Below are 113,848 nucleotides of genomic sequence, written 5' to 3'. Positions count from 1 at the left end.
GGGGCAGGTATAACCCCAGCAGTCTCAAAAATAGGTGCAGGCATAGTGACAGCCATCTTGGGTACTGCTGCTGGCTTGGCGGCGGCCATTTTGAGGACGGGTGCAGGCTTGGCAGTGGCCCTCGTGAAAACCGGCACCGGGGTTGGAAGGCCAGCCCTCCGCACTGACCTTAATGGAGTCTCTGCCAGACTAGACCTCAGACGCTGGGTTCTGGCATGGATAGGAGAGAAAGGTGAGGCAGCCATCCTGTGAAGTGGCTCTGGTGCGGCAGCCATCTTGTGAAGTGGCTCTGGTGCGGCAGCCATCTTGTGAATAGGCTTGGGTCTCCTCTCCATCTCCCTCTCTCGTGGCCGACGCTCGGGAAAGAGTGAAACAATCATGTCTCTAGCACTCGCTACATCCATAATTGGCTCGGGTGTGGCAGCCATCTTGTGAAGAGGCTCAGGTGTGGCAACCATCTTGTGAAGAGGCTCAGGTGTGGCAGCCATCTTGTGATATGACTCGGGTGTGTATTCCCGCAGGCCCAGAGTCCCAACACACAACGACCGGTGCGCACTACCTCCCCTCAAAAAATTGCTTGGACGGGGTCTCCTCCCTGACCTTTGAGAAGAATTCACCTTAGTCTTGGAAAAGACCCGAATCATCTCCCCGGTAAGTGCCTTGAAAGAGGCACAGCATGGGTCCCGTCTCTCCCACACCTCTGTTCCCCATGTGGCTGCTGGACCAGTCAGCAGCAGTAGCACGAACGCTACTTTCGATTCCTCAGTTTCGAAAGTCCTGTGATGCATATCTAGATGCAGAGAACACTGATTAATAAAGTTTTCACATAACTTAGGCTCACCAGCGTATCTCTCAGGGAAGTCCGTGCTAGGCTCCGGCTGACCACTCGACTCCGTGGGGTTGGGGGAAATGGATGGTGTGGGCGACACGGAACCACTCTGCAACAACAGGAGCTGTTGTTGCAAATCCGTCACCCTGGTACTCAGTGCTTCTCTCACCCGCTCCAAGTTGCTCTCCTGTGTCAGATCCATAGCAGTGATACAAAAATAACTCCGGCTACAAATAACTCCTGTGGCTGATAACCCGCTCCTTCCTTAATGGCTGGTTCATTCTGTCACGGGTGTCAAATGAAGAGAAGGATTTGCAGGTTAACAGTGTTTAATAAAAACAGAAAACTCACAGCCGTACACAAAATGATAATCCAAACAGGTGACACAGAGAAGGCCACAGAACAACCAGTGACATCAAACAATGAACCAGCAAAAAACACACAAAGACACAGCTTATATATGCAGGTTAATGGGAAACAGCTGGTGACAAATGATCAATGATTAACAGACAGGAGTATGGGAAATGCAGTTCATGATACATATGACAGTGAGGGGAAGAGACATCTGGTGGCAACTCAGGGAACAACACTAATACAATACAATAAACACAAAACACAGTCTCACACTGTGACAGATATAGATATTGTCACTGATCACAACCTTGTAACATGCATCTTGCATACTGCTTATATTTGGCATATTGTGCCGCTTTATTGACCAGGTAGAACAATTGTCCAAACCACTATAGATGGATTCACAAATAACATGCCTGTTCTGTCTCAGCTGCTCAGTGTACCCAAACTCACAAATGAACTTGAGGAAATGACTAGCAGTATGGGCACCATTTTTTCTAGTACATTAGAAACTGTTGCACCCATCAGATTAAAAAAGGTAAGAGTGAAAAGTACTGCGCTATTGTGGAACAGTATTACCCACGCTATCAAGAGAGAAACTCACAATCTATAGCGCAAATGCATACAGACTCATTTAAAGGTCTTTAGAATCGCGTGGAAAGACGGTAAAATGCTCTAAAAGCAGACAGGGCTGAGCATCTCCGCAAACTCATAGAAAATAACCAAAACAATCCAAGGTTTTTGTTTAATACAGTGGCTAGATTAAAAAATAATAATAATAATAAAAAAAAAAACAGACATCACCTGAACTGAATATTCCATTACAGTTTAGTAGTAATGACTTTATGAATTTCTTCACTGAAAAAATCGTGAACAATTTTACTGTTACTGTAAATCTTCAACACTGATTTGAGGTCAGACCGTTTTGCGCTTCAATTATAGTGCAATGTTGGGGAGGGCACTTTCTTTAGCCCTACTGGCCCTCTTGCACAACTGTTCCACTCCTTCTTCCAGACATCTGGATCTATGACAAAAATGTTCTGCGTTATTACTTCTTATTACAAAGTTCAGCATTTCTCAGCCTCATTTACAATAATGAGGGAAATTAAAGCACATGAGTTTTGCCATTAAGACGCTCTCATAACATGCATAGAGAGCCTCTAATGAGTGTTTTCCTTAGCAGTGAGAACAAGACAGCTGCGGTGCTTTGGGCTTCAAAAGGAGGAAGTAGAAAGTGAGGAATAAATGTATACTTTTATTATGATGCTGCCAAAGAATCTAGTAAAGAGGACATTTCACCATTATTTACCACACCAAAAATGTTATGGATAATATAATAGGCTACATTACGGATATATAGTATATTCTAATATATGATCTGATTATGATTGTGAATAATCTCTTCATTTTGGAAACATTTTCATGTTTTAGCATTTGTGTTTATTTCCCCTCTCTAAAAATAGTGTATGAGTCATCATTGTCAGTCCATCTCTGTAGGCTATGGTTAAGGAGAACATTCTATATATATAGCCTACCTTCTTTAGTCTATAAAGATCTTAATAAACCGATTCATTATGATATTTTAACAAGATTACTTAAAAGATAGGCTATAAAGTTTTATGGAGAGCCCAATGAATCCTGAGTGACTGGAACTCCAAAATATCCATACCACACAGTCCTACATCATTCTCATAGATTTGAAGTTATTTAACTGTGATGGTGTTGTCTTGTTGGTTTTTTTAAAAGTCTTTCATTAGTATTTCCCTATTTGAATCTTAACGTTCCACCTATAACACTGCAAAATGAAACGATATAATTCAATCTCAGCACTAGCAGCCATGCTACTGAGTGCTGAGATTGGATTATATCGTTTCATTTTATGATGAAACGATATAAAGGCGATAAGTGCTGAGATTTAATTATATCGTTTCATTTTGCAGTGGTTAGGTTGAACGTTAAGAGTCAATTAGGGAAATAACTATTAATGAAAGACTTTTTTTTTAAAAAACCCGACAAGACAACCCGGCAATACTAGCCATTGAATGCTGTGTTGTGATCAATCACATTTATAATTTACGGCCTCTGCAGTGCGAGCCGCCTTCAATTTAAACAACAACTCATTATAGGGTAAATATCATATTCGAGTGCATCGTTTAAGATTGTGCTACAAGAATCAGGTAAATTGTGACAGGTTAATGATGTCACTGTTCTATTGCGACCAGTGTCGGTCAATTCATCCCGCTTTTTGCGCACCAAAAACGCCTTATCGACGCGCGTGACGCAACTGACGCTGTTCCGTCGATCTTCCCTCCCTCCGCGCGCGGGCTGTTCCGCTTCCATCACTCTCCTCCCGATTATAGCTATTTCTCCTATCTACGAGCAGGCGACTAACATGGATGTTGCAAATCAGGTAGGGCATTTTTGGTGCAAAAATGATTTTGGTATATTATTGCTGGGTTTATCATGTAGGCTACATGTTTTTCGTTTGTCTTTCAGTTAGGGTTGATTGTAGACGATGAAGATGCGTTTAGAAATTATGGTGGAAAATGATTATAGGGAGAGGTGCCCTGCTGGTGCTGTCCGTCTGTTCACTGCTACAGTCTTTTTTTCGTGACGTTCTCTATTTTCGTTTTTAATAGGCTACATGATTGACGTTATGATTTTTGTATAGTATTTGAAGCAGAACTGATGAAGCGCTTGATTTACTAGACGTATATGACGTATTCCTAAAAGGGAATATGCAATTACACAGTTATTAAATAAACATGTAATGGTATGATATCAACATATATTTTGCAATCTTACATTGTGTTTAGTGCGAAAGCGTATCATCAATCCAAAGCGACTGCGCGAGGGCCTTTATAACATGCAGATGCGCTTGTGGAGATGCTCTTTAAAATGGCAGCTGACTTCCATCCCAACACTGTGACTGTGTGACTTTCAGCTCCGAGCTCTGGCCCTTTTGTCTTTTTATATTTTTTAAATAATATTAGGCAATATAGGTAGGGATCTAGAAATCTGTGCCTACTGAATATGACACAATCACATATTGGTTATTAGTGTATCACATCATCGGATACGCATTTTGCAAGGTGATGCGAGCTGCGTTCATGTGTAAGCCAATATTACATATTGCAATGAATAATTAAATTGCGTAAAGAGAAGTCCTAAAATCGATGTATTGATTTTTTTTCGTATGGTGTTTAAAGGAGGACCATCCTCACGGGCAAACAATGGTGTCGTGTGAAACCGCACCTTCCTACGTCATTAGGTCCGAATAAAATCGGTATCACATACCGCAGGTCTGATGAGCAAATCTTTCCAAATTGCATATGTTGTCATGCTTGAAGTAGAAAGAGCTGGCACAGCTAAGCGCCACATCTAATTCATTTGCCCTCAATGAAGGACCTTGCATTTTACTACATTGCTAGAGGCGAACGCCATCAATATCTATTATTGTTATTATAATTTTTTTTGATTTTTTTGTTTTGATTTTGGTGTGCAAAACGTTAACGTTTTTAGAAAAATGTCCATTGCTTGCTGTTTAGTGGCGCTGAGATGGCGGTGACGCGCGCGCAGGCATTTTGGCCGTGGTTCAAGGTCCTGGCGACACACCGTTCCCTTCTTTTGCCTCAAGCTTCAGTCATATAGATGTGTATATGAAATATCAATAATTTACGGATTGAAACAATACGTTGTTGTTTTTTTCATCGTGTCACTGCTTTGATACAGGTTTTTTGTATTTTCTTGTCGATGCTTTAGCATCAGCAGATTTCTGCTGATGCTATGCGTAGGTTTCAAAAGCTTCAAAATAAATGGGCTCTTATATGAGCGAAGGCCTGTTTGTGTAATGAGTCATCGTAGTGAAGAGTAAACCACATCATACATAACACATTTTTATCTATCATTCTGTCTGACCGTCTGTCTGTCATCTAACGTTTTCAAATGTTGTTCTTTTGACAGTTGGTTGCCATTGGGCAGTTCAGGGTGCTGAAAGTCCCATTGGGCTTCATCAAAGCGTTACAATGGGTAAGTTCACATTTTATATGTAAATATAGTCAAGTTTTAGTTAATTTCAGCCATTAATTTGGAACCAGAGGTTTAAGCAAATGTGTCTCTCATATATTAGATGAAAAGTGACAATCATCTATATCATGGTGAAATGGACTGTCACTTTTCATATGCTGCCTCATTATGTCTACATAATGAATACATAGCCTAAGTGGTATTTATAAATAATTTGTATATCAAACATGCATTTACTGTACTGAAGCATTCACCACCAATAGAGTTCACAATACAAATGGGTATAAAACTGTTTCTTCAGTTTGCTTTGGGTCGGGAGCTGAATTCTTAATAGCTGTTACTGGTTACCATTGTGCCATAAGCTGAACATTTCTGATTAAACATTTGTATGCATACAAATAGATAGATAGATAGATAGATAGATAGATAGATAGATAGATAGATAGATATTTCAGAGGAGATTCCGTTTATTTAATATAATTGTATGAAATATATAAATTACTTTTAAAGGGGTCATGAACTGCATTATTTTATTATTTTATAATGTTTCCTGGGGTGAACTTATAATGTTAGTATGATTTTTACATAAAAAATGGTCATAATTTAGAAATAAAAGACATTTTTCCTACTCTGATTTTAGAACTCTGTGAGACTTCATTGTAAACACCCACTGCTGTGATTGGCTAACATCTTTGCAAATAGCTAAGTATTACATGTGGAACTCTCTCGAAAACTTTTAGCACATTTTGACTATTTACAGCTCTCAAGGTTAACTAATCGTGAAAAGTGTTGATTATAGCATTATATTTAGATCTATGGCATTATATTTAGATCGTGACATGAATGGTTGCAGTGATGGGCATTCGGCACTCACGAATGCTTTCATCGTAACTAACAGTGCAAACACAATGTAAATAAGAGATTTGTTGATTATATCGGGAGTTTTGGCGAGAGTCCAGAACTCAGTCACTGATAAACTCGCGCTGTTTGATTGACATCTCCAGCGATTGTAAAGGTTAGGTTCTTTGATCGCTTTCCATATATAATTTAATCACAGTTTAAATAACAGATTATTTTCATCCTACTAAGAGAAACAAAGTTGACAGTTTAGTCCGGTTTGATTTACTGACACATAAACAACAATAAACGATTTTGAGACAAAGATCATCTGACTGTACATGAATCATTACATATCAGAAATCACGGGTCACTGGTGATTTTGGCTAGACACGTACACATAATCAGTACAAATCAACGATCAGTAACAAAGCAATAGTGACAATAAAAACATTTTTACTTACATAAGTGTATTGCGCCGATCCTATCGGATCCAATATAGAAGGTAAAGCATCGTTTTTTAATTTCAGTCCCTCTGCAAATCCAGCGCCAGAAGGAAGGTTCTGCTGCGACTGTTTTTCCACAATCTGGCACTAAACAACATTTTGCACTCTTCAAAGGCATGATTATCTCTTAGTTGCTCGATCCAGTGTTAGCATCACGTCTGTTATTTACCTACTACTTGTCATGTGTGAATCAGTGGGTGGGGCTACAGTAGGAACGGGGTAGAAGTAGGCGTTGATTTTCTTCTGCAGAGGCGGTCTTTCACCTAAATAGGCACATTCCAAAACGAGTCATTCTCTGGGCAAGGTTTCAATAAAAGCTGTTTTTGGACTAACAAGGAAGTTTTCAGTTCTGAAACTTACAGGATATTCTTATAATATGATGACCTCTTATATGTCAAAAGCTACTTCGATTTCTCAATTCATGACCCCTTTAAATAAACTGGCAGCAGTAATACATTTACATTTATGCATTTGGCAGATGCTTTTATCCAAAGCGACTTACATTGCATTTCAAGGTACACATTTACATTCTTATCAGTTCTTTCTTTCCCTGGAAATCGAACCCATGATCTTGGTGTTGCAAGCGCCAACGCTCGACTGTTTGAGCTACAGAAAGAAATAAGTATAATAAATAACATTTAAGTACAACTTATATGCAACTTAATTTTAAAGCATACAAATTCACTTACTGATGGAATTTATTTTGTGTTAAATAGCACCAGTTTCCCTATTCTGGCTGGCTTTTCTCAGATCTTCCTCTGAAATTTTAGCCTTCACGTTTTGAAGCATTGAATAAAAATAAAGGAGGTTTTACCACAAACATTCATGCAGTTCTTGTACTCAGTAATTTGACATTTGAACATTACATTATATAAAGTTTATTTAAAATGTCCGTAATAATTTTTGTAGCTGTTGTGTTGCATTTATTCGGGCAAAGCCAACAATAAAACTACGCTTAGTGCTGCTTAAAACACTATACGCCTCTGCTTTGTGGTGTCTATAACAAGTATGTTAATCTACGTTTTTTTTCTATAAATATTTTATAAATATTTTTTATATAATCATCATATATAGGCCTACACACAATTACAGTTGGAAAGATGCAAGGTTTGTTTCAGAATGCCCACAGTAAAGATACAGTGTCAATTTAATAAACTTTTTGTGAAGTCTATTCACAATGAAAGCATCTAAACTACAATATTTAGCATATCTAGCAACTTCAAAACGACCAGTATATGCATATATACAATATGATATACGGACTAAATCCAGGTGAAGCTCCAACACAATCTACATACGCCATACCTGAACCTCACAGCTGTTTGCTGCTGTCTGGCGTTTTCAGCTCCTCATTTGCATAAACACTCTCGGACACTGCAAGCCACCACCTGAGCGTGTCTCTTATCTTTCAAGGTATTGATGCCATCTAGTTGTCACACAGTGCTCTTTCACTTTGTGCAGAGTAGAAAATGGCATCATCAAATGACAGGCTACATAGTAAAATGTTGAACAAGACCATTTGTATCCTGTCTGTACTGCACAGGGCACTACCGTGTGTTTTAATATATTTGTTAAATATTGTATATATTAATTAAATATGTTTGTTCAAGTAGGCTACACAACATACACAACCATATGCCATAATTTATTAATAGAAAATATTAAAGTCAATCATTTTAATTTTATCTCTTAAAACTCATCTTTGATCACCAAAATGACATATTTAAAAGTTTTTTCCTTGAAAAAAATTCTTCATGCCTTAAAATAGCTTGAATGTAACTCTATACCATGGGTCACCAAACCAAGGCCCGCGGGCCGACTCAGGCCCGCCACCCCCTTTTGACTGGCCCCCCAGCCCCTCTGCCCCCCACTACTTGAACCGGCCCTATGAGGCAATCCCTAAAAGTCGTCATGGCCTATTATATAAATATAAATAAAACTTGCGTGCAAATTAATTAATGCAATGCGGAACTACTGTTAGATACACGGGTTCTTTAGGGACGCCTAATCTGTAGCTCCGCCTTAGCTCTGAAGCAGGCTGCAATGTAAAGATTGCAATGCTGGAATAGCCTATGTTGAGAGAGAGGTGTGGGCGCGATCGAAAAGTCGCAAAGTGTTTACTTATATTTGTGTGTGTGTGTGAGTGAGTGAGGCGCGGGCGCGATCGAACAGTGGAAACATAAAAACATACTCCGTCGTTTCGTTTATACAGGACATCATTCAAACTGCAAAGTGTTTAAGTTACTGTGAATTAAAATTTGAAGGAAAACAAATATATTAATCTGAAATGTAGCAAATTAATTTTCAATTCATTCAGGTACAATTACCAAACATATCTCAAGATATTTTTGTCTTTTTATTAATTTAATTAATAAACTAATTATATAAAACTATTGTCAGTGCACTACAAATAAACTGGTTCTATGCCTTTACTTTATTAATAAAACTTATTTAAAAAAAAAATACAAGGCTTAAGTAATTTATTTTCCTTTGGTGGTACAGCCTGAGACATGAACAAGCCTTCTGCATTTTTGTTTTGCTTTTCCCTCCATTGTACCGAACTCGTACCGAACTGTGATGTCTGAACCGAGGTATGAACCGAACCGTGACTTCTGTGTACCGTTCCACCCCTAATAGAGAGTGCAGAGTTTTCAAAGAACAGTGGACCAACGATTTTTAAAGTGAAGAATAACTTTAATTAAAACAAAGTGTGAAGACTCGATTACTATTTTTGCAAACCACTAGTAAAGATAAACAAATATGTGCCAGGAATCAAGTGTTGATAAAGTAGTGTGGATATAGTAGTGGGCATGGCTGTGCCAGGCTAGTAATCTCTACTACACAATGAGGCCTGCTGGTGGTCATTTTGGTCTGGGTCATACAATTCTATGTTATATAGCTGACCCGGCCCCCCATCACAGTCAGGAACTATAATGTGGCCCCCAGAGAAAAAAGTTTGGTGACCCCTGCTCTACACCCTTGCCTCGTTTAGTATATGTGGTTCTATGAATATGCAAATTAGCCCCGCCTCCACTCATTCACACCAGCTCAGAGATCCACTCGTTGACGATCACACAGTTGATGTGATTGGTTACAAGGTAGTTTGTGACGTCAGAAACACCAGAAAAACTGCTTTTGTGAGCTTTGGTTCACTGCAATTTTAAGGAGAAAATACTCAGCAATGGTGTTGACTTATGAATTTGCACATGGTTCGACTTAAAGGGGTGATATAATACCCTTTTCACAAGATGTAAAATAAGTCTTTGATGTCCACAGAGTGTGTATGTGAAGTTTTAGCTCAAAATACCCCACAGATTTTTTTATATAGCATGTTAAAATTGTCACTTTTTGAGGGTGTGCAAAAACACACAGTTGTCTGTCCCTTTAAATGCAAATGAGCTGCTGCTCCCGGCACAGAGGGCGGAGCTTCATAGCTCATTCTTAGCAGCTTCGATTACGTCAGACAAATATCGAGAGACTCAAGCAGAAGTGACAACATGTAGACAACATTTCTGAATGGTTAGTTGAAGAATTTATGTGTAGCTTATGTGTAGTTGTCTTCTAGTCATTGATTAGCATATTCTGTCATGATAATCTATAAATCGTGTTCCGGGCCGGGTTTTTTTGTAAATGTTAGGGTTGGTGATGTCTTTGCAGATGTTGTTTATGCTCAAACAGCAGCATTACACACTAACTAAAGTTAGAAAAGTGAAATCATAATCAACCACCCCTTTAAAGCATATTAAAAACACCATATAGACATATAAACAACATTAAAAGCTTGATTTTCACCACAGGGGGACATCAAATTAAATATAACCGTGCTGCACACTAGAAAAAAAACAATTTGAATCATTAAAGATAATTGATCTCTTTATTTATTACAAGTGGTTTCATCACATTTATTACATTTTCTCAGTTTAATTGATTCCCTGAATCATGAAACTCAGTTTAGTTCATTTGGGTTGGTTTCTGTCTTTTTTGGGCTTGGTAATGTGAGCTGATCTGATTGTGTTTGATTTGATCAGATTTGATTTGTTTGGTCTGTCTTGGTCTGTTTTCGCTTGTGTGACCTGACTCTTTATCATAATTATTTAATAGTCTGTCTTGCTTAGACCTTGTCTAGTATGGTGGTTGTGATTATTTGTTCTTTTTAACTTATTTTTTACATGAAGGCTTTTTTACTGGTTTCTCCTGGCCTCATTTGACATGTTTGCTTTGTCTTTGTTTAGCATGGTTTATTGTGGCTTGATGTGTTCCTGTTGTTTTCATCTCCTGTCGTGTTGCCTAGGTTCATAACACAGCCCAGCACAGCGATATGACAGATGGCAGAGTATCTCAGTGAAATTTAATAGCTTCATTCTCCATTCAGTCCCTCCGCCAGCCAGAGTCCATAAGTAATCTCTATGACTCAATCTCCCAGATTCAAATCCTGAAAGGAAAAATAATGTGCTTATGTCCATGTCAGCATGCTGGTTTCACATGGTAAAAGATGCTTTTTTTTGGTTTATTTAGTCAGTATTTTAATTGCATTGATGCACACCTCCTTCAGTAAACAGTTTTAATGTGTAAAATACGACATTACTGCATTTGCACCTTAAATAAAGCCAAGGAAAATAAATGAACTAATAGAATGTATACTGCAATAACTAAATAAATAAATAAACAGAATCTCCTCTGAAATGTTAATACTGTATTTGTATATGTTTCGTATATATGTGTTTAATCAGTCGCTTTGGATAAAAGCATCTGCCAAATGCATAAATGTAAAACCTCTCTCTCTTTTCCAGGTGTTTGCCATCTTTGCATTCTCCACCTGCGGGAGTTACTCCGGCTCCTTCAGGATGAGCGTGGAGTGCAGGAACAGATCAGACAGTGACCTGAAAATAGATGTGGATTTTGAGTATCCATTCAGGTACTTTAACACCTGTGTGGCCATACCGTAGTTGTTTATTTGTAGTTGTACTTGTTCATCAATATGCATTTTCTTTTTTAGAAACAGCTTATAATGCTTTAAAAGCCCTTTGGTGTTTTATTTGACAGGGTTTTCAAAGACCCCTTAATATGATGATGCTTTTTCAAAGGGTCCCCCTTCTTAAAGTGCCCCTATTATGCTATTTTAAAGTTTCCTAATGTTGTTTTGGAGACTCCTACGACATCAAAGGTCAAAAAACTGTTTCATTTTCTCATAAAATACATTTGCACATCACCACATTTTCAATAATTCTCAAACGACTCGTCAGATGAATCAATCTTTCTAAATCCCTCCTTTCCGTGAGCTACTCTGCTCTGGTTGGCCAGACAGCTCAGTCTGTTGTGATTGGTTTACCGCGTACAGAGCGCGCATCAAAAACCAAAACGTCCATTGCCATAACAACGTCATCTCTGCTTGTCCTGAGGCTTCCTACATGGTAAACTAAACACAGTAACGAACAATTACGTCGATTTTACCATATCAATCCGCGCGCGAGTCCGATGATGAAACACTGGAAGAACTAGTTATTCAACCCGAACCTCCATCGCAAGGACGACTTGAGCAGGACGTTTCTCAGTGATACACTACTCAGTTTGAGGTACATTATGAGATGTTGCAACTGTAATTCCTCACCATCAGCATTAACAAGTGCATGTCCATCAACAAACCGATTATTTTACTTATAGGCCTACTTATTTATTTACAGAGTATTTTTCTGATTTATTACGGTGAACATGCGGAAACTGTATCAATAACAGTGCATACATTAGGCGAGCTCTAGCTTGAATGACTGATGTAACATAAAGGTTGGTAGAACAAATCTTGCTCCATGCTTAATCTTTCCAAAAAGTAGTGAGAATGAATGTGCATTAATAGACACAGTTTTAGGTAATAGTGGCCCACAGCTGATTAGCAGAAGAATTTCAGTAAGACAGTGATAATGTTAATGAGTTAACCAGTTAGCAGGAGACCTACACAATATAAAACTCAAAACTAAGTATTTTGAACACCATCTTTCAAGAGCAAGCGGTTTGTGAATCCTGCATTGAACTCCGAGATTTGAGAAGCAGTCGTCAGTGAAATAAAGGGAACACAGCAAAAGTTTAGGATTATACTGTTGTGGTATCATGGTAAAGATGAATTTTAACCACTGATTCTTCACATGCTTGTCCTTGGGCAGTGAAAAAAAAACTGGCTTTACCTTCACATTGTAGAGCACAGCTTCTCCTCGACATGATGCTATCCAGTATCCACAGGAATCAGCTGTTGGTTTGAGGTTCAAGTTTTCCCTGGTGTCTGCGCGCGCAATATGCTAATGTTTCGTCTTGACGTCACAACGAAATGGCTTATGACTCGTTTGAAAAACGATTCATTTAATTGAATCAGAGTCGACTCTTACCGGAACTTTTGAAAGACAATAACTTTATATACGGTGAACCTTCCGATTTAAAACTTTGCAGGATGTTTTCATTCACTTAGAGCTATGTTACATACTACATGAAAGGTCATTTTCAAAAATTCATAATAGGGGCCCTTTAAAATATAAATGCAACTATATATCCAAGAACCATTTAGATTGTGTGGAACAATAAGTAACATAATATAGTACCATTATATAATACATAATACTATGTATTATCATAAGTTATGTATTGATAATATTATACAAATAAAAAAAAATTCAGAAAAAAAAAAATATATATATATATATTTGTATTAATTAATTTGTTTGTTCCTTCCCTCTTCTTATTATTATTTATTTTTTATTATTATTTTCTTACAATTTTTACAGTATTTTTCTCTGAACCACAGTTTAAACCCCAGTCTGTGCACACTGCTGTTTGCCATCCCAAATACACACTACCAGAATGTCATTTTTTATTTATTTTTTCTCATGGTGTGGTATAGTCACTCTAGATAAGTTTAAATACCTTTGATGTAAATAAGTAAATACTTGCTCAGTAACCCTGTTGCCCTGTGTCTTCCAGGCTCCATCAAGTGTATTTCGATGCCCCCGCCTGCAAGAATGGCCAGACTGAACGTTTCTTCCTGGTCGGGGATTACTCGTCCTCGGCAGAGTTCTTTGTCACCATAGCCGTTTTTGCATTTCTGTATTCCATGGCCGCTCTCAGCATCTATGTCTTTGCCTTTGAGAAGTACCGCGAAAACAATAAAGGACCACTGATTGTGAGTTTTCTTCCATGTTACATATAAACACAAAGGCAGCAGTTTGTTAAATGCTTAGTTCACCCAAACAATTATAAATATTTCATTATTTACTCACCATCATGTCATTCCATGCCTATATGCTAGAAAGGATATTTTTGTGTGTAGAAGAGCTCACAGCTCTAAAAATGTCTGAACAAATTTTCAAACAGGTGCTATGTTTATATATAAATTGCTTATTTGAGGTCTGAACAACTATATTCACACCTAAAAAACTCTTAAAACTACATTCCGTGACACAATAACAGTAGTATTTGTAAATTTATAGTGGGTTTGCTCCTCTGCCATTGACGCTCTCTGTGAGAAATGTAGGCAGTAAGAAATAAGTGTAGTGAAACCAGCAAATTGTGAGACTTTTCCGTGTGATATCACATAATGGCAGCATTTTTAATGTTGGGTGAACTATTCATTTAATGTAGCAGCTTAGTGTTTCATACAATCCAAGCCTGTATGTTTATCTATAATTCTATATGATAAAATGATTGCAGGATTTTGGCGTGACGTGTGTATTCACCTTCATGTGGCTGGTGAGCTCGGCAGCATGGGCGAAGGGTTTGTCGGATGTCAAGACAGCTACAGACCCAGAGAAGGTTCTGGAACTGATCCCCGCCTGTGAACAGGAAGGCAACCGCTGCCGTGAAGTTCACGACCCCGTCATGTCCGGTCTTAATACTTCTGTGGTGAGTCAGTTCTGCTCAGCTCTATGAGAAATTCCCTTATTAATATACCATTTTTTTTAATGTAGTTCACCCCAAAATTAAAATTCTCTCATCATTTACTCACCCTTGTGCCATCCCTGATGTGTATGACTTTTTTTTTTCAAACAAAAACGGAAAATAATTTTAGGAAAATAATCAATCTCCATATAATGCCATTGAATGGCTGCCACACACAGCGATCGATCAATACCACCCCAGTGGATGAATCAATGTTTTCTGAAGCAAAATGATAGGTGTGTGCAAGTAAAATACTAATATTTTTGAACTTTTTTAATAATAAATTATCGCTTGAAGTAAGTGCGTTGTGAAGTTTGCACGAGAAGTAACATGAAAGCACAGAGGACTGCCACTTCTCACGCAAACTTCACAACGTGCCTACGTTTATGTCAAACTGAACTTGTGAACGCACCTACTGTAGGACAGTTGACTGGAAGCAATGATTTATTGTTCAAAAAAAGTACAAAATATTTGTATTTTTCTTATATTGTACCTATCGTTTCGCTTCAGACGACATTGATTCATCCACTGGGGTCACATGGATTACCATCACGATATCTAAATGTGGTTTTTCAAGCATCAACTGAGCGGAACCTATTGCATTATATGGACTCACAGAGATTGATTACTTTCCTAAAAATCTTTATTTGTGTTTATTTGAAAAAGGAAAAGTCATTTACATTGGGGATGGCACGAGGGTGAGTAAAAAATTAGGGTGAACTATAATGTCCTTTAATGTCTCTCTTGTGAATCAAACTAAATTTTAAACTGCATTGTTAACTGTCTGTTTCTCTCCAGGTCTTTGGCTTCCTCAACCTGATCTTGTGGACAGGTAACCTGTGGTTTGTATTCAAGGAGACCGGGATCATTGCACCCTTTATGCGCCAACCACCCGCCCAAGAGAAGCAGCCCGCCCCTGATTCCTATGGACAGGGAGGTTATGGGCAGCCTGACCCGTACGCTGGCTCCCAGGGAGGCTACCAGCCCGACTACAGCCAGCAAGGCTACAATCAGGGTGGAGAATATGGTCAGGCCGGCTATGAACAGCAGGGGGCACCCACCTCCTTTTCCAACCAGATGTGAGTGAAGAAATATCTGAGGAAGCGGGAGATGGCTGGTGAGTGGAAGGTACGTTTTTGGAAATGCCTTTGTTATACTGTAAATTATATACAGGGTTTGAAACTTTTTCACCCACTTCCCAAATTGGCTACTAAAGTTTTAAGTTGCGGCCATTCAGAACTTCTACTTCTACTTAATTTTAACTGCCCACACTGCCCACACTTCAACTGAGGGGAAGTGCATTGTAGCATTTTAAACATTCAGTTTTTAGTATTTAATTTTAATACTGAACAAAATCATATGTAATTCATATGAACAAAATCATTTGAAATTTTAATATCAGCCATTTATTGGTTATTATCAGCCAGTATTTTAATATCAGTGTATTATCTGTCTCCCCACAGAAAGAAGTTGATCGTGTGACTCTATCAGTGTGGTGCCTGAACCCTACCCACAACCCCACACTTCCTGTTTGTGCGTTTGTGCTTACGTCTGTGAAAGATAAGAGGGGTGGGAGGGAGGGCAGGGGGCGGGGCTAATCTAAAATCATATACTGAGGGGAGCGGGATAAAGCAGAGGGGTTTTAATGTGCTGTTTATTATTGTGACGTATACAACTAAAAATGTTCGATCAAATTTCAAAACACTTGAATACTGTACCAAAATATGAAAAAGTATATGAATCTTATTGCTATATGAATTTTTAATTGATGATGTTGACAATAGTGATGCTAAACTTGAGAGAATGTATTTGTCTGTGCTGTAAAGATATCATTCTAAACTAATATATATATAAATATAAATATTTCCTAATGATATGAATGGGATTATAACACTGTAGTCTAGTTCAATTTAGAGACCCTAAATGATGAATACAATAATAACAATAATCACAAAGCCCCACAGAATTTGTTCCTGTTATTTTTTTTAAAACTCTGGTGGGTTGTGATTTGGTACAGTTTGTTCCATTTGTATGTGGACCTCTTTAGTTTTGTTTGGTATTTTGTTGCTTTTTATTTCTTCATGGGTGGGATGGAGCACTAATGTGACCGACACTGAGGCGGTGGGGGGCGTCCAGGGCTACCGTGGGCAGAATCATTCTCAAACTCATGGAGGGACCACATTACTTCAACCAGCAAGCAAAACGGTCAAGGGTATCTCAAAGCATTTCTCATTTCCTGACTGAAAATGTTGACTTTGTTCAATTCTCTCTCTCTCTCTCTCTCTTAAATCGTTGTATTATGAAAAGCACATGCATTCTCGGTGCAGAATTAGCATGGTTGTTCATGACACAATGCCTCTGAGTGCTGTGTTGATGTAGTGCTGTTTAAGTTAGAGGATGCTTAAACTAGATATATAAATATATAAATGGATTGGGGTTTCGTTTGTGTTGTGTGAGCACCGAACAGAGAGAATCATTCTTGTGTGTTGAGATGTCAGTAATGTAGATATACATGCCAGTTTCAATTTCATCAATATTTTCCCTTTTCCCTCTCTCAGAAACATATACAATATTACAGGATTTAAGCCTGTGATATTGAGGTATATTTTCAGATGTACATATAAAATATATATATATATAAAGTACCTGCACATTCTTTAACCGATATCATGAACTGGTGTAATGTGAAATTTCTATGATTTCCATCAGAAGATTTCCTGAATGCCAGTTTCGATTATTTTTCTGCTTGATCAATCATTCACTGAAAATGCCAGATGATCAAAAACGGACGGGATAGCTAGACCTCCTGGCTGGAATCAAAGGGGTCATTTAAATTAGCTACGAAATTCACATTTATCATTTGAACCACGTTGAACTGGTGCAATAAAGTCTTAAAGTTATTGTTCTGTATAGTATTCAATCAGTATATATCATATGAGGATGCTGAGTTAATCTAGTAAATGCACCAGATTTGTGTTTCCCCTGAGTTGATAATCATTTTATTCAGGGCTGATGCAGACGTTGTTATGATGAGATTCTTTATATTATTGCATGATCAGATGCTCATAATGCAAGCTTACCCAGACTTGTAACTAACTAACTAATATTTTTTTCAAACTCTTTAATTTGCTTGCGACTTTGAGGAAAACCAGGTTTCGCTTTTGGGTAGATGGCCGTCGGCCTGCTAAATATATTAGCGTGTCTCTCCCTCCCTCATTTTCTCTCTCTCTATCTTTCTCTCTCTTTCTTTTCCATTCTCTGCTCTGGCCCGCTCTTCTCCTCCTCCAAATGAATATGCTACTCAACTTCTCCGTTGTTAGTGGTGTTTGATATGTCTTGTGAAACTCTCGATGCCTTTGGGTTGTGCTGTATTTAATGTGTATGATATATTCTTAGCGTTTATGAAGATATTGATGAAAATGGTTATGACCATGCTGAAAACTCAATCACCAAAATTATCCAGAAATTCTGTTGTATTGTTCTATGGAATCCATGAAGGAAAAATTCAATAAAGAATAAGTTATCCTGTTGAAAAAGGTTTTTCTTCGTTCTATGAATAGAAAATTACACAAAAAAAATGTGTCAAAACAAAAGAGAATTTTTAATATCTTCTTTATTTACTAACTGAAGATTTATGTTTAACTCTTGTTTGGCTGATAGTTTTGTCTGATATATATATATATATATATATATATATATATATATATATATATATGTGTGTGTGTGTGTGTGTGTGTGTGTGTGTGTATTATGTATGTGGTAACACTTTACAATAAGGTTCATTAGTTAATGTACTGTATTAACTAACATGAACTAAATACATTTTTTACTATATTGGTTAATCTTTGTTAATGTTAGTTAATAAAAATCCAGCTGTCCATTGTTTGTTCATGTTAGTTCAGTGCATTAACTAATGTTAACAAATACAACCTTTGATTTTAATAATGTATTAGTAAATGTTGAAATTAATATTAACTTGGATTAATAAATGCTGTAGAAGTATTGTTCATTCTTATTTATTAACTAAAGTAGTATATATATACAGCATGCTGCACGAAAAAAATTGTACATTTACTTTTATTCATTTTAAGCATTTAGTAATTTATTTTTTAATAAACACTTTAAGTGGGCTATTTAAAAAGTGTTAGGACTATGTATATGTTAAATTATGTTGTAAAACATATGCGCAGAGTGCGATGTAATATTGTGTGTGCACGCGCGTCTATGGTGCGCGTAAAAGAATACGTCAGCAGCGCAAAAAAAAAAAAAAAACATTCGTCCGCAGCCGCTCTACTCCTGAGGTAGGCACTAGGCAGGTTTTTTGTGTTCATTTCTATTGCATTACGATTGAAAGCAGTATGATATCAATAATGTGAAAAATATGATGTGCAGTCAAGTTCGGGTGTTTGTATATATGCTGTTTAAATGAGTGTTCTCACCAATACGCTTGTTGTGATTCTTCTTCCAGTTTAATGTGACATGTAGCCTAAGCTATGTATCGTTACTTTTGCAACGACTCCATTATATTTCCAGTCATAGACCAGCGCTCAAGCACTGACTAGAATCCAGCGCTGACAAGAATCAGCATTCACGTGCTCAAAAATGTGTTTCACGCTGACAATCCGGCGGTGGCTAGAATCACGCAGCGGAGGAATGGAAAGTTGACAAGCCATTAAAAAGTAGTATTGACTTAAGAAACACTTATATTTTTTCAAATATGTTCAATAAATCATGTTCCCATTCACTCCGGCGACGAATTTTAAAATTAAACTAAATTCTATTTATAAGGTAAAACTTTTACATTTTTAGGCATTAGGCTAACGGGAGAGCAGGGGCGAAAGTAGGCTACCATTTTTTTCAGAAAAACATAATTTGAAAAGATGATGTTTTAGACAGAGATATATTTTTGCTGTGGTCAGTCACTCACAAGTGTGGTCTATCAATACCAGGTGCTATTTTGAAAAATGTAGAACGACTTCAGTAAAATTTCACTTCTGCTCATGTTACTTTTGACCCTGTCAGTTGGGACGAAAGTAACACACAGGTGGGTCAAAAGTAACACAACAAAATACAAGCTAGATTTTTTGTGTTACTCTTGTTTTTTTTAATAGCCTAAATATACCTGAGTATGACCTTGTTAACATGTAACTGCAGTGCAAACATATTTTGGCCTTTATCTTTGCAAAAAGATTGTTAATACATTTTAAATTTAAGTTTCATCATCAATGTTTCAAAAATAACCCAACAGTACAGTTGTTTAGAATATTTTTTTATTGGCAATGTCAATCTATTTTATAAAATGTTTTTTTCAACATGAAAAACAGTCTATGGAAAAAGCATTGGCCTCAACTAAATACCCACAAACTGAAATTCTCCCCTGAACACACAGGAAATGATTACATTTTCCCTGCACAATAAACCACATTTAGAGAGTCACTTGTGAGTTATGCACACTGTGTGGGTTATTGTACACAGGCCTATTTATTATATTGTATGATATGAAAACCATGTCATAAATTCAAATGTCAGATGTATGATTCATCTTGCTCATGATATACTCTAATCATACAAATGCTTTTCCCTTAATAATGGCATTTTTACCAGCATTGATGTCTCTTTTGTCATATTCAAGAGTTTGGGCAAGTTACACAGACCCACCAATAATGGTAGAGCATCCGTTGGTAGGAAGGAACATATCCTGTATATGGCCTACAAGTGAAAAACGATACCAGAGATAATGGGGAATCTTGCGTCATTCACTTGTTCTCAAAGGGGAGTGTACGTATAAAGTGTTGTTATGCAATAGATGTAGATATGTGCAATAGATGTAGCCTATGTGATTCGTTTTCTTACTGCACCTTTACTCACTTGAGAGGTGGGCTGCGCTTTTATTGTATTAAGTCCCGTTGTGAAATCATCGCATCGAAGAGATTTATTCAACTGTTTCTTTTCAGGTATTTAATGCATCAAACATATCACTTGTTTTGAATTTGTTTTTAATGTTTTTAAATGATTATAGGCCACTAAATAGTATATTGGTAATTGGTAATAACACTAAAAAGGATGATTTTTACTGTTGTTCAGTTAAAGTAAAATCCAGTGCTCCCTATAATTTATCTATATAAACACATTGTCTGGTACTAGATGCTTTTTTATTATTTTTGATCAGGTCACGTAGATCAAGATGGAAGACAAAAAAGAAGATATCCAGCCAGTTTCAGCCGTTGAGCATAAGACAAAATTCATCTGGTCACCAAAGGGGATGATTTTAGCTCTTGAAATTGTACGTTTGCCAAGAGTTAAAATGTAGCTAATCAATATTCCTATTGCTTTCAAATAAATAACTCTAAATGGTTTAAAAATAGACTTTCATTTGATGTTACATATATTACATTCATCTTGATGTATACTTCTTTTTTTGTTTTAAATTAGGGTCTGTGTCTCATTGTGATTATTTGCAAAGCAGTCTCTGGTGGATGCTATTTGTGGAGCCCCATTATAGAGCTGGTCTGGGCCATTGTCATCTTCATTGTTTATGGCATGGATCTGCAGAAACAGATATTCCGATGGACGGTAAAATATCCATGTACTGGATATTGGATTCTCTGGATTAGATTTAAAAACAAAACAAGTATTACCTAACCACTATGATATAAGTACAACTCACTCAATAGTTTTTATTCTCAACCTCCTTCCTTTTTTGTACTGAAAATTAACTAAAAAGTTACTTGTTTTCATTTGTCTTGCAGGACTTCTTTAGAGCAATCACAGGCTCACTCATCTTGCTCATTACTTCTCTTGTCTGCTTTAACTGGGCATGGAAAATACCTGGGGAAGTTGCTGGTTCTGTGAGTAAATAAGTAAAGAACATGTTTCTGGCTGAAAGAATCATGTGAAAAGGCAAAATAATTAAAGTTTTAGGTTGTTGGGCCCCTAAATGGATATCTAATGGTGTTGCTGTCAAACTCACCAACACGTTTTATAAAATGAGATCATATAATAATGTTCTGTTTAGTGATAAGATGTAATAAGTATAATAGTGGTGATTATGTCCTGTTGTGCATTTTATGATCCTTGTGCTTTTACAATTGATTTTTCAAACTTTTTTCATGTTTGACCTTTCTTTAAGATTTTTGGTTTGATGGCAGCAGCAGTGTTTGGGTATGACACTTTTACCATACTCAAATACATCAAGGAACTGAAAGAGCAGGGGAGGGCTGTTAGTAAGTACAATGCATCAGCACCAACACACCTACATAATCACCTTTAGATTTATATATGAGGGCTTTCAAGTGTACCTTTTACATTTAAATGGGAAAAAAATCATATGTTGCATGTTGGTTTCAAAAATTCACAGAAGTACAGGTCCAAAAACATCACAGTTTCAACTGTTTTAGCCAGACTTTAATGATAACCCAGCTCATCAAATCAAATGTGGAATAACTGCTTTACGTGTTCTTTTTTTTCCTTTCCCAGATGTAATTTTCTTCTAAACGTAGGAAAAATGGAATACAACAGGCAGGAACTCATAAGGCTTCCACATGTTTATGGTTGATTATTGTGTTATTTTTTGTCATGTCATGTTTAAAGTCTAAATGTGAAATTGAATGATGACATTTTACATTTCAATGTACTTCATGTTATGACATTAAAGAGTGCAATTATTAGCCTGTTGCCTATTGAATGTTTTCTGTTTGAGATCCATAATATACACAGTAATTTGTCAACCTCATAAACTAAAAAATGAAGTGAGATTTCAACATTTTATTAAGAACCAGCTTTCACAAACCACATATAAACAGACAAGCACAAATAAGTAAAAAGAGGTAACAAAAGTAAAAAAAAATTCACAAAGGTTGTTGAGCATGTTCAAGAAATGTTGAATCTACCACATGAACACAACAGTCTCTTTAATTAAAAAAAAATCCTACAATAAAAACATTTGCAAAGTCAGGCATCTATTTTATATAAAAAATATTCACAAAAACACATACAATGAATACACCTATCAACCCTTAAACTCCTATACAATACAGCAACACCACAGTCTGGGAAGAGGGAATTTCAACAACACTGATCATACAACAGATGTTGGTAAGAGAAAAGTCTCCTGAGAAAGATACTATATAATAGTATAAGTCTTGAGTATAGACTGTCTGCACATTATAAAGTGCACTTGAATTACTAGTCACCTCTGTGCTGTGTGGGGACTGCAAACTGGTCTCCTCTTGGATGGGTTGGTTCTGTTGTGTGTTGTTCTTCCATTTGTTGTGTTGTAGCTAAATCATCCCCGGCTTTCCTAGTAGACCCAGATGGTCCAGTGCAGTTTTGAATGCTATCTCTGAGCTTGGATAGCTGGTGAGAATGGTTAACAAGGGTGCTATTAACATGAGACAGATACCCATCAGAGTGCCTCTCTAGCTCTCCTCGAATTCTCTCTAGGTCATCAGCCAGGTGTGCCAGCCCTCCACACTGACCCTCCACACGGGCAACACGACCCCCGACTTCATCTACCTCCTTCTGAACACCCAGGGCAGTCGAGCGGCAACCCTGTAGCTCTCCGGCCACTCTGTGTCGCAGATCCTGGAGTTCCCCTTTCAGACGGGTCAACTTTCGCTCCCCAGTACCCAACATAGATGCCTGTCGTCCCACCAGCTGAACCACACCCTTCACTTGCTGTGCAAGCCTCTCTTCTCTCTCTTGCCAGGTGAGGTTTGTGTGACCGACCTCTCTAATCACAGAGCCAAGAGACTCTTGCAAGCCACAGAGAGATCTGTTAACAGAGTTCACACTAACTTTCAGCAGGGTCACCTCACCCCGAAGACCTACCTCCTCCTGTTTCTCTGCCAACTGGACAAGAAGATTATATAGCGTGGCATTGAGGTTGTTCAATCTCTGTACTTGTAAATCAAGTTTTCCGTTTAGTTCCTTGTGGTTGTCCTCAATTTTCTCCTCCTCAGTTGCCAAAGGAGCTGCATATCCAGTAAGAATAGGCTGTGGAACACAAGATGAAGTGCACATGACCTCTATGGATTTAAGCTGTTTCTGTAAACGGTCCAAATCGTCCTCAACACTTCTTCTGAGGGATTCTACGTCTGTCTCCAGTGTGGGCACAGCCTGACCCTCTAGCAAAGTTGGTGTTGTGACATTACCTAGCTCGTCCACTGCAGCCAAGAGCCGACTTTCAAGAGCCTTAAGCTTCCCCTCTATTTGTGTCTCCAGGTCGGTGGGCACTCTTTTGTTAATGCTCGCCTCCTCTTGATTCAATGCAATATTCATCTTGGATTCCACATAAGCCAGTCGGCCCTCCAACATGCCCTCTATATGGTCCTTGTGTCCACCAAGTTCGGCACGTAGATGTATTTGGGACTCATTCAATCCACCCACTGACTGCTCCACATGAATTATCCTTTCAGTTAGCCCTGATACAGCAATGCAACAACCCTCTTCAGGCTCCAGGTCTTGAAGCTGAGCCTGAAGTTTTTGGAGTTCTGTCTTCAATCCTATGGCCCTGATGTCTGTGACTTGCTCAATCTGATCTTGTCCATTTAAAAGTTCCTCCTTGCACTGTAGCCGCACCTCTGCCATGCGACCCTCGCAGCGCTCCTCAGCAATCTCCACACGTTTTTCAAAGCCATCTAAGATAGCCACCCGAGCTTCACTCATTTTGGACTCCACCATTGTCTCCAGGGCCTTTTGGAATTCAGTTTGAGTAAGGTTCACTGACCCTTCTGACAATCTTTGAAGGGTGTTGTTGTGACCAACAACGGCTCCTCTCAACCCTTCCAGCTCAGATGCCTTTGCCACAAGCTCTGCTCGCAGCTCTGAAACCTTTTCAGCCAAATCGACCAAGTTTGGGAACTGCCCCACCACATCTGAACCCTCAATATCCGGTGCACCTCCAGGTAAATCTCCGAAACCTACAGAAGAGTCCCTAGACAGGGAAGGAGCAGCAATAGGGCTGGGTGCAGCAGAAATGAGTGCAGTCAACATCCGGTTGGCGTCTTCACGGAGGGAGGCACGCAAGCTGGCCTCCAGGCCTGTCACTGTACCACGGAGAGTCTCAAGACCAAGAGAGAGTCGCTGCACATCCTCTTCTATCCTATCCAACCGCTCGTCTTCGATATTGTTGTCACCATGATCTGTGAATTAATCATATTTATTTATTTATTTGTGCTCACAACACAAAAAAATGCTGATTCTAAAACAACTGTATAAACTGTATAGAGTATGCAACTGCATATAGCTTATTTACCTTGGTTTGTTTCACCACCACCAGAGGGCGCCTGTGCATTGGAAGCAGGCTCTATCTCAATGTGATCTGGTTGAGGATCTTGGTAGTCTGTGATTGGCTCATTCTCTTCTAGGATTAAGTCATGGCCAAGATCTTGAGGCTCTGGCATGGGTTCAGGAGAATCTATTTCCGGTTCTTGGTGGTCTGAATAAGGTTCAACTGAGGTATCTTGGGAAGAGGGCCCAGTATTAGGGCCTGGGTATCCATTCATGGCATTATATTGTGTTTGAGGTTGATTCCAGGGGTTTCCATTGAAGTTGGGATGAGGAAATTGTCCTTTAAATGAAGGCACTGGACCCTTTTGAGAGGGATTGGGGCCTTTAAAAGAAGACATGGGACCTTTCTGCATAGGCATGGGTCTTTTAAACGAAGGCATGGGACCTTTCTGTGCAGGCATAGGCCCTTTAAAAGAAGGCATGGGACCCTTTTGCATAGGCATGGGCCCTTTAAAAGAAGACATGGGACCTTTCTGTGCAGGCATAGGTCCTTTAAAAAAAGGCATGGGACCCTTCTGTGCAGGCATGGACCCTTTAAAAGGAGGCATAGGGCCCTTCTGCATAGGCATGGGCCCCTTAAAAGGAGGCATAGGGCCCTTCTGCATAGGCATGGGCCCTTTAAAATGAGGCATAGGACCCTTCTGTGCAGGCATTGGTCCTTTAAATAGGGGCCTTGCTTTCATTCCATATGCCGCAGTACAACCGACACCTGCATAACCAGGACAGCATTTCCACTCCAGCTCAGTCAGAGTCTTATATGCAACTTTATACATAGGCTTGTAGTATGTGCGATACCTGTAAAAACAGACAGGGTGTCAAAATGATCTAAGTGTATTTTTAACATTAAATGCATGTATGAAAGTGATACAATTATTAATAGCTGTCTTACTTTATAGTTGGGCATTTCTGACCCCAAGCACACTTGTTGTACTCTGCCTTCATGAAGGGAGTCGCTCCATCCTGAATAGTGAATGAGACAGTTCTCTCCACAACATAAGCACAGTGGTTCCTGAGAAAGAGAGTTAGTCAACACAATAGTTAACATGAACTAACACTAAACATTACTTATACAGCAATTATTCATCTTGTTCAACAATTTATTATTCTACATAAACATTTTAATATTAAAAGTTATATACATTTACATTTGTTTATTTTTCTACTACTAACAATGAACAAGTTATAGTATTAAGCAAAACGAATAAAACCAGTAAATATTATCATTCATTGTTGATGATTATACCTAATACATTTACTGATGTTAATGTATAGAACCTTGTTGTGAAGTGCAACATTCAATTCACAATGAATTCACCAAATTTGAGTAAATTTATGACTGCACTTCAGTGTAAACTAAACAGATTATGCCCAATTTACAAAACTGGATAATATGTTAGTGAATATTTAGTGTCTACAGTAGATTCATTTAAGTCATCATGGGTCATATTTTCTTAACTACAATCTTAATCACCATGGAATGGAATGGAATGAACATTAACATGATTACCAACACAGAGTCAGTAGATCAAGTGCAGCAGTGCAGGCTGTATTGCCTCACAGATGTGTCTGAAATTATTTAGTGACATTCAATGCCTATTTGGCTATCTGTACCATCAATTAAGAGAATGACTTTTTCACTCATGGATACTCACTTATGCCTGGCCGTTGGTTTCTCTAAGTTGTACTGAGGATGTGGTCCTGAGTAGAGGCTATATCGGCTTGATGCAGGGTGAAATGCTGTCACAGTCAGAAAAGAACTCCAAAGAAGAAAAAAACAGCACAAGATCATCTCCAGTAACATGATTTTTGTATATTATCAATACAAAAAAAAAAAAAAAAAAAAATGACAGAGGGAAAACCCTCTATTGCCAGACCAAAATCTTTGTGTAAGAAAAGTGTAACACTAGCTAGTGCCACATCTATCCATGTTCATAGTCAAAACAAAAAACTCAAAAAATAGTCTCTAAAAAGGACACTGTGTGCTCCAGTTGTGGTGGTGATGCTGAGATTCCTGCAGACTGCTGGGACTGAGAGTCCTGGTCACCTCATAAAACACTGGACTACCTCATTTACATAGATCCACCCACTATGCCACCTAACACAATTCACACAAAGATGCTATTCTTGAGACCTGACCAACACAGTAGAACAGTGATGTTCAGAAGTTTTGAAGGAAAGACTTAAATCATGACTTTGGATAAATCATGATAACAATTATAAGTGAATTACTTCAGAATAAATCAAAACATACATCAGTTATTAGTAATTATCATGAACTGATATCAATTTAAAAGTTAGCTCTTGAACAGGTATATGACTGGTGTATTTATGTTACATATGGCTGCATCTAATCTAGTTATAGGGATGTGTTTTTAAACCCTCAGTCTGATGTAATGTGTCTGATTATTGGCTGTTTTCTGAAAACTAAATGATACAGGAGCATATGGGTCTGTACATAAGCTAAAAAAAACATATGGACTCACTAGCTGTAGGCTGCAGTCACATGCTCACACACACAAACACGGGCACAGCCATATGGAACAAATACGGTTTTACTCAGATAAACACTGGGAGTCGGACTGTAAATATTAACGATTACTTGACAATAGCAAAATAGCTCTAATGAAAAATATACAATGTGAAAGAGCTTCTTTCCTGTTGACCATGTTTGTCCCATATTGGATTAATTGCAAAGCTGAACAAACGAACAATCATTGAAGATACCGCTCCTTTCTCTTTATTGCTGTAACATCCATCCACAGTAAGTGTATCTATGGCTGTCGCTATGGTAGTGGTTGGGGTGTTGGTTGTGTTGCAGTCCTTGAACTACAGGTCTGGGGAAAAAGTGAGAATTCCAAACACTCACTACTCATACACCTTAATTGTGCACAGCCCCCAAAAAAGTCACCTATCACACACCACCAGCAAACAAACACACCACCTCAAACTTGCCTTCTAAAAAACCACAAAGGCAAAACACACCATGCCTTTGTTTAGTTGCGGTGGCTAATTAGCCAACAATGTTTACCCTGTTTCCAAGGGCTGTGCTGCTCTAATGTGAGGGTCAGGAATCTGTATAAACAGGCTCCTATTTTCACAATTTGTGCGATCCACTTATACTGTATCTAAAATAGGAGTTAACAATCCATTTGTGTCAGGATTGCATGGATCATTTTCGCTAACATTAACAGAAACTGGGCAGGGGATTTCTAGTTCCCAGAATGATTTGCATGGGACTGGATGGGGAGATTAAATGTCTAAATGAAGTGTTGTTGTTTTTAGCAAAATTATAAAATTGTCAGTGTTTACTTTTCTGTAAGATTCAAAGTCCGGGTCTGGGACCAGGTTAAAATGCTGAACTTTATCCATAAGAACATTTCAAAAGGAGCAAAAATAAATAAAGACATGGAAAACATTTATAAGACAGTTCATATAAAAAGAAAATAATTTTAAATCTGTTATAGTTTTACTAAAAAGAAATCAACCTGATGCTGAAGAAACACCAGTTACATTCTCTGATTCGATATCACACTTTCTTCTCAACAAGTAAAGCAATTTCAGCTCAAATCAACATTTCATGCCCATGTCATTATAACAAAATAAAATTAACATTAAAATGGTGAGAATGAGGTCTTTTTTAAAAGACTACATGCCGTAGCTCTGGCTTGTTTCAATTTCAAATGACTTTCTAAAGAAATGACTCCCGAAAGTTAAGTATGTGTGTCAGTGTGTCACCTCCCTCATTTTATTCACCAACTGACAAAACATGCACAGTATGTAGTTGGCACTGGCTTTCCACTACCACACCGGGCACACATACACCATTCTTCACAACCACCTCCACCCAGGAAGTCCACAGGATATGACATCACAATGAACCAGCTGTTCAGGCCTCAAACTCTCATAATGCTGTTCTGTATTCAGTAGTGGGCAGAGCCTTCATTCATCAGGTGTAATGATGTGTTACACCTCAAGTAGGGTGGAGCCCTTTTTCATTTCAATCACTATTTGTACCCCTGTAGAAGCTGAATGATTTAAAGAGCGCAAAACATGGTACATAGGCTATGGGGTGTGTTCGGGGTCAAATGTTCATTATAAGGGGAAAGAAACCATAAGCAGAAGTTTTAGAATGGCTTTTGACATGGATAAAGATGCATTATTTCTCTCTCACTCTAGTGTTTTTCTTCCTGTTGCCTTTGTCTGTCGAAAAAATTAGCACCAACCATCCACATTCAACTCCTGATGGTGAAATCAGTCAAGTCAACTGTGTGTTTGTCTGTTATGTTTGGTGTGAAGTGTGGCTGATGGCTGGCACATTTCCATTACACAGAAACTTACGGAAGCAAGACTGAGAATGCTTGTTCTTTTATTGATCTACTTTTAGTATCTATAATAGTCAATGGCATATGGGTGATGGATTCACTATCAAAATGATTCAGAATTCAGAAAGATTCAAACAATATCTCAACACAACACAGAGAAGCAAATTAAAGATAATACTATAGAGAGAGCTAAATTGCCAAAACAACATCACATGCCATCAGCGATGATACAGGACATTTATGCATGCTGTCACTTCTCAAGGTTGTTGAGGGGACAAATTTGTAGTAGGCTACACCACTTTGTTTATTCCCCATAACTCCCTCCTTACTGTCCTTCTCTCTCCACACACATGCTGAATAAACACAATATTGGATGATGATCTGTCCCCATTATCATTTTAACAGTGATGACAGAAATTATAGAAAGTAGGGTCATTGCTTGAACTCCCAGGGTCCAGAACAAGTTTTTATAGATGAAATTGAATGCCCAGTTTCTTTAATCAAGTAGGCTAGGCTACACTTCAGATGTGTGTGCTTCACATGACATTTATTCATTTAGCATGCATATGTTTCCCCCAAATATGAATGATCGACTAATTACACTATTTTGTGACATTTTAAAGTATTTTTGAGAGATTTTATCAGGCTGATGCTTAATGTTTTGTCATTTTAGGCTGCATGCGAAATCGCCTAGGCTACTTCCCTTTATAGTAGGTGAAAAAACAGTATGTGACAAAAAAAGTGTATCCGAATTCACAGCACTCATAAAAGAGTAGGCAAATAGTACCTGGATGGATGACCTAGATTCTGAAGTGTGTAGCCTATACGATGGACACTTTACTATTCTATGAGACCATGGCATGGGAGAGGATTTGTGAAGGGCAGTGAAGCGAAGTAGGGGTAGGACACATAGATAGATAGGTTTTTTATTTATTTTTAAATGTGTTTACACCGTAGTAGATGCGTACATAACACAAACACACATAACAAATTGCCAGCTGCTGCTTTGCTGTGGCTTAAATAGCGGTTCCAGTTTTGGGACGCAGATTTTTGCTTGCACGCGAAAACATTGAACGTCTTCAGTTCGCTATTGCCTGTACACCACTTGCCTTGGATGCGTTGTAAAACCGTGGCATTTGGTTCTGGCGCCTCCTGGTGTTTACTTACTCAATTTCATTGTTTTGTGTTCGTTTGTTTGTGTATTTTGTACAAGTGTTTGTGTGTGTGCATTTGAGTTGGATTGACATTTTGTTCATTGGTTTGCTCATTGTATTATCATTATTAGGTTTGTTAAATTATTTAGTTATTTGGGTTGGTTGTGTATTCTTTCTTCATTTGCTTTGCATTGATACTGCTCAGTTAAGGAGCTAAGAATTTGTGGTTTATTTCGTTTTTTTTCTTTGTTTTTTTTTCTTTGGTTTGTGTATTGTGTTGGGTGGGTTTAAATAATTATCTTTGTTTTTTTTGCTTGGTTGGTTGGTTGGTTTGAAGTGTTTAATTTGTAGCAGTCTAACACCAAAGAAAGAAACCACCTTTGGTTAGTTTCGTATCCTTTTTTTTTTTACCTGTTTTTTTGTTAGTGGCCGGTCCATGTGATCTGACTAAAACGAAGAACGAAGCCCATTGTGATTAAAGGCTTGTATTCTTGACCTCATAAGTGAAGTATTTTGGCCATTAATGCCAATGAACACTCAAAAAAATAACTCTTTGAATGAACATAAAAAAATCATGGAAATGATTTCCACATGATTAACTTGCTTCATTTCAGCATTATGCAATTCTGATATTCCAATTTAATGTACTTACATTGGGTCAACTTAATTTATTAAGGTTGATTCAACTTATTTACTATGGTTGGACACAGCTTAATTTAATAGTGTCAGCCCAACTAATTTGCAATGTTTTGGACCAACTAATTTACTTAATTTGCATTCAACTTATGTGTTTGTTATTTTCATTCATCCATTAATATTTCATTTATTTTAGTGACACATAATTAAATTGATAGACTATAGCTAGCTATTTGCTAACAGTAGCACATAATAGCATCTTAAATGCTAAGATTTACATGCTCCTTCAACCAAAGCAGTTAAAATTAACCATATCAATCCACAGCCAAACAAAATGCTCCACACTTCTCCACAATGGTAACCCACTGTAATTTAAATGGTTCTAATAATTCGAATGTAATTGAACATTAAACACAATTACACACTATCAAGTCTTCCTTTTTCTCATTTTCTCAAAAAAACATAAAATAACACTTAATTTTTAACCTTATGCAAAGCATGCTGGGAACTAACAAGCACTGCCCAGTTTCAGTTAATGCAACACAAATCATTCATGTAATCCAACACAAACGGATTAAGTAAATTTAAATTTTACATATTAAGCAGATTGAACACAATCAAATTAAGTTAGGGCAAAATGGCAGTTGGCGTCGCACTATACTGCCACCTTCTGGATATAAGAAATTTTTACTTAACATAAATGGTTTGTGTTTAGACAACATGTTAGGATTTTGTACTGTTAAGTTGAGACATAATTACGTGGACCTTAATAGAAAAAAAAACATTTCAAGTCAACAAACACAATTATTATAAGTAAACTAAACATAAATATATTATGTAAAGTGCACAACCTTCCTAGTTCATTTTTTTGAGTGAATGTTCGCTTTTGGTTTACACCTACTGGCTGAAATTAAGTAAAGTGTTTTTTTTATTATTGATGTTGAGCTCAATGTGTTTTAGTAACGATTTGATAAATAAACTTGTGGTCTGTGGCATTACGTTTCTGCCCTTTTCATTTAGTTGAAAGCCTGTTATCGGGGAGGCTTAAATTTGGGGTCCCTTTGTCCCTAGTACATATATCACATGTGTCACAATCACATATATCTACAGTTAATATACAGTATGCTGTACTTGTTGTGTTGGTGGCCCCTTTTGATTTTAAATCGGTAAATTACCAGCTCAAGTAATAGCATATTTGTGCTGTTGTTGCAGTTGATATTTAGTTTTCTCTATATCATGTCTTAAAGCATGACTTTCCAAATATAAGAAAATGGTGGGCACTTAACTCCAACTTTGGGGGTTTCTCTGAAAGAGGCTAAAGAGCATTCAGAGTTTTCTCATCCAGCAGCAGTGAGGTATTTATTAGAATGTGTTGCAAATATTAAATTCATATGAAATATTAAAAATGCATTATTCTTTACCATTTTCTAATGAAGGAATTGCCAATAATCAGAGACATGAAATTGTCAATGAAATGAATACATATACAGACGTGTTCCAGGGTCCTGTGGAAGAGCTTCTTTTCCTCAAAATGGAAGAGGAGGATGAGAAAATGGCCCTCTAAAATCTCATGGAACAGTTGGAGGATTTCAAAGAGCCCTTTTCGTTTTGTTTTTAGGGAAGACATGGACTCTTTTTTTGTAAGAATGCAATGAAATAATGGGACTGAAAAGTAAGCTGTTCCTTTCAAGAGTGTTAGATACATTTCCTATATTCATGTTAGTTCAGCTTATTAACTAAAGTTAAGAAATACACATTTTGATCTTGTTTAACCAAAAATGAAATTGTCATCATTTACTCACCCTCAAGTTGTTCTAAACTTGCATGAATTGTGAAGAATGTTGGTAACCAAACCGTTGCTGGTCCCCATTGACTTCCATGGTATCAAAAAAAGCAGGCTACTATGGAAGTCAATGGGGACCAGAAACTGTTTGGTTACCAACATTCTTCAAAATTTCTTCTTTTGTGTTCAGAAGAAAGAAACTCATCGTCAGAACAACCTGAGGGGGGAATAAATGATGACATAAGCTATGAGAAATCTACATGTCGCAAACATTTTTTTTTAATGTTTATTTAGAATTTTAAATAAAAGTATATTTGACATTATATAGGCCTATCTATACTTTGGATTTGGATTTCATGGTGTCTGTTTTTGTAACACAATGAACATGAAGTGAAATCTCATAATAGCCTACAGTCAAATATACACTAGCCTATGTTAGGCTTACATTAGTTAACTATTGATCAAAATTAGTATCAATAAACAATCAGATGATGTATTATTAGTAATTTATGTATTGTTGTTATTTTGTACATAAATGTAAATCCTATAAAATCCATGCGAAAACACCTCGTATTACATCAAACAAAACAAAATTACGCGAAAACACTGTAGGTGGCGCGACTCAATAAGACCCACTCTAAACCATATATGGTTCGTTTTTAACTTCCGGCCTGGCTTGTGTGTCCTGAAACGTGTGGCGTTGCGGGGCTGCAGATACTATTGGAGCTCAGTCAGGGGTCAGGACCGCCGCACACCGAGCAACTGAACTCGGTCAGGTGAAGTATTGTTGAATATCTGCTGAGAGAATTGAGGGGAAATGCCTCCCTCTAGTGTTTAAAGTGCAAGGACAAAATATCGTGCATTTTTGAGGGTTTAGAGTTCATTTTCAAATCGTTTCATAAACATTAAACTACGGTAGCCTAATAGCACGGGCAATGACTCTATGAAGTCAATAACAATATAATGATTTTAAACACTTTTCCGAACTTTGGTCATATATATTGTATGATGGGTCACAGAAATGCATCCCCATATTGTGCTTGCTGAAGTTCACAGACTAATTACAGGCTTTGCTTGCTGCCAGTGGGACGTGAGAGAGAATCAGACGACAGTTTCTCACGAAACACCCCTTTTGTGACAAATATATAACGATTAGAAATAATCTAATACACCAAGCAAGAGGGTTTACAGATAAACTACACATTTTTAATTAACTACTTTTTAAGAGGCAATTTAGCAAAGCAGGTTTTATTTGTTGCGTGCATTAAAAAATAATAGCATAGCCTAGGCTACTATTTAGGCTATATTTTACTCTTTGTACAAGAGAGATCATATATTTTAAATATATATCATAGATATAGATTTATTTGAATTATTTATTTATATATTTATTATTTAACTTTATTCTCAAAATATGAAAAGCTTCATGGGGTGGTTGAGGTGAACAGTGCGCGTGGGGAGGCGTCAGCGTGAGAATGTGTGCAGCGCGCGATGTGTGTAGCCTACTCTCATATTTGACATTGCAAAGCGCGAGTCGATCACTACACACTGGATGTAGGCTACCTGCTGAAGAAACACCTTTCAGTGCGCCCAGGGTGGAAATGGGACTCTTCAGCTCGCAACTTTTAATCTAACAGGAGCATTGTCGCAGAGTCTGGATTGTTAACATGGCAGTAGACGGTAATTATTTAGTTTTATTTTCATCAAAAAGATGATCGTAGTAGTTAGATGGTACGTTGCAAGCTAGAGATGACTCGAGGTAGGCTATCAATTGTCCCATAATATATTTTAGATGTAATTTCTTTTAAATTTCCTGATTATATGGTTTGAATATATTTCATATAGCCTATGCTATAATTTGAATGTAACATTGGTGTTGAAATAGCACTCAGGTGGGCATTTGCATTTCTTATAATTTTAATAATTTTCATATATTTTCAGTTAAAGGCAATATCTACTCAGGATAGAATTGCCTCGTACACAGTGACATGGTTAGTTTTAAAGAATTAAGTAGGTTGACAGTCTGATTATTAATGTGTGTATGGGGGGGGCTTTAGTGTGTGTGTAGTGTCAGACTTTTAATATGAATCAGTTCAAAAGAATTTGAGTCATTTGCAAGCAATATTATTTTTATTTATCCGGCTATCTATAAGCATAAAATGGCAAAATAATTCATTTGACATTTTGTGAAGTTTGAGTAAAGTATTATCTGTTTCTGTGAACGTTATGTAGTTTTGGTTGTGTATATTGAAAGGTGTTGACACATAGGCTAATCGTAGTTTCTCATTGACAAAATTCTGCTCGAGAATCTACGTCTCAACATGTCCTTCAAAACCTCAAAAGAAAACCCCAATCTTTTCTTTTTCCAGTCTGAGATCACATTGAAACTGATCTATACTTTTCTGGTGAACCAGTCACCTGCTGAGCGGTTTGTGTCATACACCACTTTAATGTGGCTTGCATATTCATTTTTGCATTCATCTGCATAGATAATGAGGCCAAACAGATCTGAAGCATCCCTCTCTCTCTCTCTCTCTCTCTCTCTCTCTCTCTCTCTCTCTCTCTATCTCTCTCTCTCTTTCAGTCTGTAGCTCATTATTTCACACAGATGTTGTGTTTCCCTCCCTTCCCAAGTTCAAACCCCTCATGCTGTTCAGAGATCTTTGGCAAACTTGCTTGGCTCACAAGAGAGCACATCGTTAGTTCGGTCCAGTGGGTGCAGCAGGTGAGAAAAACACCTTGGCCTGGATTTAATTATGTGCTTGTGCTTTAGGGAATGAAGCGCTGCCATGGATGATAAATCTGTAATATAATATGAATTTAGAGGCTGGTCTTTGGTTGGTTTGTTCTTTCATATTGGCACCGTGAAGTGTGGCTGTAACCACATATTCAAGATTGAAGGAAAAATTCAACCAAAAGTTTAAATTGTCATCATGTACTCACACTCATGTCGTTCTGAACTCATTTCTTTGGTAGATCACAAATTGATGGTGCTTTTTCCATACAATGAATATAAAATGGTGATCAGTGCTATTTCAAGCTTATAGAATGACCAAAAAATAAATAAAGATGCAATAAAAGTTCAATTTCGGTCTGCTCTTCATACAAACATATCATATGACTTCAGAAGATTTAGAATATAGTGCTACATTTCAGCATATAGTGCTACAAGTCATATTGAGTAAATTTATGGTGCTTTTTTGCAGCTTGACAATGACTCTTCACCTTTTACTTTTATAGCATGGAAAAGAGTAACATGAGCATTTTGCTAAGTTGCTCATTTTGTGTTTTGCAGAATTAAAAAAAGATGATTTAAAAAAATATATATATATTTTACGATTCAGACACTGGAAAACCTAACACTAATCTGCATAATCTTAGATTAATCATTATCTAAGTTGTTTATGGCCTTGAACATAGACATGCTTTTTGATACAATAATATCATTATGCCATTCAAAAATTAATACTTTTATTCAGCAAGGTCACATTAAATTAATTAAAAGGGACATTAAAGTCATGTATAATGTTACAAAAAAAATATTTTTTAAATAAATACTTTTCTTTTGAACTTTATATTCATCAACGAATCCTGAAAAAATGTATCATATGAATATATGGGTCAGCAACACAAGTGACTTCAGCATTGATAATAATAAGAAATCTTTCTTGAGCACCAAATCAGCAAATTAGAATGATTTCTGAAGGATCATGTGACACTGAAGACTTGCCATCACAGGAATAAAATACATTTCAAAATACATTACAATAGAAAACAGTTATTTTAATTTGTAAAAATATTTCAAAATATAAGCTGACTTCTTTCAAAACCATTAAAAAATCTTACCGACCCCCAAACTTTTGAACAGTAATATAAAAACTCTGCTGCCTATTTCCCCTTTATTGTAAGCTTTCAGGAGGAGATGCTGTTTCTAGATTTAGGAGCACATCTTTTTGCACACAAATATAGCAAATAAGGCCAACATCTGTCCAAGACTAACAGGCCTTGACGTGTTTTCACCCCCCAGCCACAGTAGTGCGACATCTCTCTAATGTCTGCTTCAGAGGCACAGCGATGAAAGACTGTGTTCAACTCTGACTCCATCCCAAATGCATTCATACAGGCAGGCATCCCCCATGCACTCTTGATGAGGACGGCCTTTGTAGCCGCCTGTGAGGCTGCAGGGAACGAGAGCAAAAGACATCCCTTTTATCTCATCCTGGCCTCCACTTTCAAACACACACACACACACACAAACTTATAGTCTTTCCCTCTCATCAACTCTTGCTTATGCACACACGCACATACAGATATAATACCATCACACGCACACTGCCATGCGCGGAGATGACTGATTGTACTCGTTTGTGCTAAGACTAAGGTGGTGATTAGAAGCGTGAGGTTTTAATGAGCACGTACGCACACTGTATCTGTCTTTGTCTGTTAATGCACTGGCCTCTCGCAGCTTGTGGGAGAAAATCTGCTTATGCTGCCCACCGACTCATTTACAGTCACCAGTCGAGCGAAACTATGTGCTGGTCTGCTGTATTGCTTTTTGAAATATGCACATTTTCACAGTCTTATACTCACAGCTATTATGTATGTGCACATTTGTATTTGAACATTTTCATTTTTAAATGGGGTTCGAAAGTCAGTGGGGTCCAAAAACAACACTGACATTTTTCAAATTTAATTTGAAACGTTTATTTTTCAAATGATCTTTTTTTTTTTTTTTAAAGAAAGAAAGTCATACAGGTTTGGAACGACGTGAGGGGGATTTTAAAAGAGTATTTTAAAGCATGTTTTGTACCAGAAAGTTCTCAACAAAAGTTTGCAGTTAATTGTATCATGAATTGCAAATGCTAGTTTTTGTCTAGCTCAGCAAGAACTTATGTTTCAGAGTCGTTCGGTATTTAGCAGCACTTAAAGTTTTCCTTCCTGGAAATCTGGAGCCTCATATGCTTTTCATTAGATTACCCCACAGGCTACCAATGCTCTGCTGGTTTATCGCCCTCTGACACTCTAATGCATAATTTTCCCATTAACTTTGCTGACTAGTATCTTTAGTTATTATTTTGGGAAGAATCCAAGCCGCCCAGTCAGCCGCAGCAGATACGGGTCTTTCAAACATTACTTTTTGTCGAGGCTTAGCTTTTACTTGAGCCTAAACTCTTTCTTATCCACCAAAACCCCTAATGACAAACCCAGTCCTTGAACTGACCGGTAACCACAGCATTTTTGATGAATGTAAATATTGAATCTCCCACAAGGCACTAGTCAAGCTGTACATCTCAGTGGTCTGTGTCTTTCTGAAGGGGGAAGTGAAAACACAAGTAAGAAGGATGGAATGTATGTCTAAATGAATGCCAAATCTCTCTTTTTGTATTGCAGCGGCCTCCAGTTTTACCTTCTGTCGCCCTGCGGTGGAGTACAGGGCTCTTCCAGAGGATTTTAAGTACCAATTGAGTCGTTGTGCAGGTGGAAACCTTACCTGGCACGAGGGGCACGGCCGCAAAACAGCGGGTGGTCGAACGGTCAAACTACTGCAGCAGCCTGGAACCGAAGGACTGCAGGTGAGACCAAGAAGGAAATATGTACTGAATATGAGTCTACATTGAGCATGAGAAAGACACGAGTCCTCTTCTTCTGATTAAATAAAGATAAGAACAAAGTCAAGCAGTTTATTATGTATTCCCTGTATCAGCTTCAAATTATCAGCATTTTGTACCATCTCATTAATATGAGTGGCAAAACTCTTTCAAGCTCTTACTGTTGCATTTTCACATGATATTGTAATTGATCAAAAGAGGACGTTGTGAAAGAACAGTGTTGGGCAACCTGCTCAAAAATGTTGCTATTGCTGATTACCATATTCATGAGTCAAATGAATAGATAAACTAGTAACTTCACTATGTGCGGTGCAAAGGAATTTGACAGCTGTGAAAAATAGGGAAGTAGGCTGTTGAAACTAGTTATTATACAGCAGAGCTAATGCAATGCAGATCCATAGTTTGGTCATTAAAAGGTGTGCTTAGAGAATTTGTGTGCAAATATAATGTATGGCAGTCAGTTGTTGCATTATTAATAGTGTGAAAAGTGTTTCTCAGAAATGCACTTGTATGAAAACCTGTGCATTAAAAAAGGTGGAGGAGGGCAGACTGGCAACAAAAGGCTTCCTCTCTCTTTCCAGCCATCTAAAAGCTTTAGTTTGTAGTAACGAGTTATGCTGTTAGGCCAGAGGGTTCTGAAGAGAGAGACCACTCTCCACAGAATGGCTTTAAAAAGCCTTGTGGGCCTCAGGTCACATAGGCACTGCTGATTTGAGCACCGTGAGCAGCTATATGGGTCGTAATGTGTGTTTTTAACTTCATTTGATCTTCTGCATTAGCATATTAATGAAGCAAGTGCCTCTAGTCGGGTTTGCAGAGCTTTGTGGGTCACAGTCAGTCTCACCCGCACAATTAGACTCCTCTTAGAGTTTACAACAGGTTTGCAGATAATAATTAGGCCCAAACCTGATTTCGTTAAACTGAGATAGATAGATAATATTATCTTAATGAGTTTGTGTTCTGCATTTAATTAATAGTATTCAAAAGTAATTACTTAAGGCAAATCCAGTGTTCTGTGGTCATTTCCATTTTCTTTTCCATTTCTTTTTCTAGTGCTAAATTAGTTTTTTATCTCCTCTGTGAACTCAGCAGAGGTTCTGTTCATTTGGACATTTTGTGTTTAGTGGATTAAATATGAATTAAACTGTCGTAAAGGAGTCGTTTTGAAAGAAGTATATTATATGCTCCCCAAGGCTGCATTTAATTGATCAAAAATACAGTAAAAAACTGTAATATTGTGAAATTTTTTAAATGTAATTTATTCCTGTGATGGCAAAGCAGAATTTTCAGCATCATTACTCCAATCTTCAGTTTCACACGATCCTTAAGAAATCATTTTAAATTGCTGATTTGCTGCTAAAGAAACATTTGTTGAGAAAATTGCCTTTAAAGTTTTCTATTGGCGATTGTGCTGCATCCATTCACAAAAATAAATGTTTTATATATTTAAGGTGGGAAACTTACAAAATATCTTCATGGAACATGATCTTTACTTAATATCCTAATGATTTTTGGCATAAAAGAAAAATCTATAATTTTGACCCATACAATGTATTGTTGGCTATTGCCACAAATATACCCGTGCAACATAAGACTGGTTTTGTGATCCAGGGTCACATATATGTTATATACTAATATTATTTAATGCATAAACATGGCAAAATCTTTCATCTGTTTTTATTGTCTCATCTATTTTATTTCAAATCTCAAACACCAGTACAATATCTAAATCGTTCACAAATCTTGCTTTTTGCCAGAGTAATTGGAAGAGGAACACCAGACTTAAGGTGAATCTTTTGAACTTGGGTTTAAATTTGTTGGATTTTGCTGAACCGGATCAGAGTGCAAAGGTTCAGAGTGTTTGCCTTTGATTTTCCAAAAAGTGAATCCATGATCAAAAGCTTGGTGTGATCAGACGTCTATGTTAATATATTCCTTATGAAAACCCCAAACAGGAGCTGATGAGATTCTAACTAACCTCTGCACTTTTTTGGCCTTAATTTAAACCGTTTTTAATGATTGGTGACCTTGTTAGCCTTATCCTACAGTGACAGGACAGAGAAACAGCTCTGTTTTATCTCTTCCCCTAATGGCTTCATACACAGATCCTTTGTTCATATCAGCTACTCTTGTTAGTATTTTTCTTAACAATGCAGTTTTGTGTATGTCAGTACATAAAAGACTCACTGACATCTCACCACACAGTGTGCTCATCCCAGAAAAAAAGTTAACAAAGAAGAAAAGAAAATAGAAAAACATGTCACTTTTATCACAAATGTTTTCTTACTTTCATCTTATTTTATTGCTATTGTCTATAAACTTTGCCGAGACACGCCACTTTCCGCAGCCATGCCATCTCAGAATGATCAAAGAAGAAATGAAGAACTCAAGTTGTCTGTTTGTAGTAAAAAATGTGACTATTATGTGTATGCATTTGTGCACTGGGGGCCATTTTTGATCGTTAGGGTTTGTATTTTTTTCTTTATTGTGCTCACACTGATTCTCTGGGGTCCATGTGAATGGAAATCATACTATAAATAATTCATATTATCTTCAAGTGTTGTGAATTCCTCTCTCAAGACTCATTCGAATGGCATAAAGCACAGTTCAAGAGAGAATCTTGAATAATTGGCATTAAACGTTTGTAAAAAGACAGCTACTTAATCAAATCCATTTAAGCCACAAACAATAGTATGTTCATGGTTTACTGTGAGAGCAGGTAGTTAAAAAAGATGGGTGAAAATGTAAATGCATTCACTGACATGCTTGATAGTCTCATGTTCTCATCTGCAAGGGCTTAGAGGGACCTCTGTGTGTTTATGCCCTACAGAGAGCATTAGAGACAGTTGAGATGTGCATCCCTCCCAAAACCAGCTGAGTGGAACAGTCACTTATTCAGCCTATATGTGTGCTTGCATGCATACATGTATGTGCATGTGCAAGAATGTATGTGTGTGATTTCCTGCAGTTGCAGAAGAAAGAATTCCCCACTGCCCTCAAGGGCAAACACAGCAAAGGCACAAAGTAGAAAGTTGCCTGAGGGAGAAGAGAGAGAAAGGGAGCAGGAGAGATGGGGGGAAAACTGTGAAGGAGAAAGAAAATTGAAGATGAACTTGAGGGATGGGGTACAGATGGTGGTAAATGGCTTAGAAAAACGAAACAAATAGAGGGAGAAGTGAGAAAATGGAGGGCTGCCTGTGATTGTGTTAGGATAAATGACTGTTAATGAAACGGAGCACTAAGGAAAGGGAAGAAAATACACAGTTATTTTATGAAACAAGATTTGCTTCAGGACCCAGAATTTATGGCGACCCAACATATTATGAAATAGTAAAATAGAATATATAAATAATATATAATATTATATGCATTTATATGCACAAAGCTGCATTTATTTGATAAAAAATACAGTAAAATTGTGAATTATTACAATTAATATAAATGTTTTCTATTTTAATGTATTTTAAAATATAGTTTATTCCTGTGATGGCAAATCTGAATTTTCAGCATAATTTTTCCAGTCTTCAGTATCACATGATCCTTCAGAAATCATTCTGATGCTGATTTGGTGCTTAGGAAACTTTTCTTATTATTATCAAATTTATAAAAATTGTATTCAATTTTTTATTAAATTTATACAAATTTTGTGAAAACCATAATGAATAAGTTCAAAAGAACAGCTTTTATTTGAAATAGAAATATATGCAACATTATAAATACCTTACTGTCACTTTGATCAATTGATTCTGTCCTGGCTAAATAAAAGTATTAATTTCTTTCGAAAACAACAATGCTAAGTCTAGTCTGCGATCATATGGAAGTGTGCGATGAAGGTCAAGCGAGTGTTATTGTGGCTCATGTCACTAGCGCAGCCGTTGTAACGAATGCTAATCAATCTAGAATGGCCTTCATTTATACAGCTCGATGTGCAGAATCATGGCCGTGTCCATCAGGCGGCCAATCAGGTGGCTGCGTGAGATGAAAACATCCATCTTAATCACTGCCAGTGCATGACTTGGAGCATTGTTATTTTTTATTTTATAAAAAAAATAATTGTGTATTTCCCAGAGGTCTTAGCAGGAGGGAGAGCTGTTTATCTGTTTATATTCTTTTTTTTTTGTTACTCTGCAAGAGATTGGTTTCAAATTAGTAGTGCTGTAAAAAGTTGTGCATTCATGCATGGTAGGACTCCAGAAGGATGCACACAATTCAGTCACATTTTGAGATTTGTTTCTCGGTTCCACTTCTCTGTGAAATGCATATTTAAATGAGTTTCCCTGTCTCTGTTTCTCTCTTTCCCATGCTCTATTTCTTTCTCTTGCAGTTACGTTCAGGTGAATCGTACTCTGTTTACCACACCAGCCCCACCTTGCCGTGTCTCTCCAGGCCAGTGGTTCTGTGGTCTCAGCAGGACGTGTGCAGATGGCTGAAGAAGCACTGTCCGCACAACTACTTGACCTATGTGGAAGCCTTTTCCCACCACGCAATTACAGGTGTGTGATCCAATTTAAAAATAAAATAAAAATGTAGCTATTGTATGTAATTTATATCCCTATACATGATGGTAACATGTAAGCCATTATTCATATGAAACTGCATATGCATATAGTAACATTCTGTATAAAATGTCACATCACAGTAATCTCACAACACCTTTTTAAAGGTACCGCATACTCAGCAGTAAGACCAATCCCCTGACACCAACACATCTACTGAATCTCATATGGTATGACAGAAGCATTACCCTTTTAGCTGAAGGTCAGCCAACCTGTGCTCATCTACTCTCCTCAAAACACATATCTTGTCAAAGAACTGATACGATTTCATTCTCAACCTCTGAATTTACTGTGCTCTACTCTTTCCTGCTCCATTTTCAATATAAAAAAAAATGTAAAGCACTGGCACAGGAAACTTGCATGTACAAGATTAGAAATCTGACATATATGCTCATGGACACCGTTTTATTTTTTAGCCATTCATCCGAGACATACATGCTATGTCATTTTCCGCGTAGTTAGGAAAATGACATTGTGTGCAACTCTGTAGCTGATGGCACCACATGAACATGCACAGCTACTTGCTTGAGCTGTGAAAGACAAAGAAAACATGTCAATTTCAAGATTTCTTCCAAAAAATAATCAATTCAATTTTGATTTTTTTATAAAGCACAATTAAAAATAACTGCTGCTGACCAGCTGTACATGAAGATATAAGTAAAAGACATAACCATAACATACATTCAGACAGGCACAAAGTCGCAGATGAATAAACAGAGCATAAACAGTAAAGCAACACATCACAGATTATAAGACGTTTTTAACTTTGATTTAAAAGTGGTAATGTAGGGGCAGTTCTGATTTGAATTGGCAAGCTGCTCCAAAGTTTAGAAGTGGCAATGGCGATTGCCCGATCGCCACTAGACTTTAGCCTGGTTTTTGGAACAACTAAAAGCCTTTGATTGGCAGACCTAAGAGCTTTTACTGGGTGATGATCGATCAACAGGTTAGGGTTAGTAACTCGTTTGAGGGGGCATGGCCCGCTAATGCCTCCCCTTGGGGCGGCCCTGCCTAGTGGTGATAAAAGCATGGAAAGAGCCTTCTTTCAAAATTATTTAAACAAATCTTAAAGATCTCAATCTTTTGACCAGTAGTGTTTGATGTTTGCCAAAAAATTAAGTTGGAATACATGACATTTTTTGATTGGCCATCAGTGCAGAAAGCCAGATGGTGTAGTTTCAGCATCTACCAGCAGGGGAAAATGTGGCCATGGTAACCAACCAAACCTTGACCCCTTAGTCCACACCAATGACTCTCCACTAGCTCGTAAGACTCGCTGGCCATACTGATATCCTTCATTATTTTGGGTTTGAAGAATTCTAGCTTGTATATGCGTCTCATGTATCCGAGTGTGTCACAGGGTCTCACTAACAGCTTAGACCGCTGCTTCTCCCACTCACTCCTTGAACACGATCTCGCTCACTAGGGACCCATGAGGTCCTCCTATTCTCTCTCGGTGAACACAAAGCATCAAGATCACAGACACTTGGGTGATCTTGGGTGAGATCCAAAGAAAAGGAAATTGAGAGAAAAGGGATTCAGGGAGTTAAAAACATGAGGATGAAATACAGCCACAATGGTTTTTCTGCAAAGCTGTGGACTGAAGTGTTTAGAGTCACAGCACGAGAGGCTCGGTTGGATACAAAGTGGGAAAAGAACCCGGGGCGGCCTGTGCCCTCAGGCTGCAGTTCCACACAGCATGTTACCATAGTCACACATGCAAAGATCACTGGGAACACAGCGATAACAACCTTAAGGGGATTTGCAATGCTGTAACTTGTTTATAGCTGCCAGCAAAACTGTGCATACATAATGCAGAGGCCGCAGAGCTTGTGTGTTTCCAAAGAGATCATGCCTACTGAAATTGTCTCTCTTTCTGTCAATTTGTCTTTGTCAGGTCGTGCTCTTTTGAGACTGAATGGCGAGAAGTTAGAACGGATGGGTTTGGTTCAGGAGACTCTGAGACAAGAGCTTCTCCAGCAGGTTCTACAACTACAAGTGCAAGAGGAAGGGCGCAACTTACAGCTGCTAAGTAGAGGTGTGTATGTGTGTGTGAATAAAGAGCAAAAATGAGGAAGAAAGATTCTGGAGCAGGTGGCATGACCTAAAGCGATAATGTTGCATAAGGAAAAATTAAAGTTGTGGGGGTTTGGTGTATTTGTGCCTATTTATCTCTCCCTAGCAGTGTTGTTATGCTTCAGTGCAGGGGTTCAGTGCAATATTTTGGGGTCGGTAAGATTTTTTTTTAAAGAAGTCTCTTCTGCTCACCAAGGCTGCATTTATTTGATCAAAAATAAAACAACAATATTGTGAAATATTATTATAATTTCAAATAACTGTTCTTTATTTTAATATATTTTTAAGATATATTTTATTCCTGTGATGGCACAGCTGAATTTTCAGCATCATTACTCCAGTCTTCAGTGTCACACGATCCTTCAGAAATCATTCTGATATGCTGATTTGGTGCTCTAGAAACATTTCTTATTATGTTGAAAACGGTTGTGCTGCTTAATATTTTTGTGGAAACAAAATTCTTTGATGAACAGAAAGTTCAAAAGAAAAACATTTCTTTTTGTAACAGTATAAATGTCTTTACTCTCACTTTTGATCTATTTAATGCATCCTTGCTGAATAAAGGTTTCTTTAAAATATATATACAGTGAGGAAAATAAGTATTTGAACACCCTGCTATTTTGCAAGTTCTCCCACTTAGAAATCATGGAGGGGTCTGAAATTGTCATCGTAGGTGCATGTCCACTGTGAGAGACATAATCTAAAAAAAAAATCCATAAATCACAATGTATGATTTTTTAACTATTTATTTGTATGATACAGCTGCAAATAAGTATTTGAACACCTGAGAAAATCAATGTTAATATTTGGTACAGTAGCCTTTGTTTGCAATTACAGAGGTCAAACGTTTCCTGTAGTTTTTCACCAGGTTTGCACACACTGCAGGAGGGATTTTGGCCCACTCCTCCACACAGATCTTCTCTAGATCAGTCAGGTTTCTGGGCTGTCGCTGAGAAACACGGAGTTGGAGCTCCCTCCAAAGATTCTCTATTGGGTTTAGGTCTGGAGACTGGCTAGGCCACGCCAGAACCTTGATATGCTTCTTACAGAGACACTCCTTGGTTATCCTGGCTGTGTGCTTCGGGTCATTGTCATGTTGGAAGACCCAGCCTCGACCCATCTTCAATGCTCTAACTGAGGGAAGGAGGTTGTTCCCCAAAATCTCGCAATACATGGCCCTGGTCATCCTCTCCTTAATACAGTGCAGTCGCCCTGTCCCATGTGCAGAAAAACACCCCCAAAGCATGATGCTACCACCCCCATGCTTCACAGTAGGGATGGTGTTCTTGGGATGGTACTCATCATTCTTCTTCCTCCAAACACGTTTAGTGGAATTATGACCAAAAAGTTCTATTTTGGTCTCATCTGACCACATGACTTTCTCCCATGACTCCTCTGGATCATCCAAATGGTCATTGGCAAACTTAAGACGGGCCTTGACATGTGCTGGTTTAAGCAGGGGAACCTTCCGTGCCATGCATGATTTCAAACCATGACGTCTTAGTGTATTACCAACAGTAACCTTGGAAACGGTGGTCCCAGCTCTTTTCAGGTCATTGACCAGCTCCTCCCGTGTAGTTCTGGGCTGATTTCTCACCTTTCTTAGGATCATTGAGACCCCACGAGGTGAGATCTTGCATGGAGCCCCAGTCCGAGGGAGATTGACAGTCATGTTTAGCTTCTTCCATTTTCTAATGATTGCTCCAACAGTGGACCTTTTTTCACCAAGCTGCTTGGCAATTTCCCCGTAGCCCTTTCCAGCCTTGTGGAGGTGTACAATTTTGTCTCTAGTGTCTTTGGACAGCTCTTTGGTCTTGGCCATGTTAGTAGTTGGATTCTTACTGATTGTATGGGGTGGACAGGTGTCTTTATGCAGCTAACGACCTCAAACAGGTGCATCTAATTTAGGATAATAAATGGAGTGGAGGTGGACATTTTAAAGGCAGACTAACAGGTCTTTGAGGGTCAGAATTCTAGCTGATAGACAGGTGTTCAAATACTTATTTGCAGCTGTATCATACAAATAAATAGTTAAAAAATCATATATTGTGATTTCTGGATTTTTTTTTTTTAGATTATGTCTCTCACAGTGGACATGCACCTACGATGACAATTTCAGACCCCTCCATGATTTCCAAGTGGGAGAACTTGCAAAATAGCAGGGTGTTCAAATACTTATTTTCCTCACTGTATATCTTACCGACCCCAAACTTTTGAACCGTAGTCTATATTAAAAACCCAAACCCAGAAAGGAAATATTATCTCCTGGATTCTCTCGTCCACCATGTGTATATATAGGTATTTTTACACATTAAATTCATTCATTCATTTTCTTTCACTGTCCCTCTCTTCTCCAGGGCTATCTGGAAACCTGTCATAGCTTCAACCATGCGTGGGGTAGTTCTACCACACTGACTCTGAAGGGACATCAATATGTCTAGTCAGGTTGAGGCCAGAGACATTTGACTGGAGCTGTCAGGGACTGGGACACAGGGACAGGTTTCAGTTATACTGCTCAGCCTCCACATCCTCACTATGCTTAAGAAAGCTCAGACCACCTCGGATGACACCTACAAAAGGAGTTTTCATGTGCGCCCTTTGATTTATCGATCCCAAATCTGCTTTAAAAATCATAAAATGAAGAAGAAATCCTAAATCTTTGTATCTGATGAAGGTGGACCCAGCTGGCTGTACCAAAGCTCCCTGGATTTTGTAAAAACTCTGATCTAGATTAAAGTCTACAAGACGTTCAACAGTAACCTGGATGTCTGGCAACACTATCAGAACGTGCAAAAGCCGTGGTGTTATGAAGACCTTTTGCACATAGAAAACAAACTATTTTCTGCTGGAATGTGACCTTACCAGACGTGCCCTCAAACGTATCAATCAAGACTGTGGTATTGTTTAAGCAAAATGTACTGGTAGAGTTGCTGGAATCAAATCACATTATAGATGAACCTAAATGATTCAAACTTGCATTTGTACTCTGAACTCAACTGGACTCCCTGTGTCTGGCTATAGGCTGTACTGGTTATTGTTTCTTGTAACAATACATTTGCTTTTTAACTTAAGATGATTCTGTTTCTGGGAACAGAGATAAAATGCGTCCAAACGAGTTCCCCACGTGACAGTGACAACAGCATTCACACTGAAATGTTGGCCACAAAAGGCTGTGTAAATTACAAAGCTATGTAAGTGTCTGATAATTGCAGATGACAGATGTAAAGTAAAGGCAAACAGATGACGTGCTGCATTGTGTCCTAGAAAGATTCAAGTCTGGACTTGCACGAGAGACCATTCAGATAACCCACATCAAAACATCAAGATGATGCAGTGCGAGAACCTAAAAGCAGTTTGAGACACGCACAACTTGTAAAAGTGTATTCCTGCATTATTTTGTGATGAGTCTCATGTATTATTTTAAGTAATGATAGGCGACTGATTCCTTAACATGGATTGTTAAGTGTTGTGACACCATGACTCAAACATCAAACATTCTTCTACTGTGGGAAGTGCATTGGCATTTAAAATGTTTTAAAAGATACTTTATAGGCAACCGTTTTCTTCTGAAAAATGCTAAACTAGTTCAAGGATTGTCTTCACTTTGTTGAAAAGCTAACTGTTTTGTCAGTTAAACAAATAGGCAAATGTTTTTTAGCCACAGTTCGGATTTCACAATGTGCTTTTACCCGCGGGCAGCGCTGTTCATGTTAAATCTGGATTGTACATTCTCAGAATGCATCGTCACATTTTCACATGATGTACCAAAAGAAACATTTGCATTTTTTCACACATATTTGTGTGGTTGAGACTTACAGTTATAGACTAGTTCTAATTGATCACAAATGTTGAATATCAAATTAATCTGAATTAATTTGTAAATAATTTTGTGCATATATGTATTTGACATTGCAAAAGACTTCTTGCTATTTTACAAGACAAGTTGTTTGTGATCATTATGAAACAAGTAGCCAATTTTTTTCCCCTCCATTTCCTTTTATGCTTTTTGTTTGTGTGTATGAGTATGTGTGTGATTTGGGAATTAGTTCAGAGATAACAGTACTCCAAACAAGCTGCACTCAAGCTGTTTTGTGCACTTTTTATTTCAAATAAAGTCAGCCTGCACAACTTTAGTCAACATTTTCAAAGAGAATGTGTTTTCTTTCTATTATAATTGTTTTATATGGGTCATTCCTACAAATCAGTGCCTTTTGAGCTTTAAAAAAAAAGAAAAAAAGAATGAAACCTTCTTTTTAAAAGTGCATTTGTTTCATCATAAAAAGAGTAAACAGAATTGTTTTTATAATTCTCTTTTCATGTTGAATTCTTTAGAGTTGGCCTAAAGGCCCGTTCACACCAAGGACTATAAAGATATAGTTCTAAAAATACTATTTTCAATATTCTCAATATTAAAAAATAGAAGAGTTCACACCACAGCTATAACGATAACGGCATAGAGAAACGATATAGTTGGAATCACAGCCAAAGAACAATAAAAACACTGATAGCCAATCAGAATCCGCGCGAGAATTTAAAGTGACAGACAAGCACGTGCTTAGAATAAACAGAACGAAATCATCCGCTGGTGTGGACCGATGGTGTGGACACTAATATTAATGGTTTTCTTTATAGTTATCGTTCTTGGTGTGAACGGGCCTGTTGTGATGTCATTACTGAACAGGTACAATTTGAGGCCTGATGAAATGTGTAGGTTAATATATATATATAAAACATATTTATTATTTTCTATTCATTCATTCATTCATAAACGCCATTACCCACTAAGCAAAATGATGTCCAAAACACGTCTTTTCAACATCTTTGTCACAAAAGTCGGACGTTGAAAAGACGTCCACTGAGGAGCCAGAATGAAAGTTTTTTTTGTGATGATTATGTCATCATCAACATTGAGCTGACAACATCTCATACTTTTTCTAGGCTTTCTCTGCCACAACAATTGTGTTACACAAACACACTGTTACAGCAGCCAAAGAAAAGTTAAAGTAAAAAGAAAGGGGACCAAGAGCCCAACTAAAGCAAACACTGATCACCACAATGGTGACACTTCAGATTAAACAAATATCAACATCTAAACCTCTGTAAATTCTCACTAAGATCATCTGACAGCAATAGTCAAAGTAATTATGTCTGAATGAGACCATAAATGATGTTGAAATATGTCCACAATGGCCACATCTGAACTAGTTTTAACCTTGTACGAAGGTTCGATGAACGTCTAGATATCGGACGTGAACACGTCAGAAAAAGACGTCATGAAAACTTTCATTCTGGCTCCTCAGTGGACGTCTTTTCAACGTATGACTTGAAAAGACGTTGAAAAAACGTGTTTTGGACATCATTTTGCTTAGTGGGTACTTGTATTTGGGACTTAAAAGGCACTGAATTGTAAGAAATAATGACCCTCACTATTCACAGAGCGTGCCGAAACTACATTTCCCACAATGCGTTTCGCGAGGCATTAACAGCTGACAGTCCAGTCCAGCTTCATGGCGAGTCGGATCTGAGTGGAGAATAATGTTGTGTGAGATGGAGTGCAGGAGGAAAAACTCAAGCCGATCGAACAGGTAGCACAGCACATCTGTCTGCGAAACATCCGTTATTCTAAAAACATAGGCATACATGAAATTATAATGGAAAGCATCAGTGCGTTTTTTTGACGCAGGTGTACCTCTTCCCTTCGTTGCTAGACGCGTTGCTATTGACCTACATTGAGCCAATTAATAATTGTTTATTTTTGGCATTGTATTGAACGGTTATTCATCATACAGCGGAATACAACTTTTCTTTGCTCTGATGATGAAAGAAAATTAATCATCATAAGAACCTAAATCAGCATTGCGTTAGTTAAGCCACTTCTTCCCTCCTGTCCCAGTTTCTGCTGCGCGCTAATGACGCGTTATTATTATAATGAACTATAGACTGAGGTCTCCCTTCTAACACTACATGTGTTCCCATTAGCGCACCATGGAGAGATCACATCCTAACAGATCAACAACCGAGATTTGACCTTTGAGATGTCGTTTAAATACACATTATTATTATTATTATATTGGGGTGTATAATTCTTTACAATAGCCCGTTTTAGTTGACCCTACAGTTCTTTTCTATATAATATATAGGCCTATTATTATTGTTATATTTCACTTTTATAAGTTCAGGTGTCTAACAAAAATACTCTTATTTTGCAGCATTTATATATTTTTGGGTAATTTTTCAGACAGAAAATGACTGTAAATTTTAAATATAAATACCTGCAAAAAGTAATAAAAAAATATTTTTAGTAGCCTAAGCATTTTGTTTTTATTTTATTTTCATCAACTCCAACTGCAATTCCGCTGTTTTTTGTCAACCCCAGTTTGGGAACCCCTGCAATATGACATAGAAAGACATTTCTGATCTCTCCCTTTCTTATATTTTTTTCTCCTGAGAAAAATAAGTCAGTAAACTCACGTCTTCTTTAGAATTTAAGTGAAAATACTAGAGGAGACTAGAAAAAGATTTCAAATTCTTCTAAGAACAAATTATTTAACTTTGCTTTTCATTAGGTTTTAGCTCTACATTTTATATTATTGTTTCTTTCTAACTTTATTTCACCTAAGGGATTGCAGGAGAAACATCTGAGACAAAATTGACAACCAACTGAGAACTCTCATCAGTAAAGCTGTCCTTTGGGCTCTCTCTCTCTCTCTCTCTCTCTCTCTCTCTCTCTCTCTCTCTCTCTCTCTCTCTCTCTCTCTCTCTCTCTCTCTATCACCTGGTTCTATTAATACTTTCCATCCACATCACCTGTAGAACTGATCCTCTTATTCAATCAAGCCCACACACTGAGAGAGCCAGTATCCATCCAGAAAGAAAAGTTGTTTTTCTATCCATTAAAAGGTTTCTTGAAGACATTAGTGGTCAGCTGACGTTCAAACTTCAAGGGTTCTCTGCTAAAACAGAGGCAGATTAAGCAGGCGTGTGTTTTTGCTAGTGCATTAGGAACGGTATGATGTCCGCCCTCTCCGTGACCCAGGCTTTGTGCTTCATCTTTGATTATTAGCTGGTTTATCTGTGTTGGGCTGTTTGAGCTTCGATAAAAATGTGACCTTTATTGCTCATATTGAAGACAGCCGTCAGGCTTTCTCAGCTGATATGAGCACGCTGCCCGGATACACAGGGGCCAGAATATCAGGCTGCTGGGCTCTCCGTACAGATGGAGGGTAAGTTATTAAATGCACTGTTAAGTATTTAAAAGGTTAATTAAGCACTAAGTTTTGGGCACTCGCTTGGATATAATCTGAACCGACGTATGCATTTAAAGAGTAAATCATTGTGAAGAGTGCAGAAGCTGCTGTTTTCTCAAACCTTTTCACTGAAAACATTTGATTATTTTATCTTGTTTATAGTCTAGATTTGGAGTCTTTTCTTTTTTAAATTTCAGACCCAATATAATTTTTTCCCCCAAGATGTTATATATATAGGCTATATTTACCATATATAATTTCAGCAGTACCTCTCCATTTTGCTCTGTGTTGTTTGGCTGTTGTGACTAGTGGCCTGATTTAGTCACTCACTCAGGTTGATACAAAGTGTGAGAAAGACGAGTTGTGTATGACACTGACGTGATGGTGGATTTTCGGAAATATGTCTTGGTTGCGGTTTTATAAATTAGTTCACATAGATTTTATATGACTGAAAGCTTGTTTCAGTTAATCATCAATCGTGTGACATATTGAACAAGAAGATAGTTTATACATTCATTCACACATACACCTGTGTTATTTTTATATTATACAGTGCATGCATAATTATTAGGCAAGTCGATATTCTGATCATATTTTTTCCCCCAAGCACTTTTACCAGTTCCAAACCACATAAATCCTTATAATTAATTCTGTATATAATCATTTATAAGTAATATATAAGTTAACGTGAGGAAAAACAGCCCAAAAAACTCACACTGAAAAGTCAACAAATATTAAATCCCTGTGAGAAGGATGCAACACCAAAGAAATTGCAAAATTAAGGCATGGACAAGAACATTTCCCATTTTCCTTTAAGTTTTTCATCTAATATTTATATTTATATTTTATTTCATCTTCATTTCAGTTAACGGAAAAGATTTTTAATGGTGATCTTGATTTTAGGCAAAAAATAACACTGAAGAATTACTTGGTTTCTTACATGTCAGATTTTGTTAAAAGCAACAACTTTTATTTAGTTATGTGGTACATGCTTTGTTATTGAGGGGACAGAATAAAAAATGTATTTATTTGTATAAACAATTTTTGTAGACTCAAGGTTGTAGTTTATGTGTCACTAGGAGCAGCAAAAAGAATAGTAGCCTACTAACTGGTGTCAAAAAGGTTTCCCAAACAATCTTCCTGTATCCCATTGGTCGGACATAGAGATTGCCCCGCCCCAACCTCACCCCATTGGTTGAGCTGCTGTTGCTGTGTTGGGTTGGTCAGACAGAGCAATGGAACCATAGAGAAACAGTGTTCACATTTTTTTGAGAAATAAATCGATAAATGTACTGTATAGTTGTTTCTGCATTTTGAATGTATTTTATAATAGAATAATTCTCTTTTTTTGGTCTAGTGGGAGTGGTGAAGATTCTCTGGACAGGCTCCTCCCCACAGTCAGCACCTCTCGCAGGAAGAGCAGCACTCTGGGTAAAACAGAACCTCCACTGCTTCGCACCGGCACTCGTACCATCTACACAGCCGGCAGACCGCCCTGGTACAACGAACATGGAGCCCAGTTTAAAGAGGCCTTTGTCATTGGTACGAGTAGATGGAAACAAGAGTGAACAGAAACTTGACTTCCTGATGATCATTTAAATAGAGATATTTAAAAGCCTTTCAATTTTGGCTCAGCTTGTTCCCTATTAGGTTTTCTTGAAGATTTGAACTTATACTAAATCTGAACGTCTAAATAAGTAATAATGTTGTTACAGGTCTGTGTGGAGGCAGTGCCTCTGGGAAAACCACTGTAGCCAATAAAATCATTGAAGCCCTGGACGTTCCTTGGGTTGTTTTACTATCTATGGACTCATTTTATAAGGTGAGGTGTTTGTGTTTATGAGAAAGAAGTTTGGTCATCTGTGTGTGTTTGTTTGAGTGTGAGATCTGAATGAGCGATTGGTCCACCATGTAAAGTTAATCTGGTAAGTCAAGTGCTTCTGAAAGTCTCTGTAATCCCTCTCCTTCCTCTTTTATCTCTGTGTGAATCCATTTGTTCCAACACATGACCACACAAACACACTGCAGTCTAATGACTAACACTCTAGTCTAAACAGTTCACCCAGTCACATTTGATTTGCACATATATAAAATCAAAATGGCCGCTGTGGAGATTTGTTTGTTCATTGTTCAGCAAGGCTGTATGTATCCACTTCTTTTTAATGAAGTTTGCCCAAAAATGAAAATTCTCTCATAATTTACTCAAGATTATCTAAAAGAACTGTCTCTTAATTATTTCCTCACGAATGATGGAAATTTCCCCCATTTATGAGACAACTCAGGAAATTACATATCTTCTGAAAGAGTACTGAATCTCCTGATCAAAAGACTTGTGAAGAAGCTGAAACAAGCGATAGCATATGTAAGCGGAGCAGATGCATATGTAAAATAAAGCGATTATCAACATTAAACCGCATATAAATCAAAACTGCCTAATGTTAAATGAAATGTTGACCCAGGACAAGCTATAGGACTGTGCAATCGAGTTGATGGACTCGATCTACTCAATCTATGTTTTGATCACTGAGCAAATAGTCTTTAGATTTTTTTTCATGTTTTTCTCAGCTTTTTGCTCAAAATGTTGCTTTTTTATGAAACTTACCGACATTTAACTGTTGATAAAAAAAGAAGAAGAATGCATTAAGCTAGAATGAAAGTTTTTTTGTTTTTTTTTTAAAGCAGAGGCTCTGTTCTTTCTCTTGATATAGGCCTATTGCATGTTCAGATATTCATACAATAAAATATTCTGGGGGGCATGAACATTTTGTGAATTTGTGAAAAATGCTAGCAGTGGCTGGCAACTTTATAAATAAATAAAAAACGCTGGCAGGGAAAGAGTTAAGAGTCAATTGTCGGACTTCATTGGCCACACTGTATGTTTTTTTAATTCATTTTTGTGTTCCTTAGGAAAACAACAACAATATAAGGGTTTGACATAAATTACAGAATTTTCATATTTGGGCAAACTAATCTAAACTTTTCGCAATTTTATGTAACCCTTAACATCTTTTCACACATGCTACCAACAGCTGGCCCAGATGCCATGGTTGATGTGATTAAAATATGAATATGTTAAAGCACATATGGTGATAGGTCAGGATTGTGATCTTTCCTGTGTCTGGCGCCCCCACCAGTGATCAAACATGCAACCTTTATGTTACCCATCTGCAGGTCCTGTCTCGAGAGGAACAAGCTCTAGCAGCCAAGAACGACTATAACTTTGACCATCCGGGAGCTTTCGACTTTGAGCTGCTTGAGAGCACACTGCGGAAACTTAAACAGGGGAAAAGTGTAAAAATCCCAGTGTATGACTTCACTACACATGGACGCCAGAAAGACTGGGTGAGTGTGTGTGTGTGTGTGTGGCAGATGTTTCACATATTTTCCAGATGCCAAGGATACAGATACAGCAAAAGATTTCAGTTATTTGATGGTGTTTACATTTTCATCCCTCTTCCAGAAAAACGTCTATGGTGCCAGCGTCATTATCTTTGAAGGCATCTTGTCCTTTGCAGACAAAGAGCTCTTGCAGGTATTGTGAAATGTTTCAGTTTCTGAATGTTTAAATGCTGATAAAATTCAAAGTAAAGTAAGTGATAACAATGTTTTTGTGATGAAGTAAGGAAGATGACGAGGGACCATTTATCACAGATCCATCTTAAATAGCCATGACATTTGAACTTTTGTCTTTTGTGGCTTTTAGTATATTCCTAAAAGCTTACAAAATTAACATTTTGCAGGTATAAGCATTTCAAATGTAGGCCTAATTTTTTTTTTCAGGGAATATTGATTACTAAATATATGATGACTCAATCTTGCTCTGAGTGAAAATATCTCTTTCATTATATCCTACAACTGAAAACTTAACATATCTTCAGGCATCTTATGGTTTTTTTTTTTGCAGCTGATGGACATGAAGATTTTTGTAGATACAGATTCGGATATTCGGCTGGTACGGCGGCTGAGGAGGGACATCACAGAGAGAGGACGTGACATTGAGGGAGTGATTAAACAATACAATAAGTTTGTAAAACCAGCCTTTGAGCAGTACATAGAACCCACCATGCGACTTGCAGACATTGTAGTGCCACGTGGTGAGTTCAATATTTATTTCCTGCAGTGTATAATTGCAGTTATCATTGCCTTTCGAATACAGATGTTACAATTATTCACTTTTCTCCTGCAAACACAGGTGGGGGTAACATGGTGGCCATTGACCTGATCGTTCAGCATGTTCACAGCCAGCTAGAAGAGGTGAGTGAAAAGGGGCATTGTGGGAAAATGTGTCCTGTGAAGTAATCTTATCCATTGTTCCAGCCAAAGAGGGTAGTCTGCCCTAGACAAGACACGTTAAACGAAAAAGAAAAACAAAACTCTTTTTAACAACTAAGTGTTTATCATGTAAAACTGACATGTTTTAGTGTTGCTGTGCAGGTTTTTTTCCCCAATATCATCTCAAAATCTGAGGGGGCATTTTCCATGTTAAAAGGACTTGAAGCTTTCTCAGCTTCCTTCACATTTCCACACACTACACGCAGAAACAGCGCCCTCTGTCCGTGAATAGAAGTTCTGCAACTTCTATTTTTTGGATTTTATATATAAAGTTAGGGACAATGGAGTAAACAGTTATCAAAGAAGTACTTATTTAAGACAGAAAATTTGTCTCAAACTCTCAGCCTGCTAACTCTTTCTCTTTCACTGTTTTTCACTGATCTTTCATCTCTGTTCTGTTGCATGCATTCTCTCGGCAGCGTGAGATTAGTGTCAGGTAGAGAAGCTGTTTAATCATGCTTTTTACTCTTTTATATACATGGACTATAGTCCATGTGTGTGTATGAACATGCAAACGACCCACAATAGCTCCTTTAGTGTTGCAATCATTGTTAGAAATGTTATGTAGAGGTGTACAAATGGCATTTTTTGGCAAGTGCTGATCTGCTTCATATCTCTTGTCTTTCATATGCACACGCACACACAGGGCGCTCCTGGCCACGGCCCACCAGTCCCAGCCTCTCCCTCAGACTCTCAGCGTGTTGGAAAGCACGCCACAGGTCCGAGGTCTCCACACCATCATCAGGTGAGTGGTGAGTGTCATATGAATCACATCAAAAGATTAGCCTACTTTAAGAAGTTGATGCTTGTTGAAATGTGTTTTTGAAATCCATTCATCTGTTGCGGGTGCCATTCAGAATTCCTCACATGTGTGAATCAGGATAATGACTCACTGGCCTGCATCACCCTTTTCTCTGCGTCATTTATGCACACCTCCTCAATTTTTCTGTTTGTTTTTTAGGAACAAAGACACCAGCCGTGACGAGTTCATCTTCTACTCAAAAAGACTGATGCGGCTGCTGATTGAACACGCGCTGTCTTTCTTACCCTCTAAGGTGTGTGGGTGTTTTTCTGTGTGTATGTGATATTGTTGTGCGATCAAAGCTGAGTCTACTGTGATTTAAAGTATACCTAGTGCTCAATTAAAAATGTGTATTACATGACCTGTTACATGACAGTTAATTCATCAAATTAATTGTTTATAACCACACGTATGTCAATAAAAATTTAAATTAATATGCCAATTGAATTTGAATTGAATTTGAATCTTCAACTGAACTAATTTTATTGACTAAGTATGCAAAACAAACAAGGAATTTGTCACCGGTATGAATTATCCCACACATATGCAATGTATTGTGATATGTAATAATATTGTACTAGAGTTAATTCAAATAAAATGAATATCAATTAGTCACACATATATCAATAAAAAATATGAATTAAATGATAAGCCAGTTAATCAATCAAATGAATCACAATTAATCACACGTCAATAAAATTTTATTTGAATTAATTACATGATATGCCAGTTAATTAATCAAGTTAATCGCTAATAATCACACATATACATCAATAAAACTTTTGATTGAATATAACATTATATGCCATCTCATTAATCGGCAAGACTAATCGTATTATTTTTCATTATTTTTAGTTAATCCCAATTAATTTAGTCTCAATTATACTTTTTTTTAATAAATAAAAACCTATAAATATATGGTTTATCAATAATATTAATGTTATCTATGACATTAACCACCTTAATATAAATATTTTGCTTATGTTTCTCTTTTGCTGGTCTGTTGTCACCCCTCTTAATGAATGCAGAGCAAAAAAAAAATCTTCTCAGCTGTACAATGTGTGTCATCACAAAAATATCTGTCCTTTTTACAGGCCTGTACCATCCAAACACCACAAGGTCAAGAGTATAAGGGGCGCAGATTCAGTGGGAAAGGGGTAAATTTGTGTGTCTGACATGTTATTTTCAGTATTTGAACATTTCTTACTTGATTGGAATCATCTTGGTTTTTGTAGCAGCACCTGTCCTCCTGTTTTCTAGATCACAGGTGTGTCCATTCTTCGGGCAGGTGAGACCATGGAGCCTGCACTGAGAGCCGTGTGGAAAGACGTCCGTATTGGCAAGATTCTGATCCAGACTAATCTGGATTCAGGAGAACCAGAGGTAACACAGGACAATAATTTAAAGAATTTAAAATAAAATAAAAACGCAGCTGCTTCTGCTTTTAGAAAGAAAAGAAAACAGATCTGCAGTTATGGGCAGCTTTTCTCTGTGATAATAGCATATTGCCAAAACATGTTTTGCAGCATTGAGCAATTTAGCCAATCACAAACATATCTGTTGATTTCTTGAACGCAATGGCCAATCAGAGGTGTTTAAGTTAGCACTGAACAAAAACTCTGGTGAGTGGATTCTGAGTTCTGTACACTCGCAAATCCTCTCTTTATAACAAACAATTATGTAAATAAGAGATTCATTGTGCAGTCAGCTTCATTGATTATAATGGAAATTTGTGAGATTGCAATGAACTTAAGGTGATGATACACAGGGCAACTTTTTGAGCAATGTTGCTGGGCAATCTTGCCGAGTGATTGTTGCTTGGGCACTTTCCCATTGAATATTGGCAATACATTTATATCTGGATAATTTAGATCGGTCATGGGCCCTGTGTCTCATCTGGTTGCCCGTTGACGGCAACATTGCCCAGCAACATTGCTCAAAAAGTTGCCCTGTGTATCATCACCTTTAGATGAGTGACAGCTTTTCAGTGGATAAAAAAGGAAACCCTCTTTCCGTGCTATCTGTCATACCAAATCCCGCATACAGTATGCTTGCTTTTTTTCGTTTAATAACAAAATAGTTTATGAGGAGCATTTATGCTGTTATGTGTAGGTTGTGCGGCGACACTTGAATCTATTTCGTGTAAATCTATTTAAGTGCATCTCCTTAGCTGTACCTAGGAGTTGGTTCACCCTCCTTCTATGGCGAGCTGGCGTCAATCGCATGAGCTCTGGTGCTAAACACAGAGAATTGAGTTATCAGTTTTGCTGCTATTGCTTCTGATAGAAACGAAAAATGAATAAAGAGATGTGTAAATGACTAGGTGATTAGCAGAGAACAGTATGGTCATTCTGGTCAACAATAACAACTAGAGAGTGTATTTGTGTGTCAGTGTATGTGCACGATATTGGGTCCCAGATGTGATTGTATTATGTATGTATGTTGTATGATTTGAGAATAGAGGAGAGCATATACACTGGTCAAATTCAGGCTGACGTCTCATATTTTTTAAACGTTTAAAGATTATCGTGCCCGTAAGGTACTCTGCTCGGCTTGTAATGCTTCTCACATGATACGAGCCACAACCATAAGAGCATCGACGATTGACATGAAAAAATAATCGCCTGGGAGCTCATACTACAACAAAAATCATACCGTCTACGCCCGTCTTTAGTCTGACTATATATTAAATATGCCTTTTTTTTTCTGGACACAGATTATGCCTGGCATTTCACCATGCTTTTTTGTTTATATTTGTGGCCTTGTCTCTGTTATTTTCTCGGCTCTCCACAAACCGTTTGTCCATTTTGCCTGTTGGTCTCTGTCTCCGTGGTAACAGAGATCTCCTGACTCCTCAGTTTCATTCTTTTTGGTGGCTGTGGTTCCCTCTTTCTCACTTCGTTTCCGTGGTAACTATGACTCCCTCCCCTTCCATTTAGCTGCACTACCTGCGACTGCCCAGAGACATCAGTGAGGACCATGTGATTTTGATGGATAGCACCGTTTCTACTGGAGCGGCAGCCATGATGGCAGTGAGGGTGTTGCTGGTATGTTGCTTGTAGACTTCATTCCTTCCGAAATGTACAAACAAACCCTGCACGGCAGTATAATTTAGACACGTTTACACAAAGTAAAGTAATTAGTGGCCAGAACTCATTGTTAGAATGTTTTCATTTGTTGAATGTGAGTGTGTGTATGTGTATATACAGGACCATGATGTCCAGGAAGACAATATTGTGTTGGTGTCTCTGCTGATGGCGGAGTTGGGAGTTTCCTCAGTGGCTTACGCCTTCCCTCGTGTCAAAATCATCACCACTGCTGTGGACAAGAGCCTAGATGACCTTCTTCATCTCATCCCAGGGATAGGTGAGTGATCCTGACAGATACACTACCTTTCAAAAGTTTTGGGTTAGTAACTTTTATTCAGTAAGGATGCAATTGATCAAAAGTGGCAGTGAAGATATTTATAAATTATAAAAAGAAAGATTTCTATTTCAAATAAACTTTTTTTATTTATTTTTAATTTCTATTCATCAAAGAATCTTGAAAAAAAATGCATCACAGTTTCTACAAAATTATTAAGCAGCACAACTGTTTTCAACATAGATAAAAAATAAGACATTTTTCTTTAGCAGCAAATCATCATATCAGAATGATTTCATCATAATGATGCTGACAATTCAGCTTTAACATCTCAGGAATAAATTATATTTCATAATATATTAAAACAGAATACGGTTATTTTTAATTGTACAAATATTTTACAATATCACTGTTTTTACTGGCAATGAAAAATACTTCTAAAGCCTTTATTAATATTAATGTTAATTTCAGCATTTACTAATACATTATTAAACATTTTAAATTATTTAATGGACCTGAGCTAACATGAACCAACAACGAACAGTTCATTGTTTATTAACTGATGTTAACAAAGACTAATAAATACAGTAACAAATGTATTGTTCATTGTTAGTTATTGTTAATGCATTAACTAATGTTAATTAATGGGACCTTATTGTAATGTTACCAAAAATTCTGACCAACCCCAAATCTTTGAATGGTAGTGTATAAGTATAAGAAGAAGAAAAGAACTACACTCTGTACTAAAATCGTGTGGGTGTGTATTCGCTGTCCTTAAAGGAGACTTTGGTGACCGTTACTTTGGGACAGATGGGTCTTCATCGTGGATTGATGAACAACAGCAAGAACCACATAGCTGCTCTTCAGAGGTTTGACATTTTGTTGTGACGAGTGAGGATCAACACTTACTGTAATTTCATAAAGCCAGCCAGGAACAAAAATAGTTTTGCCTAGCACACTTATGAGGCACAGTATTTTGTAGCATTTTGTTTTAAAACTGTATGTTCATGATGTTATCTAAAACAATAAAATGTCTTTTATCAATAAACAAACACATATGTTAGATTTTATCTTATTCTAGCTCCTCAAACACTGTCACAAAAGTTCAAAATAGTCACTTTTACACATTTCTAAGCATTAGTTTGTACATGTGTGTAAATGTACAAATATAAGAATGGCTGGACACTTGGCTGTTACATGTTTTCAAGCACTTGATAATGTTTCAGTCCTTTACATGCATTATATATTTTCCTCAAATCTTCTATTTTACAATTGCTAGAGAAATTTCATCATTCTTCAGACAGCTCAGAGGGAGTTTTCTGTTTTCTATACATGTGTATCTGCATCCTTAACACCAGGGGGCAGTACTTCACTCCTCCTGTCTCATTGTTCTTTTGCAGGTTTAATAAGGGCATTGAAACCCCAACCATAAAACTAAAATGCATTTAGGAAAAATATGTTGTTCACTCAAGAATTTAGAGACAATCAAACCAAACTGTTATTACAATCTTAATAAAAGACCAGAAGAAGACACTGACCTAGCCATGACCCTTGTAGCTAAACAGAATAGTGACAAGATTAAGCTCAAGGTGTTTTGTTGTGGAACTATAAGCCTTGAGAGTAAATAACAGCACACTTACTCAGCTCAAGAACCTGTTAAAGGTAGGGTAGGCAATTTCAGAGCGAATGGCAATAACAAGCTAGCTTTGAAAGCATTAGATCCCAAAATACCATCAGAGCGCTCCTCCAAAACAAATGAACACACAGGTCGCACACAGCCAGAACAGATTCAGCAAAGTGTCTTAAGAAATGGCATTAAATTACCCCATTTCTCAAAGGGTTCATTTCAACGTTGATAGTGTTGACATAGAAACGCAAAAATCTGATTCTGAGGACGTGAACTTCTCGATATTTTAGGGTGTTATAGGGTGAATGCAGCATAAGCTTGTTGTTTTGGTTCAGAAGGAACTGTAAATGGTAGCTGCTGTTTGTTCCAGCGCTCAGTGACTGTGTGTCTGCATAGCCTCATCATGGAACACGTTGATGACGTGTGATGTCTGTGCAAGCAGGGCGTGCGGAGGTATGCAAATACAGCATCCTATTATTGCATTAGGACCGAATGCAATGATTGGACGAACATTTTTTGGTCCTGAGACTTCCACAGATGTACATTCTTTTTATAAGTAGACCACTTCTATTATTGATTGCGATCAGGATGTGAAGAGAGTTTCAACCGATATAACAAAAAGTGTTTATGAAAAACATTGCCTACCCTACCTTTAAGAGCTCTGGGTGAAGGGGTCTTCATTGAGAGGAACCGAACAAGAGTTCTATTGAGATGGAATAATTAACAGTCAAGTACAAGTAGGGTATAGAAATAAAACCATAAGAGAGAACTTGAAGATGAATTTGTAGGTAGGAAAAAGCCATAGAAGGTTTTAAAAGATATATGTGACATCTGTTTCAGCAAAATGGAGGAAACTTGCATTAACAAGTCTTTTCTAAGATCAGACTTTTAACGAATTAGGTAACTGGAAACAAAGGGCATCTATCTAAAGAATCCAGGACCAGCAGATATATTTGGCTAAAATTAACCAGACATCATCAATCTCTTCAGCACTTCACAAATATGACCTATTTGACTCGATGGGAGCTACTTTTTTTTTTTAAAGGCCAGAATCTGACCAATCTGCATTTAGGGCAAAAAATCAGCAACAGGGAAACCTGACAAATGTCTTGAAATAAAACATCTAAACAATGGCTGCAGATATAGTAGGCAAAAAGCAGTATGTGACAAAATAAGTATGTCTGAATTCTCAGCACTCATAAAAGAGGAGGCAAAAAGTCCCAGTATGACCTACTACTTCTGAAGTGTGTATACAATGGACACTTTACAATCCCATGAGGCCACGGGAGAGGATTTGTGATGGGCAGTGAAGCGACGTAACTGACGCTGGTAGGTCACATGATAATGACATCATAGAGAGTGTAGTATGTCCATTCATATTACTCACATTCATACTATAAAGAACATACATACAAAATAAGTACTTACTCAAGGGAGTATGCGATTTCGGACGCAGCCCATGTCTCGAGGTGTTGAATTAATTGGTGTTGTGGCTGCATACAACCTCCGGTGTGCATACATTTTCAATAATTCAACAGCACTTCTTCAATTATTCCTTACACACACACACACACACGTTTAAATATCTAGCATAATATGAATGAAAATGCTCTTTTCTCATTAACATTTAGAAATTTCACAAAAATGGCAGTACAATACATGAGAAAAGAACCTAAAGTATCATTCCCTCAAAAATATTTAATAAAATGCGGAATAATTCAAAGGAGGTGGATGTATATCAAAGGCACTGTACAGTGCTGACATACATTGTATAGAAACCTAGATGACAGAGACTGTGTTGTAGCCACACTTTGCTCCAACATGCAACAATATTTTCAGGGCTTCTGAGCCAGGCTTTTTACCAGTGTTGCTGTACTCTAAAATGTGGGTGACACCTTGACTTAGCAGAGCTCCTCATACATGCTGGATTTGCCTAGACAACAAACTGGTCTGCGACTGCAGCCTCAAGGTTAACCTGTTACTATGGAAACAAGTCAGCCAATAAAAAAACAGCAGACGGTTGCTATGTTGACTGCACCCTTTTTGTTTTAAGGATGACCTATTTTTTTTTTTCCAGAGCAAGTCAGATGCAAGCTTGTGACACACAAACACGCGCAGGGACACAGTAAGAGTGGTAGGGAAACGGGTTACACTTTTACAAACACAAGTTCATATGGTCTAGTAGAGGATTTGAATGAAATAAAAGAGAGAAAAATCCCTGTGACCTCCTCCATCTGTTTTTAATGTAATCTTACTGTGAAATGCGATGAGATTTTGTCTCAATGGAGGGGAATTCTTAAATACCATACCATGACAGTGAGGCAGTTGTCATAGGAACAGCATGTACCATAGTGAAAGGCTGATGTGACTGCAGCTTCAATGGCTAATTAGGGTTAACAAAGAACTCTAATGCAATTCCTCATCTACCTGAGTGTATAAACTAATCAAAGCCAGTTTAATCAGAGCTTAATCACATCCAGATTTAGAATGAGAAATGTCCTCTGGAATATTTGCTGAACCCTTTAGCATTGATGCCTACAGACATCACAGAATGCAAATCTAACACAGGCGCACATCTGGTTCTTTTGTAAGTCAGTAAGTTGGAGGAGCAAGACTTTTGCTTATTTACATTTTCAATGTTTTTGTTGCTGTTAAAACCCCTAGTTCTTTTTAAATGACTTAAACCCAACTTAAATCTGTTTATTTATACTCCGAACAAGCAAAAAGCATGAAATCTGATTCAAATTAGTTTTTTTTGTTAATGCATCTATATAAGAACAGTCATATACGATTTCATATTTTGCATCATGTTCCTCAACTTCGCAGGTCCATCTCTTCCTTAACTTTGGTTCTTGCAAATAAATATAGTGTATTCCACCCTTTCCCATGTTTTATTACATTGTCCATTGTTTGTGACTCCACCAATGTGGAGCTATGTGTGTGCTAGTCGGCACACTTATAAGTATCAAATAACTATAGTTTGTGCTACAAATGTCTATTGTTCCTGTGTCTCAGCTCTTACTTATATTGTCTCTTTCAAGAATGAATGACTTATTGGGAGAAAACACTATGTAAATGCTCTATGCTTTGTGTTTTTTTGAAGTGCTACTTTATTTAAAAAAGTATAAACTTGACCCGACATTTTTATGAATAGTCATTTTGATATAAAAACATTACAATCTTTTGCACATTAGTACTTAATTACACAGCTTTAATACACACCACCCTGTTGTTTGATAAGCAAACGCACAACATTAGCTGCCACACTAAACTCAACTGGTCTTTGAGATACACAATATAGCTAAAATGATGTGGAAAACAAAAAAATCCCAAAGCACATAATCAAAACTCACAGAGATACTGCTGAGATAATTTTTCACCAGAGAAAAATCATTCCGAAAGGACAACCGGAAAGAAACAAATACTTTCAGGAACACCAAGAGCAAATTCCCTCCCCCTTTTCTGCATTTCTTCTGTTTGTAACATATTTACAACACTGCACCAACATTTGATAGCAACGAAGGCTTAGACAAGCGGTTTGATTATATTTGGTTGACCTGAGCCCCTTTCTGAGTGCTCCAGCTATTTGGGATAATTTAATCCAGATCACATTAGCATCAGATTCAAAGACACTGAGAGAGCGGCTATAGTCCACAGATCACAGATAGTTTGACATTGTCCACTGGTGAAGCTCGTCACTGTCTGGCCATAAAACCCCAAACCCCCCCTCCCATAGACCTACGGGGCAACATACACTAATTTTAAATCGCTTTGTCATTGTAACTTTTTTAAACTCCCATTATTTCCATATAGCATACAGGAGATTTTTTGCAACAATCTGATATATGCGATTCCATTCAATCTTATCTGGACATACGTGGACATCCTGACTGCTTCTGAAAAGATGGGGGGAAAGGGATTGTCTATGATACATTTCTTCTGACCAATTGTGTTATATTCCTAATTGTCCAGTTTTTTTTATTTAGAGAGTCCTCCTCGGGTCGTCATTGGTCTCCCCAGTCCTGAAGTGATTCACTTTGTGCTCTTTCTCAGATGAAGAAAAAGGCATATAAATCAAACAATCCACCAACAACAGCAAGAAATAAACCATTCTCTGATACCACAGGACAGTGCTAGTTTCACTTTACTTTCTTTTCTTTTTTTATCCCTTTACAAGGGTTTTTTTTTTCTTGAAAGCATGCATCTTTTTAATCAGGCAAAGTGCATAAACATTATTGACAAAGAAAAACACTTATTTTACCGCATTGAAGCACTGTGGTGACTCATGTGACAGTTTGAATTGATGTATGACCAAAACAAAAAATAACATGAAAAGACATTGGGGGTCTCCCGTCAGATATGTCATAATGTTTTTGTGTGCAATTATTTAATATTTTTGTTCACTGTCCCTGAGCGTTTGCTAATTCCCTCCGGGATCTTGCTTTATTGGCAACTGAAATTTACCATCTATTCATTTTTTATATGTACTCTTCAATTTTATAAGGGGACTGTCTACGACAGACGACATGCTGAGCATGAAATATTTGTGCTTATAAGAAAAATACTTTCTTGACGTTACAGGATCTGTTTGACCAATCGAATTAGAATCTTTATTTTAACTAAAATTATGTGATTCATTTTTTACAGAAATAGAGGCTTTGATATTACAAAAATAGAGCCATGTATTTCCTAAAGCTTTTAGATAATAGATAGCTTTTAGCTGTTTTAAAATAGGATCAATTCTTCTATTCGATTAAATAAAGGCTTTTTGTCAATATATGATATTTTGCTTGGCAATAGCTTTTGATTGGCTCTCTGATAAAGTTCACTTTCTATATATTCATTTTTGAAACGGGACAGAGCTTTGCTACAGTAAGTGCTTCGAATCAAAAAAATTCCTCAGAGGGCCGTGGAACACAATTAGACTGTGCTTTTTCACAAGTTGCTTTTGTAATTGGCTTGTGCTCGTTTTTTTTCTCCTTTGGGATTTTCTAGGCATCAAATACGAGTTTGACCCGCAATTCCGATGGTCACTTCGTTCGAAAATACAACATTTAATGACAAATAAACAAGAATTCCCTCTACAGGAATGCTACTGTTAGGTGTGATATGTTTTGTCTGTGGTAATATGTCATGGCTGGTGACTATTTTTCTTCCTCGTGATGAGGCGTGCGACTAATCGAAATCATTTCATTCTATCATTTTGTGCTGCGAGAATACTGACCTTTAACTAGACTTACAAAACTCAATTAATGCTCAACTAAGACTTGGAACCCATGTAAAATATATAGCAGTGGCACAATGCGCGTATCCCATTGGGTTACGACACGTGCACGTGTCCCAATTCAAAATTCAAGCCCTAGAGAGGAAAGTTCCCTTTACTAGAGCGCCCCCTACAGGCCAGTTACATACATCTCCATACCGTCATTAAAAGTAAAGATGGTGGTTGTGCTGGAGGTGGCCGAGCCCTGCTTCAGGTCAGGGATGCTCTCGTACAGGCTCTCCCCGGGCATCAGCATTGCTTTGGCCGGGAGATGCTGTAGTTTGGGGGTCTGCTGGGGGGGTGGAGGGGGTGGCGGTGGTTGTTGTAAGGGCTGCTGGGGCCGCTTCCGCTTGGGTCGCAAGGTGGCGCTGGCATTGGGTGGAGGCCTGTCTCGCCTCCAGCCTCCCCCACCCTCCATGGTCTCGTAAGCCAGGTCTGTTTCCTCGGTGCTGATGGCTTCGTAGCAGTGGTCCTCCATGCAGCCGGGTGGCGCTCTCGAGCCTTTGCCCTCCTGCGGTGCCCATGTTTGGGGTTTGACTACCACGCTGAAACCCCCGTCACGCTCACCGCGGTCACCCCGAGCCAAGGTCCTATAGCCGCTGATGTCCCTCGCAGCGGGGGGTGAGCCGGGCACGCCTCGCTTCTTTTTGCCCGGTTTGCAGACTTTCGAATACATCTCTGTGATCTATATGACAATAAAGAGACAAACCATCTGAAATGTATTTGTGAGTGGAAAATCTGTGTATACATCTTTTACTCCAAATGTTTGGTCTTTTAAGAATACACATTTTACAGCTGCTTCTAGTTAACTCTGAAACAGTGTTTAGGGGTAAGGAAGTGCTCTGGGATCATCTACAGACAATGTTTCTAGATTGTATAATACCCTACAAGACTTTTTGACTACACAGAATGAGAAGTAGAGGATGTTTCTCAGGACTGTGTGGAAAACTAAATGCACACTCACCCCTGCTGCAGATGCTGCCATATTCTCTCCCGCATGAGAGCTTTGAATACCCATCTGCTTGTGCTGGAAGATGATGTCATCCTCTTCCGGAGGTTTCCATATGTACTGCTCTCCATTTCCCATAAACACTGCCTCCTAAAGTATTAAAAACAATTCACTAGAATAAATATTATATTACAGTTTAAGGAGCCATCTCAAACAATATACATTGGGGAGTAGAGCTCAGCATATCTAATTCATCATGACCTCCAAGCACAGTTCACAGGTTTAAAACCAGTGGTTTTAAAGAAATAGTTCACCAAAAAAGGAATTCTGACATTGTTTCAAATCAGTATGACTTTATTTCTTCTATGCAACACTAAAGGAGCTTCAAAATGTGCAAAACTTACACAACTTGTGTGCAATATTAAATCTTTTTAATGTCTCTGTGTGAGACAATTTCAAATTTTGAGCTGCAACTGAATCAAGTCAGTAAGTTGAACTCAAGAACTAGACGAGTCCAATTTGTGAACAAATCAGCTGTGTTTGTGTTTTTTTGAAAAAATAAAGTAATACGGGTTGGGAATGGCATGAGGTTGAGATAGAATTTTCACTTGAGGTTGAATTACTCCTAGTTTTTGGGTATATATTTTTAGCTGTTGTAGGTAACAGTAAAAGAAATCAAAGAAGATAAAAACCCTTTAAAATGGTTTCATAGTCATACAGTGTGGATGTGAGAAATCCACAAAGACTTTGCAAAGGTCAATTGAGGAGTCGATTCAAAACTCCTCTATCTGAAAATAAGCCTATCAGAGGTGGACAAAGTACACAACTTCCTTACTTGAGTGAAAGTATAGATACTACTGGTCAAATATTACTCTGTTACAAGTAAAAGTTGTATGTAATACTTACAGTACCTTATGCCTCTGAATCTATGCCTGCGTGCCTACCCTCATATCAATATCACATTTATTTCTAGAACACCGTTCCAGTAGTGGGATTGAATGTGAGATTAAATAAGTGCACTCAATAACGTCCACGATGGTTTCGGACACCCAAATGGCTGTTCCCTCAAAGAGTGCGCTATTTGAAGTTTTTTGGCTTTCAGTATGAATATGTTACCCTTACTGCTATCTATAAGCTAGTGTGCTCCAAAACAATGACAAAATTCGCATTTAGGAGACCAAACCCAACGTTGAAAATGAAAATCAGGTTGATGTCAGAATCCAACATCAGATTGACGCTAATCTCCAGCGTCGGACAGACGTTGTATTTTGGTTGAAAATGAAAATCGGTTTGACATCAGAAACCAACATCAGTCGGGTTCTGACATCAACCCGACTTTCATTTCCAACCAAAATCCAACATCGGATGCTGATGTCGGGTTCTGACGTCAACCCGACTTTCATTTCAAACCAAAATCCAACGTCGGATGTTGACGTCAATCTGATGTCGGGTTCTGACGTCAACCCGACTTTCATTTCCAACCAAAATGCAACCCCTGCAACCAAAATCATCCCCTGACTGACATGACTACTTTCTACTCAAGGACCTTGACAGAACTGTAGTGGAGTAAAAAGTACGATATTTGTCTTTCAAATGTAGTGAAGTTAAAGTAAAAAGTATCCAGAAAAAATAATACTCAAGTAAAGTACAGATACTCAAAAAGTGTACTTAAGTACAGTACTCAAGTAAATGTACTTTGTTACTGTCCACCTCTGAAGCCTATGTACCATAATCAAGCTACAATCCCCCATCTTAATGCCTGCCCTCATGTCTAACCATCTTCTGCATCTAATGATATTGAGCTTAATGTGTTTCCTGTACTCGGGCTGTAAGGGAACAGGCTGATGCTTGCTGTGCATTTTCTCCTCATTGTTATGCAAGAGAAACGGAAGGTGGGCAATGGGGTGTGTCACAGAGCCACTTTTAAGGCAGGAATTAGCATGTTGTTTTAGCCTCTTTCGTTCAACATTGGAATTCACTTTGTCTCCCATTAGAACTGGCCCATTTTATGGGTCTGGCTGTTTGCCATGGTTTCAGTGAATGAGAGGTTTCACTCCGTGTTTCCGCTGGTTGCATCATCCTCATAGTTTAGTACCTATGAGCATCCAACACCCCGAATGCTGTGGATGGACCACAATGCTCGCAAGTATCATTGATTTGGACAGTTTTCTTACAGAGGAAATAATGAAGTACACTTGCAGTGTACTTAATTGCAGACCCACTTTAGTTGCAAGTCCACACTAGTGCTGAGGCACACAAAAATAGAGGAAGACATTCCCAGCATGCTTCTATTTATATATTCCATTTTAAGACACAATTTAAAGAGCAATCGGAAATTACAGTGAGTCAAAGGCTTTTAATGGTCATGAAAAGACAAATAGTTTTTATGAGCAACAATGCTTTTATATACTGCAGTACTTCTTTGCATTTGTAGTCTCAGCGAAATGCATTTGCAGTATTGCATGACTTAGTGAATTACATGCTGAATGTATGTGTAGAAGTGATATAATCACAATTAATTAATTGATTGGCTTGATTCATTTATAGCATTTTAGCATTGATAGTAATTAACTGCATTGTTCTTGTTCACTGCTATACAGTATATGAGGGTTATAGACCCAAGCAGTAGAGCATGGTGCTAGCAACATTTGATTCCCAGGAAGCGTCTGCCAAATGCATAAATGTACAGTAGATGTAAATGCAGGTTTGTGCACCATTCAGAATGGAATTGAGAATATCCTTTAAATTCTTATTCCGTTCTTGAATGTACCAAATAGAATTGCAATATGAACCCAATAAACTTGTATGAAAATGAATCAATCTTCAAATAAATTCATTAACTAGAAAATATATTTTTTTATAGATTTTATAGGTCTAGATAGATAGATACATAGGCATGTAGATATACATAGACAGATATGTAGATACCTTAGGGAAAGACGGTAGGTTGAAGCCTTCCATGTTTTTCCGAGGCATCTTCTGACTGTGTGGGTGCGTTGGAGGCGGGGCTGGGTGAGTGGGTGGGGCATGCCGAATGTCCCCACTACTGTGTCGTTGTTGTCCAAGCCCCTCCTCGGTCTCCGTCCCATTGTCCCTCTTCTGGGCGGCTTTGTCCACTCTCCGGACCTTTCTGATGCAGGCGTACTCCACTGTCTCCTGTGGTTGAGGGGGCGTGTTTAATACTTGGGGGAGGGTCTCAGGTTCCGGAATCCCACCCTCTAAGCAGTCCCCGTCAGGATCAGGTGGAGCTGGGGTATTAGCAGGGACCGCCGGTGGGGCGGGGGTGTCCGTCTCCCCAGCTCGACCTCCGACGCCATAGCGGGCATCCTCAGAACCACGCGTGGGAGAGGAGCGGCGGCCCACTTCGGCGTACGTGTGTTCCCCGTCCTCACCAGAGGGGATCTGAGGCAGCTGGCGGCCCTGAGAACGCAGGTCGGAGTTTGAGCGACGGCTAGGGAGTAGGAGCAGATCCATGCTGGCGGGACGGTTCTTCTTAGAAGATTCTACAGAGAGCAGCATGATATTAATTGAAGTCGAGAGCTTAAAATCTGAGCAGCAAAACTATTGTTGTTTTTTTTCCAAAGAGACAGTAAAAAGATTTGCTCGAAACTGCAGAGGCAAAGGGCAGCAGACACATGCCAATCACTATAGAGTAAAAGTAATTACATCTACTAAAATAGCCTCATTGAAACTACCGGAATGCAGTTGGTACCATGCTCAGACCTTCCCCCCGAACTGCAGGTATGTGTGAAGAGCTAGAGACTTTAAGAGCTTTAAGAGATGTGATTTTACAGTACATACTCTTGCCATTGCAGTTGAGTCTGTTCATCTCATGAAGCTTGGTGTCTGACTTACTGATGGAGCGCAGCTTGGACTGCCGCAGTATACTCTGAAAAAAGATGCAAAGATAAACTGCTTAAAATGTGTGTTCAAATAAAAATAAAACACAGTATAACCAATACAACAAAATTGTCAGTTTTCCAATTCAGCCTATGTCGGGCATATTGTTGGGCCAAGCTAGTACATGGCAATAAATACATATAGGGTGTCTTACTGTGTGTGGTGCTAAAAAAGTGAAATGGCTCAAATGCTTTTGTTTTAGATTTAAAGCTTAAGAGAGCCATTCAAAGTTTAGGTCAGATCCATTTCCACTGAGCCGATTAAGAAGATTAATTAAATTCCGGAGGAGCCTTCAATTTGTTACTTGAAAACTAGTTAGTGGGAAGAATTCAAATCCTGAAACAAAACCATGAACTGCTTGAACTGACATGGAACTGAGCCCAGACCTGGGTTGCTTAGAAAATACATAGAAAAGAAGGAATTGATTGCAAGGAAGGAGAAAGGGTTTCATTCACTAGCCATGCATACACATGTAATTGTGCATGTAAATGTTTTCATACAGAAATCATGATTTATCAATAAGGTTGCAGTTTAGGATACTCTCTCTTTCTGTCAATGTATATACAAAAGTTTGGGGTTAGTAAGATTTAATTTTTTGAAAGAAATGAATACTTTTATTTAGCAAGGACACATTAAATTGATGAAAATAAAGACATTTATAATGTTACAAAATACTTATATTTGAAATAAATGCTGTTCTTAGAAACATTAAATTATATTCACAGTATGTAATCACAATTTTCAGAAATATATTAAGCAGCAACTCTTTCTTGAGCACCAAATCAGCATATTAGAATGATTTCTGAAAGATAATGTGACATTGAAGACTGGAGGGATTACTGCTAAATAAATTACATTTTAAAATATATTAAAAAAAAAAAAAAAACAGTAATTATAAATTGTAATGATATTTCACAATATTATTTTATCAAATAAATGCAACCTTGGTGAGCAAAAGAGACTTCTTTCCAAAACAACTGACATATACATTATATTACATTAAATTATACATTCATAAACTAGTGGGAAACTAAATGGATAAGGATATGTACAACTTGTGTGCAATTATTAGTGAATGAGACCCAGAAGAGACTTAAAAATTCTCACCATGTCCATGAGCCTGTGCTTCCTCTCCTCTCCAGGGCCATTGTGTGTCTTCCCCTTTCTGCAGGACACAATCAGAGAGATGTGAATCAGTTCCCAAATCAAACATTTTAGAATGTGAGGTTCAAACTTCAAATGCTTTGTTTATCCATGGATTTATGGAGACGGAATGCGCTGACTCATTTGAGCCCCCTGATTCAATTTACTTTAGTAGTTCCAACTGTTTATCTTGTGCGGGAAGAAAATGCACATTTCAATTCAATTAGGCTACTCAAAGGATTCAAGGCAGTTGTTTTTCATAAACTGTTTGAGTGAAGTCATTTGATCAGAAGTAGTAACTGTGCGAGTGTATTCAAGATGAACTGTCCTCGAAATGAGTCCAGATTGGCATTGGAAACAACAGAAGGCTTTCACTGGATAATTAACAGGCATCTGAGTAACTGCATAGTGACGGTGTTCAGGCCAAAACTTAGCCACACAGAAAATCAATCAAATAATCAACATAATACAATTCAAACATCACTAAAATAGTTGAATAGATGCCGAGAATTAATTACTTCATGAACAGACAAGAAGTACACAAACATTCATGTCTTTCGGTGACTCCAGAATCTAAACTTTCATCTCTCACTCGTACACAGAGCCCCGATCCAGACCCATTGCCCGGAATGTTCTGCCAAATTTGACCAGACATCTGTTTATTCTTGGAAAAACATGTCTGTCGTTCTCTTCTGATTGCCTAGCGTTCCTTTGATAAGATTACAGGAACAGAGTAGGTATCAGGAATCTGCCCTCAGAAGAAGAACAGCAGGAGAAATAGATACAAAAAGGATTTTGTAAAGTACTAAAGCTATTACTGAGATTACAGTGAATCACTGATATTTTGTTTTTAAGACATAACAGAATAAAAAAACATTAGTGTAATATCACGCCAGAACATTTACCCTTCTCAAAAAACGTTTTGGAATAAATATATAGTCTACAACTACAGCTTTTTAAACCCATATATTTATCTTGTTCAAGACTAACATGATATGAATTATGTGGAAGGTTAGTGAAGAGAAGTTATCACATAAGCTTCAATTTTGCCTTGTGCTCTTTAAAGGGACAGTTCACCCCAAAAAAATATATGTTTTTTTCATGTAGTTACAATATGTGGGCTTTGAAGCTTTAAAAAGAACACAAAATCATCATAACAGTGGTCCCTACTACTCGTGCACTTTATTTCATTGCTTTGTGTGACAAATTGACCGAAATGTACAATCTTCCCCTACATTGGTCAGTTAACCACTACAAAGGAATCACTGAATTAGCGAGTCAGTGAGAACCGGATCAGTCTGAATCATAAATGAATCATTCCGACTGGTTTTATGAACTGTTTCATCTTTCATTTTTGGGTGAACTATTCCTTTATGAGCCGCACATTATAGACGTTCAAATGCAAGAATTCTTATATGAAATCTTATATTAGTAACATTTTAGTTAAGTTCATCTTTGACTACAGTGTTTAGTATATTTGCGAGTTCTAAATAATATTTTGTCAGCAAGCTTGACCTGAAGAGGTCAGTAGTAATAGGTTTAGTAGGTTTATCACTAGTAATATCTCATACTTGTTAAGCTAGAAAACTGAAAATGTCCAATATTGAGAAGAGCTCCTACTATCTAGTATCTATTCATACACCTTCTCAAGTTTTTTCATTTACTTTTTCCCACAGGATCTGAATTTCCTCTATCTCTCATTCCTCTAATTCTTTTTCTTTGTCCTCCCACTACCAGATGCATCATGTTCTTTGACAAAATGAGACATTAGCATTCACACAGCGCGTTCTGTGCTATCATCGGTGGAACAAGAGAGAGAGATGGAAAAGTAAAAAAAAAAAAACACTAAACAGGCACTTCCTGTTTAAACATCACTGCCATGTCAAAATGACATCCCCACCATTACCCAGTGAGCATGAAAGAGGAGTGGGTGAACTTCAATGCCATTTTTGAATAAGCTCTATAAAAGACCTTGGTGACAGTGATGGGTGAAGACAGATGATCTCTGGCTTTTATCCTAGAACAAACACATATTACATATGCCTTCATATTACAGGAGCATTTTCTGTGATATTCCTGTTATTAAGATTTATAGTACAAATCACATTGTCATAAGAAAGTATGAGAATACTAGTTTGGTGTAAACATGTTGGTCAAAATCTCTGTTTATTCAAAAATACTGTACTAATATAAGGTAAGATCTGCCGGTGTTCTAATTTATTGAGTGCAATACATACAACCGGCACATCCAGGAACTTAACTGTCAATTTCGTAACCGCCCCTTTTTAGGCGAAAACAAGCCAGACTTCCCATAGACTTCAATACAAAATAGCGGCACAAAACAACGTCCGTACACAGCCGGCAGACGTGTATAACTTCAGAAATTACTTAGATGAAATATATCGAGTAATTATATGTCCACCCTGCCTTCCATAGAGCGTGAACGATACATTTATAAACTTAATTTGGGCAACTTAAAAACATGTCCCTTTCATTCTACCAGCGTCAAAATGGTCTAACAACCCCACCCATTGGCCAGAAGTGTATTACCCGGACATTTACTCGTACCTCATCGAATCACCAGGTAGCCAGTGAATGATTTTACTTCGGTTTTACGAAGTAAACATCTTTAAATGTATAATATTATGTCTTTATATTTAGAGTAGCTACTGAGTGCACTTTTCTGTCCAGCCATACAACTAGCCTGATTTAGCTTTCGATAGCATCATCCCCGTAATTCATGATATTTCCATAACAGCAAGATATTGATGATGATGGCAGGCAGAGATGGGCATAAATACATGGAAATGTATTTAAAATAAAATAAAAATACAAAATACTGTGTGGAAAAATTTAATTAAATACAAATACATAATAGGGGTAGCCTACTGTGTGAAATTTTTTTTTAAAATACAAATTACATGTTTGTAAGGGTTAGTACACGTACTCAATCCGATACTGTGTATGGCGCTCGCCGGATTGTTTTCCCCTAAAAGTGGGCGTGAACCTTTTCAGAGACGTTCTATGACGCTACGCCGGTTGTATGTATGGACTGGGGAAATAAATCATGGTTCTAGCAGATGGAATGAAAATACATTAAAAAGAAAAATTCAAATAAATGCTGTTCTTCTGAACTTTCTATTCATTAAATAATTTTGAACAGAAAGTATCAAGGTTTCCACAAAATAATTAGCAGCACAACTGTTTTCAACATTGATAATAATAAGAGATTAACATCTCTTGAGCAGAAAATCTGAATATTTAAATGTTTTTTGGGGGGGGGGTTGGTGTTCTGGGTTATTGCTAGGGTGTTTCTAGATGGTTTCTGTTGTGTTCTAGCCCGTGTCTCTATAACAATCTGGTCACAATATGTGGTGTCCTTCCTTCAGTGGAAGTCTAAGGAATGATTTGAGGTATTATGTATGCAACACAAAAGCAGGATGAGTTATGCACTATACTTAGGTTAGGGGTTTGAACAAGCAAGCACCCCTGAATATGAATCTAAACAAACAAGCAGAGAGGACAAGAAATTTGAGCATTTTATATATGAGCATATGTGTTAGTGTGCAACTCACCTCTGGCAGCCCACACATAGCACGACGATGAGAATGGTGACAACGAAGGCTGAGGCGGCGGCGATGGCCCCCAGCAGCAGTACTTTGCCGTAGGGATGAGCAGAGAAGTTCACCCCGTCCTGCATGGAGGCCATGTGGAAGTGCTAACACACACACTTTCACGCACGCCCTCACACACGCACACACATATGCACACACACTCTCAAACACTGTCCACAAGATCTGAAAGGGAAAAGTGGAGGTGCTAGAATCAGTTCCTTTCTGCTTTGTTAAGTCTTTTTCACCCATCAGAGGGATAACAAAAATGAATAAAAAAATTAATACTCTTTTACAGGGGCTATTTCAATATTAGGGGGTCTCAGCCCCCAATGAGAGTATGATTAAAAAAATAATATATATATTGTTTGTATACAAGGGTAGGCATGAACAATAAAGTAGGTTCTATAAAGTCAATCCCTGAATATTGAGTTCATTTCTAATCATTTTAAATAACCAGCTAATATTCATTAAGAATATAGGCAAACTTTATATAACTGCAATTGTCTAACTTTAAAGAAGATCTACATTTATCATTTTCATTCATGGAGATATGGAGAAAATGTGCCATGCTTTTGGAGGATTTCTGTCATCTGGTGGAAAACAAACACTTTTAACATAAAAATGACATGAAACATGAAACACTGATGCAGATATCATAACAATCTATTAATAAATGCACACACGTTGTCCTCTGCTTTTGACGCTGACGTTGCACTGCTATGGATTGAAGAACATGCTGAATAACGCAGACTAAAATACGGAGATGAGACAAAGCCTGTCGCCGGTTTCATATGAGTTTTAAAGGGGACTGAGGCGATCATGAATTAGTGTATATTACGGCGTTAATCGCAAATTTGGAAAGGTGGAAATTAAGGGGGGTAAAGCCCTCCTTAAAAGGGCCTAGTGATGCCCCTGCTCTTTTATTCCTTCCCTGAAGCCATTATCTGGAGTGTGAATGAATGACAGAGAATGACTCTCCCCCACACTTTCTCTTGTTCTCTCTCTGTCTCACTCTTGTACTTTTATTTTGTCTTTCTCTCTGTGCGTGTCTCCTGTAAGGTCTCTCTCTCTTATCTCCCACGGTGTGTCATTTTCTGCCCACTGACTGTCACTCAGCGTTTGTTTGAAATCATTTGCCTCAGACTAGGGGGCATTTTTCATACGAAGATTCACGATCATCAGGTACCTCATCTGTCTGTTTCTGTGAACAAACAGGCGACAGTAAACGCAGTTGCTGAAACCCTGAGCTTTTACATGTCACTTAGGCCCCTTTCTAAACAGATACAGTGTTGTGGTTTCTGCTTGAAACCTTTGTCATAAAAAAAACACTATTTTGCTCTCTGATGAATATGACAGTACACTCATGGTCCTGTGAGGTCCCTTGCTCTGCTTGCTTTAAAAAACATTTGATTTGGTAGACTAACATTAGACGACTAAAAATAGTAGTGGCATAATAAGCTCACACAGAAAGTGTAGCAGTGCCTGGGGGTCCAAGTGGTCAGCTACTGCTTAATGTCCCAGGGGCCAAAGTGGTCATGCACTATATTCACCAGGAGCCCAAGTGTTAAACTTTATTTGACAGTGTCAGGACACACGGCTTGAGGCTTTAGAGGCCCCTGGCAGTCCTGACACTATTATGCATTACAAATAAAATACATATATATGTTTTAGATATTACACATACAAACTATTTAGAAATATATTTATATAAAAAAATAAAAAATATATGTATATATATATGCTATGTATTAAATTTATATTAAATACTGAATATATAATTAGAAATTATACAAATATTCTATATAATATATCTAAAGTAATATACAAAAAGTATATATATATATACAGTGCAATGCATAAGTGAATACACCCATGCTAAAGTTGACTAAAAAGAGGAATAAAAAATCATATTTTGGAAATTGAACTTAATGCCTTAATTTAAAAAAATTAGGAAAAATCCAACCTTTAAGGACACCAATTTTCTTTGTGAATGAATAATGTATCGTAAATAAATAAATGTTCTTCCTTAAAATACATGGTGCATAAGTGAGTACACCCCTATGTTAAATTCCCATAGAGGCAGGCAGATTTTTATTTTTAAGTATTTAAAAAAAAAAAAATTTAGGATACTATGCATCCTGATAAAGTTCCCTTGGCCTTTGGAATTAAAATAGCCCCACATCATCACATAGCCTTCACCATACCTAGAGATTGGCATGATTTTATTTCAGTTAGCCTAAAAGCTAGTTTGATTTGCATTGAGAGATGATCTTATGGAAAGTACCCCATGCCAATCTCTAGGTATGGTGAAGGCTATGTGATGATGTGGGGCTATTTTAATTCCAAAGGCCAAGGGAACTTTATCAGGATGCATAGTATCCTAAAAAAAAATAAAAAAAAATACTTAAAAATAAAAATCTGCCTGCCTCTATGGGAATTTAACATAGGGGTGTCCAGACTTATGCACCATGTATTTTAAGGAAGAACATTTTTTTTATTTACGATACATTATTCATTCACAAAGAAAATTGGTGTCCTTAAAGGTTGGATTTTTCCAAATTTTTTAAATTAAGGCATTAAGTTCAATTTCCAAAATATGATTTTTTATTCCTCTTTTTAGTCAACTTTAGCATGGGTGTATTCACTTATGCATTGCACTGTATATATATATATATATATATATATACACACAGACACATCTCCAACTCTTCCTGTTTCTATAGGGGACATCGCAAATGTCTGCACAGGAGAACAGATGCATTGAAATGAACCCATGTGAGACAAATGTATAATACAGTCTACACACTTGACAGCGTTGTTGCGTACACTTCTCCAATTGTCCAATGTTCTCCATTACATCAGAAATCTTCTGAATGAGCCAGCACTTTTGAATGGAGAGTGAGTCCAGAATCGCTCAGTCACCTTTTGTTTCCATGCACAATCCCGTCTTTATTTTTCATTGTGAAGACTTGTACTGCTGGTGGGAGTACAAGGATTTCTATGACTATTTCCGACTCGCACCTTACAGGCATCATGCATGAGCTCAAGTGAGTGGATTTTGTCAGATAAAGAATTACCCCAGTTTTAATTATTTTGGCTCTTGGTTTAGCACTATCAAAGGGAAGTGAGTCATGATAAGAGCTAAACTACCTCTGTGCATAAGCAAACAACATTGTCAAAAACAACAAAGGAGGGAGACAATACTAAGAAAATGTCTCTTTCATTGTGTCTTTGTCAGACTGAAAAAGGACTTTTTACTATAATGCGGTTGTCACAAGTGTAGTACGCATGCATACTTGCCCTGAGTTGCACCTGAATTCCTGGTGACCTCTTTTAAACTGTACACGGGTCTCTTGAGTATGCATCAATGAAAAACATGCCTGATGATTAATGAGTGAATCCATCATGCACTGACTCACTGTTTATACACAGAAAACAGAGAGTGTTTGTCAAAGGCTGCCAGGCAAAATTAAGGAAAAATGCGGTGCTAGACTAAGGCACACATCCAGACCCTCACATTCCAGATATCAATGAAGATTACAATAGGATCGGCACAGGAGCTCTTTCTGCCCAACAGCACCTACAAAACTCAATATGACTCAATATGAATTACTCAATATAACCAAAACAAATCAATCATGATCTGCACTTAGGGATAGTTCACCCAAAAATTAAAATGTTGTCACACCTAAACTTGGTTGGTTAGATCAAAATGTCAAGGTTTGCCTAATTAACAAGACAAGCATTAGCCAGGTGGATATACATGAACAAAAAGATGTTTCTCCATTATGGCCATTCGATATTAACCATAAGTACTCCGACGAAGAATTGTTTTGCAAGGAACATATATTGCTAATATTTAATTTAATATAAGACATGTCTTACTCCAAATCTGTCCAGAGCACCCATGGTGTATTTCAAATCTCATTAATTTATTGGCAGTGCGTTATTCTCATATCTTAAATGCCTAATCAAATTTAAAAAATTAAAAACGACTGAAAGATAATCTCTTTCTCCAGATGGGCCTTTTTAGCACCATTTGATTTGCTCAAGACAAACAGACGCTCAGAATATTGAAACACTGATGACTATAATAAAAGCCACTGTGATTTTGATTCAAGGTGACTCTAAATTTTGCACATGAGCTGCTTATTTAGGTTGCATCGGTATGATAGAATTTGCTAATGGCAGCCTAATAACTTGAGCTTTCTTGGTTTCATTGTTTCCCAATCAGACGAGTGTACCTGAGGATCCAGAGAGATACTAAAATCATCATCTCTATAATGCCTTTCAGATACACATAACACAAGCAAATTTGTGTTATTGTCAAATGTGACAAGCAATTTGTCTGTCCACACTGAACATGAAACTGCTGTGCGATGTGAATCAAACCAATGAATTTGGACCAATGAGATGTAACGGTGGATGGGGCTTCCCAGCTTGATGCAGCAAATATACACACCAAACACTCATTATAATATCCTGTCACAACATGTTTGCAGCTAGGACAAAAACTCAGATTTACATGGTGGTTACAAGCTTTTATTGTGATTAAATATTTAAAGCATCTGCTGAATGACACTTAACCAAATACAAAACCCTAGCCCATGTTGCAAACTACTACTAGTGTGTGTTGCCATATGTGTTTCTGGAAAGAAAGAGACGAGGACAGCGCTCAAAACGAGTGCTCTATCAGGGATTGTTCTGTCATGAGCACATTATTCTGAGGCCAGATGGAGCTGTGACTGTGTTTCATCCCACCGAATGGCAGAATCACATGTCGGTCATGTTGATTTGTCAAGTCATTCCCAATAATGATGTGTTTCATGCAGAGAAGCATGCTGGGTGAATAAAATAGTCCCTGTAACTGTCAACAGGTGCAGATGCTGTTATGTGCATATGTGACTAGACTAGACAGTGTTACATAAAAAAAACAAAACAATCAAAGGTATAGATGCTGACCTTTCTGATGACAATGCGTGTGTCATTTTGACATATTCTACAGATTTGAAAGGGTTTGTTCACCCAAAAATGAAAATTATCCCATAATTTACTCACCCTCAAGCCATCTTAGGTGTATATGACTTTTTCTTTCAGCCAAACAATCTTCCACTGGAACTAGACTCGTGTACAGCCGTTACGGAAAGTCAGTGATTGTAGTTTATAAAGTTATAAATATGGATATTTTTCTTACAAAACGTATCGTTTCAGTTCAGAAGGCCTTTATTAACACCCTGGGACCATATCGATTACTTTTATGATGGATGGATGTGCTTTTTGGTAAGGGTTAGTTCACCCAAAAATGAAATTTCTTTCATTAATTACTCACCCTCGTGTCGTTCCAAACCCGTAAGACCTTCGTTCATCTTTGGAACTAAAATCAAGATATTTTTTATGAAATCCGAGAGCTTTCTGTCCCTCTATAGACTGCATTGTTATTACCACTTTCAAGGCCCAGAAAGGTAGTAAAGACATTGTTAAAATAGTCCATGTGACAACAGTGGTTCAACTAACCCTTTAATATACAGTGCAATGCATAAGTTAATACACCAATGCTAAAGTTGACTAAAAAGAGGAATAAAAAATCATATTTTGGAAATTGAACTTAATGCCTTAATTTAAAAAATTAGGAAAAATCCAACCTTTTAGGACACCAATTTTCTTTGTGAATGAATAATGTATCGTAAATAAATAAATGTTCTTCCTTAAAATACATGGTGCATAAGTGTGTACACCCCTATGTTAAATTCCCATAGAGGCAGGCAGATTTTTATTTTTAAGTATTTTTTTTAAATTAATTTTTAGGATACTATGCATCCTGATAAAGTTCCCTTGGCCTTTGGAATTAAAATAGCCCCACATCATCACATAGCATTCACCATACCTAGAGATTGGCATGGTTTTATTTCAGTTAGCCTAAAAGCTAGTTTGATTTGCATTGAGAGATGATCTTATGGAAAGTACCCCATGCCAATCTCTAGGTATAATCACTGTAACTCTGATTATGTTTGGCTGAAAGAAGAAAGTCATATACACCAAGGATGGCATGAGGGTTAGTAAATTATGGGATAATTTTTATTTTTGGGTGAACTAACCCTTTAAGCTGCCTTACACTGTGATTTACGGCTTACTACTTTGAGTATTTCCTATAATAACTGCCATAAATTAAAAACTGTTATTGTTTTCTAGTCTCAACCAAAGATGGCACTATTATTGTGGTATAATCAATATGTGTTGGTCTGTTCCTGTCTACGTGGGCGGTTCTTGGCCAGAATAAGTTGTAATGTGGACTGGAACTGATGGTGTTCATGAGACTAGGGCTCTTTAGTCCACACACATGTGTTGTGTCAAAGTTCAAACACAACCAAAAATCTCTCAAAAATAGCACTGAGAAGACTAACGGTTAAACTCCCATCACACTTTTTGGACTGCGTCGAACTTGGCAAATGTGAGGAGTTTGTGCATGGCTAAATCTACATCTTGTCTTTGCTGGGCTAATTAAACAGTAAAGAGCTTGTTTCCTGTGTAATTACATGGATACTATTTGGGAAGAAGCAGAAGCCTGTCTCTGATACACAGTCCCTGTCTTTATTCTCAGACTGATTAATTTGCCTTTCTGAAAACCAACTCATTAGAGCAAGACAAAATCCTCTGTAATTGGTAAAATCAGCTAATGCTGCGCAATAATTTAGGATACCCAGGACAATCCCCTTAAAATTATTACCACTTCATATTTGATTAATGTGACCAAGCAAAACGAAAACATCCTGTTCACTTAATTGGAGACTTTCAGTCCACCACACAATTTAAATTGAAACACAAATGAAACAAGCCCTCCAGTCTTGAGAGCTACTAACAGAAGTTATGATCTATTACTGCACTTAATGACTACGTACAACTTCTTGACTACAGTATAAATAAATTCAGTAAACATGCTTAACAAGTTAAAATATGTCAAAAATGGCCCCTATATAATTAAATAGGGATGTACAGATATCAAAGTGCCCCATTATGCTTTTTCAAATATTACCTTTCATGCAGTGTGTAATATATTACTGTAATTGTATATTACTGTAATTGTATATTACAGATCAAAGTGCATGACAAATAAACTTATCTCCTAAAGAAAGAATAGATTCTATAGATCTGCTGAAATGAGTCATTCCAGTCTCACATCCAGCTTCATATCTACATAATGTAATAAATTTGCATCTATGTTCTTCATTGGCTGTCTGCGAACAACGTCTTCTCTGACCCTCCCTTTAGCTGAGGCCCGGAAGAGTTTGGTTCGTGTTGTCGATATTTCGAGAAGACGCTATTTTCCGCACTATGAATCCACTTTGCATGCACTTCCAAAAGGGGAAAGACTCGTGCCGGAATTAAATTTAAAAAAATAAATGTCGCCATCTTTACTGTTCTATCACTGTGTGTGTATCAAGTGCTGAGAAGGCCTCCAAAGCTGAAATTCAGATATTTCTGACAACCAATACATTGCAGATTTTAAATTTCTATAAGCCTCCTACTACTTTGTCTCAATAAAAAATAAAACACTGAAAACTACAATCAATAATTTGTAATCCTACAAGTGAATTTAGGCAACACAACATTATAAGATGCAGTATGAAAAGTAAATAGGCTATGCATTTTGAGATTTGCCAAATTTTAAATTTTATTGAATCTAGATAGTTTACCAGTAGGGGCCAACTATGCTGGCATTTTCAATGCTTAAACTACTGCTCCCTAGTGGTTATTGTCTGCAATTGCAGATTTATCAAACAACAACAGCTTACAGGTCCTTCATGAAGCCTCAGCATGTCCAAACTCATGGAACTCCAGGCCCCAATCACATGATTAATCCTTTTTATTCGGGTTCCCTGTTTTTCATTTCTTAACCATGTGTCTGAAATTAATCTCATTGGTTTAACGAAGACTAAATTGGATTGTGTAATAATGGCAGGTCTCCATCTGTATGTCAGACACCAGCTTCTATTTTCCAGTCAATTACTTCCCCAGATAAATAAAGAGAAATATTGTGCCTGTTTATAAGGAGCTCATGGAACAGGGAAGAAGAAAGAGAGAAACAGAAACAGAGAGAGATTGGGGAATGGCATGTTTTAATTACTGTGAAGCCCTAGATTTCAGTCAGAGAGAAACTGGCACGTCCCCCCAAACCCAAGAGACATGACTCTCTCGCCTCCTCCCCCTCTCGTTTTTTCCCCCTTTCACTCTTTTCCTTCTCTTTCTGTCCGTTTTGCATCAGCAAAAAGAATGGGGGAATAGGTATAAGTGGATATAAGTGGAAAGTAAACTACAAAAATGATGACGACAAATGAATACATGAACTAAAAACATGTTTTAGGTGTTCGCTCAACTTCTGTCACTGACGTTCATGTCATCAGAAATCATCAACTCTCATTGAAAATGAATTACTTCCTTCTTCTTTGTTTTAAATCTCTGCATGTGTGAACGGCCCTTAAGTCTCCTCTGAGCAACATGTTAGCATGAGGGATGTTAAACGATTTATTCGTAAACAAGCAGTAAATCAGGGTGTCCTCTGCCATCTTGTCTTGGGTTAAAAACAAACACATCCTTCAAGCCAAACTCCTCAGTGCCACCTTTACATAACTACTTTGTTTTAAGATAAGATATAACTTATTCCAGAAATAAGTATAAATGACTGATGGAACTGATAGTTACAGCTGCACTCACTGCTGCTACTATTTCCATATACAGCACTAACAGCTAATGCTAACTGAATATGATGACAATACAATAAAAAAATTATATTGATTCACACTGAAGAAGCCATATATAATGACCAAACTTGATGGTAAGCTCTTTTGACGTTGAGCAGTGTCCAATCTCTTAGCAACCATCTAAAGACACCCTAGCAACCACTCAAAACACCCTATCAACTGAATAGCAATCCTCTTACAGACACTCACAATGAATTAGCAACACCCTGGGAACTCACTTCACCTGTATTCTTGTGATTTTTTATATTCTACTTGCACTAGCAAACATCACTCAGATTTTTTATTTAGAAAATGTAATGTAAATTCATAATTTCACTTTTATTTAAATTACAAAAAATATACATATTTTGAATAGTTTTTGATTAATAATTTAGGCTGATAATTTCCCGTTATCAGCATTAATCATATGATGAATGTTCATACACCTATCCTACTGTTTAAGAAAATCAGAAGAAATACATTTGTAGAAAGTAGCAGAAGCAGCTTTAAAATAATAACAGTATTGTAATTATTTATTTATTTAAATATAATCTGCCATTTTAAAAACTCTTCAGTATATTAGTATAATGAAAGAGGGAAAAAAATGTAAACAAATTACTGGTGTCATGAACAGCCTGCAGTGCTGAATTGAAACAGATCAAAACACAATGACTGAAAATAGCAGATTTTAAGGTCACCAGAGATTCCTGCCCGTATGACCTTTGTTTTGAGGAGACAAGGATCTTCTGACCTCTCGCTAAGACATTGTGGAGATGTAGTTTTGCAAGTAGCTGTGAATCATTCTGGTTTGATCATTCTGGTCTCTTCCACATGACCTTCACTGTCAAACTAAGAAAACATTCACCCACACAATCTGTACTCAATATGTAACTATAGGTGGGGCAAATCAATTTGGATTTCCTGTATTTTCATGCAATCACATTTGAAATGCTCTTCATGCAGATATTGCAGGTCTAAAAAAAAAATACACAGACACAAACACACAAATATGCACACACTCTTATGTTCAAGGACAGATATAGGCTGTGTATGTTTCCTCCTGTGAGGAGCTATGACCACTCATCTGCTCCACGATAAGACTGAGAGAAGGAACTCTTCTGCAGTTCACAGTATCTTCAGCAGAGCCTCAAGTTTAATGGATGTCTGCCTGCAGGGCCTTATCGCACCGTAACAGACCTACAGCAAATCTCTGACGGTTCTCTCAAAATTTGTAGACTCTGTTCAGCTAGGCCACCTCAGGATAAACAAGAGGTTCGGGTAATTGAGTACAGGGGAAACACATTTCAGATGTGACAAAACAAGGCATGTGATTCACGTAAAAGGTCTCCCAAATAGAAGACTTCAATGTTCATGATTAAGAAAAAGATCAGCTTGTTGAATTTTGTTGACCAACCTGGTCTGGTTCCTCTGTCATGACCAAGTTTAGTCACAAAGACCAGGCACAGATGACACAGCAGACACAGCTGAGAGAAATGATTAGGGTTTAAAATTACTCTGAATGCTTACACTGTTAAAAAAATCTGTAGAAATTACAGTATTATTGGCAGCTACTTGCCAGTAACTTACTGTAGATTTAAATTGATGTTATTTACTGGCAACAGTTTGTTCAAAGTTAAATGAACATTAAACATTAACAAGTCTTTATCTACAGAATAAAACTAAAATAACAGCCTCATGCAAAGCATTCTGGGAACCAAAATCTGAAGGAAAAAAACAGAAAAAGGTTGATGAAGATTTCTGGTTCCCAGAATGCTTTGCATTAGGTTGTTATTTTATAGTTTTATTCTGTAAAGACAAAGACTTGTTAATGTTTAATGTTCATTTAACTTTGAGCAAACTGTTGCCAGTAAATAACATTGATTTAAATCTACAGTAAGTTACTGGCAAACAGCTGCAAAACTACAGCAAATTTTTTACAGTGTATGTCATGCTGGAGTCAACGTCATTTAAATCATTAAAATTTTGCTATGCATTGCATCACCTGTATATTATACTTACAGGTTATATTATAACCTGCAACTGTAGGGTTTCCAAGCAAGTGCAGCCTCTTTGTCTCTTTAGACAAAAAATTATTTTGAAACCGTTCTTTACCCCTCCTGACTCCAGACATTACAACGTATCACATGTGACCCAATGTTGGATTTTTTTCCATTGTACAGAACATTCTGCTTGCTTTCTCTGATGCTCAAGGGTAGGGAAATCATATCTGTTTCAGTCTCCACCAATCAACAGGAAGTTTATATGACTGAGCAGTTGGGCTCCAACAGTCTGATTCATTGCAGCCAGTCACTCTCACAAACTAACTCACATTCATGACACAGAACCTTCATCTGTCTGTTATATGGATGACAGGTACATCGCCAGTCTGATCCGGCAAGCCTTCCCTCAACACTAGCATTGGCAATTTGATTAATTTAAACTTGATTCTTTTGAATCGTTCACAAAAAGATTCATTCAGATTCGTACTGTAGCCCTTTCTGCAAATTACATTGTTAGGCCAGTAGGTGGCAATTGAATGTGTTATGTTTATTCTTGATGAGTGAATTATTAAACCAATTCGTTAGAAAGACCCATTCATTACTGAATGATTCCGGAAACGAGAATCAACGCATGAAGATATTCGTTTACGAAAGAGATGCTGCACTGAGCAGCTCGTTCAGTATTGGAGGCGTGTCCTTCACACGCCGCTCTCGAATGCTATTGGGTCGTACACGCTAAAGAAACCTAAAAACCTTAGGAGCTTTTTTCGTTCATCTAAAATGTTAATTCACAAACTGAAAATAGACTTGTTTAAAGTCATTAGTGTTCTGTTTAGTCTATAGACTTTTCCAGTTTATCTGGCACGGGCGACCTCAACTTGTACAGTGAGCTTCGTCTCGTGCTCAAATTACACATCATCATCTTAAAGGCATCTGAAAGAGGCATTATTCCATGTCACATGTGTTGACGTAATTTCCACTGAAACAGGAAGACTCGGAGGGACATATCGAACCCCGAAGAATTTAGTTTATATCACAGCTTGGCCAGAGCCGTTGAGCTCGGTAAAGCCGCAGTTTCCTCCTAATCTCCTCCATTTTGTTTTAAAAATAGGATTCTGTGCAGAATTCAAATGGGTCCGATATGTTTTCTGGTATGTGCCGACTCGCGCATATGATCTGCTCTGTGCTATAGTGTCTCTGGACCGGAGCAGACTGTTGTGTGCGCTGCGGCAGTTTGCGTGACACTTACGTGAAACCTGACTTCAATCGCCCCATTGGAAAGCATTACACTGTCTGAATTTATCCTATCCACTATATATAGCGCACAATGTGCCATTCACCATGTAGAAAACAGTAAATGGTTGAACAAGTGACCGATTTTTAATGTAGGGCAGAGACTAGATATATGGGACAGGACGCTTTAGATTCTATAGAGAACATTTGATTGGACAGAAAATCTGATGAGAAGCTGAAGTGCAAACTGATGTGATCAAAATCATTGATCCATGTTGGCGGAAGTGAGAGACTAAGTTTTGAATGTTTATATCTTCTAAATCTGAATATCTTCGAAATATCTTTTGCCATGGTTTTGGAGCACACTAGCTTATAGATAACAGTAAGGCAAACATATTCATACTAAAAGCCAAAAAAACATTAATTTTGATTTCATGGGGACTTTAAAGTACTGCGCCCTTTTTTGCAGACAGGAGATCAGTCAGCTTTTACTGCGGCTGTTTATTCAGACACAACAGGTTAGCTAAAATAAGTACTATTTTGATTCGATTTGCCCATATGAACTTTAAAACGTGAGCTGTTTCAACTGAAACACTGCTGTAGGCTGTATGTCAAGTATGCCAGTATACTATGCAACACCATTGTTTTCCTGGCTCATATGTGATATGTAGCGCGAATGCATGATATGTTATGACCCGCAGCGGTCGACCTCTTATTCAGCACGAGTAATTCGTTGCTCCCGAGGGTATCGTCCCGCCAATCACTGATGCACTCAGGAAATAATCTCACAAGATCAAAGTGGAAATGCACGCGCGCAGTGCAGGCGCGTCCTCGAGGCCAGCTCCCACAGCAGACTGCAAGAGGTTTCCATCGAAATCCCTTTTAATTGAGGGGAAACAAATAAATGAGCGGCTATGTTGCTACTCCCTTAATTGATTCCATAATTCACGGTATTAAATATGATACCGAGCAGTGCTGAACAGCTGGTTTCCGCCGAGTGAGAGAGTGTGCCACAACCTGCTTATAAACCGTTTAATTAAGCGTCGAATCACAAAGGGTAATGCGGCTACACTGAAGCTGTTGCACACGTGTCTTCTGACTTATGATGCGAGTCATTAATATAATGTAAACCGGACGCCTATTCCTCCAACCTCCAACAGCAAATGATCATGCTATACATTCTGATATGCGTTTAATACAGGGTTCCGTTGTATGGCCAGCACGTAGGCAGAAGTGCATGCCAATGAGACGAGAGCCGTATACAGATGCTGCTGAAGATACTCACTCAGTTTAGGGATTCAGGGGGCGCGTCGCCGCGCAGCATCCACCTCGCTGCACTCTCTCTGCTGCTGCTGAAACGTCTGGCTCCCGATCGAACCCCGCAAGCATAATCAATAACCTGGGTTGAGCCTGGATTCGTATGTTAGGGAGGACATGTGTGCGGTATGGCATCTGGCGTCCTCAGCGCAACCTCTGACCATCCCCATTGTTCCCGTGCTGCATGCCGCGTCGCTCACAAGGCGAAAGGTGTAAACGCACAGCTGGGTTATTCCAAGTCGAGGTTCAGTTGTGATATGAAGACCAAGTCACGTCTGCCTCCGTTGAGGCACCTCAAGCCTCAATCCTGTCTGGAGAATCGGCGACAGTACCATATGACAGCGCGGTGCCCACTCCATTGGCATTTGGAGCTCGCGTTTTGCGCCACTGCGCGGCCAGTCTGGGAATGACAGCCAGTGGTTGAAAAGTACAGAAAGTACTGTAGGCAACTGTTGTGATTACCATATTCACTATCATTCATGACACTTTAAAAGTACTTCATATGAGCAGTTTTTTAAATTCATTTTCTATTGTGTTATGCATGACGATGTAAAATTAATTATAAAAAATAAATGCACATTTTTACAATAACTTGGGTATCAGGGTTGACTGGTTGAGCTTGACCAATAGAGTCAATTGTCAACACGATACTCATATAAATAAAGGTTCCAGAAGGGAGTTTTCACAACGATACCATGAAAGAATAATTTCTGCATTCCCAAAGAACATTTCAGTGAACCGTTCCTAAAAGAAAAAAAATTTCTTAGTGTGAAGAACATTACAATGATCTAAAGAACATTTTACCAAATGGAAAGTAAAAGGTTCTTCATGGAGCCATCGATGACAAAAAAAGACCCCTTATATTTAAAAGTACACAGTGTCGTACTGTAGAAATTGTTAATTTAATGTTAGTTTATTTCGCACGATAGGAACATTTACTCAACCTTTACAGCATCTAGCCAAATGGAGACATATATTAAAGGGCACAAAAGGGGATTCACAAACAGGTTATAGGTGCCAACCCACCAATCTAACACAGCTCTCTCTCTCTAAAGATGGTAAATTTGTTTATCAGCACAAACTGAGACACACAGACCTAAACCCCTGCACCCTGCTGTTAATCATCCATCTGTGGGACTATGGACCGTGCAGTAAGCATATACTCACTGCAGCAGGCAGCTGTGTTCAGGTGGGTGATATGTGCTGAACATTGCTGGGCACTGCAGGGGCTGGTCCAGTAGGAGGGCGTCCAAATTATGAAAAATGCAACTTGGCTGACATCTTAATTACTTTATAAATCTAGAAAAAAAAAACATACTTAGAAGTCTAAACACAAACATATGCACACAAACCCTATTGTGTAGATAACTGCATATGGTGCAGTTCAGCATAGGATGTTCTGAGATTTGAGTTTGACTTGAGTTTTCAGTGTTTGCTGAGGTAAGTAAAAGGAGTACAACGATATTCTGGCATCGTTGTTGTTACACTGTAAAACAAATTATATGAACAATAAGTTATGACAACATAGGCCTATATTTTTACATTGCTTCTGTTTTACATTGTTTTACATTAAAAACTTTTTAAAGTTATACAAGATTCAACTTGTAAAGTCATAATGTAATTTAATTTGAAATAACTTAAACATCCAAGTTAACCAAGTTGTACTTAAACTTAAGGCAGCAACTTTTTTTACAGTTTACAAACCCATATGACATTTTTCCATGGAACACAAAACGAGAAGTCCATAGAATAAGTGGATAGCATCAAGAAAATGACGTTCCATTATAAGTCTTCTGAACTCATATAACAATTATATGAGGAACAGGCCGAAATGTAATTACTCACTGAAAATGGTTACCATTCCTTTGAACGGAAATGAGCAGCTTGGACAACCATAACCTTTCTAAGTATTAACTAATCATAAACCAACATGGATTTCATGTTGGTCCAGGCTGGTTTATGCTGGCTAGAGCTGTTATAGTGCTGGTCTAATTGGTGGACCAGCTTAGTCATGTTGTTCTCAAGCAAAACTAAGCTGGTGGTGTAGCTGGTTCACCAGCAAACCAGCATCCCATGCTGGTCCCAGCATACAAAACATTCCTTATGCTGGTGACCAGCAATGCTGGATTTGTCAGCCGTGGAAACAATCTCTACAAGTTTGGGATTCTACGCAAATCATTCACCTTTCAAATTTGCCTAATGTATATAGGCTAAAACAAATGCAAAGTGTATATGTACAAGCCGCAACTTCAATATTAGCTGCCCCCTGCTTTAAACCAGTTTACTGGTTTTACCTGGTCTAAGCTGGTCTCCCAGTCTGCCCAGCAAGTGCTCAGATGGTTTAGCTGGGAGCAAGATAAAATATTCCCCAAACCACAGACGATCGTGGTTTTAAGATGTTTTTCAGCAAGAAGTTTCAGCACCTAAAGCAGCAAAGCAATGTATAATAACTGAGTATTTAACACAAACTAGTCGCGTAAATGGTAGCAGATCTAAAATGAAGGTGCATATGTTGATTCTAACTCTTCCAGCCGCAAGTGCTCCACCTGCCGCTCCTTCTCAACAAAGCACCAGAAGGTGGTGGCTCTTATATTTAAGGTCCCACCCCATTTTATTTACCCCCCAACCCCGGTCTCTGTCCCCCCGCATACTGCTCCATACTGTTTTTAACCCTAAGCGCGATGTACAGCTCTGATCACAGCCCATTGTAAGGGAAGCATACTGAAAAATACCTCGAGTAAATACTGAGGATCTTCAAAATGCATCCGTTTTAGTGACCATTTAGAGTTGACGTTCACACCGGAGAGAATAGTGAAGATGGGCTGCTGCTCGGGGAGGTGCATGTTGATGTTCTTCTGCGCTCTTCAGCTGGTAAGTGCGTTATTAGAATTGTGGTAAAAACAAACGTCTAGGCTACTCGTTGCAGGTTTGTATCCCATTTATTTATGTGATATAAAAACACTTATGAAATGTGACGTGTTGACATTAACTTCGAGAATAGTTTCTGAACATTTCGCCTTAAAGCCTGCAGTCTTTAAAATTGTCTATTGTTTGAAAGAACTCAAGTTTTGAGCCAATAACCGTAGTTTTCCATTTATAATTAGGCTATTATACAGACATAGCCGTACATATACTTTTGTGTAGGCTATATGTTGGAAGTCTTTCTTTACCTCTGAACGACCCTGTACATAAACACGTTTGGACAGTTATGGGACTATTATAAATAATAATTATTGTAGTATTGTGAAATGACAAACGAAACTACATCGTTTGATGCGCATTTATAATACATGTTAATATCTCATACACAAAATGAGAACTGCAAGTGCAAATAACACATTAGTGTATAGAATTTTGCTTTGTGTATTTTGTTTATTGTGCACATTTTTTTTGTATTTATATATATGATTATATTTAAACATATATTTCTCTCATTTCTGTATCTACAGTATGTGTTACACTGTCCTGTAACACAACCTGTATCATTGTTGACTTGTTTTGCTGCTAATGCACTATCATTTCTCTCAAAGGATTCATAAAGTATCCATCATCCATCCACCTTTCGTAGAACTCATAAAACCAGCATAGATTCTACTTATTTAAACTGCAATTTCATTCTTACATTAGAGATAGACCACAAAATAAATGTGAGATGTGAATCAACTGTGCATTATGTGATGATGAGAGAATGTTGTGCATTTTAAGAGTGTTTTGCATATTTATCATTATCACTCCTCATTGATTGCACTTGGCCTTTCAGGGGTGTGAGATCATTTTCTCCTCTCACATAAAGTGATATATTGGATTCTTCTTGTCATGTTATCTCACTTCAGTGGTTGCACACTTGTGGTCTGAACCCCAGCAGAGACAGTGACCTACATTCCTGCTGTTACTCTGCTTAACCTTTGTATGGCTTTTAGCTTTGGTTTAACCTTTGCTTTACTGTCTTTCCTAACATTTCCCTTTTTCCTATTTGAGTATGTGTGTGTGTGTGTGTGTGTGTGTGTGTGTGTGTGTGTGTGTGTGTGTGTGTGTGTGTGTGAGAAATAGAGATTGAAAATGCTTTTATATATACAGTATATCACTTTTTATCTGGTATGGCATCATATTTGGACTATAATCTCAGTGGGTTTCATTAACAGCCATTTTTTTAAAAAGTCACCTAATAATGATGCAGATTCAGTGAGACAGCGCAGAACAGAGTCATGCAGTTATTAGTCTTTACAGTTGTACACATTTGATCTCAGGTTGGCTCAAAAAAAGAAAACATAGCTGTAAGGTTTAATCGGTTTAACAAATTCATTTCACTATTTCACACCTATTACTGCCAGTGAAGAGCGGTCTGCAGCATGTCTGCAATACCATGTCAACTGGTCTTGGCTGAACATTCATCCTTCATGTAGACAGTATCAACAGTTTCTTCAACTGTCGCTGTGCAATTTCCTTTAAATATTTCAAACGAGTTGATCACTGTTCACGTTGATGAATTAGATTTGATAGTGATACGTACGTACTGTGTGGTCTGAGACTGTAAATGTATTTTAATGCAGATGTCTATTACCAAGAGGGGATAGCGATCTGTATCTGTGGAACGTCTCACAGTTTTATGTTTTTATGTTTGGCCCGTTAAAGTCGACACAGCTCGTGCTGGAAAACAGCGATGGGGACTGTTGTGAAGACATGCTACAAATGGATGATTTGAGGTGGAACCTCTGAGAACAGCTGGTGCACAGCAGCAGTATGGCATACAGAGAGAGATTGTATGGGGGATGGGTGGTTAGTGGCCGAGAGAGAGAGGGTTTATGACTGCTGCAGTGAAGCTTTATGAAAGGAGCAGCATCCCCCACACCCAGCACCTCCCTTCTGAATCATACATCTCCCCTCACTGAGCCTCTGACCTCCAAGGAGAGCCCTCATCTCCTCTCGCTCAACCTTTCCCCTCCTTTTCTCTTTCTCCACCTCTCACTCTCTTTTTCTCTGTCACAAGGTTTGTACCCCCTTTGGCTCTGTTACCCTGGCAACCCTGAGTAAAAAGCCAGCATGTGGAAAAACAGAGGTGGGGGGTTTTGATTGTGTGTCTCTGGGAAAGCGAGATGGGGTCTCCATCATTATTGTGTTTGGGGTAGCAGCATGATGGTGTTTTTTTTTTAGTCCTGTAGATGCAAAGTAGCTGGTGGTGTTATTGTTTTCACAGTGTGTAGAGATCTTGTTCATATCATACTCTGTCTTTCTCTCCCTAGATCACTGCTGTGGAGAGACAGGTGTTTGATTTTCTAGGTTACCAGTGGGCGCCTATCCTTGTCAACTTCCTGCACATCATTGTGGTGATATTGGGCTTGTTTGGGACAGTCCAGTATAAGCCCCGTTATGTAGTTTTGGTGTGTACAGTATTTATCAAAAAAAAAAAAAAACTTTTGAACCTAATAAGTACATTAAATAGTGTAACAGTAAATAAAACTTGTTGTATAAAAAACAAAAATAATTGTAATAATATAAATATTTATTTATTAATTTATAAAATACTGATATTATATTTAACAACATTACAAAAATACGTACATTCATTTCTTAAACTGAAATAATTTATTAATTGAATAATTGAATATGATTAATTTAATTGTAATTATATATTTTTTATGTATTTATGAAAAATAAAAATATAAATATACTGTGTATTCTGCATTCAATTAATCAAAAGTGACAGTAAAGATGTTTATAATGTTTCAAATAAATACTGTTCTTTTGATCTTTTTATTCATCAAAGAATCCTAAAAAAATGTATCCCAGTTTCCAGACAATATTATAAATGTTTCATGATCACCAAATCAGTGTATTAGAAAGATTTCTGAAGGATCGTGTCACTGAAGACTGGAGTAATGATGCTGAAAATTCAGCTTTGCTATCACAGGAATAAAATACACTGAAAACTATAACATAATATTACTGTTTTTACTGTACTTTTGATTAAATAAATGCAGATTTTTTTTTATGTTGAAAAATGCTTTTGTATGGTAGTGATTTTTTAATTATTTATTTTTTTGATGTTTGCATTGTTAACATTTTTATATCTCTGATGACCATTATGTGTCCTTCCCTTTTCTTTTAGTATATAGTCTGGACCGTGTTTTGGGTGACTTGGAATATCTTTATCTGTTGCCTTTATCTAGACCTCGGAGGGCTGTCAAAGGTAAAGACGGGTGCTCATATGGGTCAGTCTAGTGCTAGACCAAGTTCACATACATTCATGCCATTGGTATGAAATGATATCATCTCTACTAGGTTTACAAACCAAAGATGAATGGGATTAAACAAAGTTTTAAACTTACACTATATTGTTCCTCAGTACTACAGCATTAAAGTCAGTAATGTTTACAAAGCCATGCAACTGAAATTCAAAGTGTTAAGGCATTTCTGTGCTGTACTTTTATAGGACAGTGATTATCTGTCACTGGGAATTTCATCTCATCGTTCATGGTGGAAGGACAATGGTCCAGGTTGTGGGAACAGAAACCTCCCGACCACTAGATGGCAGCATTTGGACAGTCCTGCTCTGGTCTCCGAACTAAGCTGCTTGTTAGAGTATCAGTACATCGAGGTTATGCACAGTGCCCTGCAACTGTTCATTTCTGTAAGAACCTAAAACTGATCAAAGTTGTTAAAGCTGAAGTGTGCAGAAATAATAAAACAGGTTTCCGGAACATTCCCCCAGTTTACCTTTGGTTGAGGCAATGCTGTTGTGTCAGACATAACAAGTTTTTGATAACCAACAAAATAACATACAAAGCTACTAAAAAATTACATACCTCTATTTTAATATGAACACTTCATACTTCAGCTTTAAGATTCTGTGATACATTCATAGACACCAATACAAAAATTCACAGACACTAATAAAAAAGTGACTTGTATGCGACTTAATCTGTTGCTTTGTTTGTTTGTATGTACACGTAGGCCCTGGGATTTGTATTTGCCTGCTATATCGTCAGCATCTTCAGTGAAGAGGAAGACACATGTTTGTAAAATACATTTCCTTGTTTTTTACCTTGTAAAAGTGTATTAAGTCATTTTGGATAATGTTTCGCTTATTCTTCTTCCTAAACAACTGATATTGTTACTTCATGTGAATCTAATTTTGTATCTGCATTGTGTTGCTTTTCAGATTTGTATAAGTGACAGTGTCCAGATGTCAACATTGAGAGGGGAAAGAGATAGCAGAAAAGGACTTCAAGCATTGAAAGTAGTGAAAACAGAAACCAGTTCAGATGGATTTTAAAGTATTTATATATGTATAAACATAATAATACACAAAAAAATTGAGCATAAGATTGATGCACCCAAACTCTGCCCTTACAAACATGAAACGTTAAAGCTGTTGAACTACAAGCAAGACACAAGGCACCTGTATAGCTCCATTACTAAGCCAAAGCATACAGCCATTAACCTCACACACTTTTATGTTTGCATATTTATTTTATTTTCAGGAGGTGATTTTTCTGTAAAATATTTTCATGACTGACTTCTTGCTACCTACCTCTGCCAATTCTTTGTCTTTTTTCTTTTATTTTGTATCTGTTAAATCTGTTTCTTCTAATGTTACACTTCAAATTTTGTACATTTTTGTTTAAATCAGAGGACTTTAAAACAATGCAGAGATTTCTTTAAGTTCAATTGTTTAATGTTGAAGATTAAATGAAGAAGAATGAATTGCTTTACATGCACTTGTTTTAGTACACAGCAAAATGCTGTTTAATTTTTAATGATCAATATCTGTCTCCTTTACTGCCAGTAACACAGGCCATCGTTGTTGCACATACAGAACATCAAACCTCATTTTGTAAATGTAAATAATAAAACATTTACTGAACACTGTATTTTGAATGCTGACTGTAGTGAGTTGTATCGTATTTTGATTTCTTAAATTATACATGTAGTACATATCTTAATAATATTTGATTAAAAACACCACGTTTTGAATGAAAAAAACAACACTTTCATTAAGGTCTCTGTGTCAATGTTTTGATATGTAATCGAGGAGTTTAAAATCAACTGGGTCAAACAATGTATGCTTGGAGGAAATGCTCCCTGGTTTTTCATTCCAAATTTATTATTTAAAGAGGTGGTTGATCATGATTTCACTTTTTTAACTTTAGTTAGTGTGTAATGTTGCTGTTTGAGCATAAACAACATCTGCCAAGTCATGATGCTCAAAGTTCAAAGCAAAGGGAGATATTTTATTTTAAAGAAGTTGCTTTTTAAGGACTACAACAAACAGCTGGTAGGGACTACACAACATTCCTCTCGGGTTAGTGACATCACTAACCCTAAAATTTACATAAACCCTGCCCCCGGGAACGCGATTTATAGATTATCATGAAAGAATATGCTAATCAATGATTAGAAGATAGTTAACTCCACATCAGCTACATGAATTTAAACAAAAAAGTTTTTGAAATTTTCAGGACACAAGCTGTTGTAGCTCCGCCCCCCATGCCGGGAGCAGCTGCTCATTTGCATTTAAAGGGACAGACACAAAAACGGTCCATTTTTGCTCACCCTTAAAAAGTGACAATTTTAACATATCTGTGGGGTACTTTGAGATAAAACTTCACATACACACTCTAGGGACATCAAAGACTTATTTTACATCTTGTGAAAAGAGCATTATACCACCCCTTTAACCGCTGTGGTGGTTTAAAGTTTGCTAAGTTGTAATTTTAAATGTAATAAGTTGCCTATCCATTTATCAGATTTTCACAAGCAAGCACTGGATTCTTGGAAAATTTGGAAAACACAATTTTTCACCTCACAATTGCATTGTATGGAATAATCAATATATTCTATATAAAAACAGGACAATATTTAATAAAGAATGTGTAGAAAAGAATATAATATGTATTTCAAAATTTATAAACATGGATGGGACTCTGATTAGTTATGAAAAATTTTGTAAGGAAAACAGTATTAATATTACTCAAAGAGAATTTTTGAGAATAATCAATGGTATTTCACCTAAACTTATCATCTTCTTCTCACCTAATCAAATCATCCTTACAATACTCTCCTTTAAAGGAAGACATTCCTTGATTAATGATAGATGGTATTGACTTGTTAGATTAAAAAAATGCAATAATATTCATATCAGAAGAACATTACTCTCTATAAGTAGTATTTCTCCTAAAGCAGTGTCTTCATCTATTATCCTTCTTTATCTTTATCTAACATATGGTCTATTCACAATAAGTTTGTGATACCAAACAAAGTCAAAGAAATCCACCTTAAAATCCTTCATAATTTTTACCCCTGCAAGTTATTTTTATCTAAATTTATGGATATTCACCCAGAATGCTCTTTTTGTGGATCTGAAAATGAATCAGTGATTCATTTGTTTTATAAATGTCCCTTTACAGTACCATTTTGGAATGAGATTTCAATGTTGATCTTTACATCCTTTAATAACCTTATTGACATCACTGAAGAAATGGTCCTGTTTTTGTCACTGGTTCTGTTCCTTTAAAGTGTAAAGTTACAGCTTCAAACCCAAATTTTATTGCATTTTGCTCTGAATTAAAAAGTTTTGCTGAATCCCTCTGTAAATTAAATCAAAACAAAAAAGCAGTTAAAACATACCAGATTTTAAATAAGGGTTTGAATCACCTGTAAATTGAGATGTAATCTTTAGATGAGCTTTCCTACCCCCTACTTGAGTTTTTTTTGTCTATGTATTATTATTATTTAATCTTTAATATAATTGTTATTGTATTTTATTATTATTTTATTTGTTGTTTTATCTGGATTTTTTTTATTTTTTTTTATTCTGTTATTCTAAATCCCTCGTAACAGATTGTTAAGAACTTAACAGAACTTAATCATTGTTAAAGGCTAACTTCCGTTGGAATATAATACTGTGTTTTCATATGTCAAATGTTACTGGCATAATGTTAATAAAAAAAATAAAAAATGTAATCGAGGAAATTCCACATTTCGACTCAAATTAGACTGACACCCTGTGGTTAAAATGAGAAAAACTCAAGTTGTGTTTGAATGTGTGTAAGTGGCAACAGCTTGCTGTAGCCTACATGCCCCAACAGAACTATAAAAGCATTACTAATGATCTTGATAAGCAAGCAAACCTGGCATTATTGTGTTTGACATCATTTGACATGTGATACAATATTTTATTATTATACAGGCCATCAGCATACAAATCCAACATGCTCTGTGTCTCTGTAACACTTTCAAAGTGGAAACACAGGCTAGTTAAACTTGTAAGAAATTGAACTAAAATATCTAATCAAGTATACATCTTGTAGTATTTTGTGTTATCTGTAAAATGGGTGTTATGTTGAAACAGAGCTGCTCCCTGTGGGGTTTCAGATACTGCAAACAGATTAAACAGAAAGAATCCCATCCCACCCATCTCTGACTAAGATCAATAGCTATCTAAATATCAATTAGCTACCCTGAATGCCCTTTATCAGCATGAGGTTTCACTGCGATACAAGAGTGTTCAGTGCTTGTTAATGACATTCTTTAACTGTGAAAATGTAAACTTTAAAAGTAAGTGGTGGCATGTTATAAAAACAAAATTATGAACTATAAAAAAGGAATAGGATCTTCACAGTCAAATGGTCTAATGTGGCTTGGAGAAAAAGACATCAAGCCTGTCATCAACATCTGATGTGAAATCCTCAAGTAGCTATTTTAGACATATTTGCACATATTTAAGAGGAAAAAAAGAGGAAAAGACCAGCTGAAAGTCCTATAGAATTTATTAAAAAAGTAATATTCATTATTACCCCATTTTATTATCTACAGGGTGGTTTATGACAGTCACTTGTTTTGTCCACATTAAACAAAACCCATGCAACAATCCTAATTAATGAATATGACAGGTGTGACTGAGGAATGCATGTGATGTAATATTTCTAAGATCAAGTGGAGGAAGCAGCTAGTTTTTATTTTATTTTAAATATTTAATACAAACATAATTACACTATTACTAATCATACCATCACTATGTGAAATTTAATCATTTTCCTACGGTTTATTGGGCAGCCATTGACTCCCATTCAGGAATGATGATGATGATGATGATGATAAAAATAAAGTAAACCAACAATTACAATAGGGGCAGCCCCTTTCGGGTCTTGACCATGGTCTTGACCCCTAATAGCCTAATAAAGATACAGATAATATCCAATTATGTCAATGGCAAAACAACGCACTGCATAAATATACTATACTTAGTTCTTGAGGTAGGCCTAATTATTAGATTAAAATAAGATATGTATGCAGTAATAACTTTTCCCCCCAATTTTCTCAGGTTGATGGCCACCCGGTCCATGTGGCGTCAGTCCCTCCGCGCAGATCCCGGATGGAGCGGCCATTGGGCGGAAGTGAACAGAGGTGCACAATAACTGCGGGCTGGGAGGAGGAAAAAATATATATATACACTTTGAAATTTATTTACACACGGAGTGTGACAGCATTGGATTAAACCTCAAACCCGCAGAGCCTCTAATACTCTCGGAAACATCCTGAGGCTGGACTTTTAGTGCGCTCGAGAGGACCGGATCGCCAGAATCAAGTCGTGGAACTTGCTGAAAAAAAGCGCAGTTCAGCCTGCACGGAGCCGAGAGGAACCCACGGGCTTCGGGTTACGCCGTGCACCTTCGCTGCTGGTTCAGTTTTTCTTTGCAAGACCCTTGCTGAATCTAAAGAGGCCCTCTTGATGAATTATGTCTACCACCAGTATTGACCCACAGGTAGGTTGGAGTGGCACGGCGTCGCTAAGGCCTTTAGGAGGAGCAGGGAATGCGCGTGCAGCCTCCGCCGCTTCTGCGGAGACATGACGGGCATCAGCCTCTCCTTGCTTCACACCAGCGCGATGGCTAACGAGTTAGCATTTTTTCCACTCGTTTAATTGAATATTACATCGCGTTTCCTCTGTCCAAACAGACGTTTCCTTGATTCCTTAATTCATTTACAGAATCTCTCTCTCATCAGCTTCCGAGAGTTATAACCAGTTTTCTCTGGACTTGGGCTGATCTGCGTGGTCGACGGAATCTTTAGCTGTCCGAGTGGATGTATAATTACTTGATTGACTAAATAAATGTCAATGTTAGCCCCCCGTTTTTCTTTAAATAACGAGTGTCGAGCGACCCCTGATTGTGCATTGATTTATTGATGATGCTCTGATGGAGTCGATGTAGATTAAAAGCATGAAGTATTTACATGTTAAGCACGAAGAGCTTATGTTTAAAACAACGATTCAAATGTGTTAATGTTTTATCTTGTTGTTTCTATCCATCTCTGATCACTTACTGAATGGGAAGACATCCAAAGGGCAAGACGCTAAAGGTAAGTTTCAATATATTTGTCTATACAGATTTATAAATTAAATGGCCAGGATGTTGTTTCTCATTCATTCACATTGAATCTAATTTCACCATAATAGATGCTCTTAGCTATGGTCTGTTAAGTAAAATTTTGGCATTCTTTCTCTGTGACTTGTATCAAGTCGAGCCTGGTTGGTGTGTTTCTCGCACATCATCCAAATGTTGTCTGAGAGCTCATTCAATCACCTGATGGAGCATATACCTCCTCCTGGAGTCCAGAACTGCTCCTGTTGGATTAACACTACACCGACACATCTATTGGCACTGAGAGCTTGGCTTTTGAGCACATTAAATAGATAATGCTTCATATTTCTGTGGCATTAGCTACTGTAGTTGTGTATTTGTGTCTTTTGGGCTTGGGTGATTTTTAGATGGTCCTCTTCATCCATGACTGTATGTCTGTATTATTGTGGTACTCAGACAGAGCATGTGGTGAATGAGTCAATCAGATCAGTGTGTGGTGAAATACATATTACAATTAGTTGTTTATCATTTGTTAAAGACCTAAAATGTGAATTGCATAGCAACATTGGTTAAGTGATATTTTTCACAGGAAAGATAGGGCTGTTGGATTTAGCACATGCTTTGGGTTTATTATCAGATGTGATAAATTGAAAAGTAATCCTGATGTTAAATGTCATTCTTTTTTTTAGTGCAAAATGGCTCTCTCCATCAGAAGGAAACGGTCCACGACAATGACTTTGAACCATACCTCACTGGCCAGTCTAATCCGGTGAGAAATATCTGTTTGTTTTTCTTAGGGTGAGAAAATGAGAAAAACATTTTATTTTAACATGCAGTCTCTAAAAACAAGTCTCATTATTGTACACAATTTTGATAGTCCGTTAATGTATCGTATTTTAAGGATGTTTAGATAGTAAAAATAATACATGATTTTAACGCATTATGCAAGTAAAATCAGCACTCAGTGCTTTCACCAAAGTATAATTCTAAAATAACTTTTTGTCTGTAATTTTTTTTAAAAATACCAGTACATTACCATAACCACAGTACATTGCTAAAAGGAACTGATTGTGTCATATTTTTATGACATCATTGTTTTAAAGTTGTTCAGGAGTTTAAAAGAATTTCCATAGAAATATAGAATGTTTCTTACAGTTTCACATCTGCAGTTTCATGTCTAATCTTTTTTTATCCTATTTTAAATGAGTATATTTAGTTTGCATTTTGTCATTATTAATTCTAACATCTGTATTTCTGGTATTCCCCCAGAATAACAGTTACCAATCCATGACCGACCCATACCTGTCTAGCTACTATGCCCCCTCGATTGGGTTCCCGTACCCCCTCAGCGAGGCCCCCTGGTCCACCGGTGGAGACCCGCCGATCCCGTACCTCACTCCGTACGCCCCCCTCAGCAATGGAGACCATCACTTCATGCATGACACTGTGTTTGGACAGCCTGGTGGTCTGGGCAGTAGCATCTATCCACACCGCTTTAACTTTTTCCCTGAAAATCCTGCGTTTTCCGCCTGGGGTACGAGCGGCTCCCAGGGCCAGCAGACTCAGAGTTCTGCGTACGGGGGCAGTTACAGTTACCCACCTAGTTCTTTAGGTGGCACACTGGTGCCCGATGGGCAAACGGGCTTCCCCAGCGACACCTTGAATAAGGCGCCAGGTATGAATAGCTTAGAGCAGGGCATGGTGGGGCTGAAGATTGGTGGCGACGTGACTGGAGGTGGTTCTGGAGTGAAGACAGTGGGCTCTGTTATCGGAGGAGGGCCAGTGGCGGCGGTGGCCACGGGTAATGGTGGGACTCCTATCGGGCTACCGCCCAACAAACCCACATCCTGGGCAGCCATCGCTAGCAAACCAGCCAAGCCTCAGCAGCTGAAGATAAAGAGCAAGCCTGGGATGCCCATGGCTGGAGGCACCCTGCCCCCGCCGCCCATCAAACACAACATGGACATTGGCACTTGGGATAATAAGGGGCCTGTGACTAAAGTGGCCTCGCCACTACCGCCCCACCACCAGCAGCCTCCCCTCCACTCCCAGGGTCACCTACCGCCTCACCCTCACGGGCTGCCACCCCCACCTCAGCCCCCCATGCCTTCCCATGCCCAATCACTTGCCCAGCAGATGGCGATGCAGGGTCCGCCCCCTCCGCAGCCTTACCAGAACCACAACCCTGCTCCTCCCCCTCAAACCCGGTGGGTTGCCCCGCGTAACCGCAACCCCGGTTACGGCGGGGGTGGAAGCGTGGACAGCAGCGGCTCCTCGAGTGGCGGAGGGGTCGGCAACGGTGGCGGGGGCGGCCTTCCGGGCTCTGGTGGCGGTGAGTCCCATCCGGTCCTGGAAAAGCTGCGTGCGGTGCACAGCTACAACCCCAAGGACTTCGATTGGAACCTGAAAAACGGCCGGGTGTTCATCATTAAGAGCTACTCTGAGGACGACATCCACCGCTCCATCAAGTACTCCATCTGGTGCAGCACGGAACATGGTAACAAGCGGCTAGATTCTGCCTTTCGGGCCATCAATGGCAAGGGTCCCGTCTACCTGCTTTTCAGCGTCAATGGCAGCGGACACTTCTGCGGCGTGGCGGAGATGCGCTCGCCTGTAGACTACGGCACCAGCGCGGGCGTTTGGGCGCAGGACAAATGGAAGGGCAAATTCGACGTGGACTGGCTGTTTGTTAAAGATGTGCCCAACAGCCAGCTCAGGCACATCCGCCTGGAGAACAATGACAACAAGCCCGTGACCAACTCCCGTGACACGCAGGAGGTGCCTCTGGAGAAGGCCAAGCAGGTGCTGAAGATCATCGCCACCTACAAACACACCACCTCTATCTTCGATGACTTCTCACACTACGAGAAACGGCAGGAGGAGGAAGAGGTGGTAAGAAAGGTAATGTGCATGCTTTAATCTTGAAAATTCAGCTGGGTTTTTTTAAGAGTATATTTTTTTTAAGCACATAAATGGGAACTAATATTGATGAAAATTGTTTTTTTTTTATATATTTATTTGATGTTATCGTCTTTTTTGGTTTAGAGATGTATAGGCTACTGAAGGAAAATATTTCTATGTAGACCCTGTTGGGGTGAATGACCATAAGCGGCGATTAACCAAAGAACTTTGAACGGCATGTGATGGGTTCAGGCTACTGTTCATGTCACAGAAACTTCATATGTAAAGGTCACAGCTGTTTGGTGGCATAGATCAGTGCACATCTTGGTTCTTTTTGAATGGTTGATGCTCATTGCTTTGGTTATTTCATTATTCTGTCTTTGATGCTTCGTCCAGAGGTGGTGTTTAATACTGTGCTTCTGCTGCTTTAGTCGAGTATCAAATAAATTTAATTTTATCAGTAAGCCATTTGGTGAGATTAAGAATTTGGCTTAATCTGGCTCCACTCTTTTTTTGTTTGCTCATTTTAATTGATTTTATTATTTAAAAAGTTTTATTCTCTGTAAATGATTTCTGTTTTTGACAGGTTATGGATGGATAAAACAGTTTTTTTGTTGAGAATTTAGTAGGGGTGTAACAATATCGTGTCACAATATATCGCAATACTAAAATGCAACAATATGTATCGTGGATAGTGACAATATGTATTGTATATAGAACGCCCAAAATTAAAATGACTGTGTGTGAAATTTTTTTTTTTTTTTTTTTAAGTTTTAGTGTCAGTACTACATTAAACTACTGTATATATAATGTATAATAATGCAATGGGGGAATATTTGTGTGTCCTGATAATGCCAAATGTCTTATGTTACCAGTAAAAAGTGGCCTACACTATTTTAAATGTATCTAGTCAGTGACAGTGCAAGCATATTCATTTAATATAATTCTATATTTTCAGCTTCAGAATCATGAATATTTTTATTCTGGTGTGTCACTATTGTCCTGTGCATTGGGTTACCAGTACCAAGTCCAAGACTATTCATTTCCAGTCCCAATGTAGGCTAATATCAAATTTAGCATTTTAATCAACAGTACATTTTTTAACGTTTTACCATGTCTTGGAGTATCGCAATAATATCATAGCGTGAGTTCAGTATCATGATATGTATCAAATCGTGACATGAGGGTATCGTTACACCCCTAGAATTTAGTTAAGACAAAGTGCTGATGTTTTTGATTTGTTTCAAAATGATTATTGATTTGAAACTCTTTCTTTCATCTCCATTGACAGAACCTAGAGCCTGCTCCTCTCCAGAGCCGATCCCGACTGGATCAAGTAAGCTTTCCATTTTATTTTAGAAAAGTCAAATTTTTATAAAAGTTTATATTTATGCTCAAATCTGAAAATATGTCATTGGCTAATGGCTATAAATTGCACCTTTTATTGAAGGTTGAAGAATTACCATTTTGCTGCTCCTGTAACACTCCTTTCACTTAATTATCATTTTATAAGGTCTTACAGAAAAACAGGAATCATCAAGACATGGCTTAATGTGATTATTAAACTTCAAAAGGCTATGATTTAATTATGAGCACTGCACATTTCAAAGTAAAAACACAGCATTGATGCATGTTCTACTGGCTTGCACATTTTTACCTAAGTGATGGCTTATTGATCTACTGTTGATGAATTATTACAATGTTTACCTTATGGTGTTTATATCAGACCTGCAAACTTGCTGCATTTCTAAAAGCCCAGCTGCGTTGAATACAGGGTTTAATAGAGAAATTGCATTTTCACTCAGCCAGTGGATCGAAAATAAGTTAATGTACAATCTAAAAAATAGGATTACATAAGATATTTATATTATAAATAAAATCTCTTATCATTTTGACTCATCCCCTTTCTTTAAAAAATAGTCTATAGGCTGAAATGGGATTATTATCATTTTATATAAAAATGTTTAAATTTCATATTATGGTTTGAAGCCTTAAATTTAATAAAAACCCTGTTAAAAACATCTATTTAGTTACCTAAATTGTAACTGATACCCTGTTCTTGCCATGACATCAAATAAACAAATAAATGAATTGCCCAATTGAGTGTAAATGTTTTTAAATAACCAAATGATGAAGGACTGGAAAATTAATGGAAATTCTTGGTCAAAAATTTTTGTAACCCTTTTTTTGGTGTGTGAGAAAGTAAAAAAAAAGTGCAGTTTGAGAAATTTTTGATTGCTTGATTGCAGTGGTAGTAGTATTTTGAAATAAAAATATTGTTTTAGTGTACATCAAAGTGACCTCCCTCCATTTCTCTCTCTCTCTCTCTCCCACAGGAACGCCAGAACCGAAATAAACAATAGAAGGCTGCCCCCTACAGCTGATGAGCAGTTGTTTTAGGACTGACCATTTAAAAATGAAATTTAAAGAGGACACAAGATGAAATTTAAAAAATAAACAATCATTATGTTTTTCTATTTAATTGTGGTGACTTCAGCCAGCGTCAGACTCGAGCCTCTGCGCCTCCTCCTGCTTTACCTGTGGGGGCTGAAGTCGATTAGCACCTCTCAATGTCGCGTCATCATTTCGATTTCTTTTTTTCTTCCTCTTTTTTTCTATCATTTGGTATTGTTTTCATGCACCTCCCTCCCCCCTTTGACCAACCGATATCTGTGCACACTGTCTTTTATTTCATCCTATATGTTTGTTTCTCTAGCCCCACTGCTCCTCATCATGAGTGGGTAGTGAACTCTGTGACACTTGTATGTATGTATGTATGTATGTATGTGTGTGAAAGTGAAGTGGGGGGGGGGTGTTCAGACTCCGTTCTGGTCAGGGGGGAGGGGCATCTCCAGCATCAGTAACTGTAACGGGCCAGTTTTACATTCTGTAGATCCAGAGTGGTTTAAACCCATTTGTGGAGGATCGTGCAACTCCGTAGAAGGGACAATGAAATGTGTCTTGACATGAGATGATGTTATAAAAAAATTCTATTTTTGAATTATGTAACACTTGACTTTTTTTTTTTTTTTTTGTTCAGTGACGAACCACTTATGTCACGTTTTCTTTCTTTTTTTTTCTGTTTTTCCTGCTTGGAGCCTTAACATTTTAAAGCTACGGAAACCGTTTAATAATGGCTGTTCTATACCTCAATTGAAACAGCATTATCAGGGAGACGACATCCCATGCATCCTTAACCAAGGGAAGTCAACATTGTCACTGGCTGGACTAAAAAAAAAAAGAAAGTAAAACTAATGTTTTCATTATGGTTCAGAGCCCGGTGCTCAGACTCTGTTCCCATTCATGCTTAATGTTTAAAGAGCAGAACTGTAACTACTTACTGTTCCAACCCCGCCCAGCAGAGGTCACTGTTTCTTTAAGCCAATCTGAGAGATGTAGCAATTCACTGCTTTATTATTTGAAGTCACTTTAGATGCATCACCTCTTTTTTTTTTTCTCTTTTTTTTTTTTGTTCCTTATCCTTTCTTAACAGATTTCATTGTATTGCTTTTTCCTCCCCCATGTCCTCAGTATATTGCTAAGCTTTAACGTAGGATCATATAATTATAACAATAACGAAGAACGCCTCAAAACGTGTAACCTGAAAATTAATGTTACTGATTTACTGTTAAAAGTAAGAAAAAACAAAAAAAGAGTATATGGTTTCTGTGCGTGATTTTTTTAGGACCTGCTTGCTGTTTTGTGTGTTTGTGTGTGGGAGAGCGGACTTGAACCGTGTGAGGGTTTCAGATTTCTATAGTCATATAACAAAAGATTCATGAAAAATATATGAAATACTAAAAATATTAAAAAAAGAGTTACAAGACAAACATTTAAGTCACCCCTGAAATGAATATGCATTGTATTGGAAGGTCACTATCTATCACGTTCTTAGATTTGATCATGCTCATTATTAAAATAATATTATATGGTGTAATTGGTGTTCTTTTTACTGGCTTTTGTTGCTCTGCTAATTGTTTTTGCACAAAACAAAGAGTTCTGTATCAATTTTTAACCTGCTCACACCCACCTGAAAGGATTTTCAAGTTAAGAAAGCATCTTTTATGTGCTTAACTTTAAAATGATGGCCATATATTTGGTATGCGTTTATTTTTTTAATCTCAAAATAACCCAGGATATATATTTATGCCCGTGTCCCCTCTGAAAACTGTAAAGTAAGCTTAGAAATAGAGATAATTATAACAAATGTTGAAAAATGTGGTCTCAGTATAATCAACAATGCTTTATAAATGTTTGTTTTGCCCAAATTTTAAAATGGTTCATCTTTGTCATCAAAATTCTAAGGTTGTGTTATTGGTCATTTTCAGTTATCAATGCGACGAATATTTTACACACTCCAACTTTGCCTTTGCCTTGAAGAGAGCGAGCAGTGTTTATCTACAAGCATTGTGCTGTAAGCCTTACAGTAAAGGTTGAATGGTGTAAAATTTGTAGCCCGTTTTATTCACGTGCACATCTGGCACTTCCTTAGACTGCTGAGATTGAACACCAGTAATTCAAGCAAACGGCCAATGAGAGTATCTGTACATTGTGGTCAAACTCTTGTGTGGCACATGCGATTTCCTTTAGGTCATATAAAGAACATTAAAATGTGTTGAATTTATCACTGAAAACCGCTGGAAGTAAAATTCTGTCATTCCTTTAGAATCTCTAGATAACCATCTCAATTGATTGGCTGCCATATTGTTGTGCTCATCCATATAGTTACAAGAGGATGATTATGTGGAGTTCTGGGGGAAGGCCAGCAATATAAACTTGAAGCAAAATTTCTAAGACAGGTGACAGATTTGCAAATACGGGTTTATTGACAGGCAAACAAAAAAGCATGGAAGGAAGTCTTGGTAGAAGATGCAATGTTTATATTAAAACAGTGGACACAATTTGAAAACAATAAATCCTGTACTAAATGTTATACACAATAATGTCTTCCTGAGTTCAAGTTGATGTTTTGCAGTATTTTTATCTAAACATTCCAATATTTCAGTTGAATGCAGGTGCACTCCATTACAAAATCAGAGAGGCCTGTGTTTTTTTAAAAACCATTATGACCAAACAGTGATCACAAAACATGATTATGCAGGTATACTGACAGATTCGCCATTCTTTTTCAGGCTAGAATATTGACCTGCATCGTTGACTTCGGTTTTGCGGCGTTTTCTGAGTTGCAATGGGAACCAAATGTCCACAGAAACCATTATCTGATGTTCTGAATATTTGTGCCCATTGTTCCTTCAAGCAATAATGTCTACATCAGCAAATCCCTATCAAATTAAGCATCTAATAATTTAACTGTGTTAAATCTATTTATTTTTTTTACTATTATGGAAATGACATTATATAGACTAGCAGTGGTAATAGACTTAGTGAAATTCAGAATATATTATGAAATAGAAGAGGAATTTCGCATTCCTGTCAGCTCCCAAAATTAATATTCCTATCATGCGCCAGCAACCCAAGCGGCCTCAGTTCCTGTTCAGCTCTGTGACTTTACGAGAGAATAACCGCGCAGTCTTCACTCCGGATCTGCGCATCACTCGTGCTGCTGCTGCTGTTCATTTTTATAAACGAGACAGATTTGCTGTTTTAAGGCCCCTCTCTTGGCATTCACCGCGTGCCTTAATTGTATGGATATTAAATCAAGGTCCGCCGTGAACACGCAGAGTGGCGGGCCCATGTCACCACCCTCCATGACGCGCGCACACCAGAGCAGGCTCCTCTTCAAAGAGTACCGCAAAGAGGGATGGCGTAATGCGCTTTGACAACACACCGACGACAAAAACGTCAAAATAATCATCACAATAATGTTTCTATAATGTTTTCTATTTCAATATCTCGTGAAACACTGTAAAACATCCAATCATAGCCTATTTTGCGCAGACCAGGCCAACCAGTGGCCTATATTCACTCCCTTTAAGAGCTGCTCTGGGAGTCTGTAGCCTATATGATTCTGCAGCCTCAATTCAAGCAGCCATGGCTATTGTCCTCCTTCTTTTGAGTGTCTGGGATTTTTGTGCCTCAGTGGCAGTACGGTTAGGAATTCAAAAAGAATGTCGATGCCCCAAATAAAGCACATCAAGAATGAATCGGTGTCGAATAAACCAAGGAATTGCATTGCAGGCGACAGAATGCAATGAAGAAGATAGGCTAGCATCCGTCCGAAGGGCGCGCATTGTTATGATTCTCACTCATTTTGCTGACCTCTGCAGTAGCGCATCCCTTAGACTACATCAAGTGTAAACAACACACTTTTAAAATCTCAAAATAAACAATCAACTATTTTTCAAAAAGCTGTCAACCAACCTTATTCAAAATAATATCACCTCCAAAACAAGCAAAATGACTGAAACATCACTACAGTCCCCGTAAACACGATGCTCCATTTTCTCCGTCGAGCATCTTTTGAGCTGCCACCGTATCCCTCCTGCATCCCGCAACGAGCAATGAGGTCACGTCTGTCTTTTATCGCTGAAACACACTGATTGTATCCAGGTTTTCATCGTAATCGACTTCTGCTGCAGTGTTCAAGGGTCTCGTTTGCGCCTTAGTTGCGCTGATGATCCCTTCTGGAGAGATTAGTGCTTCCTCGCGTCCCCGCGCGCTCGCCCTCCTCTGCTGATAGGACTCAAGCGCGAGAGGATTACATCGGGACATGGTGACGTCATGACCCGCACCGAAGGCCCCCTCCTCTCCGTTTAACCAAATCTCCATCAGTACGATGCCCTTGAAAACCAGCGAGGCTGACATTCGGAGGACTGAGAGCCATTTGCGCCCTTTAAATTCAGTTGAGTTGCTGTAGCTACTCAAAATTGTTCTAACCACTGCTGCTGTTAGTAGGCTAGCTTATAGGCTATAAATGCCCCAAGCATTCTTCAACATCTGTCACGCTCAGTTCATGGTTTGTCACTTGCTTCATATGGAATACTTTTGTATGATTTATTTCCAGATTTAACAGAGAAAGCGAGCATTATGCAATCACTGTCTCAAACCTGCAGTGCACGCAGAGCTTTTAGGGAAGGATCAAGGATGTATATTAGCCTATAAAAGAAGTATAGCCTAAGTCTAAACTAGGCCTACGTAAGCTAGCCTAAATATTAGACTCATTCCTAAAGAAATACGAAACATTTGTAGCCTAATGAGATTCGTGTGCGAATTATGCAATGATTTCAATTGTATTAGGCTAGGCCTACAGTCAAAGCATCTCTCGCGCAACAGTTTCGCACCTAACCGCAAACTATATTAAACATTAGTAAATCTATAATAAAGTGATAAATAAATAAAATAGACCGCTTTTTGTCGACATTCATTGGAAGGCTCGAGTCTTAATAGGAGGTCAAATCCCAAACAACCATAATGTTGCAGTCCAAATAGCCCTAAACAGGATTATTTTGTAGCGCGAGTTTCCATAAATGATAGTAAACAGTTGTGAATCGTAAACAAATAGACCCATCCAATTTCTCCAAATGAGAGCAAGTGTGGGGAAGGGAAGTAAAGGGATTTGAATATTTCGTAAGCATGGAAGCCCATAACCCACGTGCAATTTCATGGACCTGACAGTTTGCTGCAGTAGGCTATAATCCACCATCTTAAATTCACCTCATTTCCAATCCCCCTCAGTTCGACTGTAAATGTGTAAAATCCAAGAATAGATGTTCAACCGGGGAAACGGTTTTATTCTTCCCCTGGAGCGATATTTTTGGCCTACTTCCTTCTCCATTGAGCAAGGGAGGAGTTTTGTGTTTGCATTACAATAAGGACCGGACCATTCATCCCGTGCGTCCCTGCTCTTCAACGGCCTGTCCACCCCACGCCGCGACCGGGCCTCTCCATCATAGGACAGCAGCACAACACATGCAAGTCAGTGCAGGAGGGAGGCAGGGCCGCGATTTAGCGGCTTTGTCATTGACGAGGAGTCAAGATAATGTAGATGAATAAGAGTTGAGAAAGCCCATTGAGTTTAAGTAACTGCCTGCACCTGCTTCTACTGTCATGTATAGGCTATCTAACCCTGCTGTCGAGGTCAAAGACGCCCCATATTATTTAAGGGATTATTAAAAGACGTTTAAACCTGCTCGTTTAGAAAACGATTATATACTGTAGGCTAATGTATTTAATTAAATTAGTCGATTTTGGCAACAAAAACATAC

At 37.8% G+C, this 113,848-nt stretch overlaps 8 protein-coding genes across 13 annotated transcripts; 6 read left to right on the top strand and 2 right to left on the bottom strand.

Annotated features, from left to right (window-relative positions):
* The first annotated feature begins 3,484 nt into the window (after window positions 1–3,484).
* sypa (synaptophysin a) lies at window positions 3,485–18,005 on the top strand. 2 transcript variants are annotated; one of them, XM_084086595.1, is made up of 7 exons: window positions 3,485–3,593; window positions 5,147–5,212; window positions 11,343–11,467; window positions 13,516–13,714; window positions 14,242–14,433; window positions 15,268–15,586; window positions 15,933–18,005. In XM_084086595.1, exons 1-6 carry the CDS (start codon window positions 3,576–3,578, stop codon window positions 15,550–15,552), a joined length of 885 nt encoding a protein of 294 aa, XP_083942721.1. In that variant the 5' UTR covers window positions 3,485–3,575; the 3' UTR covers window positions 15,553–15,586; window positions 15,933–18,005. The 2 variants fall into 2 exon arrangements, with proteins under 2 accessions (XP_083942721.1, XP_083942720.1); XM_084086594.1 differs by having other exon boundaries at window positions 3,489–3,593; window positions 15,268–15,597.
* A 1,681-nt stretch (window positions 18,006–19,686) lies between these two features.
* Window positions 19,687–22,136, top strand: plp2a (proteolipid protein 2a). The gene is made up of 6 exons (XM_084138391.1): window positions 19,687–20,423; window positions 20,639–20,752; window positions 20,902–21,042; window positions 21,219–21,317; window positions 21,599–21,692; window positions 21,946–22,136. The coding sequence occupies exons 2-6, from the start codon at window positions 20,654–20,656 to the stop codon at window positions 21,960–21,962; spliced, it is 450 nt and encodes a 149-aa protein (XP_083994517.1). The 5' UTR covers window positions 19,687–20,423; window positions 20,639–20,653; the 3' UTR covers window positions 21,963–22,136.
* Window positions 22,137–22,249: 113 nt separating this feature from the next.
* Window positions 22,250–26,862, bottom strand: emilin3a (elastin microfibril interfacer 3a). Its single transcript, XM_084138390.1, has 4 exons — window positions 26,412–26,862; window positions 25,649–25,768; window positions 24,725–25,554; window positions 22,250–24,611 (listed from the first exon to the last, which is right to left on the bottom strand). The coding sequence occupies exons 1-4, from the start codon at window positions 26,558–26,560 to the stop codon at window positions 22,654–22,656; spliced, it is 3,057 nt and encodes a 1,018-aa protein (XP_083994516.1). The 5' UTR covers window positions 26,561–26,862; the 3' UTR covers window positions 22,250–22,653.
* A 7,302-nt stretch (window positions 26,863–34,164) lies between these two features.
* On the top strand, window positions 34,165–49,038 carry samd10a (sterile alpha motif domain containing 10a). The gene is made up of 5 exons (XM_084138643.1): window positions 34,165–34,334; window positions 38,046–38,227; window positions 42,588–42,756; window positions 44,717–44,857; window positions 47,253–49,038. Exons 1-5 carry the CDS (start codon window positions 34,322–34,324, stop codon window positions 47,273–47,275), a joined length of 528 nt encoding a protein of 175 aa, XP_083994769.1. The 5' UTR covers window positions 34,165–34,321; the 3' UTR covers window positions 47,276–49,038.
* Window positions 49,039–50,370: 1,332 nt separating this feature from the next.
* Window positions 50,371–61,681, top strand: uckl1a (uridine-cytidine kinase 1-like 1a). Of its 3 annotated transcripts, none has more exons than XM_084086903.1 (15): window positions 50,371–50,480; window positions 53,500–53,684; window positions 53,858–53,964; window positions 55,314–55,484; window positions 55,603–55,674; window positions 56,047–56,236; window positions 56,335–56,396; window positions 56,894–56,910; window positions 57,121–57,219; window positions 57,436–57,529; window positions 58,371–58,433; window positions 58,537–58,659; window positions 60,216–60,323; window positions 60,486–60,642; window positions 61,420–61,655. In XM_084086903.1, exons 1-15 carry the CDS (start codon window positions 50,431–50,433, stop codon window positions 61,512–61,514), a joined length of 1,593 nt encoding a protein of 530 aa, XP_083943029.1. In that variant the 5' UTR covers window positions 50,371–50,430; the 3' UTR covers window positions 61,515–61,655. The 3 variants fall into 3 exon arrangements, with proteins under 3 accessions (XP_083943029.1, XP_083943030.1, XP_083943028.1); XM_084086902.1 differs by lacking the exon at window positions 50,371–50,480 and adding an exon at window positions 51,925–52,118; XM_084086904.1 differs by lacking the exon at window positions 56,894–56,910 and having other exon boundaries at window positions 50,374–50,480; window positions 56,335–56,415; window positions 57,121–57,226; window positions 61,420–61,681.
* Window positions 61,682–66,458: 4,777 nt separating this feature from the next.
* On the bottom strand, window positions 66,459–90,780 carry LOC311098398 (uncharacterized protein). 2 transcript variants are annotated; one of them, XM_084138575.1, is made up of 7 exons: window positions 90,389–90,780; window positions 77,097–77,318; window positions 73,486–73,543; window positions 72,280–72,367; window positions 71,407–71,981; window positions 68,494–68,628; window positions 66,459–68,214 (listed from the first exon to the last, which is right to left on the bottom strand). In XM_084138575.1, the coding sequence occupies exons 2-7, from the start codon at window positions 77,228–77,230 to the stop codon at window positions 67,660–67,662; spliced, it is 1,545 nt and encodes a 514-aa protein (XP_083994701.1). In that variant the 5' UTR covers window positions 77,231–77,318; window positions 90,389–90,780; the 3' UTR covers window positions 66,459–67,659. The 2 variants fall into 2 exon arrangements, with proteins under 2 accessions (XP_083994701.1, XP_083994702.1); XM_084138576.1 differs by having other exon boundaries at window positions 72,334–72,367; window positions 90,389–90,723.
* A 2,285-nt stretch (window positions 90,781–93,065) lies between these two features.
* On the top strand, window positions 93,066–98,403 carry nkain5 (sodium/potassium transporting ATPase interacting 5). Of its 2 annotated transcripts, none has more exons than XM_084086900.1 (6): window positions 93,066–93,291; window positions 95,661–95,798; window positions 96,527–96,607; window positions 96,851–97,048; window positions 97,372–97,432; window positions 97,580–98,403. In XM_084086900.1, the coding sequence occupies exons 1-6, from the start codon at window positions 93,238–93,240 to the stop codon at window positions 97,591–97,593; spliced, it is 546 nt and encodes a 181-aa protein (XP_083943026.1). In that variant the 5' UTR covers window positions 93,066–93,237; the 3' UTR covers window positions 97,594–98,403. The 2 variants fall into 2 exon arrangements, with proteins under 2 accessions (XP_083943026.1, XP_083943027.1); XM_084086901.1 differs by having other exon boundaries at window positions 93,113–93,291; window positions 97,372–97,436; window positions 97,580–98,281.
* Window positions 98,404–101,781: 3,378 nt separating this feature from the next.
* Window positions 101,782–109,620, top strand: ythdf1 (YTH N6-methyladenosine RNA binding protein F1). Its single transcript, XM_084087344.1, has 6 exons — window positions 101,782–102,185; window positions 102,756–102,780; window positions 103,472–103,551; window positions 104,052–105,683; window positions 106,975–107,019; window positions 108,020–109,620. The coding sequence occupies exons 1-6, from the start codon at window positions 102,159–102,161 to the stop codon at window positions 108,044–108,046; spliced, it is 1,836 nt and encodes a 611-aa protein (XP_083943470.1). The 5' UTR covers window positions 101,782–102,158; the 3' UTR covers window positions 108,047–109,620.
* Window positions 109,621–113,848: the final 4,228 nt, after the last annotated feature.

Source organism: Abramis brama, assembly GCF_963993115.1.
Source record: "Abramis brama genome assembly, chromosome: 16".
NCBI lineage: Eukaryota > Metazoa > Chordata > Actinopteri > Cypriniformes > Leuciscidae > Abramis > Abramis brama.
This window is presented reverse-complemented; position numbering and strand designations above follow the sequence as displayed.

Excerpts from the sequence above, each read along its gene's own strand:
- LOC311098398 (XM_084138575.1), bottom strand. The coding sequence starts at position 77,230 with ATGGCCTCCATGCAGGACGGGGTGAACTTCTCTGCTCATCCCTACGGC. Across the intron at positions 73,544-77,096 it reads CTATGTGTGGGCTGCCAGAG|AAAGGGGAAGACACACAATG; the intron begins GTGAGTTGCACA and ends TGTGTCCTGCAG. Across the intron at positions 68,629-71,406 it reads ACCTACCGTCTTTCCCTAAG|GAGGCAGTGTTTATGGGAAA; the intron begins GTATCTACATAT and ends TTAATACTTTAG.
- plp2a (XM_084138391.1), top strand. The coding sequence starts at position 20,654 with ATGGAAGACAAAAAAGAAGATATCCAGCCAGTTTCAGCCGTTGAGCAT. Across the intron at positions 21,043-21,218 it reads AACAGATATTCCGATGGACG|GACTTCTTTAGAGCAATCAC; the intron begins GTAAAATATCCA and ends TTTGTCTTGCAG. Across the intron at positions 21,318-21,598 it reads CTGGGGAAGTTGCTGGTTCT|ATTTTTGGTTTGATGGCAGC; the intron begins GTGAGTAAATAA and ends CCTTTCTTTAAG.
- uckl1a (XM_084086902.1), top strand. The coding sequence starts at position 52,051 with ATGAGCACGCTGCCCGGATACACAGGGGCCAGAATATCAGGCTGCTGG. Across the intron at positions 56,237-56,334 it reads AGACATTGTAGTGCCACGTG|GTGGGGGTAACATGGTGGCC; the intron begins GTGAGTTCAATA and ends CTGCAAACACAG. Across the intron at positions 57,220-57,435 it reads GGTCTCCACACCATCATCAG|GAACAAAGACACCAGCCGTG; the intron begins GTGAGTGGTGAG and ends TTTGTTTTTTAG.
- samd10a (XM_084138643.1), top strand. Across the intron at positions 42,757-44,716 it reads TTCCCACCACGCAATTACAG|GTCGTGCTCTTTTGAGACTG; the intron begins GTGTGTGATCCA and ends TGTCTTTGTCAG. Across the intron at positions 44,858-47,252 it reads CTTACAGCTGCTAAGTAGAG|GGCTATCTGGAAACCTGTCA; the intron begins GTGTGTATGTGT and ends TCTCTTCTCCAG.
- sypa (XM_084086595.1), top strand. Across the intron at positions 5,213-11,342 it reads TCATCAAAGCGTTACAATGG|GTGTTTGCCATCTTTGCATT; the intron begins GTAAGTTCACAT and ends TCTCTTTTCCAG. Across the intron at positions 14,434-15,267 it reads CCGGTCTTAATACTTCTGTG|GTCTTTGGCTTCCTCAACCT; the intron begins GTGAGTCAGTTC and ends GTTTCTCTCCAG.
- emilin3a (XM_084138390.1), bottom strand. The coding sequence starts at position 26,560 with ATGTTACTGGAGATGATCTTGTGCTGTTTTTTTCTTCTTTGGAGTTCT. Across the intron at positions 25,555-25,648 it reads CAGAAATGCCCAACTATAAA|GTATCGCACATACTACAAGC; the intron begins GTAAGACAGCTA and ends CTGTTTTTACAG. Across the intron at positions 24,612-24,724 it reads TGGTGGTGAAACAAACCAAG|ATCATGGTGACAACAATATC; the intron begins GTAAATAAGCTA and ends ATTAATTCACAG.
- nkain5 (XM_084086900.1), top strand. The coding sequence starts at position 93,238 with ATGGGCTGCTGCTCGGGGAGGTGCATGTTGATGTTCTTCTGCGCTCTT. Across the intron at positions 93,292-95,660 it reads TCTTCTGCGCTCTTCAGCTG|ATCACTGCTGTGGAGAGACA; the intron begins GTAAGTGCGTTA and ends TTCTCTCCCTAG. Across the intron at positions 97,049-97,371 it reads CCCTGCAACTGTTCATTTCT|GCCCTGGGATTTGTATTTGC; the intron begins GTAAGAACCTAA and ends ATGTACACGTAG.
- ythdf1 (XM_084087344.1), top strand. The coding sequence starts at position 102,159 with ATGTCTACCACCAGTATTGACCCACAG. Across the intron at positions 102,186-102,755 it reads CCACCAGTATTGACCCACAG|ACATCCAAAGGGCAAGACGC; the intron begins GTAGGTTGGAGT and ends CTGAATGGGAAG. Across the intron at positions 102,781-103,471 it reads CAAAGGGCAAGACGCTAAAG|TGCAAAATGGCTCTCTCCAT; the intron begins GTAAGTTTCAAT and ends TCTTTTTTTTAG.